Here is a 142238-nt window from a genome sequence, read left to right as displayed (position 1 = left end):
GGCTTTCCAGCGAGCCGGGCCGGGGTTAGACTGATATCTGCTTGTGACACTCACAGCATACGCAATATCGGGTCTCGTACATAGCATGCCATACATTATGCTTCCTATGGCAGAAGCATAGGGCGTCATTTTCATCTCTTCGATTTCACTAGGTGTTTGGGGACACATAGATTTCGAGAGACGAACCCCATGGGACATTGGCAAGAATCCCTTCTTGGATTCTTCCATGCTAAACCGTTTCATAACGGTGTCTATGTACAGGCTTTGGGATAAGCCAAGCATCTTTCTCGCTCTATCTCTATAGATGCGTATTCCTAATACGTAAGATGCTTCTCCCAAATCCTTCATTGAGAAACGTGTGGACAACCATGCTTTCGTTTGTTGCAGCATTCCTACGTCATTCCCAATGAGTAGAATGTCATCAACGTAAAGCACTAAAAATATCACTGCCCTCCCACTAACCTTCTTGTATACACAAGGTTCCTCCGGATTCTTCTCAAAATCAAACTCTTTGATAGTTGAGTCGAACCTAATGTTCCAACTACGGGATGCTTGCTTCAATCCATAAATGGATCGCTGGAGCTTGCAAACCTTTTGCTCACTTCCAGAAGATATGAAGCCTTCCGGCTGCGCCATGTAAATTTCTTCCTCAATATCTCCATTAAGGAAGGCGGTCTTCACATCCATTTGCCATATCTCGTAGTCGTACCACGCAGCTATGGCCAGCAAAATCCTAATGGACTTCAGCATCGCGACTGGCGAAAAGGTTTCCTCATAGTCAACACCTTGCCTTTGAGTGTATCCTTTTGCTACCAATCTAGCTTTATAGGTCGATACCTTTCCATCAACTCCAATTTTCTTCTTATAGATCCACTTGCAGCCTATAGGAACAATTCCTTTGGGTGGATCTACCAAGGTCCATACCTTGTTGGAGTACATGGAGTCCATTTCGGATTTCATGGCAGTTAGCCAATGTCCCATATCCGCATCCGATACGGCCTCATTGTATGTTCTTGGATCTCGTCCAAGCTCAACATGATCTTCATCATTTTCGAGGAGGAATAACCTATCCGGCATTTTCCGAACTCTTTCGGATCTACGTACCGTAGGTTCAGGAGGTATATTAGTGGTTTGTTGTATTGGTTCGATTGCTTGTTCTTGCGTTTGAACTTCACTTTGTGGTTCTTGAACTACTTCAAGTTCTATCATGCTGCCCTTTCTATCGGATAGAAACTCCCTTTCCAAAAAGGTGGCATTTCTCGAAACAAACGTCTTTGCTTCTTTGACATAGTAGAACTCGTATCCCATCGAGTCTTCGGGATACCCCACAAAATAGCACAAGTCGGATTTACTATCTAACTTATCTCCCACTAACCGCTTCACATAAGCGGGACAACCCCATATCCTAATATGTTTGTAGTTGGGTTTCCGGGAATGCCAAAGTTCATAAGGTGTGGATTTAACTGCTTTGGTGTTAACTCTATTCAGCAAATACGCGGCAGTACGGAGTGCATGACCCCACAAGTATGCCGGTAAGTTCGTGAACCCCATCATTGATCGAACCATATCTAATAAAGTTCGATTCCGACGTTCGGACACTCCATTAAGTTGAGGAGTTCCCGGTGGAGTCCATTGGGACTGTATCCCATTTTCTTTTAGATAGTCAATGAACTCGATGCTCAAGTATTCTCCACCACGATCGGATCGCAGCTTCTTAATACTTCGTCCGAGTTGCTTTTCTACTTCATGTCTAAAATCTTTGAACCTTTCAAATGTTTCAGACTTGTACTTCATCAAGTACACATACCCATACCTAGAATAATCGTCGGTAAAGGTGGCCAAGTAGTTATATCCACCCTTCGCACTAACACTTAGTGGACCACATACGTCTGTATGGATCAAATCCAAAAGACCCTCGGCTCGTTCCATTTTCCCTTTGTAGGGTGACTTGGTCATTTTCCCTTTAAGGCAGGATTCACAAGTTTGTAGTGATTTCACGTCCTCCAAAGAGAACAATCCTTCACTGACAAAATCGTTCATCCTTCTTAAAGAGACATGACCTAATCTAGCGTGCCAAAGTTGTGCGGGGTTTTGATCTATCTCCTTACGTTTTGCTGATATAACATTAATAGGTATTTCACTTGGATTTAGTTCATACAAGTTGTTTAATAGTCGTCCTTTGCAAATTAAATTCTCATTCTTTTGTATAATGCAAATCGAATTTCCAAAAACAAAAGTAAAACCTTCAATATCTAATACAGGAATAGAAATAAGGTTTCTAATGAGCGACGGAACAAATAAACAATCGTTCAAAACAATAGGAAAACTAGAATCCAAAACATTTAAGTAAATAGTGCCAATGGCTTCAGCAGCAACTCTTGCTCCATTCCCCATCCTTAGGTAGGTCTCACCCGCTCTAAGTCTTCGACTTCTTGTCATTAGCTGCAAATCATTGCACAAATGTGAGCCACAGCCCGTATCCAATACCCAAGAAGAAGAGTTGACAGACAAATTTACGTCAATGAAATACGTACCCTTTTCAGAACCTTTCTGCTTCAGGTAAGCCTTGCAGTTGCGGCGCCAATGTCCTTTCTTTCCACAGTGATGGCAAGCATCATCAACTTGTTTGCTAACCTTTGCCTTGGGGCCCCCACTACCTTCACCCACTTCGAACTTGCTGTTAGGGAAGGGAACTCTTTCCTTTCTCTTCTTTTGGAAAGAACTCTTCTTTCCAGAAGTAGCAGCAATGAGAACAGACTTCTCTTTCTTAATGGTGGACTCGAAGCTGACCAACATGTTCATTAACTCATCCAAGGGAGGATCTAGTTTGTTCATGTTGAAGTTCACTATGAACGATTCATAGGAACTAGGAAGAGACAACAGGGTCAAATCCAACGAGAGCTCGGCCGGGAGGGTGACATCAAGATTCACTAGCTTTTCAAGGAGAGTGATCATTTTGAGACAGTGCTCGTGGACCGAAGTCCCTTCGCGCAGTCTCGCTGTGACCAACTCCTTTGTAGCAGCGTACCTTGATGCCCTAATATTCTCACTATACATGCTATCGAGATGAGCCTTTATATCGAAAGCATGCAAGTGAGACTCATATTTCCTCGCAAGCGCGGGCTCCATGGCGGCTATCATATAGCACCTAGCATGAGTGTCATCTTTCTTCCAAACTTCATAAGTTTCCTTTTCAGCATCAGTTGCTGTGGCAGGTATAGTGGCGGGAAGCCTCTCGTTCAAAACATAGAGACGGCCCTCAACAGTTAGCACAAGCTTAAGACTACGCAACCAATCTAGGTAATTAGGGCCATTGAGTTTATTGTCGAGGATTGACATTATGGGATTCTTAGACATGATTATCTGAGGCATATAGAGAAGAGGATTATTAGAGATTCGCGTTAAATGATGGTTACAATTAAATGTTTGGACTTATGTTATTTAATTGTTCTCCCACTAATTTTATCGAGTTCCACTTCCCTCTAGTAGACAAACGAGAAAACTGATTTTTCTTAATGGGCTTTAGGTCCAATAGACAAATATAACCCGTAGTTAATCTAGCCCGATTATATTTGCCCAAAGGTAGATCACAATCAATCATATCCACAATATGACCCTAAATTAATTTTCCTCACACTTGATAATGACCTAAGTTAATCTCGCGAATATCAAAATCGTCGTGTGTCAAGTCTAACCTACCAATCAAAGATGCTCATAGAACTTGATTATGCCAAACTAATGCAGTCCCTAGTTAATCTAGCCGACCACGTTAATCCAACATAACCCATTTCTATGGCTACCTTCATCAATATGTCAATTGAATTACAGCTTACTCTACCATAGCACTCCCCGCTAACACGGCTTACTGCACTACAGCAAAGGGCTACACATAATCCAACCGTTGGCAGAAGGAAAGAAATAACTCAACAGATTGGGTTATTCTTTATAGCTTGAAATGATTCTCAATTAGATTAAGAATGAGGGGTTTTATTAAAAGTTTTATCTCATCAGAAGGTTTTGGATTGGTCTATGTGATTCCTACATCTATGTTCTCTAAAGGTATATGGAAGCGCATATTGTCCTAAGAGGAACATACGACCTAATTTCATAATTAATTACATTAATTAATTATCGAGTTTTCAAAATAATTATAGAACCTCAACTAGCATAAATCATTCAAATAATGTTGAGGTACTAGTAATTAAGTTGAACTTATAATCAATATTATATATATGTTCTATTAATTGAAATCAATTTAACAATTTAAATCAATTTAATTAATCTAACACCTATTTACTAAAATAGATGATTGTCGATCCAATTATCTAATTGGGATTAATTGAAAATAATTTTCCAAAAATTAAAATCAATTTCTTTTAAGTTTAATTTTAGAAATCTGAAATAAATTTTTTTTTTTTTTTTTATTTATTTTCAGTGAACCGGTTCGGCCCAACCGGTCTGACCGGTTCGGACCGAAGCGGTCCGGTTCTGTCCGGTCCAGCTGACCCAAATCAGTGGGCCGGGTCAGTCGGACCGAGAACCGGTCTGACCGACCCGAATCCACGTGGATTCGGTCAACTAAATCGCACACAACCATCGAACCGGCCGGTCCGACAGGTTCGATCCGAACAATTAAAAATCCGACATTTTTAAAACAATTTCAGATCCGATTTTCCAATTTTAAACAATTTTAAAGCTGGAAAAATTCTAAACAATATTTCAAAAATATTTTAAACTTACGAAAACTCCCAATTACATAATACGACAATCACTACTTTAATAAATCGAACATGCATAAAATCATAGCATATAATACAACGCAATTAAGTACGCAACGAGCTCTGATACCACTGTTGGGTTTCGGGCACGCATACGCAGCGGAAAACAAAAATTTATGCGAATTAAACGAGTTTAAAACGCACATAGAACATGCCCGACAAATTAAATCAATTAATTGCGTACCTTTGCGCTTCCAGCGAAATTAAAAACAACATACATGCTAATAAATTTAACCGAATTTAAATCAATTAACATGCTCGCGTTTAAACCAAATAACATGCTTGTAATGATTTAAAACGATTACACATAATCACATAAAATCATACGAAACAAACATGAAATCATAGTCTAAACCTAATCGAAACGAAACTAGGGTTTCGTGGATTTACCTCTTGACGCGTGAGGTAGGAGCGTTTAACACGTCGAGATTGCTACGGAAACCAATCCGTACAATCGGGGCAGCAGCGGCGCGTGAGGTCACGGCGGCGCGTGCGGTATACGCGCGGCTTCGGGGCGGCGCGTGGGGCAGCGTGCAGCTTCGGCTCGTGCGTTGCTCCTCGATTCTTCGATCTACGATCTTCCTCCTCTCGGATTTCACCTCGTATACTTCGATCTACTAAAACGTGGCACTAGACACGAAGTAGTTAGAATAAAACGGAAGAAACGAAAAGAGAAAGAATACCGAAAGAGGAACAGCCGATGAACGGCCGATTCCGGCGACGGTGGCGCGGTGATGGCCGCGGAAAGAGAGGCCGAGAGAGAGAGTGGACGGCCGCTTAGGGTTAGGGTTTTTGTGTGTATGTGCAAGGCCTATAAATCATGTATTTATAGTCCCTTGCATAAAACCCTAGCGGGCTTAAGTTGGACCGGGCCCAACAGCTTAAGTTCGCTAGTACTTTTACTTGCTCGTTTCTCTCAATTCAATGACCGAAAAATTGCAACGATTACATTTTCGGAATCATTATAATTCCCTCGTCATTACGAGTGCCATCTTTCATTTTCCAACTTTCCAAAAGTGGAAACCCTAGTTCAGTGCACTTTCTAAATTTGGAAACTTCCCGATTTAGAAAGTTCACTAACACGTTCGCCTATTCTTTTCCTTTTCTTATTCTCATTCATAATTCCAAATTATGAATGTTGGACTCAATCATATTGACTTCCAATCATGCAAAGATAAACTATTTTATCTCTGACCGTTTATTCAAAGATCTCATGTGCACGAGCAGTGTGACCCTCGATGGTTCAGGTGTAAGCTAGCCGTGGGCCCACAACCCTTTGTGGTCAAAACTCGTCCCCTTCGAGTTACGATCAAGATGAAGCTCGTTTCACCTTAATCACCCAACGAATCAAGATTGGCGTCTAGCAACTACGCGTCATGATTCCCTAGATACAAATGAAGTGCCTGCAAGAACCTTCAGATATAGTTAACGTACAGTACGGTCCCTTCGATTCATATGTCCCGATCGAACTAGAGGCATTGGTTCATCGAGACCTCTTTATATGTTCGATGACGGTGCGATCGTTCCAAGTGTTGTAATCGTCACGTGCATGACTTAGAGAATCAAATTCTCTAATCATCACTTAGTCAGCTCTGGCCAGAGACTTAGAATGATTACAAACTTTCAGAACACACAGGACATCCAAGACTATTCTAGCGATCGAATCCCCGACTACAATGCACAGACCTCCCACTAGATTTCGGACTGCACGAACACTGGCCCTTGGGATGGTCCTCGGTGGAACTCAGGGACAGGTCACGATACAGCTGGTCCTCTAGTGAAGTCACGGTGATGTCTAGGTCATAAGGACTAATGGTGTACAACTATACCATAGATATCTCTACTCGATTATTGGGAACCACTTAGAGATTTCTAGGGTGAGGGAGTTCAGTGAACTCGTCAACTTACGAGCACCCACTTATGCATGCCGATATCACAATACCGTTTACTGATGAGATGCAGTACACATACACTAAGTGCTAGTCTTAATGGGAAAGGCCGATATCCTCATTAGTGGCGTAACCCTTCGACTAGGAACACGTTTAACAGTTATAATACTTGAGTAAATATCTCACGATCCTAACGATCAATTACTAGTACTTGTAATAACTGTAAGGACTATATCTATGCTTGTGACAAAGGGACAAAGATATAGAATGCCAAGGTGTTTTATCATTAATACGAATAAAGGTTCGTTTATTACAATAATAAATACGAAAGACCACAGCCACATGTTGGCTTGTTGGTCACCTACTCTAACAGACAGTTCATGTTTTCCGATCAGAATATTGGTCAGCTAAAATCCAATGTTGCTGTCTCAGCTGCTTTGTTAATAAACCCTCGTATTAATGTTCAGGCTTTACAAAATCGTGCCTGCCCCGACAGTGAAGATGTGATGGATAACTTGTTTTGGGAGGATTTTACAGTAGTTATTAATGCTTTGGATAACGTTAAAGAACAATATGTTGATATTGCATATTAGATGGAACCACAGTTGTTGATACTGCAAATGTTGCAGTTCAAGACAAGACCTCACTATGGCACAGAAGGTTGGCACACATGAGTGAAAGAGGACTCCAAGAACTGGTCAAACAGAAACTTCTTGAAGCAAATGACATTGAAGAACTGAAGTTCTGTGAGAACTGTATTCTTGGGAAAGCCAAGAGAGTAAAATTTGGAAAAGCTCAACACTCAACTCATGACAATCTGAGTTATATACACTCAGATATGTGGGGTCCTGCAAGAACTGAGACCATGGGAGGTGGCAGATATTTTTTGACTTTAATAGATGATAAGTCAAGGAAGCTGTGGGTCCACATCTTAAAAACAAAAGATGAAGCATTTTTAGTGTTCAAAACCTGGAAACAAAAGGTGGAGACTCAGTCAGGAATGAAAATAAAACACTTAAGGACTGACAATGGATTGGAATTTGTGTCAGCTGTTTTCAACAAATTTTGTGATGATTGTGGTATCACAAGACACAGAACTGTTAGAGGAACTCCACAACAGAATGGTCTGGCTGAAAGGATGAATAGAACCATTCTTGAGAAGGTGAGATGTATGCTTCTTAGTTCTGGCTGCTCTAAGAAATTCTGGGGAGAGGCTGTCAAAACTGCATGCCACATAATTAACAGAAGTCCATCATCAGCTCTGAACTTCAAGACACCTCAAGAAATATGGACTGGAAAACCACCTTCATATGACCATTTAAAAGTGTTTGGTTGTGCTGCATATGTACACTTAAGACAAGACAAACTTGAAGCTAGAGCATTGAAGTGCATTTTCTTGGGATATCCCGAAGGAGTGAAGGGTTACAAATTATGGTGTATTGAAGCTGGCAAACAGAAGTGCATTGTGAGCAGGGATGTCACATTCAATGAAGAAGTGATGCCACTGAAAATTATGGAGTTGTCTTCTGGTGAATCCTCTCAGAATAAGACACAGTTTGAGGTGGATCTTGAAGATGATGTAATAAAATATGTGGATGATGATTCAGAAAATACTACAAACTCAGAAGAAACTTCTGAAGAGACTACTGAGGAGAGACAAGTAGAAGATTCCTCAAATCTTCAAGACTATCAACTGGCCAGAGATAGAACCAGAAGAGAAAGAAGAGCTCCTAAGAAATTAGGATATGCTGATATTATTGCCTATGCTCTATCTGTTGCAAATGAAAGTTGTGGAAGAGAACCAGCATCATTTAAAGAAGCCATTGCATGTGATCAAACGAACATGTGGATAAGAGTTATGGAAGATGAGATGCAATCATTAAGGAAGAATTCTACTTGGAGTCTTGTTTGTAAGCCAAAAGATCAAAAACTAGTTGGTTGTAAATGGATTTACAAGTTAAAGACTGGAATACCAGGAGTTGAAAAGCCAAGATTTAAAGCAAGGCTTGTTTCAAAAGGCTTTACTCAGAGAGAGGGCATAGATTTCAATGAAATATTATCACCAGTTGTTAAACAGACTTCTATAAGGATTGCATTATCTCTAGTTGCCCAATTTGATCTTGAACTTGAGCAAATGGATGTGACAACAGCTTTTCTACATGGAGAGTTGGAAGAGACTATATATATGAGGCAGCCTGAAGGTTTTCACAGTGGAGGTGAAGACATGGTGTGTTTATTAAACAAGTCTCTATATGGTCTGAAACAGTCACCAAGGAAATGGTATAAGAGGTTTGATATGTTTATGCACTCCATTCAGTTTGAGAAAAGCAGTTATGATTACTGTGTGTATCAAAATGGTAAAAGGGGTGAGGATCAGATTCTCTTGCTTCTTTATGTAGATGATATGCTGATCATTGGTAAGAAGCAAAGTGAAATTATAAGTCTGAAAGCCAAACTGAAGGGAGAATTTGAAATGAAGGATATGGGAAAAGCTAGTAGAATTCTTGGTATTGACATTCTGAGGAATAGAAAGCAGAATCAGATATTCTTATCTCAGAAAGATTACTTGGAGAAGGTATTGACCAAGTATGGAATGGCTGATGCAAAACATGTGCTAACACCTTTAGCTCCTCACTACAAGCTAAGCATAAACCAAAGGCCTAGTTCTGCTGAGGAAGAAGAATACATGAAGGAGATTCCATATGCAAACATTGTGGGCAGTATCATGTACTGTATGGTGTCTACTAGGCCTGATTTGGCATATGCTTTGAGCATCTTAAGTAGATTTATGGCTGAACCAGGAAAAGAACATTGGAATGCCTTGAAAAGCCTACTGAAGTATCTAAAAGGATCTAAAGGAGTTGGACTTCTGTATAAGAGAAGAGTGGATGCTACTCATGTGGTGAATGGATATGTTGACTCTGATTATGCAGGGTGTTTGGACACAAGGAAGTCCTTGTCAGGATACATATATACATCTTATGGAGGAGCTATAAGTTGGAAGTCATCACTTCAGAAAGTGGTTGCACTTTCTACTACAGAAGCAGAATATATTGCTGCCACTGAGGCAGTAAATGAAGGACTATGGTTGAGAGGTTTCTTTGAAGAACTGTCTGGTAAGGTGAAAGAAATCACATTGCATTGTGATAGCCAGAGTGCTCTGTTTCTCATGAAAAATTCCATGTTTCATGAGAGAACTAAACATATAGAGATAAAGTTACACTTTATCAGACAATTTATTGAAGCAGGGAAAGTTAAAGCTGTGAAGGTAGCTTCTGAAGAAAATCCAGTTGATTCTTTAACTAAACCTTTACCATCCACTAAGTTCCAACATTGTTTGGAGCTTGTACAAGTTCAGACTTGGCAGAACTAAGGAATGAAAGGAGTGAACTCCTGGCTGCATGTTCTGGGGAGGAACATGGAGGAGCAGTACAAGTGGTGTGATGATATTTTAACCAAGGTGGAGATTTGTTATTATATGGTTGCAATATCTGGATTACACGCCTGAAATTCACTGTACTCTTATCACGTGTGAAGCACGTGAGTTTAAGTTGCTTACTCAGCTATCCTAGTCAGCCATGTGGTTTGTTACACTTGAGCTGATTTGATTGGTGGAAGGAATGGATGGCTCTCGTGAGTTGCTTGGGGAGAAAGCTCTCTATATATATATATATGTCACAGAGGCATTAAGAAGAGCTAAGAGAGAGATAGGAAGATCAATACTGGGGATACACTTAGTGAGGATAGAAACACTTGTGAGAGGGGTTTAGGGTTTCTGGCTGATCTCATACTTGTTTATAGCTGAGATTATCATCACTTATATTGTATCTGTATTGATCTGGTTTTATAGTGAATTGGAGCTTGTATTGCTCCCGGGGATGTAGATCTCACATCGAGATTGAACCTCGTAAAATCCTCTTGTTCTTCTTCTTTATTTGTTAGCTGCTTATATGTGTTTGCTGTTTGAGTATTCAGAGTGAATCTGACTTTATCTCTAGCAACATAAATTCAAAGTTAATTCAGCTTGTTGAGCTTCACAATTCATAACAATATCAATAAAAGATGCTTGTACTTCCGTAAAGCCCTTCTCGATTCGGCAACACTTGGCTCCAAGTGCAGAACCCGAACGATAATCCCTTGCCTAACTGACAACAGTAGTGCATCGTTGGACCGGCTTGGAAACTACGAATATCTACGCTCGGTGTACGAACGACCCCTCAACATGGAGCACTGTCTCTCATGGGCAAAGTCGCAGTTTGATATATTGTTTGACAAAACTCCCAACGAGGCAAACCGCTATCTCACTAATCCACACGAATATCTAGCTGCTATGAGACATGGCATAGAGGCCAAGTATACTTTGCACAATGTCCATGTTTGTCTTGAAGACCATTTAACATGCGACACATTCTCTGACTGTCTTTCCTGGGCCTGCCACAAGTACTATCTAAACAATTTTTTATTTATTTATTTTTATTTTTAATTGTCAACAAATACTGGTTTCTTATGTTATTGATTCTCTGATTCTACCAGGTATCACCAATATTTCGTCCACGATATCATGATGATGAGATTGGTGAACTTTGACAAAGCCACATTTGCGTTTGTGCGCCCAATCGAATTTGGATTAGATGAGGCGACACTCAAACTTATCAAGGCAGCAGCAATATTAAGATCAACAAGTTTTGGTATCCCAATCCCTTCATGGGTGGATGATGATTACATGATGTCTCAAGCTGTAGGTAAAGTGGTTACCCCCAAATACGAGGTTAATAAAGAGACCTGTTTCCGTTTCACGACAGAACCTCGAGCAGATGATGCAACTCTCGTCAACGAGCTTGTCCCGAAGTTAGAAATATCTCGGGGAAAGGTTGCAGCCGATTTCAGGATGCACCCAATTCAGTTTGACATGGTAACTGAAAACATATACATGCAAAACCTATACGTCCAGCTTAGTTTTCTTAGCATTATAAAAAAAATGAATTTATTAGAATTAAAAATCCCAAATTTAACTTATGTGCAGGATGGAGATAGAAACTATCATATGGAGCTTGTATATTCTCTTGCCAGTTTTAGGGCAAAAAACTTTGGGATAGATCCATTTTATATGTGTCCAGCTAGATATTTTTTTCGGCAAACAAATAGCAGAGTTGACGCCTCGCGACCTATAGCCTCGGGGCTTGTATGCCTAGAGCTATACAAGGTTATTGACGGTAAAGACAAAATAGAAAGCTATCGAAATACATGTGTGGACATACCCGTTCCGTCACTCTCAACAAGTCAACCACTTCCACCCACAATGACTCAGTTTAAAGGCATAAATTGGACGGTCTGGAGACTATGGGAGTTGGGGGGCGACCAGATGCTTGAAGTGCTGATTCATACCCTTTCTAAAGTAGGTATAACTGTAGCCACGGTAGCTTTTGGACATCATCGAGTGATCTACAATAGTTTGAAAGATGAGCACCAAGAGCGCATGCACAGAACGTTTTGCCGGATTTGGTGAGACAATTTGCGGGAGCTCATTTGAGAGGTAGCCGATATTTTTATGTGGTGGTGTCTTGCTATGAGGACATCGTCCTTCCTCTCATTAGGATCCGACATCTAGACAGTAATTTGTTCGCTTAAGCATTTTACTCACGAGAACATGAAAAGTTTTAGAGGGATCATCTGTTCTTGTCACTCATTGACTGTTGCAGCATTTTGTCATCACTGGTTGTTTAAGTTGAACCAGACGGTATTTTGTCCTCTTATCCATTTTTTTGAACATGATAATACTTAGATGCATCTGTTGTTTATAGTTCACTGTTGAAGTATTTTGTTGCTGGTTGATTTACTTCATCCAGGCGATATTTCGTTTTCTTGACCATTTTGGTCATACGAACATGATAATTTGTAGATGGATCTCTTCTTGTTGATTGTTGACTGTTGGAATTATTTTGTTGCTCATTGACTGTTGGAAGTATTTGTTGATAGTTGATTTGCTACGAACAGACGGTATATCGTTCTGTTAAGCATTTTCGTCATAAATAATTTCTAGATGGATCTGTTCTTGTATCATTTATATGTTGTATGGAAGCATAATGGATCCATAGATAGATTAGCTGGTTTAACACCACAGCTAATTTTGCCCATGATCTCAAATCTCAAAATTCCATCAATTATTATTTAATCAATTATTGCAAGAAGAAAGAATGTTGAATTCTGGTGTAGAATTTTTTTTTTTGATAAATTCTGGTGTTGAAATTACTAATCTAAGATGAGCACATGAAAATTATCTTGCATCCCGAAAATGGATAAAAGGACAACTCTTCTTTCAATGTTGAAGTGTAGATCAATTACTCAGACAAGAATAATTATTTATTATTCCCTTCCGCTTCAGTAGTTGGTTTCACATTGTGTTCTCTCTTTTCCCGCAAATCTTAAACATTTTCTCAGTTCAAGTAGACACGGCCACGGGCCGGTTCGGGCCGGTTCATACCGGTTCACGGTTCACTTTTTCCGAAACCGGAACCGGCCCACAAGATGCACGGTTCGACGGGCCGGTTCGGGCCGGTTCTGGGTCGGGCCGGAAAATTTGAATTTTTTTTTTTTTTTGGGGGGGGGGGGGGATTCAAAAAAAAGTAAATAATGGCCGGTTCACCCGGGCCGGTTCGGGCCGGTTCACTAGCCGTTATTTGCTTTTTTTTTGAATTTTTTTGAATTTTTTTATTTTTTTATTTTTTTATTTTTTTATTTTTTATTTTTAAATCCGGGTGAACCGCCGGGCCGGCCCGGCGGTTCACGGTTCACCATTTCTTAGAACCGGGCCCGTCCCGGGTAGGACGGGCCGGTTCACCCGGTCAACGGGCCGGTTTGGGCCGTCAACGGGCCGGTTCGTGCCGGTTCCGGGCCCAAAACCGGCCCATGGCCATGTCTAAGTTCAAGTACCGAAATTTTTCATATCTGTCACTTTCTAGCAAATAATAAAGTTTAACATAGGTAAAATTTAAATAAAACAATTAATTAATACGCAAGGAATAACATATTTTAACTCATAGACTTTACATTTATTTTTCCTCCATTTCTTTTCATCTATTGATCTTTCACATATTTCGTGTATTTATCTTAATTCTATATGGTCAAATAATGACCACTTAACACAATTAATAATTACACCATTAGTTAGTCATTATTTAGTCATTATTGATAAGAAATGCTCCAAAATCTCACTGAATAGTGTCATAGTGGTAATCATTTCTTATGCCCAAAGGGAAAAACCAAGAGAACCCATTCAAGTTTTGGATTTTTTCCTCGATCATATATTGGTTGTCGAGGTTCTTTAGAAATCACACGTTTTCTCTCCCCATAACCCAATTTGATGATTTGTGTTTCTCAAGTTTGTTCAGAAGAAACATAGATCTCGCAAGTCGCAACTGCTGGTGATGCTCCGATCCTCATCAATATTTAGAACAATAACTTTTTGGATCCTTGCCAAAAGTTTCGTTACACGCAGGTAGATGGATATATATAGTTTTTGGATTGATGTCCTTTTATATGTTATTTTAGACATAATATAGTACGGACATGTAGTACGGGCCGATTCAAAACAATATGTTTACTGTACTGAAAATAACTACATGTAACTATGTACCTATAATAATTCATAGTTATTTTCGTTTTTTTACCCCATATTTTTAGTCGATCAATTGTATACACACGAATACTGGCTTATACAAAAGAAATTCATAAACCCCAACAAAAATTTACAAATTTCAATATTTTTATTATAAATCACCTTCGAACCAATAAAATACAAATCGAAAATACACAAATATAGGCATATGTAACTACATGTTGGTATATGTATAGTAATGTATAGTAATGTATACAGTTTGTTGAACACTGTAACTTGAAGCAGATGTAACTTCAACCAAATTTTTGACACATTCAAGGAAAGGATCAATGGCTTTCATTAAGCTGCAACTGCAAAATCAAGACAAAAAAAATTACTTTAGTGCAAATCAACTAAATTTGAAGAAATATCAAAATACTCAAAAATCAACAAACATTAAGAGATCGAGAGATAGAGAGAGAGGTTACTGCTGGTACATGCTACATATTTTAAATCAAACAGACAGTGACTCCTCACCCCCCCCCCCCCCCTCGCCTCCTACCAAAACCCCAGCCGCCGCTAATAACCACCCACGGTTCCGCGCGTCCACAAATGCAAAAAAATATAGAAATAAATCTGAAAACATAAAAATAAACGAAATTACCATCAAAATATAGATGTCGACGAGAGGAATCCAACGGTGGGTAGCCCATCAAATTTTGACTGGTGGAACACAAACTACACCTCCGGCAAGACCACCGTCGTCGAATGAAAAAAAATTGCAGAAACATATCAGCGCTCCAAACTGAATGAAATCACCACCAAAAGAAAGAGTTCGACGAAAGGAATCTAACGGTAGTTAAACCATCGAATTCCGACCACTGGAGAGAGAGTTATCACCTCGGGAAGCAATTTCAACTATGGGAAATATTTGAAGGCGAGATTTTAAATCTGGGAGAGGAAGAGGGAGACGATTGTGAGTGACTAGAGTTTAAAACTGATTTTAAAAGGGTATTATAGGGACTTCAGGGTGGCCCATTGGGTATGTCAAAATATTTTCAAAATGAAAAGGGTTTCCCCTATAGTGTAATTCACTTGATATTTAATTCAATATAATTTGTAAATAAGAGGTCTACATAATAATCCCATAAATATATGTAGTCTTTGCAATTTCCTAGGGGTGAGCAAAAAAACCGAAAAACCGAAAAACCGAACCGAAGAACCAAAAAACCGAGCCGTTTTAAACTGTACCGAATAGCAAACCGTATGTACGGTTTTTTATTTTTGAAATACCGAATTATTCGGTTCAGTATGGTGGGAAGGTAAATAACCGAACCGAAAAACCGAACCGAACCGAAACTATAAAATGACTTCATTTTATATAATATATGTATTATTTTACCATAATATTTATTTTCTATCTTTCAATTACTTGTCTCATTCTAAGCATTTGTTCATAAATTGAGACATTATATTTTATTTATTTAGTAAGTAAAAATTTACTTGAGTTCATGGTGTTAATAATGTGGTAGATGAAAGTAGGAAAAAAAAATGAAGCATAATACATCATTTAAATTACGTTAACTCCTATAAAATTAAAGATTTTATATTTTCATTGCATTAGTAAGTTGTGAAAGTAATAGTAATTGTATTTTTTTGTTTGTACAACTTGTTAGAAGAATATAATATATATTCTTTTTGATTTAGTTTAGCCTTAATTAGGTGATTTGATTAGATTCAATCAAGTCTTAATTAGTGATTTGATTAGGGATTTGATTAGATTCAATCAAGTCTTAATTAGTGATTTGATTAGGGATTTGATTAGGTGTAATTAGTTTCTTCCTTTATTATTTCTCTCTTGTGTGTATATAAATGTACAAGCTCTCATTGATGAAATACAAGACACAATTCATCTTTTTCATTATGTGTTTCATCATTTCTACATGGTATCAGTGAATCTTTGATTTTTTTTTCTCCTCATTCTTCAAAATGTCTACCGACGATCTTCTTCCTACAAAGTCTTCTTCATCATCACCCACACCCATCATAACCGATTTATACACAATCCATCATTCCGATAGTCCTTCTACTATCCTTGTCACACCTTTGTTGACAGGAGATAATTACGGATCATGGAGTCGTGCAGTCACAATGGCACTTCGTGCCAAAAATAAGCTTGGTTTCGTTGATGGGTCACTCCCAATTCCGACAGAGAAATCTGACATTTCTAATTGGGAACGTTGTAACGATTTGGTAGGAAGTTGGATCCTTAATTCTGTTTCACCTGAGATCCGTCCAAGTATCTTGTATGCTGAAACTGCAGCACAAATTTGGACCGATCTCAAGGATCGTTTTTCTCAATCAAATGCTCCAAAAATTTATCAATTGAAACAATCAATTTCTTCCCTCAAACAAGAAAGCATGTCTGTTTCATTGTATTTTACGCAACTCAAATCTCTATGGGATGAACTCGGTTCCATTATCCATATCACCCCTTGCATTTGTGGTAATGCTAAAAGCATTATTGACCAACAAAATCAAGATCGATCCATGGAATTTCTTCAAGGACTACATGATCGTTTTTCCGCTATTCGCAGCCAAATTCTCTTGATGGAACCATTTCCTTCCATTCAACGTATCTATAATTTGGTTCGTCAAGAAGAAAAGCAGCAAGAGATCAATATTCTCACAACTCCTACTGTTGATGCCGCTGCACTTCAAGCATCTAAACCTCCATTTCGTCCGTCAGGAAAACGTCAACGTCCATTTTGCGACCATTGCAACAAACATGGTCATACTCTTGCTACATGCTATCAACTTCATGGCTTTCCCGACAAACATGTGAAGAAATCCGTGCCACCACCATCCAACTCCACTCATATGGCTAGTTCACTCACGCACGAACAATACAACAAGCTTCTCACACTTCTTGCCAAAGAAGAAACTAGTGGACCCTCAGTGCACTTAGCAGGTAAAAATCACACATTTTCGTCATTTTGTTGGATTATTGACTCCGGTGCTTCTAATCATATATGTACATCTCTCTCATTTTTTTCTTCATATTCCCCTATTCGTAAAAACATATATGTTCAATTGCCTGATGGCTCTCACGCGCCTGTGACTCACATAGGCACAGTCAAATGTTTTGGTACTTTCATTCTCACGAATGTTTTTTACATTCCATCTTTTAAGTTCAATTTGTTATCGATTTCACAATTTACGAAATCCACAAATTGTGATATAATATTTTCTTCGTCTGGATGTGTATTTCAGGACCAATCAACGAAGAAGACGATTGGTCGGGGTAATCCTCACAATGGCCTTTTCTATCTAGATTGCCATTTGATTTCTAATTCTGCTCTTTCTATTAAGCAATGTAATAAATTTGATTTATGGCATTCTCGCCTTGGTCATCCATCTAGGCCTCGTTTTGATTTTATTGTTAAGAATTCTCAAAATATTATTCCAAATAAGGATTTTGTTTGTGATGTTTGTCCACGTGCTAAACAGGCACGTCTTTCATTTCCTCAACGTACATCTTGTTCTTCTCATTGTTTTGAATTGATTCATGTTGATATTTGGGGTCCTTTCTCTATACCCTCACAAAATGGATCACGATTCTTCTTAACTATTGTTGATGATTATTCAAGATGCACTTGGATTTATCTAATGAAACACAAATCCGAAACTTTCAACATGATAACCCATTTTTTTAATCTAATTCGTCGTCAATTTAACACAAAAGTCTCTCGTTTCAATTCCGGAAATGGGGATATTTTTCTTCCTCAACTTCAAACCATACGTTCAGATAATGGTTCTGAATTTCTTTCCAAACAAATTCAAAAATGGTTTCATGATAATGGAATCATTCATCAACGTAGTTGCGTTGCGACCCCACAACAAAATGGCATTGTAGAACGTAAACATCGGCATCTCCTTGATGTCGCTCGAGCTTTACGATTTCAAGCAAACTTGCCTCTTTCTTTTTGGGGTGAATGTATTCTAACCGCTGCATTTCTCATTAACAAACTTCCAACTCCAGTCCTTCAATATAAATCTCCTCATCAAGTCTTAGTTGGACATCTTCCATCTTATTCCTCTCTTCGAGTTTTTGGGTGTTTATGTTTTGCTAAAAATATAAATATTCAACATAAATTTGATGAACGAGCAAAACCTGGCATCTTTGTTGGTTATCCTTATGGACAAAAGGGATATCGTATATACGATCTCAAAACTCGTCAAATTTACGTTTCACGCGATGTCATTTTTCATGAGTCAATTTTTCCATATCATGATCTTGTAAATTCATCTTTACAAGATCCAATTTCAATTACTCCGATCAATGATAATGGGACTTTTGACTACCCTACACCACTCATCGACCCCCCTTCGGGTGATTCTATTCCTCGTAATGAAACTACGAGTTTGGATGACTCGCCACCATCTCATTCCTTACCCTCTCAACTTGATGATTCAATCAATTCTCCCTCTATTTCCGAATCTCCTTCCTCACCTTCTCAAGTTGATGGTTCAACTAATTCTCCATCTATTTCCGATGGCACACCATCTTCTGATTCACCTTCTACAACCATTGTTCGTAATTACCCTCAACGCATCCGTCACCAACCAAAGCGTCTCAATGATTATATTTGTAATCATATTTCACTATCCACTGATTTTCCACTAGCAAATTACATTTCTTTCCGTAATTTAAGTCATTCCCATCGAGCCTTTCTCACAAATATCATTAAGAATCAAGAGCCGCGATCATATTCTCAAGCCATAAAATCAATTGAATGGCGTGATGCAATGGCCAAGGAAATTCGAGCTCTAGAATCAAATAACACTTGGTCTTTATGTCAAATTCCACCCGGCAAATCACCCATTGGTTGTAAATGGGTCTTCAAAATTAAATATCGGTCAGATGGTTCAATTGATCGATATAAAGCTCGTCTAGTTGCCAAAGGTTATACTCAAATTGAAGGAATTGATTACCATGATACCTTCGCACCTGTGGCAAAACTAGTTACTGTACGTCTCCTACTCTCAATTGCTGCCATTAAAAGTTGGTCCATCCACCAACTTGATGTTAACAATGCATTTCTTCAAGGAGATCTTAATGAAGAGGTCTATATGAAACTTCCCCCTGGCTTCTCTCACAAAGGGGAGACTCGTGTATGTAAATTAAATAAATCAATCTATGGTCTCAAACAAGCATCTCGTCAATGGTTCTCCAAATTCTCAACCACTCTTATTAGTCGAGGCTTTCATCAATCAATTTCAGACTACAGTCTTTTTACATATATTCGTAATAAGACATCAATTTTTATACTCGTCTACGTTGATGATATTATCATTACAGGAAATAATGATGATGCTATTTCCGATATCAAAAAATTTCTTGCCAATTCTTTTTCCATAAAAGATCTTGGTAATCTTCGATATTTTTTGGGTATTGAAGTATCTCGTTCTAAACAAGGCATCTTTTTATGTCAACGCAAGTATACTCTAGACATCTTATCTGATTCCGGGATGACTGGTTCTCGTCCGTCTGATTTTCCAATGGAACCACATCTTCGTTTACGTCCACATGATGGGACTCCTCTTCCCGATCCATCAATCTATCGACGTCTCATAGGGCGCCTGCTATATCTCACTGTAACACGACCTGACATTCAATATGCGGTAAATACTCTTAGTCAATTCATGCAAAATCCGCATTCTACTCATCTTGATGCTGCCAATCGAATCCTTCGTTATCTTAAAGGTACTGTTGGTAAAGGTTTATTCCTTTCTGCATCTAGTTCTCTCACTCTAGTAGGATATGCCGACTCCGATTGGGCTGGTTGTCCTACCACTCGTCGGTCTACCACTGGTTATTTCACCATGTTGGGTTCTAGTCCTATTTCTTGGAAAACTAAGAAACAACCAACCGTTTCTCGTTCTTCTGCCGAAGCCGAATATCGTTCTCTTGCTGCACTTACTTGTGAGTTACAGTGGTTAAAATATGTTCTAACGGATCTCGGTTTCAACCACTCTCAACCAATTCCAATTCATTGTGATAGCCAAGCTGCTATACACATTGCAGAAAATCCTGTCTTTCATGAACGCACCAAGCACATTGAGATTGATTGTCATTCGGTTCGAGAAAAAATTCAGGCAGGGCTCATTGCTCCCTCATACCTACGTTCAAGTGATCAACTGGCAGATATTTTTACGAAACCACTTGGCGGTGAAGCTTATCGACGATTAGTTCGCAAGTTGGGTGTTTTTGATATATCAATACCACTTCCAACTTGACGGGGGGTGTTAGAAGAATATAATATATATTCTTTTTGATTTAGTTTAGCCTTAATTAGGTGATTTGATTAGATTCAATCAAGTCTTAATTAGTGATTTGATTAGGGATTTGATTAGATTCAATCAAGTCTTAATTAGTGATTTGATTAGGGATTTGATTAGGTGTAATTAGTTTCTTCCTTTATTATTTCTCTCTTGTGTGTATATAAATGTACAAGCTCTCATTGATGAAATACAAGACACAATTCATCTTTTTCATTATGTGTTTCATCATTTCTACACAACTTGAATATATATTGACACTTGAACCGAAAAATAACCGAAACCGAACCGAAAAAAACCGAAACCGAACCGAAACCGAAAGAAACTGAACCGATAAAAAACCGACATACACGGTTTTTAATTTTACAAAAACCGATATATTCGGTTCGGTTCGGTTTTTGGCTAAAACCGAACCGAACCGACCCGTGCACACCCCTACAATTATTTCCGAAGACTTTTAGATGCTCACAAAAAGAGTATTCCTCTCAACTCATTTCACACGGCCTGATAAAGAATTGTAATATATTATTTTTATACTACAATATACGAAAAATAAATAAATATTCAATTTCGGTTCGTTAAACAGTAGTTTTACCGAATGAAACTCCCTAATTGGAAAAATGTCATATGTTATTTTGAATTGTTAAAAATATCTCGTATTATTAATTTTAATATAAAACATGAAACGATAAATATATGACGACTTTTAATAAATACATGTTATTCTTCTTATTTTAATTTGTATATCTCATTCCACCAATTTATCATTTCCTTCACTTTATAGTTCTAATATTTAATAATAATAAAATTAAAAAAACCCTCTAATGTTCAAAATAAAATTCCTACATTTCACTCTTTTTTCGTGTCGAGGAAATAGAGGTTTCTACTTAGAGTGAAGAGTTTTGTGAGATTTTTGTGAATTTAAAACAAAAGAAAAATTGTGAAAAAATTCGGTCTAAGAAAATATCACGAATCTAGAAAAACGAGCGCATGCGGTAGACACTAGTTTAAGTTATGGTAAAATTTGATAAAATTGTGTTTTGATGATTAATAAAATGCATTATTCTCGAAATAATGTTTTAACCAAAAAAATGAGGTTAGTGCTAGGTCTTAATTTATTCAATAAAATGTCCTAAATTTACTAAAAGGCGTCATTAGCGGTAGAAATTGGAAGGAAATTTTCAATTTCAGCGGATTCCAATCCGAAATTTTCCAATTTTGGAACAAGTTTTTTCGTCCCAAAATTCTGATTTCTGTTTTTTCCCGATATTTCTGAATGGAATTAGAACTAGTTTTTCACTACAGAAAAAAATCAAAATTTTCCTAAATAGCAAATTCCGATCGGATCCATTCGATTTATACCCCTAGGCGTCATGTATTTATCAAGTCCCATATAAAAAGCCTCTATATTTTAGTGCATCCCCTAAATAGTGGTTTTTCCTTTCTTTCTTTCTTTTTTTTTTTTGAAATAATGATTTTTTGCTAATAAAATAACACCAATTTGTTTTAACAATTTGACTGCAGTAAACCATTTTATTTTATTTTTTATTTTATTTTTTAGTAAATTCAAGTTCATTACAAGGGGAAGTAGGGGAGGGGGGAATCGAACCCTAGACCGTGACAGTTACCTTATTGGTAAAGGCTAGGTGTAAACCATTCCAAAATCAAACTTCGACACTCAAACCTCAGCTCTACACAAAATCCCTTCTTTCCTCTTTCTCTTACCAAATAATCTTCTGTCCATTGAATTATTGACAATTAATCATGAGTAGTAATAAAACCAGAAGAATTCATAAAAATATTACCAGCAGCAATAATTCAAATGAAAATGGAAGAAGTGATGAATTAAGAAGAGGTCCATGGACACTTGATGAAGATAATCTTCTCATTCAGTACATAACTTGTCACGGTGAAGGCCGCTGGAATTCCTTAGCCAAATATTCAGGTAAACAAATTTTTATTATTACAACCCTCTAATTTTTATTTTCACACACAGAAACACACACTTGAGCGTGAAATTTTCTTGATTTCAAGAAACTTAATTGTATTATTTACTATTACTACTGTGTGTGCAGGGCTTAAAAGAACAGGGAAAAGTTTTACGTTATGAGATTCATGGATTATTGATATATTTTTTGTGGTATTGTCTCTTATTTAAGGTATAAATACGATCCAGGTTCTCCAAATGTATATTAACTATAATAAGGGTAAATTACAAACACCCCCCTGAGGTATGGTCAAATTACAAAAACACCCCTCTTGTTTGGATAATTACAACCACCCCTCAACTCCTCAAATTTAGTGGAATCTTCGAGATTATATGAAATATTATCACTTTTATACCCGTTTTATCCCATTCAAACACTACATTATGAAGCAAGATGATCATAATATGTGATTTTTAGCTTGTATATATCAGTTTGTGGTGCATCAGAAACTGTATTTTTACACAAAACGAGTACAAACTAGAGCACATTCCACGGATTCTAGATGATTATGTTGAATTTGGCACCATAAAGGTGGAGGTGTAAGAAAAAATCATAGTTGAGGGGGTAGATGTAATTATCCAAACAAGAGGGGGGTTTTTGTAATTTGACCATACCTCAGGGGGGTGTTTGTAATTTACCCATATAATAAATGAAAATGAATTAATATTATTTTTTTAGTTAGGGATTAGCGACGGTGAAGCAGTCGTTAGTCGCTAGTAACATTAATCGTCATGTTCTGACTTGATGAATATTCTTATACCAGATCTACTCTTAACTCGATATTGTGATGGATAATTATCCATGCAACCTCTAATATTAATACTAATCATAATCATAATATTAATTATATTAATACTAAGGGCTCGTTCGGTTACCTATATTGGATTAATTATCTACTGACTAATTAACTACTTAGTTAGTAAGATGTTCGGTTTCTTAGATTAAATATTCTATCCCATTTGTTAAATTTTAATAGTGTATATGCATCATCGTCTTTTTGCCTGTTGAGAGGTATTTCAAAGAAAAAAAATTTAGAGATGGACCTACGAAAAGCATGCTTCGGCGAGAGTACGATACATTGTCTTGAACCACAATATTGGAATCTATAAATAAATAAATACTTAAAAATCCCATAAAATATAGTTGCAATTAGAATAATCCCACGTTTCTATTCAAATATACACGAACACTCATACTAGTCAAGCACGTTTCTTTGCATAATAATTCCATGAAAACGAATAATATATATTCTCCCACCCCTTTTCCCCACAATTAAAAATTAAAAAATAGTTCATTTTCTTCACTCCTTGTTTCGTGGCCATTTCTTTGTTCTTTCATTCCCACCCATCTTTTGTGGTTATGTTAAAATATTAAACTCCATATTTCATTATCCACCATAATGATTTAAAGATTAGTTAAATTTTAAAACTAAACATTTAAAATATAACATTAAACGGTGAATTGCGTTTTGGACCCTAGAAATAACATATATTGATGACTTGCACCACGAAATTCTAAATTTGGCAAAATGCATCCTCAAATTATACATTTTATCTCTTGGCAAAATGCATCCTCAAATTTGGCAAAATAACATATTTTAAAGGGCAAATTATTGACGATAAACTAAAAAGGTTTCTTCCACAAATTATTCAAACATAATATTTGCTGCTCAAGTTCCATCCTGCGTACGTAACTAATGAATTGCATTCTTCTCCATTATTTTTTTCTTTTCTGGTTTCTAACCTTTTTTTTTTTTTTTGAGAAGTTACTTATTTTTTGAATAATCTTGAAACACAAACTATTTTGTACACTACATGGAATATTGATATAGTTTTTTTTTTTTTGATAGAAGAATATTGATATAGTTAAACATTTTGCATATATGCCTAATACATTAACTTACTAATATCTCGATAAAATATTTTCTGAATTTTCTTGTAATTAAAATCTTGCGAGAAATAGATATAGGGTGCAAGTTGCCAAGAGATCTATAATTTAAGGGTGCATTCTGCTAAATTTAGAATGGTGCAAGTTGCCAAGAGATATATAATTAAGGGGTGCATTTTGCTAATTTTAGAAATTCGGGGGGTGCAAATCAACATCTATAGTATTTATAGGTTCAAATTCACCCAATATAAAATGAATTCACCCTAAATAAATGAAATGAATCGTTTGTTATAAATTTGAAATGATCTATGTAAAAGGTAATCAAAAACCCCATAATTTTATTTTGGGTAAATTTCACTTTCCCCCCTTGTACTTTACCTCGATATCACTTTACCACTTTCTACTCTTGATTGAATCGATTTGTCTCCTTGTACTTGAAAAGTTGTCTCAATGTGGACATCGCCGTTAGTTTGCAGACCTTTGACATTAACACCGTTTGATCTAAGTCTGAAAATTACAAAAAAACCACCCCTCTCAGTTTAAATAATTATTAAAAAAATAAAAATAAAAATTGTAGCTAGCGATGTTTTCTCTTGTCTTGAATTTTTTATTATTTTTTTTGTTTATTTTTTTAATAATTATTTAAACTAGGAGAGATGACGTTTTTGTAATTTCAATGGTTCGATCAAACGGTGTTAAGTTCAAATGTCTGACAATTAACAACGAGGGCCACATTGAGACAATTTTTCAAGGGCCGAGAAGAGGGGCAAATCGTAATCGATGCAATCGAGAATAGAATAGGGTAAAGTAATATCGAGCTAAAGTGAAAGGGGAAAAGTGCTTGGAAATTTTCTAAGACTTGGACTTATAGCAGAAGTCGTTAATTATGACACCATCTCAAAAGGTAAACTTTTTTTTTCCCCATTGTTCATTTTATTTAATTATTTTTAGTTTTATTTTTACTTGTCTAGGATAGTGGGGCGGGCATCTAAATATATGTAGTCTTTGCAATTTCCGAAGACTTTTAGATGCTCACAAAAAGTCATTTTCACACAGCCTGATAAAGAATTGTAATATATTATCTTTATACTACAATTTACAAAAAATAAATAAATATTCAATTTTTTTTAAACTATTTTAAATAAAAATTCAGTAATACGGTTATCACGGAACCTTACCGCATATTTCGGTTCGGTAAACAATAGTTTTACTGAATGAAACTCCCTAATTGGAAAATTTTCTTATGTTATTTTGAATTGTTAAAAATATCTCGTATATTAATATTAATATAAAACATGAAACGGTAAATAGATGACGACTTTTAGTAAATACATGTTATTTTTTTTATTTTAATTTGTATATCTCATTCCACCAATTTATCATCTCTTTAACTTTATAGTTCTAATATTTAATAATAATAATAATAAAATTAAACAAAAAAAAAAAAAAAAAAAAACTCTAGTGTTTAAAATAAAATTCCTACTTTTCACTCTTTTTTCGTGTTGAGGAAATAGAGGTTTCTACTTAGACTGAAGAGTTTTGTGTGATGTTTGTGAATTAAAAACAAAAGAAAAATTGTGAAAAAAATCGGTCTAGAAAAATATCACAAATCCAGAAAAACGAGCGCATGCAGTAGACACTAGTTTGAGTTATGGTAAAATTTGATAAAATTGTGTTTTGATGATTAATAAAATGCATTATTCTCGAAATAATGTTTTAACCAAAAAAAAATGAGGTTAGTGCTAGGTCTTAATTTATTCAATCAAAATGTCCCAAATTTACTAAAAGGCGTCATTAGCGGTGGAAATTGGAACGAAATTTTCAATTTCTGCCGATTCCTATCCGAAATTTTCCAATTTTGGAACAAGTTTTTTCGTCCCAATTTCCAAAATTCTGATTTCCGTTTTTTCCCGATATTTTTTAATGGAATTAGAACTAGTTTTTCACTTTCGAAAAAAATCAAAATTTTCCTAAATGGCTAATTCCGATCCGATCCATTCGATTTACACCCCTATGCGTCATGTATTTATCAAGTCCCGTATAAAAAGCCTCTGTTTTTTAGTAAATCCCCTAATTTCTTTTTTTTAAAGAATGGATTTTTGCTAATAAAATAAGACCAATTTGTTTTAACAATTTGAATGCAGCAAACCATTTTGTTAGCAATGACTATAAAACCCCTTGTGCTGTTCCAAAACACTCCCAAAATCAAACTTTGACCCTCAAACCTCAGCTCTACTCAAAATCCCTTCTTTCCTCTTTCTCTTACCAAATAATCTTTTGTCCATTTAATTATTGACAATTAATCATGATTAGTAACAAAACCAAAAGAATTCACAAAAATATTACCAGCACCAATAATTCAAATGAAAGTGGAAGAAGTGATGAATTAAGAAGAGGTCCATGGACACTTGATGAAGACAATCTTCTCATTCAGTACATAACTTGTCACGGTGAAGGCCGCTGGAATTCCTTAGCCAAATATTCAGGTAAACAAATTTTTATTATTACAACACTCTAAAAAAAATTCACACACAGAAACACACACTTGAGCGTGAAATATTCTTGATTTCAAGAAACTTAATTGTATTATTTACTACTGTGTGTGCAGGGCTTAACAGAACAGGGAAAAGTTGCAGGTTGAGGTGGTTGAATTATTTGAAGCCTGATATTAAACGTGGAAATCTTACCCCTCATGAACAAATCTTGATTCTTGAACTTCACTCCAAATGGGGAAACAGGTCATTTTCATTTTTAAAAAATAATAAATAATTAGTAATTTTCATTAGATGTTATTTCAATTAGTACTCCTGTATTATTTTATTTGCAGAAATCCCCGGATGATTTAATTTTTTTTAGCAATTAGTACCCTTGTTTAGGGGATTGTATGCTAAAAAAATTGAATCATATGAGGCGTTTTGCTAATAAAATAACATGGGGTGGTTTTTCAGCAATTAGATATAACACAGGAGTACTAAATGCAATAAACCCATTTTCATGACAGCATTTTTTTTAGTAATTTTCATTAGATTTTCTTTCATTTAGTACTCCTATATTATTTTATTGGCAAAATCTTCTATGAATTAATTTTTTTTAGCAATTAGTACGCTTGTTTAGGGGGTTGTATACTTGTATGCTAAAAAAATTTGAATCATAGGGAGGTTTTTGCCAATAAAATAGTATGGGATGTTTTTTTAGCAATTAGATATAATACAGGGGTACTAAATGCAATAAACCCATTTTCATTAAGACAACATTTAGTTTTTTTTTTTGATGATATTCCAGGTGGTCAAAAATAGCACAGCATTTACCAGGAAGAACAGATAATGAGATAAAGAATTACTGGAGAACACGAGTGCAAAAACAGGCCCGACAGCTTAAGATCGACTCGAACAGTAAGAAGTTTCTAGAAGCTATTCGCGTGCATTGGATGCCGAGGTTGCTCGAAAAAATTGAGCAAAATAATAATAATAATAATAATAATAATAATAATAATAATAATAATAATAATAATAATAATATTAATATTAATAATTCTTCATCATCATCATCAATTGTGAATAATAACCAAGGGAAGTTGCCCTCATCGGACGGTTCAAATTCAAAACTAATTATTAGCAACGCGGTAAATAATAATTCTTCAGACGGTAATTATTCAGAATTATTAACCGCTCCAATTAGTAATTATAATGGTGAAAAATTATCATTGGAAAAAGATCATGACTGTTACCATGTGGCCTATGACGAAATGCGAGAACTGGAGTCTTCCCAGGATATTTCCATGTCGGAATGCCACGTGGATGGAATTGATTGGCTGGGGGAGGACCTGGTAGAAAGCACTTTCTGGAACACTGCTGATGATGGATTATGGCAATTTTAATTAGGGATTAAGTGAGTAATTAGATCGTTTTGGCCGGTAAATAGTGGTTTGTTTAATTATTTTGTTTGGATTGTATAATTAGATGGCTCTTGTTTTTTTTTTTTTTTGCATAGGGCCAAAAATATGTATTCATTAGATAAACTTCTGTTTTTTTTTTTTAATTATATATATATCTGCTATTTTTTTTATATAAAAACAAAATCGTTAGCTGTTGTCTTGATTAATTAGTTCATGTGACTAAATTGAATTAATTTAATAAAAAAAAAGTTAGAAAGAGAAATTAATTATTATGATTAGAACAAAGTAGAGAGATTAAGAGTAGTGGATGGTGACAGATTGGAATGGATTGACAAGAACTTGGTAGTGATCAAAACATGATTTTTCAGTTGACTAAGCAATCCACCGATTTTTATTTATCAATTATCATACGCTATTCCAGAGATCAAATCGCATTTCGCTTTGAGATTTAAAAGCTAATATAAGTCCACGTTTACTATATATATATTTCATTCAATTAGAAATATTAATTCGGGGGTCCTCTATCGGAGCAAGTCTAGGATCAAGAAAAGAATAGTGTTTTTTTTTTTTTGGCCGTCTACTCTGCTTCAGTGCATACATACACAAGCAGTTCCATCTCCGTATCAAGGTCGCGCTCGATATCGTCACTAGCATCAATATTCTCACTATCAACAATATCGTCACCATCATATATCATCAATAAGAAACCTTTAGACTTGTTATCCAGGAACTTGTTCAGAAACGAAAGGAACATAGGAGTTTGTCGCTAGGCATTTTTTTTATTGGAGTGGATTGTATTGTGGACTAGTAACGAGTCAAATTACAATTTAGACCGATCCAACACTAACATTTTACAGATATAGTCATCACAATACACGCATGACGCGTCTATAGAAATTTGAACTTCCAGCCTCCCCGACAGTGAAGGAAGTATCAATATCACTCAAGTATGTGTATAGCTCAACTAATTTCGGAAGTGGTAAGTTAGTGCAAAGTCCTATGATCTAGTACTGACAGCCGCAGTACGAGAATTTCAATTCCAATGAGAGTTAGTTTCTTGTGGGCACTAGGCCCAGGTTCGCTACCCTAACAGGTGGTTGAGTCATCAGCATTTACATTCCTCCATTAACAACCTATTGGGCGGGGGGATGGGAACCCTGGAGCGAGGAATTCATCCAATCTTGTACCATTTTTCTTGTTACTTGCCCTTCCAATAAAACAGCACATTCAAACATAGTTGACCCCAGAAACATGCCATTTTCTCACCACTTTATAACATTATAACATTGGCAAAGGTTATAAACCTTAAAGAGTGGCTAAAGTGGGCTTTTTCCCACATCAATCAAAACTCAAGATTGAAATTCTTGAATCTGAAATCCCCTAAAGTAGATGGGCAATTATTATCAAGCAACAAAATTTAACTTCCACTCAGGATAAATCTTTGCCACGAAAAGCATTCACATAGGTGAACAACATTTGCTTCATAGTATATTATAAAGTCAAGAATCTGAAAACATTTGTCTTATTCTCTCTCACTAGCAGACTAGACTTTCAATCATAGCATGTTTTGTATGTAAACATAAAAAAAAAAAATATCTGTAATTATCCCACTTCTTCACTTGCCTACCTTTCCATAGCTATCTCGCAATGTAACAGTCCGATTAAACACAAGCTTTTCAGGCGAAGAGTCCTTATCAACCACAAAGTAGCCTGTAAACAAGAATCAATTCACCATTTAAACCGCATTTTAACTTTGGAATGTGTAATTAATCACACGGGTCGGATTTGGATTGAATTCAGAATGGACCGATCACATCAAAAATGAACCCAAATGAGTGGATCCGACCCATATTGCTATCTCGAAATGTTGGGTTTTCAATTTATGAAATATGAAGTTTGAATGAATTAAAGTTGCAGGGTTTTAAGGAATATACCTAGTCGTTCGAACTGAAACGCGTCTCCAGTTGCGGCGTTCTTAAGACAGGATGAAGCATAAGCATCTTTTACGACAACTTTAGAGTGTGGATTTAAATCACCAAGATAATCTTTACCAAGTTCAGAAGGATTCTGGTGGGCAAAAATATCAAAACACAAATAAGTTTATGTAATAACATTTTTAAAAGCAAATTAAGAAAAAGGTTCTAACCTCAGAAATGAATAATTTGTCGAACAATCTGACTTCCACTTTGAGTGGATCGACACCTGGCGAAGATTCTGAAACCCAGTGCAGAACCCCCTGAAGATGAAGAGGATATCACAGTAATAATGTTAGAGACATACCAAAAAAAAAACTCGAGAATTAAATTTAAACCTGAATGATTTTATTTACCTTTGGTTTGCTTTTCTTCGATGGGTCATACTCAGCGTGAATCTCGAGAATAGTCTCTTCATCATCGCCTAATATCACTTCTGTGCACTTAATAGGAAATGCATACCTATATATAATATCAGGAAAGAAGCAAAAAATTCAGTGTCGTGTTAAACTTGTCAACAATTCATGGAAGATATACTAAAGTAAGTGATAGGCACCTCAGTAGGACAGATTTCCCAGGAGCAAGTCCGTAGTAATCTTTAGAATCTTTCATCCGAAAATCAGATTGTTCGATGTACACAACCTTAGAGAAGGGGACCTTTACACAACCAAAGGTAAAAGGTCAAACAACTATAATCAGAACCATCAACTGCATACAATAAAATTTGCAACTAAAGATTTGCGTAAACGTTAATTCATATTCAACAGTGGTGTCAAACAACTACACTAATATATACATATATATATGTATATATACATACATACATACATATATATATATATATATATATATATATATATATATATATATATATATATATATATATATATATATATATATATAGATATATATATATATACACACATGTATATATATATATATGTATATATATATATATATATATATATATATATATATATACACACACTAAAAAAATTGAAAATAAAAAAAAAACACAAGCACACCTTATAAAATGAAGTTGGGTCATCTGCAGGAGCATCAGGCCACTTCTTTGCATCAAGGTCCATTACAGAGGCATCCATATTTGTAATTACAACCTAAAATACAGCACAGATAGATGGAATGTCATACTACGTTCTTTAAAATAATATTATAAATATGCCTCCATAAAATTTAACCATAAATACAAATTTACATTGCAAAGTCAACCTTTAGTGGATTTAACACAACCATGGTCCGGGGTGATGTCTTGTTCAGCTCCTCTCTTATATGGTACTCTAGGCGGTTTAGATGTATCAGACTACAGTCACTGCAGCACAGAAATTAATGTTGTCTTAATATAGATTCAAGAAAAAATGTGTCGCACAATAGTAAGAATACAATAAAATAAATTCAAAAAGGAAAAAAAAAAAAAAAAACCTTCTAGTAATTCCAATCCCTCGAACAAAAGTGTTTATGGCAGTTGCAGTTACACCTCTACGCCGCAATCCAGCGAGGGTCATGAGGCGAGGGTCGTCCCAACCATCAACCCAATTATCTGTTACCAACATATTTAACTGCAATAGCATCCAAGAAAAGGAATATTAGGATCGGTTCTGAGTGATGAAAAAAAATGACATGAGAATTGACCTTTACAAAAAATTCAACACACCTTACGCTTAGACATCATCGTGTTACTGACATTCAATCGAGAATATTCCCATACGTAAGGCTGGTAAAGGCCCAGCGCATCTAATAGCCAGTAGTATGATGCACGGCGTGTCTCAAACTCAAGTGTGCACAGCTGTTTAGAACCAAAAGAAAAAAGAATCATAAGTATTTATTATGAGGAAAACAGATTTTTAGGAGAATATATGTTATCAGATGAACCTTGAAAACACTGGTATTGGGGGGGGGGGGTGGGGGGGGGTTGGTCAATGAGCAAAATAAAAATTCCACAAGCAAAATAACATACCGAGTGAGTTATGTTTTCAAGAGAATCAACAATGCAATGAGCATAATCATAACTTGGATAGATGCACCATTTGTCGCCTGCATGTGGATGAGGTGTGAACTGGACAAAATGGATGGAAAATAAAAATATATTAGTAAACTCTTTTGAAGATTTGAAAATCGGGAAATTTTATGTTCAGAAACTAACCTTAATACGATAAGCGATTAGGTCATACATATTGAAGTTGTCACTCTGCATATCCTGTTTCATTCTTAATGTTGCCTTTCCTTCCTCAACCAGTCCCCGCTTCATGTCATCAAACAGCTTTAAAGATTCTTCGATTGGTCTATCTCTCCAAGGACTGTTCTTCTTTTCTTCCCTGTATGCCTTTATTTCATCCGGTGTCTGCATTAAATAACAAAGACATTCTTCGTCACAATTAAATATCACACTGAAGGAATTAAAAAAAAACAGCTTAACTACAAATTTAATAATACTATGTTTCAACTTTGGCAACCACTTTCTGTATTTAATCTTGTAATAAGTTAAAGAATGGCTCTCAATGAATGGTAAAATAAAAAAAAAATATGTTAAGAATCCGGAACACGTAAATGAGACGAATGTTTGCCAAGGAAAAACCTGGTGATCAACATAAGCGTGACCTCGTCGTATCAGTTCTACTGCTAGGTCATAGAGCTCTTGGAAATAATCACTGGTGTAGGTGATCTGGAAAATTCCAAACATATTTAAATGGTATCGACATGGCAAAGAGTAAAATTTAAACATTTGGAAAGAAATCATACCTTAAAGGGTGCCCACCCCATCCATCCAACAATTTCTTCAATGTGATCAATATATTCCTTTTTTTCCGCTTCTGGATTAGTATCGTCGTACCTATAAACAAAAATAAATAAATAATTTTAGGAATAAGGAGAACTCTTCTTTAGTAGTTGAGCAATAGGAACCCCACTATTATATTTAACTTCACCAGGTATTACCTACCTAAGAATAAAATCACAGATCAACTGTTGTGGATTATACTAAAAGCAGCAAAATGTAAAGGAATTTGACTTCCGTAAACATCTTTCAGATATGACATGGGTCCATGGTAGCACAGCCCCAATATTGAGCATGCACATAATTACCACAGTAATATTCCAAACTAAATCTTTACTAAATGGACTTCATAAGCATATCTGTATACAATAAACTGAATAACTGACTCTGATGAAGTTGCCGTGCAATACAGAAAATGGAATTCAGTAATTTTCATTCAAAGCGCCCTTCCAACCCACACAGCATCGTAAAACCAAAAGGACAAGGTCATATAGAAGCATAACCAACACAAAAGTACTTCTGTAAACTCCGATATAGACCAACATAGCCAAGAGCCTGTCTGGCTAAGCTTATTTTAAACAGCTAATAAGCTCTTACATCCGATAAGTTGTTTTAAGAGCTGATAAGTTGTTACATCTTATTTTTGGAATTAATATTTGAAGTGTTTCGATAATTAGCTTATACGTTATTTTTACTGTTTTTAAGATCTTAAATAAAAATGTGGGGTATAGCCGTATAGGTATAAGCAGCTTATTTTTATAATTTTTAAGATCTTTTAGAAAAAACTTACCGAAGACTTTGGAATAGCTTATAAGGTTTTAAAACATCTTACAAACTGCTTATAAGCTTAGCCAAACACTCTCTAAATTGAGTCATAGAATCTTTTCAGGGGAAACAAAACAAAGAAAAAGTTCATATAGAAGCATTCCTAACCTCAGATAGCAGCATCCACCTCTCTCTTTTGCTAGGCCAAAGTTCACAAACATAGCCTACACAGTTGGTTTGCAAGATCAAGAGCGGGAACAATAATTCAAAATAATATAAAATTTTGACATACTAGATTCGCCAAACAATTACCTTTGCGTGACCTATATGCAGGTAACCATTGGGTTCAGGTGGAAAACGTGTCAAAACTTTTCCGTCAGTGACCTTCAAATGTTTATTGAGTAGTTCCCTTGAATTGGAAGCCCTAAGCACAGGCCGGTCACTGAAATATATTTCTGTATGTACCTGCAAATAAGCAACAGATCTAACTGCTGATGATCCTAGAACACTTCAAAAATTACATCACCCTATGGGGCTAAAAAAATAAACCCAAATTATCCGATACTCAATCCGAGATAGTATCAGCTCAGTTCGTTCAACAAAACAATGCAAGTTTAAACACATTTATAAGATTTAGAGCTCTATCAACTCGATCCGAAAAACAATGATAAATAAATTTGTCAAACTAGAATTTTACTCGAGTTCAATTAGATTAAAAATATTCAGATTTGACTCGTTTGCAATCAAACACCTCAATTAAAATCAGAACAGGTTGAATTGTAACATGTTCGACTCAGTTTTCTTGTGTTTATACCCCTCGCATCAAATATTTTCTCAACTTTCTCAAAACGTGTACCAGTTCAAAGGAAAAATTCAGTGCTTAAACATGTGAGATGCAATCCGAGTGAAGCAACGCATAGGACTCAAGTCATCAGAAAATCATAAAAGCAGACATTCTAAGTTCCCTATCCTTGTGTCTTTTATCTTAGTACATCCAAAAAGTAATATGTTTACAACAGCAGAGGATGCTATTTAGATTTTGCTACCTTCAAGTTCTGTTCTGGTGAAGGAAATATTGAAAATGGATTGATTTCTTCTTCAGGTACTGGAGCTGCCTCTTCAACGATAGCTTTATCCTGACAAACCGACACAAGTAAGAGAATATGACTATAGCTTATATAATTAATTTGCAAGAGACATTTCATTAACGAATTATCAAACACCATAAATTGCTTGGAGCCATCTAGTAACCAAAAGAAAGACCAACAAATGTATTGGAAGTAATTCAACTGAGAATGAAGCCCATTGGTTCAAAAATGCCGAAAAACACTCATTACTCATATACACATAAACTCAAAAGAAAAAACCCTTCTCAGCAAAATGGTTTGGCTCACCTCAGGTTTAGGCTTCTCTTTTTTCTTTTTTGTGGGCTTTTCGTTGTCTGCAGCTGTTCTTTCACCAAGTAGAGAATATAATTCAGCGTCCACAGTTTGCTGGTGCCAGAAGTTGTCCCAATCAGAAATTAATAAACAAATAAATGAAATGTTAGTGTTAGTTTTCTTATAAGAGAGCAGTGGAAGCGGCATACCTTGACAATCTTTGGATCAGCCCATGGCTGTTTCTTTCTGATCTGACCAAATATTTCGCCAACTGTATCCAACATTGTTTATAAAAAGGACTAGTCATGATCATAACAGAACAAAGAAAACAAAAACAGACAGAAGTTCGATAGCATTAGAAGCTTGTACATGATGTTCATTTAAACCATAAGATATCATATCAGAAGTACCGTTACATCCTTACGTCAGATTGTTAGTTTTGTTCACAATTAGATATATGATGTTATGATCGCAATAGATTAATATCCCAAAGGAAAACTAAATGCTAAAAACAATTTCGTAAACAGTGAATTGAAAGGAAATATATACGAGTAAAATATGGGTTCTCTATTTATTATACTGAGACATCAGGACCTAATGTACAGGACATGCAGGTAACACATAAACTCAATGAGAGCAACTGAAAACGACACAGTGTTACATAAACAGGGATTTTCATAACCACCAATTATCATTCTAAAACAGCCCAATAGTCATTATTCAATTATTATATGTAAAACAAGTTATGTGCACCATGGGCAGAAGTAAACTAACCATTCATTCTGTACCGCTGCTCCAAAATAACAGCTTTACTCTCTTCAAAAATTTCATTAACAACCTTTTTAATATCTTCCAGAGAGATCTCAACTCCTATTTAAGACAAAATTCAATGTATAGGATTAGAATATATGAATACATTTGGTAAGAAGTTATATAAGGAGAAACAACGAATAGGCTACAGACAAGTCAATATTAAACCATGCTGTCCAAGAGGGACAGGAAAAAAGGTCAATTTGTTACCGAAACTATTAAGGCGAAGCAAACATTTGGTTGCTGAAAAATCTATTTCAGATTGCAGCATACCCCAAAATTTAATTCTAAGTCAAAATTTCCAATATTGGTATGTATAAAAGGCACTAGTGATTGCTCATACCAATTCCACAAGCAGCTTCAAAATCATCGACGTTCAACTTGTCAGAAGCAGTTGTGGAAAGAAACGAAAAGGCAGCTTCCAACTGAGCAGGAGTTTTAATCTGCACCAGTAAAAAGTAAGGACCTACTCTTGTGCAAGCGGAAGTAAAAAAAAATTGCAAAGACCATGTTTGAAAAGTAATGTTCAAGGAGTCAAAATATAGAAAACACAAAAACAAAGAAGGAAAGGAGCTACAAACCTTCGATGAAATAATATATTTAAGCAGTGTAGGTCGATGTACAAGAGCATTTGCGGGAAATTTCGTTGCAACCTGCCAAGTAAAAGGCACCACATGCATTCCATTTCAAATTTGCATATCACAAAACAAACAGAAGTGTACATCTAGCATATGGCACAAATGTGCTTATATTTCCCAAAATAAGCAATCAGCAATGCAAAATTATCAAATATCATTTTCAAGGAAAGAATTCTTATTCTTAATGATAATTTGTAGGGATTATTCCACTGTCTTATCTAGACTTCTTCTGTCTGATACTCTAAAGTAAAAAACAAGAATCCCGATAAATTCTACTATCAGAAATTAAACATAACTGAAAAAGTACCAACTTACTGTGTACAGTAGATTTCCAACTGTCCGATCGCACCCATCAGCAACACCTGCCTGCAATATAGTAATCAAAGTTGAACTACGTATTAAGCTAATATCCATCAGCAAATACAATATTATTAGTAAAAACATCTACCGAAAAAAGTAAAGACAAAAACCATTTGATTAGATTTTCCACATTTTGTTAACTTAAACATTTCAATCTCGGTAAATCCTCCACTCAACCCATAAAGACATGTGTTTCAATTCTCCAGAATTTCCCATAAAAAAAATGGAAGTCAATTAAAATTGAAGATATGACACAAAAACAAAACAAAACAAAATAAAAATCCACATGCAGAAGTGAAAAAACTTCAAAACACTAATAATTAACATAAACCAAATCAATCCTAAAGTAAATTGAAATTCCCCTACACCAGTGACCGATTTCTTCAACAAAAACCCGCATGCACCAAAAGAAAAAAGTTATCCCAAGGTAAATTGAAATTCCCCAACATCAGTGACCAATTACCTTCAACAAAAACGCACATGCACAAAACAATAAGTTCAACACACAAACCGCATCATTTGCCCAACTCAATTGCACCAAAATAACACACGCATACCTCGTGAATGACGGCGGTGAGATTAGCGGTGACCTTGTTATTAGCGACGGTGTTTTTTGCAGTATTTTCATCCAAACCAATCTTCAGAAACAAATCCGCGGGACTCGCCATCTTGTTAGCTCTGCAATTTTTTTTTTTTTTTTTTTTTTTTTGATGTTCTTCCCAAATAATGGAAAAATGTAATTGGTATTACTTAGAGTGTGTGTGTGTCTGTGTGCGAATGAAGCTGGTTTTAAAACCCTAGCGAGTCGCGACTGAGTCCGGAGATTCCACGATTGAAGATTCCTTTTTGAGGACAAAGGTTTTTGGGTTTTTGCTTTGGCAATCAAGGGTCAGAATTGGGAATATCTGATTAAAGATTTATTTTGTTTTTCCTTTTCTTTTTTTTTTTTTTTTCTGGAAAATACTTTCCTTCCACGCAAGAATCAATGGGTTAGCCAATAAGAGCGGATGTGGGCCCAGATATTGATTTAAATATACGGAGAAATTTTGACCTAATAACCGTGTAATTTGGGCCGGCTACTGTTAGCCCACTGCAGATACATAGCAATATACCCGACCCGACCGGGTCGAATCGGGTCAAAATCCGATCATAGTGTCTTTAGTTTTTTCTTTTTATATTAAAAGAAGGATAGTTACTGGTTCTTCAATTCTTCTTATGGTGTCTAGAATCCAACATGCGTAGTCTTGACTAAAATTCGATCTGAATGTCCACCCCAATGCGGAGTAATAGTTTTACACCACGCATCGATGCGTAAAGTATCTTTTTTTAAATTTGTTGTTTGATACTTTTGTATATAATTGTAGGGACGACAAGAAGAAAATGTTCATTTAGAGACATTAATTAGCTCGATACTTTGATATAGGAGTTGCTTAGTAGTCGATACAAATTGAATGTGGGCGAAGGCAATTGTATTTAGCCACGAACATCATTTGATTAGATAGTCAGAAATATTTTAAGTACGATTTTGTTTTGACATGTGAAAGATATTATAGAGGATAGATTTCATTTACTTTCTAACGAATATCTTTATTATTTTTAGGATAAATTACAGTCAACTCCTGAAGTAAGGTCAAATTACTAAAATTTTATCATGTTTGGCTAATTGCAACCACCCATCAACTATGAATCTTCTTATACGTTCATCATTATATTGTAAAATTCAACATAATCTTCTAGATTCCGTGAATGTTCTCTAGTTTAGACTCGTTTTGTGCAAAAAAAATGCAGTTTCTGACGCATCTCAATATGATATTTACAAGTCAAGAGACACATCTTATGAGCATCTTGTTTCAAAATATGTAGTTCGAATGAGGTAAAACGGGTACAAACTGGAGAATGTTCTACATAATTTAGAAGAATCTACTAATTTTAACACCGCAAGAGTCAACTTGTGTGAGAAAATTCATAGTTGATGGGTGGTTATAATTATCAAAATATAAGGGAAATTTTCATAATTTGACCTTACCTCAGTGGTGGCCATAATTTATCCTTATTTTTATAAATACATACTATAATTATTTTATTTTTGTTCGATAAATAGAATGCCATTTTTCATTTAACCCCAAAGTAGGAGCCATACAGTTGCAAGTTGAAAAATGCTGAGATTCGAAAACCATATGCAATGTAATTATTGTAATTGAGATGCATGTATTAATAAAATCTAATACAATATGAAATATCATTTACAAAAGGGCATTGTGGACTAAAACTTAGACAAAGTCAAATTCAACAATAATTAACTTATTGGATAAATCTACTTTAAAAAAAATCCCTTATCATTTCATAATTACTTCTCCCTTGTAATTTATACTTTTTTTACATTAACGTTATTTTGTAATGAGTTGATGTAATTCCTAAAAGGGAAGGATTTTTTTTTTTTTTTTTTTTAATTACACTTTATCTCATGGATGAGTTGTAAGTAATTCACACTAATTTACTTCGTTAATGGAATGAAAAAATACAAAATTCAAAAAAAATATAATCTTCCACTCATTGTATGGGGAATTAGAGGGAGAGGAAGGGCGACGTGGGATACAGTGACTGAGGCAAAATATTTTGCAACTAAAAATATCTGATGAGAAATGTAATATTTTAAAATTTAAAAATATTATCTCCTACTTTTGGATACATATTTAATAAATAATATTTAATTGTTATTGGACCATTTAATCGAATATATTCATATCGATAAATTTTGAGAAATCAATACATAAATAATAATATAATAGTAATCTTAAGTATTGAAATTTATTTTGGTTCATTAATTTCTTAAAATATATTTTCATTCATTATTATACAATATATATATTACTTATTATTATTTTTCCAGTAATTTAATTTTAGTTACTTTTCAAATTTCATGATCGAATAATTATTAGATTGTTATGCTTATTATGTTTTAATTTTAAAATATAAAATATTTGATTTTGAGTGGATAAGTGTTAGATACTTTAAAGGGTATTTTTTTTTTTTTTATGAGTAGATACTTTAAAGGGTAAGCAAAGTGCATTTAGCCCTAACAATAATAATAATAATAATTATTATTATTATAATAATAATGTATAATAAAAAAACGTGGAGAAAATGAATGGCCGACATTTGGTCTATAATAACCACCCTTCCGAAGCTGAAGGCAAAGGGCTCACGATAAATAAGGGGTATCACAAACACATCAAAATTCCTGTTTCAAAAAAAAATAACACATTTTGTATCAGAGTTTCATTTCTTCTTCTCTTTTTTTCCCAAGAAAAAAAACTCAGAGAAATTAAAAGGGCAGTATTTCTCCTTCATCTGTACATCACACTGCCCCCTGTAATCTTGATTTTCAGAACAGATATATCTCATTTCTCTGGTACGAAACCATTAAACAAACAAAATGTATTTTCATCGAAGACGAGGAAAGATAGATCACGTTTCGATACGAAGATGTTTTCACTTTCAAGATTGATGATAGTTTTTTCGGCTATTGTCTTGTTCATTATTAATGAAACCTGGCAATAATTATCAGCAAACAAGAAAGAACCATTCAACTAAAGCAGGCACCAAACATAAATTATTGTACAAACCTCCAAATTCTTCAATTGGGTAGCAAAAGTTTGAACTTTCAAGTATTGAATTAGGTGGAATTTGAAATACCGAAGAATAAATGCAAAAACGGATGCTAAATGATCAATATAGCTTAGAAACTCGTTTACCTAAGAAGCAACAAACTCGTAGCAAACACTATATGTTGTTATTCATGAAATAAACATGGATATCATAAAGCATTGTGTTCATTTGCATATGAAGAAAGGTAAAAAGAATCGAGCCCTACCGTTACCAACATATGCTACTAAATTAACTCTCTATTTTCTTGAAAAAAAACTAAGTATCAACAACTATAATGACAACTACACAAAGATTAGCACTAATCCAGAGTAAACGAGCTTTTCCTTAATCCTTGATCACCATAACTTTTCGCACTTCGTTCCGATCGGATTCCAAAATTATCGATTTTATGTAAAAATTCACCTTCATTGTCAAGGAGCAGATTCAGATACTTTATACATATCAGGTGTAACTTCTGTCAACCAAAGTCCTGGAAAGAGCGTCTGCACGAAATCACCGATAAACGGAAACAAATTAAATGAAATAAGTTTGATTTAAAGAAATTGGTAATAAATCGTTGATGAGAATATGTATTCAACGGGGAATCGGAAAATCGGTGAATCGGAATATTCAGATACTTACATCCAATTGTCTCTGCACAATTTTAGCTCTCTTTTTCGGTCTGCGGGGCGGCCGGTGGCCGACCATAGATAAGAAATCCTCCTCGACGTCTCTTTTCGAAAGCGCCACGGTAAACTTTGGCCGTTCCCTCTTCTCGCCGTTCGCCGCCACCGCGGCGGCATCGCCGCCGCGATGCCGCTTCGGCGACTTGTCGACCACTGTTGCTGCTAACCCCACCCTAGTTTGCAAAAATCCTGAATTGAAGTTCGGCGCATCCATCGCTGCACCGTTCGCGGCGGTGGTATCCTTCTCTCCGGCGGCGGCGACGGTTGCGCCACCGTTTCCAGATGTAGCGAATCTAATCGCCGGCGTCCTACAACCAGCTCGCCTAGTCCTCAAATTCCATGGCTTGTTCGTTACACCATCCACCGAGGCCGCCGCCGGATACGGCGGCGGCGGCGGCGACGGCTGAGAGGCGGAAACCTCGCTCTCCTCAAAATTATCCTTAAAAATAGCGTCTTTCATTTTGTCCGCCGCAGTCTGGAGATCGAGCATCACTTTCTCCCTTATGGCGGCAATACCATTATCGTCGCTGCTAAATCTCCGGCCACCATCCGATGCCGGAGGCTGACCGGCACCCGCTCCGAGAGATCCATGCAGAGAATCAGAATCGGAGTCCTTACCTCTTCCAATTCCACCGTCTCTACTGGTGCGGGGCTGCTGGACAGGATTGTTGCCGCGGCGGCGTTGATCGGACGAAAAGGATTTATCGGCGGCGAAGCGGCGGAGGGGCGAGATTCGGCCATCGGCGTCGGAGTTGACCTTCATACAGCGGAGGAAGCGCTGATTCCGCCACCGCAGCTCGCCGGGCATCGTGAAATTGTGAAGCGTCTTCGATCTCTCCGTCCCCGTAGCCATAACCGGTCATCCACAATTCGCCGCACACTCACAACAAACCTTTGAAAACCTTTTGGCTGCTGAAAACTTCAATGGGAGGAGGAGGAAGAAATAATTAATTGAAATCGAATTGGGGAAAAAAAGAAAGAGAGAGAGAAAGGAATTATGGGAAGATCGCCGGGAAAGAGACGAAGGGGGTAATTTATGCTGTGTGTGATTTTATTATATATATGGAGGTGGGGAGAAGTGATTTCGACCCGTTTTGCTTTCGGGTCTGTTCGAAGAGTTTCCGGGTTTGGGTTGTGGTGCGCGGGGAGAGTGCTTGTGCGAATTTGGGCGTCCGTCCTTGTTGCAAAACGCGACTTTGATAAAGTGTTGACCTTTGTTGCAATTAAAATCGTAGTTTCTTTTTTAACATGCACCTAATTAATATATAGGGTAAATTACACTCACACCCCTGAGGTATGCTTAATTAATTATAAGGTCCCTATGGTATCGATAATTACACTCACCCCCCTGAAACGTAGTTAGAAACACTAACAGGATAATGCATTCGATACATTATTCCGATAGGGTTCTAATGGACTTTTACTTTTAGCTAGTGGTGGAGATAACATAGAGTTATGGGGAGTTATGGGGTGACATGACTCCCTCAATATTTCTTAAATCATCCATAACTCTTTGTTGTCTCCACCATTTCCTGAAACCAATAGTCCGTTAGAACTCTATTGTAATAACGTATCCAATGCATTATCCCATTAGAGTTTATAACTACGTTTCAAGGGGGTGAGTGTAATTATCGATACCACAGAGACCTTAAAGTCATTTAAGCATACCTCAGGGGTGTGGGTGTAATTTACCCTAATATATATGAGTTCAATTAAATGAAGTTTGGCAGCGGATATATGCAAATCCAATTTTTTCTTTGTTCAAACACACATAAAATGGTTCATTAGTTTAAGACCACAAATTAATCTAATTTACTTATATCAAGACCAAAGAGGATAAATATGCTCTCATTAACAATATTTCTTATAAATCCGCATGCCATCGCCGATATTGCCCAAAAAAACCGGTATTCCGATTTTTGTTAAAACATCTGCACGTGGTTACCGGTATTTGTAACAAAAATCGGTCTGCAAATACCGATTTCTAGTATCAACGATTTGCGGGTTTATGTATTTGTGTTTGGTCTTGCACAAAGGAAAGGGTTTTATTTTTATTATTAATGTTTTGTGTTACTAATTTAATCTTGAATTTCATTAAGGGTAAATTAGTAATTTTATGTTGGAAGTCTTAAACAAAGAAATTTGTGGACTTGCATAAATCCGCCGCCTAGATTTTTTTTTAAAAATTAATTCAAATCTTACTACAAATTGTGGGAGGGGCAGGCAGGATTATATTCGAGCCATAATCCTCTCTAATAGTAAAAACTAGGTACAAACTCTCGTAGCGAGAGTTGGTGAGTTCACTCAATAGAAGTTTGAAGTCTAGTTTATTTTTAATTGTTCACAAAACAATGGTTTAATCCCACTTTACATCCCTCAAATAGAGTTTTTTGGCACTTTGCACACTTAAAAAATAATAATAGCACTTTGAACCCTCAAAATACAATCAATCATTCACAATATAATGCACCCTAAATTGAATAATAAAGAGAATTTCATTTTTTTTTTGGGTTTTGTTTTTCGGGGTTCAAAATAAAAAAATAAATTGTTACTTTTTTCAACCTCCAAGCTAATTCCGAGCGCACAAAGTGCGATAAAATAAAAATCACACCGGATTATTGAAAAAAAAACTATATTTTCATACAAAATAAATTTGTATCACTACATTATTCGATTGATGGATCTTTTATTGTAATATGTGAAAATATCATGTAGAAATATTCGGAAGAAAATATAAATTTCAGGTAACTTGATAACTAAAATAGTTGAAGGATTTCATTTAATAAAATGTTTTTTTTGTGATAATTTTTTTTTTTTTAAATATGTTGATGAAATGTATTTTTATTTTTGCACTTTATAGTTTCAAAATGATTGATGAATGAAAAAAAAAATGATTTCACATTTGCGATCCTAAAAGAATACCATTAAAAGTATTAAATTGCCTTTATTAGCTTTAAAAATTCAGTATGGTGCATTATGCATGATATATTGTGTTTTTATGGTGCAAAAGACTATTAATTTGTTTTGAGAGTGTAAAGTGTCAAATGAGTATACTTCAAGGATGCAAAGTGGGATTAAGCCCAAAACAAATGTGTAAAGTGTCAAATGGGTATAATTTGTTTTGAGAGTGTAAAGTGTCAAATGGGTATACTTCAAGGATGCAAAGTGGGATTAAGCCCAAAACAATTGTGTTGGCTCCTATAGTTTTTTTATTACTATTAGACATTAGTTATGAAATATATTGAAACGGTCACGGACTAATTGTGGAGTTCGCTCTTCTTAGCAAACATGTACCGGGATTTGGGCGTTAGCAGTCGCTCTGTGGTGAAAGAATTCCGTGGGTGCACCATTCTTCTTCTTGTAAATCAGTTAACTTTTTTTTTTTAATTATTAATTTGTACAATAATTAGCTGTTTTGACAAATTTCAATTTTTTTCATTTTTTGCAATGTTTATGAGTATATCTCTTATTTCCGACTAGAGAAGTCAACGACATATAGAGTTCCAGTATCGGTGCAAAAGTTTTTTATACATAATATATGATATAACTCTGGAAATGCGATCGACAATGCTTTTAGTAGACGCAAATCACATTTGTCAGGACCACTTCCTGTTCTACTTCAAGTAAGAATATATCTCCCAAACATCTTAAAACTCATGCACACACATCTTTTTTTTTTTTTTTTTTTTTTTTTTTTCGGTAATGCAGGAACCCGCAGCCAACCATATAGGTGCACTGGGTAAACCTACACTCTCGTATAATAGCTTGCAAACCATACGAGAGATGTAAACCACACTAGGCTAACCATGTGTGACAAGCTCGACCTAGCGACCGTTGGCAAGGGAATTCGAACTTGGGTCAATTGACCCAAGCTCTCTTGCTCCAACCGCTAGGCCACCCTTGCGGGTCATGCACACACATCCTTGTTTTCATGTGAGAGAGAGCAACAACAACAATGGCGAAATTCCTTCCTACCGGAATAACGGAATAATCCTAATTATTTCTAATAGAGGTACCTACGTCAAATGTAATTATCATTTTATCGACTATGAAATAAATTATGATACATTCAGATAGATATTACACATTTGTATTGTAAGTGCAATTCATCAATATAACGTACATAAATAAAAGCAAAAAGGTGATCGAATTGCAATTGCCCAAACTTAACGACTTGCTGTACTTCCTATGGAGTTTGTTTGATGCAATTTTTTATATCATTTTTCACTGAGTTTGTGCCACATACGTTGTGCAACTGTCTCCTCTTCATTTTCTTTGTCTTATTTTTGCGGATACTTTATGTCCATCCCTCAAGGCTGTATACATATGTTCTTAATTCGCCTATGTCAAATGATGCAAGATTTCCTTCAACTCCACATGTCTAGATATTCAGAAAATTTAATATTATTACAAATACAGAAATAAAATCTTACATACAATATTTCAAATTAATATATAATTCTTGTGATTCTATTTCAATCACAATATTTCGAAAATTGAGAGCGATAAGGTTGACAAATAATATGATAAAAAATAGGAAAAAGATAATTCAAAAATTGCAATAAAAATATTATAAGATATGTACAATCAGTCAATCATAACCTTAAAAGAGCGTGTAAAATTGTGATTAGATTTTTTTAGGATTTTACAGGCAACTATTTTTTTGTTAATAAGATTATACTACGGTCACTAAAATAACAATTGCAGAAAGTAATTATATATACCAACCCTCATTAGGAGAGTTGGTACCTAGCCTTTACCAATAGGGTAACGGTCTAGGGTTCGAGTCCCCCCCTCCCCTACTTCCCCTTGTAATGGACTTGAATTTACTCAAAAAAAAAAAAAAAGAAAGTAATTATATATATTTTTCTTGAAATTGGTCAAAATAAATAAATAAATGGAAATATTTTAAATTTCAAACAAACGTTTAATTTTCAAATATATACAAGTATATTATTCTTAATATTTAAATGTAGGTACAAAAACATCCATGTACTATGAACTTTGTATCATTTATTCCCTATACTACACATAAATAAAAAACCCCCCTACCGTTATATTTTTTCCAAAATATGACGAAAATATCCCTGCTTAAGCATATATATATATATATATATATATATATATATATATATATATATATATATATATATATATATATATATATATATATATATATATATATATATATATATATATATATATATTTTACTATCTTCAGCCCATTTTAGTTGGGAAATTTTGGTATTTATATTTTTTTTCTCCAAAACATTTAATTGCTTTTTTTTTTTTTTTTTTTTTTTTTTTTTTTTAATTTTCGGAATAAAATCTTTTATTTTTGTCATTTTGAGTTTGTTAATTTTTTCTTAAATATCTTCCGATAGTTCAAACATCCTAAGATTACAAACATCTTACAATCCTATGATTATGATTGTTGAGAATTTGAACTACCAAAATACATTTAAGAAAAAATGAAGAAATTCAAAATGACAAAAATAAAAGGTTTTATTTAGAAAAAAATAAAAAAAAAATCTAAGCAATTAGATGTTTTGTAGAAAAAAATAAAAATATCAAAATTTCCCAAGTAAAATTGATCGAAAGTATTAAAAAATACATTGGAAAATGGCTCAAACAAACCTTTATATTTATAGGTTTTAGCAGGGTATTTTCGTCAGATTTTGGAAAAAAAATGTAACAGTAGAACTCTAGGAGAGTTTTTGTATTTATGTGTAATACATTATGTATTATATAATACAAAGTCCATAGTACATGGGTGTTTTTTCATTTAATCCCTTAAATGTATTCATAAATTTAATGTTAGTACAAATTAAAAAATAAAAATATTATATACAATATTTTGAATTAATATATTCTTGTGATTAGATTGACAAATAATATACAGAAAAAGACAGAAAAAAAGTTAACATGAAAATTGAATTACAAAAATATTATAAAACATTAAATAAGATATGTACAAGTACAACCATGCCAAAATTTAGATTACAAATTTTGTCAATTAATTCCTAGATAGCATGGATTAATTTCTATAGATTTCTCACCATGGCAGTTCATTTCACACGTGCAGGAATGCACGTGTGGATAAATAATAAATAAATAGTATAAAATAGAAAACGCCGTCGTGTATGTAAAATTAGGGTTTTGTTTCTGGATTTCCGGTTTGCAACAAAAAACAATAGCAAAACCCTCCGAATTGAAATTATCCGATCCATCAATCGGAAAACCATTTTCAAATTTCTGTTGATTTGAGAAGAAATGGCGAAGGAGAGGCCGGAATTTCAGCTGTATAACAGTATGACGAAGCAGAAAGAGATTTTCAAGCCCATAGTTGAGGGCAAAGTCGGAATGTATATTTGCGGTGTCACTTCTTACGACCTCAGCCACATCGGCCACGCGCGTGCCTACGTGGCGTTCGATGTTCTCTACAGGTTTTCAACTTAAATCATTTTGATTGAAATTTTTATTGTTTATTTATGCGGAGATTGAAGAACAGTATTCATGATCCTGTTTGGTATTCAGGGGAGTTTAGGGTTTCTGGAGACGTATGGTTAATAATGTTGATTGATTTGCTAATTAGTTAATTAATTATTTCGACAGTGTATATAAATTGAGTTATTTTTTTGGTAAATTTCACGATCCTGTAATTGGGATGATTGTTCTATGTAAATGAGGTTGGGAGCATCTTAGATTTGCAAAACATTTATTCTAAAATTCAATTTTTATAGGCTGGTGAAGACTTATTATTGTAATTTTGAATTATATTAACTGTCTACAAAGACTAACTTTTATAGGCTGGTGAAGACTTATTTTTGTAATTTTTATATGAAAGAAAGCTAATTGCGCTGGGGCATGATCATCTCTTTCAAGAGTCAACTAATTGGTGTAATGCTTCGAAAAGAAAAAAAGAAAGGATCTTTGATTTTATTTTCCTTTCTTTGACTGGCATAGAGTGGTTATAAGTTTGTTCGAGTTCATCGATTGTTGTTGCTGTAAAGTAATGTTTGTTTTTTGATATTTGATTTTTGTAGATATCTGAAATATTTGGGCTATGAGGTTGTTTATGTGCGCAATTTCACTGATGTTGATGACAAGGTGAGATGTCTTTGGCCATGCTCTTTCCAATTTATTAGAAGTCTTCGATTCTAATAGGACTATAACTACTGAGTGGGATAATAGACATTTCTTCATTTTAATTCCAAATTTTTATTGCAAAACCAAAAAAAAAAAAGAAGAAAATGTTCATCGAATGCCAGATCACTTAAGTTTTGTGATCATTAATACCGTTTATTGAAGGCGAGGGTAGGGGGAATAGGCCACTTATTGTTCAATAATGTCAATATTTGAACCCTCTTTATGACTTATTTTACTTAATTAGTCAAACTTTAGATGGAAACAGTCATATGGTATTGCAGTCTAGATCCACAGATACGTACTTGGGCATAGATTTAATTGTAAATCATACATTTGTGGCTGTTATTGCTAATACGTTTTTCAAGAAAAGGTTAATGGTGAAGATTTGGTTTCAGTTATACTGTGGTCAATGACTATATATGTATGAGGTTACTTGGATTAACTTATGCCATTGCTCCTGAACGATTAATAATATGTGCAGATTATCAATAGAGCAAATGAGCGTGGAGAAGATCCAAAAGCATTGAGTTGGCGTTTTTGCGAAGAGTTTCTCAGTGACATGGCTGATCTCCAGTGCCTTCTTCCTACCCACCAGCCTCGTGTTACTGATCATATTGAACAAATCAAAGACATGATAGCTCAGGTTTATTTTATTACCTTTTTTCTCTCTCATTTTAATAGATATTATCATGATTATTTCTAATCCCCAATATCTTATGTATATGCTTTTTGTATTTTAGCTCAAAGATTCTCTAATAAGTCTTCACAATTGGTATATGTGATGAATAGTGTAATATCTACCTTCTTGTTCTCTTTTCATCATGTTCATGTTGAGCAGGGATAATGTTTGTATCACCTACTTGGCAACTATATTTGAAGAGCTTTCGTTTTCTGTTTTTGGTGTTCTGTTCCTTTCCAGTATATCATTAATTATTCTCGCCTCAGTTTCTGTCTCGTTTTTGCAGATTATCAGCAATGGCTGTGGTTATGCTGTAGATGGAAATGTATTCTTCTCTGTCGACAATTTCCCGAGTTATGGCCTTCTATCCGGAAGGAAGCTTGAAAACAATAGAGCTGGTGAACGAGTTGCTGTTGATATTAGAAAGCAAAACCCTTTTGATTTTGCTTTGTGGAAGGTGATTTTTTTTTTTATTTTTTTATTTAGAAACAATTTAAATTAAAAAAATTAAATTTAAATTAAATTACAATTGTTGCAGGCTGCAAAGCCAGGAGAGCCATTTTGGGACAGCCCGTGGGGTCCAGGAAGGCCAGGGTGGCACATAGAGTGCAGTGCCATGAGTGCTCATTATTTGACGCATGCATTTGATATTCATGGTGGAGGGATGGATTTAATCTTTCCCCATCACGAAAACGAGATTGCTCAGAGCTGTGCTGCTTGCCCGGAGAGCAAAGTTAATTACTGGATACATAACGGTTTTGTTACTGCTAATGACGAGAAAATGTCTAAATCCGTTGGTAACTTCTTCACAATTCGCGAGGTATATAAGATGAGAGTGGTTAAATACTTTCGTACCTTGTGGTTAAATATTATATTAAAAATTTTATTCTTTTACAGGTTACGGAGTTGTACCATCCACTTGCATTGAGGTATTTCCTGTTGGGAACTCACTACCGTTCTCCTGTCAACTATTCGATATCGCAGATAGAAATTGCTTCAGAATCTCTTTTCTATATATATCAGGTGAATAAATGGTCAATTTTTTCTAATGAGATTTTTTTATATCGTTCTTGAATGGTTGCTTCTATCTTTGTAGTCGATTTGTTTGGGTCTTCATCATTTTTTTCCTTGTTCAACAATACATGTTTAGAAAGATGACTAGTTAATATTATCTGGTAAACATTTTGTGCTTTTGAGCGGCTTCTCTGTTTCATATCCCTCCTTTCGGCATATGAAAGTAATTACGGCGTCTAGATTATTAGTCCAATTTTTTCGGAGCTTTTACATTCTTGATTTGATGGATTCAAGGTTTAGAATTATTAGGAAATGTTTTTTGATGGGTAATTTTCGTAAATGGCAGACTTTGCAAGATTGTGCAGACGCATTGTTACCTTTGAGGGAAGAAAGTGACACAAACGGGAAAAAAGCCCGTATCAGCCCTGCTGCCCAAGAATGCATCAATAAGCTGCGTAGTGATTTTGAGACAAAGTTAGCTGATGATTTGCACACACCATCCATCCTAAATTCATCTCTTATAGAATCATTCAGATTTATCAACACTTCCCTAAACATGCTCAAGGCAAGAATTTCTCATCAACATTCTCTCTCTCTCTCTCTCTCTCTCTCTCTCTCTCTCTCTCTCTCTCTCTCTCTCTCTCTCACACACACACACACACACACACACACAAATTTAAGAAATTGTTTCTTTTGAATACTTCCAGAAGAAGCAGCAGAAGCAACAGCAATTATCCATTGTGAAGGCCCTCATCGATCTAGAGAAACAAATCAAAGACATCTTGGATGCTCTCGGATTGCTTTCCAGTTCAACTTACAACGAGGTACTTCTCAATCCATTTTTTTTTTCACAAATCACATTTCTATATATAAACGAACGCCTCAGAAAAATGTTGTAAATAATTGGTGGTGACTGTTTTATCTAGGTTCTGCAACAACTAAAACTCAAAGCCCTGAAAAGGGCTGGACTGACAGAAGAAGATGTTCTACACTCTATCGAGGAAAGAATGCTAGCCCGTAAAAACAAAGAGTTCTCAAGAGGTGACGAGATAAGGAGCGATCTTGCAGCCAAGGGAATTGCGTTAATGGATGTGGGCAGTGAAACTGTTTGGAGGCCTTGTGTGCCTGTACAACAAGAACAGCCTGCTGTACAACCTCGACAAGAGAAACCTGTTGTACAACAAGAGCAGCCTGTTGTACAACCCCAAGAGGAGAAACCTGTTGTTGTCACTAATGAACAAGCAAATCCTCCTCCGTCGTCAGCTGATAAATAGGGGCTCATCGAATCTTAGCTTGTGAACTAGTAAGTTATAGCTACAAAATCACGAACTATATACGAAGTTACAATTTTGTGTTGATTTCGACAATATTGCGATGTTGGTGGTGGGTTTTCTTGAATCTTCTATTGAACTGACTGGACCGTTGATGGAGACCCAATTAAAGGCATAGAACTGGTTTATATTCTCTTTTAAAGTTAAATGGAAATCTTAATTTGTTTTGTTTGGTTGCTGATACTTTATAGCATCAACTTCGATTGGGAAGACAATAATAAGAACAAGGGTAAATTACGCCCACCTTCCTGATGTAAGATCAAATTAAAAAAAAAAACCCTTTTGTTTGAGTAATTATAGCCATTCCTATGAAAAAAAGGGATCACTATTTCAAATCCCAACTTTTGCTTACTTGAATACCAAAAAAATAAAAATTAAATAATTAATTGTAAATTACTTTAATACCCTTAATGAAAATTAAAACCAACAAAATATTACAAATACTATTTTTCTTTCTTAAATACCAAATAATCAAAAACCTTAAAAAACCATTTCCCTCCTCACTCACAAACCCATCACCTCTTCCACCTCCTTCTTCTCCCTCCCCCAAAAACCCTTCTAAAAAATCTCAAAACTAAAGAAATCAAAACCTCACAAAACTTATAAAATGGAGTTATAAGACAATAATATGGTAGTATATATGAAAGGAGAACACATTAAGGTAAGTATCGATGTCTTTTTTGAGCTCCGAAGTCGATTTTGAAGTTTATTTTTTTTGAAACCCGTCGGCAATTTTCGACACATACAGGTCGATTTTTTGGTCAATTTTCGACACCAACGTGTCGAAAAAAAAAACAAAAAAAAAAAAAAAAACAAATTTCGACACATACCTGTCGAAAATTCTCCCAATTTCGACAGGTGTGTGTCGAAAAACACTATTGGTAAAAAAAAAAAGAATTTTTTTTTTTTTTTTACCAACAGTATTTTTTCGACACATACCTGTCGAAATTGGGAGAATTTTCGACAGGTATGTGTCGAAATTTGTTTTTTTTTTTCGACACGTTGGTGTCGAAAATTGACCAAAAAATCGACCTGTATGTGTCGAAAATTGCCGACGGGGTCAAAAAAAAAAACTTCAAAATCGACTTCGGAGCTCAAAAAAGACATCGATACTTACCTTAATGGGTTATCTTTCCATATATACTACCATATTATTTTCTTATAACTCCATTTTATAAGTTTTGTGAGGTTTTGATTTTTTGAATTTGGAGATGTTTTGGAGGATTTAAGAAGATGAAGAAGATAGGGTTTAAGGGATTTGAGTTTGGGGAGAAGAAGAGAGGATTTGTTTTTCTTTTTTTCCTTGGTATTGAAGTGAGGAATAAAAAAATTGTTTGTATAAATTGTATTATGGTTGATGAAGGGCATTTTTGTACTTTGCTAGCATTTTTTTATTTATTTATGGTTTTAAACTAAGAAAAAGTTGTAAAAACTTCTATAAAAAATGGTTTTAAGCTTGGAGGTATTGAAGTGAGAAAAAATTGGGATTTGTTTTAGTTGCCCCCAAGAAAAAAAGCAATTTCATTGGAGTTATATTGTATTTTGATGTAAGAATACATCCTGGAGAAATAAATATCAAATGTGAGTTGGCAATTAAATATATAAATCACTTTAATTATTTTCAATTAACAATTATTTGTTACATATGCATGGTTGGAGTAACTAAATTTATAAAAATATCAAAATAAAATATAAAGTATCAAATTAATATTTCATGCTTTTGGGCTGGAGTTGCTCTAAGAGGTCACTTTTCCATAATTGTAGGTCGGTCCGAAATATTATTGTACTAATTAACAAACATCAAATAAGACATAATGATTAATTGATCATGCTTATCTTACTTCCTCTTTCCCCTTTTAATTGAGGTTTTATCAATGAATTTTTCCCCCAAATTATTTGACATTTTAAACTTCCAAAACAAAACTGATTTTTCTTCGAATTTTACCCTCAACTATTAGTTGGTCTAGCTCTAAACGTTTTAAGAGTTAGACCAATTTTAAAGACTAATTAATGAGATTTTTAATATGTGTAAAGAATAACTAAACGTAGATTAAAAGGGGAGGATGGAGTATTAATTAAACGAGGTTTCGTTATATTAATTAGTCACAAATCAAATTTGACCACTACATAATCTTTCGATTTTGTAGAACCTACATCTGATGAAGTATACCATCGATCTACTATATATAATAACACACACATGTGTATATGTACTTTTAAATATGTAGTTACTTATGTCTGTGGTTTAAAACCACTTAATATATTTTATCAGATGTAAGATCTTATAAGCTTAAACTTTCTGAAACTTGAGTACATAAATTATATTTCATTGTTCTATAAGTTGAACTATGTTTGGATTAAGAGTCTTCAAAACTTCTAAAAAGTATACAAAAATAGCAATATGTTATAATAATTAATAAAATTGGAGGTTCAACTTCATATAATAGTGGGGCGGCTTGTTTTCATAATCATATAAATAATTAGTGCTAGTAGTTTATAGTCATCATTACATTTTAGAACATGAACATATTATAACATATATAGATACACACATATAATAACTAAGCAAAAAGAGAGAGTATAATTATGAGGTTTGAGCCTCTTAATTAATAATTAGTTTAATTAATTGTATACCATCACCTTTAACTAAAATAGGAATCTGATCCATTATCAATGCCAAAAATTACTCCAAACAAACAAACAAATGCAATCTTGATTAGGGCACACATGCTAGTGGGAATGAGATACATAATAGAACTAAAAGCATGTGATTGGCTTCATTTCTTTTCTCTCCTTAGAATCTTAATTATTATTATATCAACTAATTAATGGTTGTGTCATATATAGAACAAGTGCTATATTTTTTTTTTGGGTTTTCTTTTAAATAACAGTTATTGTTTGTTAAGTGATCAATAATATATATAACACATAAAAGTAATAATTTATATTTTGAGAAATTACATTCAGTCCCCTACAATTTGTAGATTTCTTATATCCAAACCGCACCCTATAAAATGTTAATGTAAGAAATCTACAAATTGCAGAAGAGTTAATGTAATTATATGAAACAATAGACGTTACCTCATGAAGACGGTTGTAATTTACCCATCAAATACATATATAGCTAGACTATAAATAATTCAAATCCTACAAAGATTACGGAATTACTGAGTTAATTAGGACGTGAGATGGAAAATTGGAAAAGAAAAACAGAAAAGAAAAAGAACTTGCAAATAGAAAGAGTATACTTTTAGTAATAGATTTTAATGCAAATTTATACTTATATCTGTTTATAGTTTATGATTAAGATTTGCCTCGTTATGTTAATTCAAAAATTTGTGTTGATTTCAATACGAATGGCAGCTAGAACTTTTTTCTCCCTCTCTCAATTACAAAATAGTGTATCTCTCATATCTCTCATATATACATACGCCTTCTCATCCAGGCAACTTGCACGTGGGAGAAGATTGCATGCAGGCCCGTTCCTGGGAATTCGGGGGCCCTAGGCGAGGTTTAAAGAACAACTGAAAACAGGGGCCCCTATTTGATGAACCATTTTTTTTTATTAATGGGTGTTCGAAATTGAATGTAGTAAAAAAAAATTTATATTTTTTCTAAAAATGAAGAAAATAAAGATTTTGGGGGTTCGGGGGCAGTGCCCCCGAAATATTTTTTGAAATGTATGAATATAAAGTAATTAAAAATATGGACAAAAATTTAAAATTAACAATATGATTTGCTGGTTCACTTCCTCCCGTAACATATAATTTTTATAGCAATAGACTTCAAAAATATTTATAAACTTGAATACACTAATAAATATTGATTCTTATTTTAGAATAAAAATAAGTTATTAAGACATTATAAATTAATATTTAGGGGCCCCAAAATTTAGAAAATTTTAAAAATGTCTATTGATCATTTAGTTTAAATTTATTTTAGAACCGATGTTCCAAAATATTATATATAATAAATTTTTAAAAATAATTACTAATATATAAAGTGTATATAAAATAAATTGGGGGCCCCAAATTTTCAAAAAAAATCGGGGGCCCTAGGCGACCGCCTACTTCGCCTCCCCTCAAAACCGGCCCTGATTGCATGATCAATTGATGTTCCACTGTAAAAATACTTTCTGCTAATTGCGTTATAAAAAAGGTAACTACCCAAACATTCAATCACAAGTTGATATATGACAATTATAAAAAAAGCCACCTATAAACTTTCATAAATAATTAATTTGATAACCATGGTTTGAGTAGATGAATTTTAAATTTGTATGAAATTATTACATCAAATATCAAATGAGTATTTAATAACTCAATTTTTATGCTTACTATTGGAGTTGCTCTAAAGACTGTAATTATTTTATTAGAGGATAATTTTGGATTATCTTTTTTTTTTTTTTTTTTTTTTTTTTAAAATCAAAATGAAGTGTTGTTTAATAACTTTTTTTAATTCGTGTATTTAAAACTTGATTAATAAGTAGAAATGGAAAAAAAAAAAATACTTGTGGGTGGGCACCATATTATGAAATTTCTCTTTACCTGTTTATTTCACTTTGAAAAAGGAGGAAAGGAAAAATCATGGGATGAACATGATTGCTTGAGGAACCTAAGCTACCTCTCACTCACTCACTCACTCACCAATAAGTATTGGAGATCACACAAAAAATGTAACTCACCTTAATAATTTTCATAATTCATATTTTTTCGCTTCAACTTAAAATACATATACGATCTTATTTAGCTGAGACGATTAGTCATTATTAACTAGATAATTGAACTTTGTTTGATGTTTGATATCTACAGTTATTTGTTAAGTCAACCCTCAAATATTAAATTATTACAATTTATATTGCCTTTTCGAGAAATTTTTTGTTGAACGATTCAGGGTCCGATAAAATAATCGAATTTGTATAAGATTATTTAATCTTATCTTAACAACTAAACGAGTGCATACTATATATTGCACAAAGAACTCAGAAACTACATGAGAAGTGAGTTCATCTCTCTCAAAAGTTATTGGGCAAGTGAGTTTACTTTTTGATTGACTCACATGAGGTGGTTGTCCATCCATCCATACATACGTATATACGTGCATATATCCTCTACTTCTAGTGGAGTCAGCATTTTAAATCGGAAGGCTGAACGTATTGAAAAATTATAGGAGGTTGCAATCAGGCCCGTTTCTGAGAATTCAGGGGCCTTAGGCAAGGTTTAAAGAACAACTGAAAACGGGGCCCCTATTTGATAAATTACTTTTTTTTGAAGGGTGTTCGAAATTGAATGTGCTAAAAAAATATAGATAATATTTTCTAAAATGATGAAATAAAAGATTATGGGGGTTCGGGGACAGTGCCCCGAAATATTTTTTGAAATGTATGACTATAATAAAATAACTAAAAATATATAAAAAATATTCAAGTATGATTTGCTGATGCACTTCCTTCCGTGACGTATAATCTTTATATCAAATAGACTTCATAAATATTTCTAAACTTGAATACACTAATGAATGATTGATTCTTATTTTAGAATAAAAATAAGTAATTAAGACATTATAAATTTGATATTTAGGGGCCTCCAAGATTAACAAAATTGCAATAATATCTATTGATCGTTTAATTTAAATTTATTTTAGAACCGATGGTCCAAAATATTATCTATAATAAATTTATAAAATAAATACTAATATATAAAGTGTATATAAAATAATTGGGGCCCTAAATTTTCATAAAAAATCGGGGGCCCTAGGCAATCGCCTACTTCGCCTCCCCTCAAAACCGGCCCTGGTTGCAATGCTATTGTAATACACATAATCTTTTATATTTCTATATAAAATAATATAAATTTGACAAACGTTATGGGGTCATAACCCCTAATAACTCTATGCTGGCTCCGTCACTGCATACACTAATTCAACATTATAGTACTGATAGAGAAACAAAAAAATCTATAGACACCCACCAACTAATGATCTTGTGATTTAGTTTGTGTCAAGTCCACAAGTTTTTTCCAAGAATATTACACGCAAAACACTCTTTCCTTTCCACCAATTTTGTCGTAGAAAACAAATCTTCAAAAAGAAGACAAGAAAATCGTCCAATAATCCAAACTAATCCTTATTAATTTATTTTCTAAACCCCCACTTGTTATTAACTTTAACTCATTTAGGTCCCTACATCATGACATCATTACTAGTTTTCAAGAATCAATATTAGTAAATTAATAATGATTGTTAAGCACCTTAAGTTATATGCATGTATCTTCTTTTGACACTCACAATTTTTACGCAATCGATCACACAAGATATATATATATTATCAAAGATTTGTTTGCGACGACAGCTAAAAAATCTCTGTTCTTCACTCATTATTATGAATTAACGTCTCCGTCGAACTCCCTTTATTAATTATCATTAATTAATATATAAATTCAAAACCGTGTTAGAATTTAGAAAATAGGGAAGGAACAAGATTTGAACGCTGAACCATAAGTTTATCAAAGCCATACATACACTATATATATAACTCTAATTAACTTAAAGACTATTGCATTATTGGCATGATGTATGTATGTATTAACTATTAAGCACTAATTAACTAATAAGCACTAATTAACTAATTAATTCATCAAATATATATAGTTGGAGTTCAAAAGTAAATAAGATGATGCAAAAGCACCGGCTTGGCACATATAAGAACAATTTTTAAGCCTCCCCTTTGCACCGAAAAGAAGGTGCCGTTTTGACTTTTGACCATTTCATTCTTCTTTTAAATAATTAATTAAATAATTAAATATAAATAAAGAAATAAATCTTTTTAGGGGTGCTTGATTTTTGTAATAGCATTATCTTGCTTTCGTGCTTACACGTAAGCTTCCTTAAACACAGAACCCACCATTGGTTGCTCACATCCACACTTATGTTGTATGTAAGAAGTAAACCCTACTTTTTATCATTATTGCCATTAATTCTTTTTTCTCAACTATAATAATAATATAATTTTCATTTATATATATATATATATATATATATTGCTTTTGAATTTTTAAGTCCGGCCAAATTAGAAAGTTATTCTTAAGATAGAGTGTAACTAAAAACGCAATTTACTTTTCCTCATAAATCGTTTTTGCTTTGACAGAAGAGTTGGCTTATTTACATTGAAATTAATCGGATAATTACAGTTTTGGTCCCTATATTATTATACATTTTTTTGATTTTGGTTATTAAATTTTTTCAGGCACGAAATTGGTCCTCAATAATCAGTTTCTTTTACATTTTTTGTCCACCATTTGAAATTGTTGTTAGTTTAGATGGAAAAGTCACGTGCCATGTATATTTTTATTCTAAAAATCAAGAGACTGATTAATAGATTAAATTAAATCTTACATCAGAATTTAAATATGCATGGCATTTATTTTTTTTCTATTCTTTTATTTGAACATTCTTGTGTTATATTTTATGTCTTTTCAGCCTTCAGGTATATATATATATATATATATATTTACATTGTTGTCAGGTTTTCTCTATATACTCACCAATGCATGTACATGATACATCAATGATCCATGATCAACGACTACGATTAGATTATATTATATAAATATTTAATAATTTAAAAAATTCCAGATCAAAGTATAGAAAACTAATAAAGAAATAAATGCCAGAATTTATTTTTGTTTTCCTTGAGAAATATAATAAATAAATAATTAAGTCTTGAAAATGTACAAAATAGGATCAGGAAGAAATTAAGGAAACAGCTTCTGTACTAGTGCACTACTGACTATCCGAGCCGAGCCTAAAACTCAAGCCGAGCCTAAAGAAACTCACGGCGCGGCTGGAGCCAAGCTAAGGTGTAGATCCAGCCCAAATCCATCATCAAATGTGGGCCCATCTTCTTCTTTAGAAAATCTACTCAAAGAGGGCCGATCTAGTAGTCTCCCACTGTGTGGGCCCACACTTGTCAGGCCAGACTCCCCTACGCTGCCGGTGTACGATAAGTTCCCTACACCCGCCCTCCCGCTACTGGTCGAACCACCTCCGGGGAACACGCACCCGTGCGACACGTTGAACGGTGCGGCGGCGGCGGCGCGTGGGACGTAAACCCACGACGGGGAACCCGCGGCCGGGGCGGGGAGGAGGTGCGCCGGAGGGGCGAAGGCGGCGACCATGGGGTTCCGCATGTAGGACACGGCGGCGTTCCGGCTGGCCTCCATCTGCGCCCGCTTGAGCTGCTGCCGCTCCTTCTTGTGCGCGTTCTGGTGGCCGCCGAGGGCTTGCGAGTTGGCGAACTCGCGGCAGCAGTAGTGGCACTCGTACTTTCTGCCGTCCGGCGCCGGCGGCGGCGATCCGCCGCCGGAGTCAACTTCTTCTTGATCCTGGTGGTGGTGGGTCATGTTGAAGCCGAAGAGTTTCAAGCGGCCATTTTTGTTGTTGCATGGCTTGTTTTGGTAGTCGAGCTCCGCCATGCTATACATATATTCAACTATATGTATCTATATATGTATGTGACTATGTGGTTTTAGTGAGAGAAACGGAATTTAGAGAGATGAGAGAGGAATTAGCAATGGGGAGTGTGGTTTAATAGATTTGTTGCATGTGTAGGGTATTTATACAAGTAAATTTTATGTATGGAGAGAGAGATCTAGAGAGAGAGAGAGAGAGAGAGAGATGGTCGCGGACATCCCAAGAATCGGAGAAGAAGAAAGTTTTAAGTGTAAAAAATGGGAACACGACCCAAGAAACATTTGTGGGACCCACTGAATTGCATTTGTCTATTTTTTGCACTATAATAACAATTTACTAAACTACCCTTTGATGATTTATTTTCTTTTAATCCACAATTAGATTCTACTAATACTAATTTAACTATATATGTACATATATGCATGAAGAATTTGGGAGGGGCAAGTGTCAATTAAATTTGCTATTTTTGTTGTGAGAGAAAATGTGATGCATGTGAGTGTTGTAGCTAGCTAGGGTAGTTGAAGTATCAAATGATTGAGTGTGAGTTTCAAATTTCTTGCTACCTATTAGCTATATATATCTATATGTATATATATAGGCTCTTTCTTGTTCTTTTGTGTTAGGATGAACATATTCACTTCATCATGGGAAACATCAAATAACATGTAATCATCATATTTTGCATCAAACAGTTGTCACATGATTAAAAGTCCAACGAAAACATTATCATAATATACATACATACATACATATATGTATATATAGGTCAATTTTTAATTCAAAATTTGGTAATCCACAAGATTCAAAAGTGGTAACATTTTGATGTTCAACTATATTACATAATTTTGGTTAATTTTCTATGACTATAGTGTATTTAATGAGAAACCAAACTCGAGTTATTAAACATCATCACAGTTTTCTTATTCTATCAGCTAGGTCAGATCCACTTACAGTACGTTTGTTAAATTTTTCTTACAGAAATAAAATTCGTATTTTAATTTATATGTGAAGTTCGTACTACCGATAAAGATAGCACGAAAATCGGACAAAGTGGCGAAGTAATCTCCTGTACTTAATTATTATTTTTCTATCTTCCAAATATATATATCGCCTTCCCTTTATTTGTTTACTTGAACAGTTGCCAATTTTAATAGTAAAGAACCCTAATTGTTGCTATATCGTGGAACTAAATTGGCTGACAGTCTTTAAACACAACCCAAAATTAATTACACCAAAAAATTAATCACATCTTTAATTTAATTTGTGTATGCATAGAAAATTATATTATATTATATATATATATATATATATATATATATATATATATATATATATATATATATATATATATATATATATATATATATATATAGTGGAACGAGCCCCAATGAGGTATCGTGAAGCCCATTTCTCTGTAACCTGACTCCCTTATTAACATACTTCACATTCACTTCACCTGACTCTCTCTCTCTCTCTCTCTCTCTCTCTCTCTCTCTCTCTCTCTCTCTCTCTCTTGCTTTCCCAATATATATTCTTCCACTAACTAGTTTAATGTTTGGACCTAGTTATGCATGAAGAGCCAAGAATGTTTTGATTATTATTATTTTTGTGTGTGAGTAGGATTAGGGTTGGGAAATGGATCAGAATTTGCGAATTCCGCCAATTCCGTTTTGATATATGTATATATTATCAATTCTGAAACAATATTTTTCATTTTATATTCTGAGTTATTTGATTTTCAAATTTTCAAACTTTTTTTGGGAACACATATAAGATTTTGATTTACTGTCCAATTTTAATTTTCGAATATCTATTTTTACCAAGAAAAATGACTCCCCCCACCGAAAATTGCACTTAAAAATGAAATTCCAAATTTCTCAGATCCGATCCGACACAAATCGAGTTAAATTTCAAATCTCGTCCAAATTGAGGTGTCATGGCAAAGTTTGGATACATTTTGCGAGTTATTTTCATTTTAATTTTGGGAAAAATGTGTTTTAAGAAAATAAGAACGAAAGTATATCTGTTTATAATTTGAAATGAGCCAAAATACATTGTAGCGGTTAAATCCAAAGTTTTTAAGAAAATATATTGTTGAAGAAAATTTTGAAAAATAAAGTGGTGTTTGTTAGTTTTTTAGTGAGACAATTTCTATCGTAGCAGTCAAATATTTTTACCGCAGCAGTCAAATATTTTTTACCGTAACAGTCACATCATATCTGTAGAAGAGAATTTTTTCGAACACCTTATCAAACAAGAATACATTTCAGACAAAAAAACAAAAAAATTTGTATGAAAACATAACCAAACATTGTCCATATAACCCTCGAAGCACTAGTTAGATAGTTTCATTTTAAATCTTAATAATAATGTCACGGGTGCCTAAATTTGAAAGCTAATAAACGTGCATGAGAACTTGTTGGTTCCTAATTATATGCCAAAAAAGGGTAGCTTTGTAAATTAAAAACATCACAAATTTGTATGTATATGTAGGGCTGTGCATGGATCGGTTTTAACCACCAACCAACCCATTTTCGACCCATAATTTGTGATGGATAATCAACCATCAACCGACCCATTTAAGTTGGGTCGATAATATCAACCAACCCATGTATAGTTGGGTCGATAATGGTTTCTAATATGCTAAAAAGTTGGTTAGTCGGGTAATATCGGCCAACCAACTTTATTTATTAATTTATTATTTATTAAATTTAATTAAAATATTTAATATTTTTAATTTCAAATTTTTATTTATATCACATTTATTAAATTGTCTAATATTGACCAAAATTCCAAAAGCAATAAATTTAACATAATTATCTTATGTGAACTATTTTAATTTTAAAACATAGCCTATAAATATTTGGACGATTATTATTTGTTGAAATATTTATGTTTAATTGCAATATATATGCCCGTAATGTTTTGAATCTTTTATTTGAATATTGTTGAACTAGTCACATTTAATTTATAAGAGATATAGCGTTGTAACAACTAATAAAATATTAAAAAAAATTAAAAAAATATTTAGATGGATGACCCATCAACCAAACCACCAACCGACCCACCAAATTGGTTTTCAACCATCACCCAACCCATGTAAAATGGGTCGATAACGGTTTTCAATATTTACCAAAGTTGGTTGGATGGGTTGGGTTGGTTTTCTGCCTGGTTTTTAACCAAACCAACCAACGGACAGCCCTATGTATATGTATATGTATATAGCATTAATAATAAGTTGTTAAAAATGGGGGTTAATTAAGAATGTTAATCAAAGAGTGGGAGCCCACCATAACATAACATTACGTGGTGATGATGAATTAATGTCTAGGATGTTTGCGTGATTGACGTTGAAATCTTCTTCTCCAAGATCTCCCCGTATCTTATTAGGTTTAACTTTCTACTTAATTAATTAATTAATTAATTAAATAAATATTTCTGACCGTTGGATTACTATGGTCATTTATCGTAGCCAAAAGTCAACTTCACCAATCAAATTGGTTTGGGGTGTTTTCGGGAGTGTTTGGTGGGTCGTTATATTGACTCTTAGTTCGCAAGTATAAAAGTAGATCAAATATATTTTCAATTTTCATCATACATTTTAGGATAAGTTATACGAAAACCCACCTAAACTTAGATTAAATTACAAAAACCCCTCCACCTATTCGTAATCATCAAAAAACTCATGATGTTTGTTTCTGTCTTACACTAACCCCTTTCCAGCGTGAGTTTTCATAGATTTTATTTTTACTATAGGGAGCAGACTCTACACAGTTTCAGATATTTTCTTTTATTTTTCACCTATTTAACATAAGGTATATTAGACTGTACATATTTTTTTATTAAAAAACTCGATCAACAGTTAATCAAAGTGGGATTTTGGTTATTACGGATAGGTGGGGGTGTTTTTCGCTATTTTAGCCTAAGCTCAGAGAGGTTTTCATAATTTACCCTATAATTTAAGCTAAAACTAATCGGGGTCGCTTCTGACTATAGGCAAGAGAGGGAGTCGTCTCGGACCCTCAAGTTGTTAGAAATAAATTAGGTGTTCCAAAATAATGTTTTGTACCCTTCTCCAATCTCCATATACTAGTCATAGAATTAAAAAATATTTAAAATATATAAATAGTTCAACAATTTGAATAACCATAACTATATTATTTTAGAGTGGTGCTATTTTTACCTTCAAATTATCTCAAGTCACCACCAAATTTATATAAAATATCACAAATACCTTTCAAATTTGTAATCCACCACATTCCCTTCGCTTAATCCTCATATATTCTAAATTCTTTTTTTTTTTTTTTTTTTTTTTTTGCAATGAAACCTAAAAGGGTAAAACAAGAATGTGTTGGATAAAATACCAATTTTTTAAAATTTATTCCACTGAAAACAATAATATCAAAAATCTCTGATTTTTTTTTTTAAATTTATTTCTAAATAAGCGTTCCTAGTTTATTTCTCCAAGAACATGAATTCCTTCTTCTTTTGACATTCAGGTGTTTTTCTCTGACGAATGCGTCGTTCACTTAAGGTGGAGAGCGTAGGATATGTGGTAAAGATTCTAGTGAAAAATGGTGGAATTTTTTTGTGAATATTCTAATTAGTTTGGCGGTGGACAATTTATAAATTTGTACAGAATATAGGTGAAAGAGAAAACATAGGTAAAATAGAAAATATATTTAATTTGATGTTGAAATGTGATATTTTATGTAGTCTAAGTATTCGTTCGAAATTTTTTACACTTATTCTTGCATTTGATTTGAATTAAATGTCTTAGATCAATTATATATAATTAGTTATATTGAGTTCTTCTATCATTTTGTTATCGATTTCAAGAATTTAAACTTTTTCTCCATCACTCTTGGCATTTTTTAATAATTTACATTGTATATCTCCAACTTCAAAGAGTTTCGCCAAGTTGAAATATATTTTATTTTATTTTATTATAGCTAAACAAATGTTATATATATATTTACTTGTTCAATAACATTTCTATAACTATTTCAAAAATACTTCGGGGCTCAGCCCCTGAATCACGTACACCTTTGATTTCCCTTAATTTTAGTTAGAGGGTGTTTAGCTAAGCTTATTTTAAACAACTAATAAGCTCTTATATCTGATAAGATGTTTTAAGAGCTGATAAGCTTTTACATCTTATTTTTATGATTAACTTTTAGAGTGTTTGGATAATGAACTTATTTCCTTTTTTTTACTCATTATAAGATCTTAAATAAAACGGTGGGGTAGAGGTATTTTTTTAAAAAGATCTTATTTGCTCTCCAACAGCTTATTTTAAAAAAAATTAAGATTTTTTTTTTAAATTACCAAACACTTTGGAAGAGCTTATAAGCTCTAAAACATCTTATAAGCTCCTTTTAACATCTTATAAGCTTAGTCAAACACCCTCTTACGTGTTTGGTTAAGCTTATTTTAAACAGCTGATAAGCTCTTACGTCTGATAAGATGTTTTAAGAGCTGATAAGCTGTTACATCTTATTTTTAGGATTAATTTTTAGAGTGTTTGGATAATAAACTTATTTCCTATTTTTACTCATTATAAGATCTTAAATAAAAAGGTGGGGTAGAGATACTTATTTAAAAAGATCTTATTTGCTCTCCAACAGCTTATTTTAAAAAAAATTAATATCTTTTTTTTTTTAAAATTACCAAACACTTTGGAAGAGCTTATAAGCTCTAAAACATCTTATAAGCTCCTTTTAACGTCTTATAAGTTTAGCCAAACACCATCTTATAGCCCGTTTGGCTAAGCTTGTTTAAAACATCTTATAAGCTCCTACATCTGATAAGATGTTTTAGGAGCTGATAAGCTGTTAGATCTTATTTTAAAAATTATTTTTTAAGGTGTTTGGATATGTAGCTTATAAGTTACTTTTTGTTTTTATAAGTTGTTCAGGTGTTTGGAAATAAAAGGTCTGTTTATTGCTATAATGACAAAAAAGTACATGACGCCAGTATAATTGTTAAACTTATTTGACTCAAATACTTTTGTTCCTAAAATATTATTATAATATTTACAAATTATTTTTTCAAATAATAATAATAATAATATAAAATAAAAGTTGTAAAAGAAATATAATTTTTTTTATGGATGAAAGAAATATAATTTATCATGGAGATAATAAGAATATTTGTGTATTTTTATATACATATAAAATATAAATAGAGAATAATTTTTTTTACAATTATTATGATAATTACGATAATTATATTTAACTAATTATTAATCTTGATTACAAGAATACGTTGTTTTGATAAAATATAAATATTATTAGTATTCATGTAATATAATAAAGTATTTGAGGGTAATTTTGTATTTTAAGTGTTTTAGTAAAGAAGCAAATAAGATCTTAAAGAAAAAAGGTGGGGTAGAGGTACTTTTTTAAAAACATCTTATAAGCTCCCTAACAACTTATTTTTGGAAAAAATAAGATCTTTTGCAATTTTTTTACCAAACACCTTTTAACAACTTATAAGCTTCTAAACATCTTATAAGATGTTTTTAGGAGCTTATAAGCTTAGCCAAACATGCTCTTAATCATAAATTTTTCAAAATACGTAACTGCTAATCAAAGATTTTTTGTCGAATTTTGCTCGTTATAATGCATATAATTAACCTATACACTATACAATACAAATAAGGTGATATTTTACAAATTCTTAAAACTCGTTTAGGGCCGCCAATTTATCGGGAATGACAGCTGAACTAATGATTCAACATTTTCAATGATAATTATTTTGGATTATTTGTGACATATAAAGTTGAATATTCAAGGAACCGAGAGTTTGAACAAAGTTGCGTGAACCTGCAGAAAAAAAATCAGCTGATGGGATAAGCATATTTTCATTTTTTTTATTAATATGATTATTGATTTTAATTTCTCAATAAATGATTTGACCTATTTGCCATCGTCCATTAGGTTTGGACAACAATATAACTAATTAACCTAATAAAGCTATAAGCCTACAGCCAATTCCTTTTCTTGTATTTGTTTATTATGCATGCAGTACTATAATATATATCTATATGACTATATATAATTTTTTATTATTACCAAAAGGAAAAAAAGAAAAGAAAAAAAACCTAAGTGTTGATTGGAAACAAGGAATCGGCCCAACCAAAATTCCGTGACATTATATTTTAAATTGAAACATCGTATACCTAAGACAAAATTGTCAGATACAAAAATTGTTAAGGTTTTATGAGAGAGAATAAGCACATGGCCACTCCATTTTGCTAGGGTAATACATGTGATTCCTCATTCAATTGGCTTTGGCCATTTATATATATATATATATATATATATATATATATATATATATATATATATATATATATATATATATATATTTTGTGTGTGTTTGTGTATGTATATTTGTTTGTTCATTCATTTGAGTGTTGAGCCAACAAGTACAAAACCCCTTGCATCATTGTAATAATTAATTAAGCATGTCCAATCAACTTTTCTTAGCTTGTTTTTTTTTTGATTAATGTACTACTAATTAATTAATGTACTTAAATGAATAAACTAACAAGAGGCTTTTTCCAGCTTGTTGTTAGTGGTTTCCACCACTACCGAATATAGAATGCTTTTAAGGACATTTAATCATAATTTTTCTAAGGTGTAATTAGATTGAAGTGATGTTAGTTAATTATTATCTTAGATTGCCCAAATCTTTTATATGGCCCACCAAGATGTGTTTATCAAGACAATTAAGTCAATTATGTGAAATCATGTACTACCTCCTCCATTTCATTATATTGTGTTTTAAGGTTTTTAAACACATATTAAAAAAATATTAAATATGGATAAATTTTGGGTTGGGTTCATATAAAGATTAAAAGAAAAATTCTTTACTAGATTTAATAAGGTGGTAAAACAACGTTAATGCTTAATAGAATTGGATTAATTAACTTAAAATAGGGGAAATATGTATTTATTGCATCATTGGAACTCTAAAACGACATATAATAATTTCTACAATGAAAGTTAATAAGAACGGATGGAGTATAGGAGTATATATATCACGATACAATTTGGTCATCTTGCTACTATAGGTGTACATAGATTCATATTTGTCTGCCCGTATGGGTATAACTCATTTGATTACGGGGGTGTTAAGTTGGTACAAAGTCATAGAAATGAGTACTGACACCTGCAGTGCAAAAATTTCAACTCTAATTAGTATTGGTTTCTTGTGGGCATAGCCCCAACGCAGCTACACTAATATGGGCCCAACTCTGCTACACTAACGGACCATCGATGCACCATATTTACATTCATCCATCAAACAGTACATATGTATGTGACATTATGTATAAATTAAATATGCAAACTACTTATTATATTTCATCGAGTGCAGCATGTGACCATCCAAACACAACTCCACATTAACTTTCTAATAATCTTTGTTCCCATTTCACAACCATGACTAGCTAATTGGAAGAATCCCAAAAACAATAATTTAATTAATAGCCACTACTTAATTAATGTGACTTAATTAATTAGTTCCAAGTTGTGATTGTGATCCCCTTTATTGGATATGCTCAAAGCATAATTAAGTAATCCAACCTATGTGGGGGCTGACTCAAATAAGTCCCTTCATGTATGCCAAAGTCATACACTACACCTACTTCATTTAATTAATATCTATAATTTAATTTAATTAATTAGTTGTAGGTTTTGGTGGAATTAGCTTTAAGTCATGTGAAGTGACTCTCTATTCGTACTTAAAATATACACATGTCAACAATTAATTAATTTTGTATAGTAGTTTAATTAAACGAAGCCTAAGCTTAGATTACAGTCTAGAATGTCTACTATATAATATATATATATTCTAATAATATTGATAGTGATCCCCATTTGGGGATTGAAATTAAAATTAAAATAATTTCTTGATATAATAATAAGACAAATTAAATGTGCTTTGGGTTGGTAATAAAGTAGACAATTAGACGGCAACATAAACACCACATAACATGTTAATGCATAAACACTAATTGGGGGACACATGCACATGTTATGGGATTAAGTTAAACTAATTAATGTTCCTTAAATTAAGCTAATTGGGCAGTTTGGAGCTTAGAACAAATATTAATCAACACCACATTTATTTTTATTTTTATTTGCTACCTTCATTTCTTGGCTTTATTAACTCCCAACTTCATCTGCCGCGAGTAATCCGACGGTACACGTCAGCATAGATTTATATTTGATAAAAAATCAAGAATTTCAAGAAATAGTTTGCTAATTGCACTAAGACCTCGTTTGCTAATTTCAAGAAATAGTGTGTTAATTTCTATTATTTAGTCAATCTAATCTAACAGTACCAAGCAAACGAGTGTATGTAAAAAAAAATCAAGAAATAGTTAATAATATGTTTGGTTCTTTAGATTACATGTTGTATTAAATTTGCTAGATTCTATTATAATATGTAAATAGTCATTTAAAGTTAATGTTTTAAGGATGAAATTGTAATTTTTCGTTTTAGTCACCTCCTACAAAATTAATCGCAGGGGGAGAGATGTTATTAATTTATAACATAGTAACACTTAATTGCGTCCTTCAACATTAGTAGCGGATTTGAGTAATATTGAATCATACCAACCAAACATATTACTAACTCCTACTATTTAGTCAATCTAACATAACAGTAACAAGCAAACGAAGGCCTAAAAGTAATGTATGTGGAATATGCAATCAATGTATTATTATTAATGATTAATCAGCCGCGGAATCAGAACCCTACTTGGCCAAAAACAACACAAAACCATCAAAATATAAAAAAAAAAAATTAGTCTAAGGATAGATAACCTAAGATGGCATTTTCTTGTGTATTTAATTTGTATATTCAAGATTCCATATTAGTTGCAAGTGATTAGTTTATTATCCATCACTAGGTAGTAGGGTGTCAACGTGCCACTATTCTTGGGCTGATTTATGATTTCTTAACCATAACTTCATATATTATATATTGTGTATATATATAATCGGACTCCAAGTAAGCAGCTCACACCCAAATAAATCCTTTTTCTTTTTTTTTTTTTTTAAATCGGAAAAAGAAGATTATATTAAACAAGAACAAGACGTGCGTTTGTACAATATTCACACACACACACACACACTCTTTTCGGATCACTACAAATATTACGGGGGGGCGATAAACCAATTTGAAATGCCGAACGAGAATGAATGTAGTTGCAATGCTTTTATCCACGACCAAGTTCTGATTTTGATGGATTCTACCATTGCATCGTTTGACAAATATTTTCCTTGAGTTTCTCTCTTTTCAAATAGACCATGTTATGCAATTCCATAATATCAACCAGATTAATTTATGGTTCTTCTTTTGGCTTTTTAGGGAAAATTGGTTACAAGTTGAGTTATGAACAACTTTTGATCGATATCAATGTATAGTCTATTTGATTAGTTAAGTCAATATTTGGATTAGATTAATATATATAAACCAATTTGTGGTGAATGAAAATTATTAGTTCAAAATATGTTGAAACAAGAAAAGTGGGATTTGAGCTATCCCAATTGGAAAAGTAGTGAAGTATTGAGCTATTTATATATCTCAATGTTGGACCTAAGGGTCAAGCCCTTTGGGCATACACCTTTGATTGGGAGAAAGACCTATGAGTTTCGAATCACGCCCTCATGCGTGCAAAGCACTCTTAACTTGGGCCGGCCCGGCTCGATTAATCGTTCGGATTTGGGTCTGGGCCCAAACCACCAAATTAATTTTTTGGGCTAAAAACATTAGGACATGGGCTGTCAACCCATTGGACTCTCCTTATTCGAAGCCCATCTTGAACGATCTAATTGGTTTGAATTGGTGCAGCCGAATCAAAACAGTACAAGTCTAGGGCGAACCGGTAATAGACTCGTTTTTCCCATAATTCCTCACTTCAATCCAATTTCTGTATTTCTAGCCTAGCCATTACAGATTCTCTCGAAAAGTTCTACACAAAGTACAGTTCGTCGTGCTTGGAATTTGGAAATTTCGTCTTAAGAACAGAGACAAGTCGTCTCGGTAAAATTCATTTTAAGGAGATTTCTACAACAAGTTTAGACCCAAGTGCATCTCGAATTGCCTCCTTACATCCTTTAGCATTACAGTTTGAACACCGAGTCATGTAAAACATTCCATTAGTATCGTAGAAGACACATTGCTGGTTCGAATCTCAGATAAACACATGTCTTCTTGTTAGATTCGTCTTTGTAGGTAGACTATTGATATCAATCTCCATCCAAAAGCTTGAAACTTTCTACGAATTTCTTTGTGCCATATTTTCTTCATAATTGTAATCCACGGGCTCTTCGAAAAATTCGACTCAAAGACAATAATATTACTGTGTATGTAATACTATTGTCCAATGTAGTGAGATTGTTGTTAGCCCAATAATACTAATTAATGTATTAATTAATTTTATACAATGGTCTGCAATATTACTGTCTGAGACAGTAATAACAGTACTTTTACTATCTGAGATGGTAATATTATTGTCTCAGCAATATTACAGCATGATAAGAGTCCCATACAGTAATATTACTGTCGAATGTAGTAATAACAGTATTTTTACAGTCTATGACAACAACATTACTGTCTCAGACATCAATTCTACCGTCTGAGACAGTAAAATTATTGTGTTGGTTATTAAAAAAAATTAACGCCGGAGACTGACCGAAAAAATCCGGAAAAAAAATTCAAAAAAAAAAAGTCGACGCCGGATAGCCAGAAAAAAAAAATCCAAGGATTTTTTTTTTAAATTATGAAATGGGTTGAATGTAATATATTTGTTAAATCTTGGGTCAATGTGTAATATTGGTAAAGTTAGAGTTCAATGGATGAGGGGTATTTTAGGAAAAGTACATGGGGCTTGTTATTTGCAAAACTGTTTTTGATATGAAAATATGTGCATTTAAGTCCCCGTCTTGGGGTTATATACAATTTGCCCTAGTTTAAAATCTAAAGGGGTAATACGCTATGAGTCCCTTAAATCAAACCTAATTTGAACTAAATGACAAGTTCAAATCAAATCTTTTAATTACATTCTTAGTTTAAAATAATATATGAGCAACATCTCTAAAGTTTTTTTTATCCCTATATTGCCATTATACCATAAATCTTATAACCTACACATTCAAGTTTCTCTAATTCAGATCTATTTCTCTTATTTTCATATTTTATCTCACTTTCTCTCTCCATCTCTCTCTTGCGTTTCCTCTTCTTCCCTCTTTCTCTCTCGTTTTTTCTCTCTTTGTCACATCTCTATCTCTCACTTCCTTTCTCCATGAAGGTCGCCGGCGGCGGCCACGAAAGGAGCAAGAGCAGGTCCAGCGTAGGCAGTGGTGGAGAAGTCGGTGATTGCAAAGGGCTGTGCAGCCGGGTTGTGCGGCGGGCGGAGAGCGAGTCTTTCTCTATTTATTTTTTTATAATGATTTGGTAATGAAATAGATAAACAAATCGATTTTCTTCATTTTTTTATAAAGATCTATAATTGCAAGCATATTTTGACTAATTGGATTTGATTTTTTTTTATTTTTAAAAGTTTTTTTTCTTGGTTTGGATATGATTTGTTATTGTTTTCGGTTTGTTGCAGCTCTAGATTTTTCAAAAGGGATAGGTGACTACGGTTGCGACGGCTGCGACTTTTGGCTGCTAGGGTTTGGGCGGAGGTTGCTTTTAACTGCTAGGGTTGGCGGCTAGGGTTTGGAATAGACACCGTAGTAAATCATAGTATACCATATTACATCGTAGTATACTATAGTGTACTACAGACTACGAATATATAGAGGATACCATAGTACACCACAATGTGAATATATAGAGGATACTATAGTACACCACAGTCTACTACACTGTGAACATATAGGGATGTGCGATGAAATGAAATTCAAGTTTTAGATATCTACAAGCGAAGGTAGCGACTACGATAACTACAGATTAATATGTTTATTGATAGAAGAAAAATAAAAATAAAATAAAAAATTGAAAAATATGTAAATTGAATTAAAAAAATGAAAAAAGATAACATATTTTTTTGTAATTTTCAATATTATGTATAAAAACAAAATTTTTTTTTATAAAATTGTACAAAATTTTGAAATGAAGAAAAAAACAAAAAACGAAGACAAAATGGTATTCTGTAAAACAAATAATTAAAAAAGTTAGATGGAAAAATGAAAGTATTAAATGCAAAAAAAAATGATAAATGCAGTTTGAATTTACTTAATACTGGGTGAAGGGGTATTTTTGGAATGAATTTTATAAAGGATGTGAAGCAAATGTTTAGTTGGGCTTGTCATTTAATTCTAATAAGTTTTGTCACCAGGGACCTATATCTTAAGCCCCAAATCTAAATTATTAGTTTGATTATATTTTTCGCTAAATTATTAAAATTTTGTTAGTCCCAACTAGGGGTGCAAGTTGGAACGGAAATTTCAATTTCCGCCGGTTCCGATTCGAAAAGTTCCGATTTTGGAACAACTTTTTTCATTCCGACTTCCAAATTTTCGATTTCCGAGTTTTTCCGATTTTTTTGGATCCGAATTGGAATTATATAAAATAAATTTGGAATTTCCGATCCGATTTAATTTCTGAAATTCATTCCGAAAAATTCCGGTTTTTCTCCGAAAAATACCGATTTTTTCCCAAAAAATATCGATTTTTTTTTTCTTCCGAAAAATACACCCATAAATAATATATATTATATAATACTTATTTTTCCAAAAATACACCTATAAGTTTAGTTTTAGGATTTTAAAATAATGAATTGTTGTTAGAAGTTTTATTGGATATTATATTGTTTTTATTTTATATATTTTTTTGAACTAAAATTTAGTAATTTATTAGTTTTACTTTTATCAACATGGATGTTCTTATTTTTGGAAAATTATGAACATTTTTGAAAATTTCCGCTAAATTTTGAAATTTTAAAGCTTATGTGATTTCCGTTTTTTTTTTTCCGAAATACCGAATTTCCGGACCTTATGGAGTTGGAATGAATTTTAAGATTCCGAAAAGGCTAATTTCGATCCGACCCATCCGACTGTCACCCCTAGTCCCAACTATATTAATTTATAGAAGTTTATCGAGTTATTTGCATAGGCCCCCCTATTTAATGTCTAACGGCTAAAAAAGCTCTTACGTTAAAATAATTAGAACTTCTCTGAGGCGTTTGATCACAAACAGAGGTGCACAACCTTCGGAGCAGCATTGAATGTACGTGAATGATCAAGAAACCTGCTCTGACCAAGGAAGAAGAGGACCTTTTTGAAACTTCAAGGGATTGAATTGAAAAAATTGAAAACTTTATTTGGAGCTATTTTTGAAATTTATAATATAAAAAGGTATTTGGATCTTTTCACGTCAAAAATCGAACCGCAGTCGCATATTTGGCGATTGTATCACATGACCAGCTCGTGGGGGCCTCAATGTCGTTAACTATGTAACAAAAGTTGTATCTACTAAAAACCCACTTAAAATCCATCAAGTCTGGTTCTCTGGTGTCAATGTACGTGACTTGACGAGACAAGAACGAACTAAAACAAAACGTAGAAGCTTCTGAAGAACCAGCTCCAACTATCGAACAACACTTGGCCACTCGGATAAATCTTTTTTTCTCCATCGCATCTCTCATATGTCATTCACGCTTCAACAATAATAACGCGTCCTTGCTCTGTAATAAAAATGAAAAGATTTCTCTCTCAACAAACTCTTCCATCAACATTTCAATACAAATCAACAAAACAAAATGTAATATCAAAATGTTCGATATAAACACAATCATAATATCTCGACACCCTTTTGCCGAACGCAGCCGATGCGGAACAAAATCATTGTTACAACAACAATAAGAATAATAAAATAAAAAAAAAAATCTAATTGATTCCTTGTACTATTCTACAAACTCTCCGAGCTTCGAACCCGGATATTGAACACTCCAAGAATAAACATTTAATTACACAACAAACTACTATAATTTTCAATATTTTACAGCAAATACTATCGCAATCCATGGGGAAGAGATCGAGAATAATAGATAGTAACAACCCCATAATAAGACATCAATTACGAGTCGAAAAAAAAAAACAAAAATTAACAAAAAAAATTGCGCGAAGAAAGAACTTCAAACCTCAGTAAGGTCTCACTTTTTATCGGATCCCTTGAGGTTAAGATTGAACCATTTCTTCTTTGAAGATTTATCCTTTGAATCTGAACTACCTTCGTCACCGGGACTAGTCTCGGATTTATTATCTTCCCCTGTAAATTTGCTGCTACTTCCATTGCTAACATAACCACTCCCAGTTGGAAAAGCAACAGATCTTGCAACAGTAAAAGAAGAGTGTATACTATCCCGATGTTTTAGCATCTCGTCCACCTGCGCAAGCATAATAATAGCGCACAATATGAAGCTACGATCGAAATGTAAAGAGTTGAGGAGGTTTAATCAATACAAAAAATCATTGACCAGAAAATAGAAAGAGCCCATTATGCAAAAATATTCGATCAACAACTAATGGATAGAAGAGCTTATAAGATGTTTTGGAGCTTATAAGTTCTTCCAAAGTGTTTGGTAGTTTTTTATAAAAAGATCTTAATTTTTTAAAAAATAAGTTGTTGGAGAGCAAATAAGATCTTTTTAAATAAGTACCTCTACCCCACATTTTTATTTAAGATCTTATAATGTGTAAGAATATTAAATAAGCTCATTATCCAAACACTCTAAAAAATAATCCTAAAAATAAGATGTAACAGCTTATCAGATCAAAAAACATCTTATCAGACGTAAGAGCTTATCAGCTGTTTAAAATAAGCTTAGCCAAACACCCTCTAAGTTGGTATTTGCAAAAGCTTTTGAAAAAGTAGAAGTTGGTGATTTGTTCGTAAAACTTGGAGTAATTGCTTATTTCAACAATATGATTAACGAATGTATACAGAAGATCAATTTTTTTTTCCTTTGCTTCTGTAGTTGAGCTCTACATATTTATGACTAAGAAACTGTGACAAGATTAAGAGGATACTTTGCACTAGAAGACTTGTAATAAATGCAAGGAAAACCCGACAAAAAAAAAACAACCAAATACAAGAGATTCTTGGACGAAAACTTACAGACTGCTTCTCCTGAGTATATCTATTTGTGACTTCTTGGAATCGTGCCAATGCCTGAAAATATAGAGGAGCAAGGGGTTATAATACAATTAGAACTTTTTCGAAAACTCCAAACTGTGAATTACATAATAACCAACGGTAATAAGGAGGACTACCTTTCTATATTCTGTTTCAAACTGGCGTAGCTCACTTCTCTTTCTCAAAATCTGAGCTTCGATATCCTTAAGCTTAGTAGTTGTATCTTCGTACGTCTTTGCACAAAGAGCCTCAATCATATATGTAGCAGGTTTGAAGAAGTTATCTCCTGCACGCATCACAGCAATTTGTGCAATGATTACTATCCAGATTCATAAGCTACAGAAAGTCAACATAATAAGCAAAGTCAAAAGGAGTTCTGACCATATACAGCGAATATGTGAGTGCCGGCTTTTAGTTGCGAGACCTCACAAGGTTGAAGGCCTTCGAGTCTTTTGAAGAAAGCAGCTTCTGGGTCCTTTGCCATTGCCAACTACACCACACGTACATTTTATCATATTTGCATAAGGGTTAAAAGCCTGTACAGTTCAAAAACAATAAAAAAACGAGATGTAAAGAATACACACCGCATTTACAGTTGAATCCATTCTGTACACTTGAAAATGCAAGAAGTACATTCCAGCTGATGTAACCTTGCCTGTCTTCTCGCTGTCTTCCTATATTAGCAATGGCACAATTCGCAAAATGAGGTACCATACTCAATTACAGACTTCAGAAGTTGTATAACCAATCTCCGATAAGTAAACATTAAATAAAAAGAGAGAGTGAATATAGTAGGTCAATTAAAAGTCTTAAAAAAGTTGGCAAAATATGAAACACATGAAACTTATGATCGGCCCATCTTAATTCTTCAGCACTTGGATTTCAAATTGTCCAACAGATATGAGAGCCAACCAACCACACTGTACTCAACTGATCCCTCGAGCCACCTCCAACCAACAACCACGAAAGAAAATGAACAAAAATTAATCATTGCAGTCAGCCTTAGAAAGGGTTAGAGTGCATATGGGGTGATGCAAAATCAATTCTTTAGACTTTAACACCAAGTTAGAGTTGGAAGAACTGGATAATGTTTAGGGGCAATTTGAAGCAGGCAATTAAGGAAGGACATTAAATCATTTCAAGGGCTAAGACTTAAAAGACGTAACACTCACTATTCCCCTGTTACATACAGGTAGATAGAATGGGTCGAGAGAATGTATGAAGTTTCAAAAATTGAATCTTGAATGGCTGAATGCCCCCAAAGATGCAGAAAAACATTAATGCAGATATAAAGAGGTAATAATTTAGTTAACAATGAAAAGCAGAAACATAAATTACATTACCTGCAACGCCAAGCCATATCCCGCATTTAAGTCTTGTTCGAAGTACAGGAGCTGAGAATTAAATGTAAAAGAACCATTACCACATGTAAGAGAACAATTATAGTTATGCACGTGGAGTAGCATAGGGGAAAGAACTATATCTACATCCTTAAGTTGTGTTTTGGACAAGTAGAAGTAGTTGAATAATGGTTCGGAGCCTTATGTTGTTATCGTTAAAATTTGGAGCCGACACATCATACAAGGGAGTAGAAAAGAACAATGGATGAAGGCGCAGAAAATTGTAAATAAAATGTAAGATAAATAGATAATAGATACCTTAAATTTGCTTTGTGCAGCTGAAGTAGCTCGAACTACTATTCCCGATTCTGCTTGTTCGTCACTGATAGTTACACCAAAGAAGTGAGCGCACTGCTTCTCTACCTGTTTTTTTTTGAAATATTACTTCAATATTTTTGCTCCAATTAAAACAGATGTGGTTAGCCTATCGTAGCCTGGTAATGGAGATATTACCTTTCCGCTGACCGAAGTTCCAATTGGAAGAGGTCTAACTGTAACTGTTCCATTCAGAGCCTCTTCAAGAACATTAGCAGAAATTGTTGTCTTGATCGGCACACCCAATTTGCTATTTCAAATAAATGCAGATAACGAACTTACATTTAACCGCAACACTATAAGATCCAAATTTATAATTAAAAAAAAAAAAAAAAAGACAAAGACAAACAAACAAACCTGAACAAAGCGGCAAACACTGTGTTGACAGTTCCGAGATTTGACAAATCAATCTCCATATCCATTCCTTCCGTGTCAAGGGCCTTAACATCGTTCATCACAAATGTTGAAACAGTTAAAAAGAACCTTAAATAAATAAATGGAAGAGAAAGATCATTTGAGAAATTAACAAGACATGAGTTTAGAGTCAAATTCTTGTCGCCTGAATGACATTCATATACATAGACAGATACACATACACATACACATATATGAACAACCCTATCAGAATTAACGCACTCACATTAGAATTGATTTAAACCCTAAACTAGAGGAAACGAACACTTCCATTGATTCATTCGAGTTCTGAATTTTTAAGGGACATTCTACTAATGGGATTACTTGATTCAGGCTAAATTACCGATTCTAAGTTCATTAAGTGCATTTTGAGCATTGCATTCTCTTTACTTTCATTTTCGAAGTTATTTTAACTACGGGAGTCCGCATAATTAGTATAGTGCTGCATCAAACAAGCTTGCATGGAATTTCTCTAACTTCACAGCCGCCAATATACACTTGCATGGCAATGCAAGTCAATATAATAAAACTACCCCAAGCAGGCAACTTATGCAAAAAACATGGTAAAAAGGTCAAAGCTTCTTGCATAACTAATCCCAGATTATTCTACACAAGATAATCGGGTGAGGCAAATTCATGAGGTGTTTCAACACTCAACGGACAAATGAACCCTAAGTCAAGAGAATCAAATCCATTCTTATAGTATACTTTTCCATGTACTGATTATTAAGATAGGTAGTCCTTTGCATATTTCATAAGATATTAATAGGTCAGGCTGTAAATTTCGTAGTGAATGTCAATACTTCCACTTCGCTATTCTTCAGTGTTGGATAAGCTAAAATTGAAACTATAATTGCTCCAAACATTAAACATGAAAGAAAAAAAAAAAAGAAAAAAAAAACCATGAGACACTCGAAAAAGAATACCTCAAATCCTGAGTTATCATATTGCCTCCTCTTCTCTGGATCAGACAAAATGCTGTATGAATATGCAACCTCCTTGAAAAGATCTGAAGCTTCTGGATTGTTAGCATTCTTGTCAGGATGGTACCTGTAAATCCAAAGGAGGTTAAGGAACACCAGTCTTCTGTCGCTGTTGGGAGAGGTAGTTTCACGAAAAGCAAAAGGAAGTACTGAATGTTGATATTACAATGAAAGATACATGTGACCGATTTTTCATACTTGAGCCCTGTGTTTCCTACTTTATCGTTGATCTTTCAAGTCAGAAAAATTCAAAATGCGTCCCAACAAAAAATGAAAAAGGACGTAATATTATCCAGGATTGAACTACATCTCTTTACTTTCGTCTGCAAGAATATTAGCAAACTCAATTGGTTGCCTCTTTTCCCAATTTTATTTCAATAAGCAAAATTGAAGAAATTCCTAGAATGCGTTTTTAGAAACTAATTTTGGCATTTTGTTATGATAGCAAAATCATACCACAGCAAATTTAATCACAAAAACATTTGTAAACCAGATACATCTTTATAAATAAAGCTATTATTCAGGATAACTGGCCCATATATCTCGAGCAGAGTATTTTAGCACGAGTTAAATTAGATCATTCAAGCAAACAAAGAAATAAGTACCCATCACGATAAACCCGATCTCCCAATCAAATAATTAAACATCTAAAGCAAACCATAAGTACCCTCAAGTACAGCAAACTTCATCGAATAATGAACAACATATTATGCGGATACAGACTCAAAATAACTAAATAAGTTATCGAACAGCAATTTATGCAGCAAACTAAATCTTGTGTAGGAAAGAAAAGAATAAATAATTACTTGAGAGCAAGCTTTCTGTAAGCAGTCTTGATTTCTTGATCAGAAGAATCCCTAGACACCGAAAGCACCTCGTACGGGTCTCGCCGCAACGCTTGTGCCGATGTCCCCGCTATATTTGAACCCGCCATTATCCTCCTCCAAATTTCTCCTGTGTTTTTTCTCCTCTTTCTTTCTTGAAACTTATTTCTCCCTTTCTTTTTTCGCTATCTGAATAACATTCCGCCAAATATATAATCAAGGCTCACGAATTACTTACAATACAGTCCCCTTGTCTCCAAATCTGCAACCGAAAATGCAATCGAACCAAATAAATTTCAAAACATCGGGGGGAGGGACGCGAGCTGGAATAGGGGCGAAACGAAATTCAATACCTCGGATCGCAAGAAAAAAAAAAGTTCCTCGAAATTGATGCAAAATCAGCCGAAATAAAATAAAATACAAAATGAAATCCTACGTCTATGTAAGATCTATTTTATAACGAATTCAAATTGCCCATACAGGCATACACATAATCACAACCCTAGTTCATACCGCCCAATAGCAGCAAAAAAAAAAAAAAGTGCTTTCTCGAAGGAATCAATAACGAGATTGAGCTAGGGCTTTTGAAGAAATTACCTTGTATGTAGTGATTAGGGGATAAAAAGGAGGAAACCAATCAGCAATCGGAAGCTTTTGGATTAAAAGTATTTTCTTATTCTCCCTTTCTTCTTTGAAAGAAAATGGAAACTTTATGGTATAATTTGCTGGCGTCAAGTATTTTATTCAGTCACTAATTTATTTGCAAAGAAAAATTTAGTAATTAAACTAATTGTCGTAGGTATCCTATGATATTATTTCTCATTGATGTAGATGTGGAAATTGGAAAATTCCGAATTAATCCGAGTTTTTTTTTTAGAACAATATTTTCATTTTTAATAAAAATAAAAAAATGAAAATTGAAAAGCAATGAAATATTATTTGTTGGCTAGTATGCATCACTTTTGAACAAAGATCTAAAAAGGAATAAAATAAAAATACATGAAAACAAAAATTTTAATAAGAAATATATTAAGCAATATTAAAATATTTATTTGTGAAATTTAATTAACTGTAATAGCATCATCATTTCTACATGCTACATGTACATATAAATATATAGTGATCATCATCGTTAGGGTGAGCAAAAAAACTGAGAAATCGAAAAATTGGACCGAAAACCGAAAAAACCGAGTCGATATGCACCGTCCCGAGTTAAAATCGCATATACGGTAATTTTTTTTTTGAAAAACCGAAATATCTATTTGTCTTCCCTAGAGCGCCTCTATCCTGCGAACACCTCCATGTGACATGTTTTTTATTAGTTAATTTTGGGTTATTATTTGTTAATTTTCTCAAACAAATGAAATGAAAGTCCAAATTCAATGTTAATCAAATATCGGTTTTATGCCGAACCGATTCCAACCGATAGACGACACTGAAACCGATAGACGACAATGAAACCGAAAATAAACTTACTGAAATTGTTAACCGAAAAACCGATTAACAACGAACCAAAAAACCGACATATTCGGTTCTTAAAATATGAAAGATTGATATTATCGGTACGTGTTTTGTTTATTGCAAAAAACAAGCCATACGGACCCGTGCACACCCCTAATCACCATGACAAGACTACTATGTGTTAAAACCCGGCAACTCCGGTCACATTGAAGAATTTGATTCATCACTAGTTGGTATTTACAGTGGTGGATCGACATGACAAGTACTTCGGGATGTTGGCTTCAATGGGAAAATCCAGGAAAAAGATCTTTAATTTCATTTGAGAAAAAAAATATACAGCTAAATAGCATATAATAAAATTAACTTGGGGCAACATTTTGCAAACTGCCCCACATAAAAGAAACAGCAAGAACAAACTACACGAAGGAAGTTGTGTATTAATTAAACTTACAAGAAGGAATGGCAATACGAATATTTCTCAAGTCGTAGAACATTCTGCATAATCTAAAGTTCCGCTAGCAAATATATCGTATACGAAAACACGTCCAAAGTCGAAGATACAACACAACATGGCAAATTGGAGCAAAAACTCCATCTATTTTATTATGCTCATATATACCCGTAGGAAGTAGAGTTACTCTAAAGCATTAGGTCATCTCGTCTAACATTCTATCTATTCCTCGTGTAAAAAATAAATAAAATAAAATCGTCACGAAATACTCACTTGATCAACATGCAATAGCCCATTAAACAAATTGTTGGAAAGAAATAAAATCGCCTTCATTAGTTAAACTACGTTATACAATTATGATCTCTATCGACCTTGATTACTCTGGTATTGTACGAACCACATAGGCCACACTTGTGGTACAGCCAGTGAAATGGCGCAATTCCTTTTCTATCGCAGTCGTTACATAAGATATCCTGCACATAGAGAAATTCCGTTTCTTGAATTGTTTGGGCAAAAAAAAAAAAAGATTAAAGATAAAGGAAGCAATAGTGATATCAATCGTCACCTGACACCGGTCTCTATATTCTTCCGGAAGAACCTCTGAAGCCATCAAAGCATCAAGCATGCCGAAGTAGACCTGGATAGCAAGATTAGCTCTTTATTAAAAATAAAATAGAAATGTAATATAAAATATTGGACGATAAAGAAAATCACAAATTGTCCAACAGATGAGGAATATTCCTTAATGAAATTTGTTATAAGGGAAAGGGAAACAAGTTATCGACTCGGCCATATTTCTCATATCAGTGGTTAATGTAATTTTACATCGAGTTTAATATTTAGTTTTCGTATACTGCTATTGGAAAAGCATAAAGAGTTCAACATGTTAATCGGAAAAGCTGATCCTTACCGACATGTCTCCCATCGATTTGCTGCAAATGGGACAGATGTAATGGGTGCACGCATATGCCTGTTACGAGCGTGCAAGAGAAAAGAGAAGTAAGAATGTGCATTAGAATGAAAAAAGTTAATATTTTATCCAACTCCAAAAGAGATTCCATAAAACGGGATAAATAAACACCTGAAAACAAGCGGAATGCATGTAATGACCACATGGAAGAGCCCTCACAGCTGTACTTGATGTGAACAAAAAATCGCAGCATATTGGGCAGTTAGTTTCAAGACCTTTCTCCCTGCACTTGTGGTTCACTAGCTTCATTCCCAAGCAACAATTGCATGTCATGCAATGAAAGAAGTCTATGCCGAGTCCTTTCCCAACACGGCACAAGTTGCAGAAAGGACAATGATAAACCTCCCTGGAAAATAAGACAGCCATTCGAAGAAAATTCACCAAGGTTAAATCAAAAAGCTTCATTCTGTTATGTACAGAGGTAGTCAAATCAGAAGATTATATATACATGCAGAAACAAAGACGAAAGAAGAAACATCAGTACATAATAATGTTTACGAGCACGAGTTTTAAAGTCATCTTCAAAGCCTTAGCATGAAAAATTCCTGACAACGCTTTTCAAGGATAGAGAACGATTTACTGGAATCTGGAACAGCCTAAATGAAATATATTTCAAATTTAGTTATGTGACTCTTAATAGCAAAGTAATAATTATAGCTTAAGAGGAATTCCTAGTTCACTCCCTGAAAATATAATAACCACACACAAAATTCCTATAAGGGAGGGGTGGAATCAAATGTAAGCAGGATACATTGTTTCCGTTAGGTGTTTAGTTTCATCAACGTCCCGTTCGTTCTTCAGGAACACACACAATTTCTTATATGCAAAAAAAAAAAAAAAAAAAAAACTAACACTTGATCACAAATCCAAGCACACATAAAAGCGACTAGATTATATTAAAAAAAGTCTTCAGCGGCCAAAACACACTACATGAAGGTTAGTGAGATCTGATAAAACCTTACCGTTCATCATCAAAGAATCTGCAGCTACTACAATAGTATTTCGCCATTGATAGTCCATTGCAAGAAGGGGTTATGCAAACCGGCCCAACTGGCTGAACCTGTAGGCAATTCATACACATCATTTCAGATGTTGCCTTCCTGCAAAAATAACAAAATATTTAAAAGAAAGCCTTGGGAGTAAAATTTAAAAAAAAAAAAAAAGTAAAAAAAGAAAAGATATTACACCATATAATCATTTTTTAAATAGTGAGGTAGAGTACCTATCCATTGAATGATCACTGACTTCATCGTGGCAAAACCTGCATGCTACCAATTTGCCACAGCAAGCAGCCCGGAGCTTGCAGTTTCTTTTATAATGCTCACAGCCGAAGATTTGTTTATCAGCATCACGAAATGATGGGGAATGACCGAGTAAATCTTTACCATCATCAACTTCATCCGACTGGGAAATTTTCTGCTGGGAAGCTATCCACCGACTATACAACAGTTACGATGACTGGAATAAGTTAAATGTGCTAAAACCAATAAGAACCGCATGAACTACATTAAGATGTAAAAGTAACAGTACAAAAAATATTAAGAAAGTCGTATACCTGGTCATTAGGTTTTGAATAAGATATGCTTTTCTTCTTGGATCAAGGGTTGAATCACGAGAAACCTTCCTTATCTCCGATTCAAGCTCGTTTTGGTTCATTCGGAATATATCTTTCCACCCAGGCTTAAACGTGTGATCACTTTGATCCACGGATTCATGCAAATCATATTCTGAAAAATTGCTTATATAGTTAAAAAGTTTGAAACTGAACATAACTATTGACTCATAGCAGAAAAGTGCAGTCACAAGTACCTTGTGGGATATTATTTTCTGATGTGGAAACCTGTGAAGATTCTGCTGAAGTCCCTTCCCACCATTCATTAAGCCACTCACTGAACATAGTGTTCTTAGTTGCATGCTTCCATGTGTCCATCATCTTATTTTGCTCTTCTTGAGTAAGAGCGGATGTTACCCAAGGTAGCATTGACTGAAGCACCTCTGCTCCTGTTGTGCCAATTATGCGGCCAACGAGTTTGTCTTGCTCCTCGACGGGAAAATATTTGTCAAATAATGGCCACAGTTCAACCTCTTCACGTATAACATGATGATCCAGAGTTACTTTGATGGATTTGCACATTCCTTGAATTTTTGTCGCCAGCTCATTATATTTTTTCAAATAATCGGCGTGACCTGAAGAACTAGCGGAACTTCCACCCGAGTTTCCAGTCACATTTTTCGCGTTCAAATTCTCGTGGAGTTGAGAGAGGTCAGATAGTGCAGACGAGATATCCTCAAAGAGTTCTTCTTCCTGCTTGTGGTCCAAGGTGTAAGAATGGCTTACATTATGAAGAGTTTCCTTCGATTCCAAGGCTGGGAATACGATATCATCTTCCGCATTACTATGAGCTCTGTACAAGCCCCACAAAAGACGAAATCTGCCACTAAATTGTCTGAGAAAAGTTTCGTCACAATCACCAAGTTTCCCAGATTCGACATCTAGAAATTCCAAATCTTTCCGGATGGCTTTGTGAAACTTAAATATGTTGTCGATCGGTCGTGTTACATGGCCACTGCTACTGGAGCTATTATTATCTGCTTCCCAGTTGAAAAGACTAGACTTGAGAGAAGGAGCACTTGGACCAAAAGATAAAGAACGCAAAGATTTTGCTGCGGCTAAGGAACTCACTCCTAGACTATTGCTATTGACTCCTAGGCCAGGAACACAACAAGATTGGTTAGTGAGAAAATCTTTTGGGGATTCAATGCAACTATTACTTTGTGTGGAAGCAAGGTTTCCCAGCTTGACCATCATTACACACTTGCGCGCTTGTCCGAAAGTAGTACTGTTATCAGAGGTACTTGCACAGGCACATGAACCAAAGGATCTGCCAAAATGCTCTTGTTCTACTTTAAGCTCCTTTGCAGGACAACAACTAGTTTCACTAGAAGACAAACATATTCCCATAGGAAGACCTTTGCATGCCCAGCCAGAGAACAAAGTAACTAAAGCTGTGTCCGACACTGGAGCTGTAACGAATAATTATGTAAAAGAAATGATGAAGAATCAGTTACTGGCACATAGAAGTGAAATGAAGAAGGAAAGAGATAAATAACCTGAGTTAACTACCTGCCATATGCATGTTATAAAGAAAACGCCGAGCTTCTTCTTTGCTCAGTGATCCAACCAACCATGGCAAGACACATTCGATCAATCTCAGTGGCATCACACATAAGCTCCGATATAGAAGTTCTCGCTGCCTTTCAGGGCTGAAATGCTTCCTTGCAAGCGGAATAACCTGCAAGTTAGTCAACGAGACACGTAGGATCATATAAATAAAGCTTTATTAAGATTTGAATGCATACAATTCAGTCCTTTCGAAGAATTCAAAAATGCTGACCAAACAGTGAATCGTGTACCTGATTTTCCTCATTGAGAAAATGCTTCTTTACGGTCTCCATTATATGATCAGCCTGTGAGCATAATTCGGAATAAAATTCAGCAGAAGAGTTGGCTCCAGCAGCTTCAATACTTTCGATTAAGCATCTGAATTTGTGAAATTCACTCTCTTCCTCTGCATGCTCCTCGACAAAAGAGATTTCCGCATCTACTGCAGGGAATATGACTTTGTCCTCAGCGATGCTGCAGCAAGGTAAAATTATTTAAAGTCACCCTTCAATAAAAATAACTATGTACAAAAAAAAAAAAAAAAAAAAAAAAAAAAAAAAAAAAAAGGAACGGCAAAGCCTAAAAAATGTAAAAGAATACCTATGGAAAATACAGACTTCAGCTATAAATTGGAGCCTTCTATTAAAAGAGGATAGATCAGAGAAATCTCCAGTTAACTTTATATTTCTAGCTGCTTCAGCTATATCATTCAGTTCCTTCTCGATAGCCTTATGCCAATGCAATATATCATCAACTGGAAGATGAAGCGAACATTTGCTGTCATTACAATCAGAAAGCTGAGGGGATTCATAACGGCATTGCCCATTTACAGTTGGATTAACAGAGTCACTAGGAGTTCTGGGATCATCCTCACAACGTTTACGCTTGTTGCTCATCTTTACCCCATCCATCCAGTTGAATATAATCTTCATTCAGATCAAGAAAATCAAGTTAGAAAAACAAGGTCGGCAAATGCGTCATGCTTGTGTTTTCAGTCAAGGTATCTAACCTGTTGAAGCAGTTTTTCATCAGGGATTATTCTGTGCAAGCATTTACGCATATCCTGCCTTTCGTCTGGTGAGATTGATGATGAAAGCCATGGCAAGAATTCTGCCATCATATTTACAGGTATGCTGCACAAGAATTGCCACACTAATGATGCCTGCTCCTCAAACGAGAACTTTTCCTTAAGCAAGGGGAAAACCTGTTAAGCGACGAACAACAGATTAGTCTAAACCAGAAAAGAGAAGGGCTCAACATACTATAAAAGGGCAACTATGGAAGGCCCACAGTTGATGCATAAGGCAAAAACATGGTGAAGGTTCCTAAATTTTGATGCCTATGCACGCTGAAAGTATGAACTGATAAGGCTTTTGTTGAGTGGATTCTGGACCACCCAGTTTGAAATAATAATTTCAAAATGTACAGCAGGAACCTCCAAGCATATAAAATAAAAGTTAGTTCCATGTGGACAAATCAGTCAAAACTTTTCATTGAGGAATGCTCTCTTCATTCCGTAAGATCACTCGGAAAGATTGACACATGGGTTTCAGAACTAAGGACTCTCATTAGTTTGAACTTGCTCTTTTCACTACACTACCAAGCATTTCCAGAACTCTCCTTAGCTGCTTCCTTAGGTTTCACTCCAGGTTTCACTACTTTCAGGGGCATTTTTTAAACTTTAGCACTAGCTGACCAGAAATAGGAACTTTTCTTTTTTCCACATAGATGCAATTTTTGTGTGTTCATGTTTATTTATTTGAGTTTCCACTAAATAGGAGCTCAAACACTATTTCCGGAAGGAAAAAAAAGAGGGGGACAAATATGAAGAGGATGTAGTTTGTTGAAAGTGAATCCAGGGAACTGATAGAAGTAAGCGACGTGCTGCAATTCATATTTGCAGGAGATTTAAAAAGAAAAATGAGTAATCTCAGATAAGAAAACAAAGTTTAGATAGTGCCAGAAAGTAACCCAGCGTGTCACGAGTGAATATTGTTCCTTGTGCCGTACAACTTGCTTAAAGTCCAGAGACTATGACTATAAGTCAAAATGGAAATTTGCAAAAAGGCATGCTTCAAACATTGCCCTGAATCCATCATTAAAAATATCCCGAATAATGACAGCTTATGTTAAATTGCTGGCCACCGGTAATGGCGTATAATGACATTTAATTTTTTTTATTCTATTGTATGACAGAGCACCAAAGGAACATATATGCAGCCAGTGCAGACTATTGGTTGCTACTAAAATTCTTCAAATTATTGCTTTTATGCTTTATGATATGCATAATTGTATGTGATCATCATAAGAAAAAAAAACCAAGAAAGATCAATATTAAACCTGCTCCTCTTCCTTGGACATGTGCTGACTGATTGATGTTTGAAGGGCTCCTGTACAAGAAGCTAACTCCCTTTTGTAGCTTTCCTCATTTATCATATCATTTCCCAGCAACGTAAACAGCTGATCAAATAGCACACTTTCGCCCTCATGCTCAAGTGAATAAGTCTGGGCGACATTCTTCACACGGATATCAAGAGCCGGAAATATAACCTGTCATTACCAATATGAAAGACTTTTAATGGTTAGCTTGCTCATTCTTACCATTTTAAATGAGCAAAATTAGAGAAATTATCAACCTAATAAAGTGTTCAAATGTTCTCTATAACTCTTGTGATAAAATTTCTTGTTTTTACTTATCTGTGGCATCTTCAACATAATTTATGTAATGAATGTTACGACATTGTATCTGTTTGATCCTTATGTGAGTTGTAAGTATACTGCTTCTTTTAATTATGAGCTCCTCAGTAGAATCGGTATAAATAATACAACATCCGGGACTGAAATGGGTATGAAGCAAATATCAAGATAATAAATATCGTTTAACCATGGGCACCAGCTTGCTCACCACCAGAGAGGTAAAGAAATTTGAGACTTCAAAAGGTCCAATCACATAACATCATGAATTTAGTTGTCTAGCTTTTTTTTCCTTAATTCAAAGACATTTTAGCATGGTAAAGCACACACATGAAACTTCAAAGAGCATATTGCCACTATTTTACATAGGCGTACTATATATTTCAACTCTCACTCAAGAATATACTTTCCCAATTTTGATTTCAAACAACTATCGCACTTCTTGAAATAGAAATCAGCAATCCCAAGAAAATGCGTGACTAAAACAAATAAGGTTACTGTTGAGTTGCCCTGTTCTACAACAGAAAATTGCTGCAATTACTCCTATCTACGAAAAAAAATATCTATCTGAACTCAGAACACATACCTTGGTTTATCAATCAGTAATCTTGAAAAACAATAATCATGTCTAAACCAAAAGGCAGATAATTTGAAGTGGAATTTTGATAGAAGAAACTCACAGTACAAAAGTCGGAAGTAAAAAATAACCATTCAATCGTACGAATTTGCAAAAGATTTCACAAAATTTAACAAACTAAAATCAGGTGCATATTGTCTTTCAATCTCTCAAAAATAACAGAAATCAAGTAGCACAACCTAAAGCAGATTCACCAAAAGAAATAGAAAACACTTGGAAGTTAGAAGTACTGGATGTACATAGGTTGATGAAAATTTGAGCTAAAATGCTAAGAGGGCTCCAATTATATCAAAATTATACATATAATTGCATAAATTGAGTAAAAAAAAAACGGTTCAGTCAACTAAAATTCACAATTTACAAAATTCTATCCAATTCTGAAACAGTGCCCAAAAAAAAAAAAATCAAATCAACCACACGAGTACAAACCTCGTCTTCGGCATTACAATGGTGTTTGTAAATCGACCTTAAGAAATGGCACTTCTCCGTCAACTGCTTGATGTCGCCGCCGCTTCTATTCGTCGCCATCGCCAAGGCAGTCCGATGAAGGCCGTCTAGCTCCGCCCGAATCGCCTTGTGGAAGAACAAAAATATCCTAATTGGAGAAGAAAGCTTCACAGCAGCAGCAGCAGCAGCAGAGTGTCCGCTCTGATCCACCGGCGCCATCATCGGCGCGGCTGCAATCACCGAAACGCTGCCGTTCTGTATCCCCGGCGTCGCCATCTAATCATACACACACACACGAAAAAAAGGAACAGATTAAAGAGAGCCTCTCTCTCTCTCTCCTAGTTTTTACGAACTTTCTCCCCTTTTAGGGAAATTTTCTCTCTCTAGGAATTTTAATTTGTTTTTTCTTTGTTTCCGCGAGTAGAAATGAAAGGGAGAAAATTAGCGATGGATAAAGAGGAGGCAATTTATAGTTTGACACGTGGCGGGAGGTTTAAGGTAGGATGACGTGGCATGTGGTAGGACATGTCAGCGAGGTGGTGGCTCATTTGAATGTGCACGGCACGTGATTGGAAAAGCCAAGTGCGTGGTGTAGGGAGTTGGGGGGAATTAATGTTACACTTGTTCAATCTTATCGATTTATACTTTATATGTGTTTGATTTTAATAGATACCCAATTTATTTATTTATCTCATTCTTTTTGCTAACAACATAATGCAATAAATAAATATCTACAATAATTTAACTAAAATCACATAAATTAATCTCTTTAAAGTTATATCCCTAATATGATCGTATAAACTAGGGTGGTACGAGCAGAGCTGCTCGTGAGCTCGATGAGTCGGCTCGAAAAAAGCTCGAACTCGAGCTTTTTGACGAGCCGAACTCAATCTCTTTTTAGTTGTTTGTAAGCTTACGAGCGTTATTTTTATTTTTATTTTAAATTTACTATTTAAATATATTTCCAACCTTTTTAAAAATAACAAAATAACTCGTAACATGCACGACAGGTATCCTCGAGTATCGGATACAAAACGTATTCGAAATACGAATACGTTAAGAAACTGAAATTTCGTTCGCGTAGGTTAAAAAACACAAGTAAAATTTTAGTATGGCACGAGAGATAATCGTGCATCCACACTCCCCCTATCCTAACCCCCGCGAAAAGTAGGTGCAAAATTGCAATTGAACCAATAAATATTTAATAATGTATTATAATAATGTATATATATGTATATTTAAATTAATTTAAAATACTTGTAATGAAAAGATATGAAAACCTCCCCAAGGTTTCCATTAACATGGGAAGGTTGACCAATGCGGTGGGGACCACTCGCCTTCACTGTAATAAATTGTGGTGTTGGCTAATTCTTGAGCGTTCTTAATTGGGCAGAAAAACAGCTGTTGGGGTTTCTTTTCTTTGTCTTTAATGTGAGTCTGAGTTGTGAGTTGTAAGTTGTAACATCAATGTTTTGTATTTTATTGGGAAAATTTGTTAATAGTCCCTATTAATGGAATTAATCATTGTTGTGATTATTTTATCACTAATTTCAAATCTTATACTCCCTCCGTTCCATTTTAATTGTCGTTTTTTATAACCTTGCACAAAGATTAAGAATTTTATTAAATGTATTTTGATTTTAGGAAAATGTATGTTTTTAGACTAAAATGACCTTGTCTTATAATTAATAAGAGAGAGAAATTAATTGAAAAAAACGAGTTAATAAGGGTATAAACTGGAAATTAAATAATTAATGAAGTGTTGGAAATTTAAAGTGACAGATAATATGGGACAAAAAAAATTCTCCAAAGCGACAGATATTATGGAACGGAGCGCCACATTATATTTTCATATAAACACAATGAAAATACACTCACACACACAAACAAATGTATATATGCATGATCAAGGTGGTATATACACGCATATTTGGTTCGGTTTTCGTTTCACTTATATTTTTCTTCCCGGAAACGAATTTGTGTTTGTTTATCTTTTCAAACAAAATTCTCATACTAATTCTAAAGTTTATCTCTCCATACATAATTTGACTACTAGAGTAAAAAGATATATGACTGATACAGTAAAAAAACTATATATCTTAAATAAAAAAACAAACAAACATCATTTTATTTTATTTCAAATTCTTCTTCTAAAACACATTTTTTCAAAAAAAATTAAACATAATTTAACTGATACACTATATTTTATTTGATCTCAAATCATAAATAAAACGTTAATTTCATTCTCAAATTATTCTCTCAAAATAAATTTTCCCGGAATAAAATGAAAAAGTAAACTCACGAAAAACATTAAGTGAGAAGAATAACATCGTAATAATGAATTTTGTGAGTGGCCAAGTATGAATTCCATTGTCAAATATTAAACAAAAGAGAGTGTGGTATGCTTATGGTAAACCCACATTATTCAATAAAAATATATATACTTTAATTTCCCACCACCATAATCTTTCTTGTCACATATATATTTATTCTTTCTTCTTCTGCTTTATCATTTTCATACATATAATTTTTGTGATAAATCCCTTTTTTCAATTTTAAACATAAAGCACGCTTTTAAGTGATCATTGAGCTTTTTCTTATCAAAATAAGTGAGTGAGATTATCATAGGGAAAATTAGAGTTTTCACCCCTCAAGTTTGCATTGGATTCACATTTGGTCCCTTATGTTCATAAAGAACACATTTGGTCCTTCATGTTTGAATAATTTAACACTTTTGGTCATTTCCGTCAATTTACTGTTGACTCCATCAATTAAAGCAGTGACGGGCACACACATGATTCCGTTGACGGAAACTACTAAAAGTGTTTGATTTTGAAAATATCAGGGACCAAATGTGTTTTTTATGAACATAAGGGGTAAAATGTAAAATTGGTGCAAACTTAAGGGACGGAAGTTGTAACTTTCCTGATTATCAAATATATATGCTATACTCCTAACTCAAGAGAGTTGTTTTTAGCCTCAAGTGCTTAGAAATTTGCCACCAGCTCCATTTAGTAAGTAATCATTATGTTTAATTAATAATGTTTTTGTTAGTAGCTGTTTAGTAGGATGAAAGGCCGCATTCTGTTCATAATTCTTCTGTTCATACATGATCTTCTAGAGAGAGAAAGAGGGGCCAACAAAGAGAGGAGAGAGAGAGAGAGAGAAACTATTCTCACATTTTTCTAGTTCTGTGTTTCAATTAGCAAGCATGAATATATTAATGTGACCTGTCACCGTTTTAGGTTAAGGTAGTGTCTTATTTTAAGAGAAGTAGAAACAAAAACTGGTGTTGAAAACATTTTAAAAGTAATTCTGAGCCTAAAAAAGCTCAGAATCACTTTTCAATTGTTTTTGTAAACATCACCTAAGTGTTACTCAAAATTTCGCGCACATAGTAAATAAAATTAATAAAAGCGCATGAATCTTGAAAAAGATATATACTCCATATATATGACTTCAATATTCCAGTAAGAATTAAAAAATGACAGATAATATTAAATAACTTTCTTTTAAAATGACAGTTAATTTTAAAACGGATGGAATAATTAATTAGATACATTATTTTCAAAAAAATATCATGACAGTTAAGATTGTGGAGTCCTTATCTATTTTTGATAAGTGCAAATGTGAGTCATATCTCAAGCTGTGAGTGAGGCTACTCCACTAACTTCACAATTCAGGTCTTTTTTAGTTTCAAGGGCCACAAAACAGGAGAAGCATATATATATATATATATATATATATATATATATATATATATATATATACATATATATATATATATATATATATATATATATATATATATATATATATATATATATATATATATATATATATATATATATATATATATATGAACATGAAATTATGATAATTTGTAAATGGTACACACAATTCTCCAATGAATGATATGAAGTGAAGAGACAGATCTACAAATGGAAATCCAGTCAGAAAAGATGATATTGTGGCATATATACAGGCACAATGAAATGATGCTGGCCAATATGGAGGCAAATTTAAATGGTTTTTACTTGTGGTATTGTTTCAGTTTTTCAAACTATATGCAGTAGATATTCAAATAATAAATCATAACTTGGTTAATTAAATGTGTACGTCTAATGAGAAAGGAATAAAAACGAAAATTAAAAATGAGAAAGGAATAAAAACTAGAAAGGTTTACGTCTAATGGGTCCACACAAGTAAAAGAGTATATCTAACGAGAAAGGAATAAAAACGAAAATTTAAACAATCCTACCCCAAAACTAGACATGACCACGGTTCGGTTCGGTTCAGTTCGGTTCCGATTCTGGTTCCAAACCGCTGGTTCCAATTCCGATTTTGGAGGGACCGGAACCGAGCCAAATATTTCCGATTCTTTATGGATCTAACCGTACAACCGGCCGGTTCTTAATAATATTTTTTTTCTTTTTTTATTATTTATTTAATTTAAAAAAAGACTTAAAAAATAGGTATTTTTTTTAAACAGTTGAAAGAATACTTAGAAAACATAATATTTAAAAAAAAATTACTTCAAGTTTTTTTAAAATACTTAAAAAAATATTTTTGTACTTTCAGAATTATGAAGGAATTAGTTGCAGTTTTAAAAATTAAAAAAGAAAAAGGAAATAAATTGAAAGGTTTTAAAAAGGAAAAGAAAAGAATTAGTTGTAGTTATAATTGATATATAAATAAGGGTAAATTACAAACACCCCCTGAGGTATGGTCAAATTACAAAAAACACCCCTCTTGTTTAGATAATTACAACCACCCCCTCAACTCCTCAAATTTAGTGGAATCTTCGAGATTATATGGAATATTATCACTTTTGTACCCGTTTTATCCCATTAAAACTCTACATTATGAAGCAAGATGATCATCATATGCGATTTTTAGCTTGTATATATCAGTTTGTGGTGCATCGGAAACTGTATTTTTACATAAAACGAGTACAAACTAGAGCACATTTCATGGAATCTATATGATTATGTTGAATTTGGCACCATAAGTGTGGAGGTGTAAGAAAAAAATCATAGTTGAGGGGGGTAGATGTAATTATCCAAACAAGAGGGTTTTTTTTGTAATTTGGCCATACCTCAGGGGGGGTGTTTGTAATTACCCTATAAATAATAATAAAAACGGTTAGGCCGGTTCTAACCGGCGGTTAGCGGTTACAAAAATGGGAAAGCTGAACCAAATCAATTTTCCCAGTTCTGGTTTGGTTAAAAAACCGTTGACTTCGGTTCGATTCCAATTCTGGTTCTAACCGAACCAGTGGTCATGTCTACCCCAAAACTATTACAAACAGCCCCAAAAGAGGTGAAAAAGAAATAATCAAAACTAACTTTAAAGCACAAGGACATATACCTATCCCTACGTTGCATGTCTCCGTCGAAACTGAGGAACTCCTCTACAATCTAGGATTTTATTTGCTTTTCAACTGAAGGAGGGAGCTCTTTCCTCGAACCAAACTCCACGCACTCGTGATCAAGATCGTTGCTTAAACCAAATTAACCATCAATCGTCATATATTTTTGTACCTATATATACATTAATACATGCATGATCGGTCCGAATCTACCAAAACTCATCTGAATTTGTCGAACAAGGTATGCAACATTCCAGTTTGACCGAGATCTTTCCACCACAAATTTCACAGCGATGAGAGAATCGCTGTCAAAGATGATATTGTTAAACCCTAATTAATTACACACTGTTATCGCATCGATCAAAGATAGCTTCCAACTCAGCATGCAAAATATCCTATGGAAGTATCTATACCAAAATCCATACAAAGAACAACCCTGATGATGATCACTTAACATACCTCCCCCCATACATTACCATATTTCGCAGCATCAGTATTATATTTCAAAAAACCTACCTTAGGTTTAAGCCGTCCAATCCATGTCTCTTTTTGAACTGAAGTTTGCATCTTTTTATGCGTTTGAGGTAATATTTATGTTATTTATTTGGTGATTCTTTCTGCTTATATTTGAATTTTTAAATATTTTCTACGGTAAATTACACCCACACTCCTGAGGTATGCTGAAATAACTTTAAGATTTTTGTGGTATCGGTAATTACATTCACCTTCCCTGAAACATAATTAGAAACTCTAATGTGACAATGCATTACATAGGTTATTCCGATAGAATTCCAACGAACTATTAGTTTCAGGAAGTGGTAGTGACAACATAGAGTAATGGGTGATTTAAGAAATGTTGGAGGAGTCATGTCACCTCCTATCTCTATGTTGTCTCCACTATTTTTAGATCCACCACTTGCCAAAAGTAATAGTCCGTTAGAATTATATCGTAATAACGAATCTAATGGATTATTCGATTAGAGATTATAACTATGTTTCAGTAGGGTGAGTTTAATTATCGATACCACATAGACATTGACCTTTGAATCTCTGAATCTGTTTCTACAATTGTTTTACATTCGGCGCATATTTCGACGACAATGGGTTTTGCCGTCACAGGTGTATTTGTTCCGACAATCGGAATTTGACGGGCTACCTACCGTTGGATTCCTTTCGTCGAGATCTATTTTTTTATGGTAGTTTCGTTCATTTTTTATTGTCAAATTTATTTTTATAGTTTTTTTCATTGTGAACGCCGAACCTTAGGTGGTTAGTGGCGGCTAGGGTTTTGGAATGAAGCACTTAGAGTGAGGAGTCATTGGCGGTTTGGTCTAAAATTCGTAGCATTATTTCGCAGCTATGACCCCTCTCTCTCTCTCTCTCTCTCTCTGTTTGTCGATTTTTTTATGTTTTGATGTTTCTTCAATTTTTGTAAATTTGCACTAAAGTAATTTATTTTATTTCAATTTTGCAATTGCACCTTAATTAACGGAAGCCATTGATCCTCTTCTTCAAGGTGTCAACCAATTTGATTGAAGTTGTAGACGAATTTGATGATTTTAACATCTGCTTCAAGTTGCAGAGTTTCTACAGATTGTGTACATTACTACATTACTAGTAACATATTGTAACATGTAATAAAATATGCATGTAATTGTGCATTTCGACTTGTATTTGTTGGTTATGATATAAATATTTAAATTGTGAATTTATATTGTTGGTGTTTATCATTTTTTTTGTATAAGCGCTGATATTTGTGTTTGTACATAATTTGTCGACTAAAAAAATGGGTAAAAATAAAGAATATTAATACAAATTACTACAGTTTATTACAGTTACATGTAGTTCTTTTCAGTGCAGTAAACATATCTTTTTTTTTAAATAAATTAAAAATAAATAAAGGATTAATAAAAAAATATACATATAAAAAATAAAAATAAAAAAAAACTTTTTTATAAGAATAAAATAAATAATTAGCGAAAGTACGAAATGCATGACCAGAAATGCCAAACGCGGGATCATTAATACTAAATGCAATTTGAGTGAAAATTGCATATAATACTTTCCCCTCACCAAGGGTATTTTTAAGGATGATTTCCGCCTTATTCACGAGCTCGAGGACTAAGGCCTTATGTCGTGCAGGCGCATGTCAGGACGCAGAATTGTGGTTTAGAATCGTGATCGAGGATAAAGTAATCGAATTTAAATAGCAAATTCGACCTCTCTTTGACTATTGTAATATAAAATATATATTGTTTCTTTATACTTTTGTGTTTCTGAAGATAATTTAGGAGGAGTCCCTGGATTTGATGCGAACAAACTTGTTGGAATACTTGAAAAAGTATTATAATTAATTTAATTTGTATGTTATTCACTCATAGAATTATCTTATTTATAATAAGGGATATATACAAGTCTAGTTAAAATCTAACTAGAACTCCTAATCTAAATATAACTTTATAATAATAATTTTAATTATACTAACAGCCTGTTCAAACTCAAGGTGAGTGATAGACCAATTTGAGGTTGTTAACTAAATCATAATGATGTCTTTTCAGTTGAGGCCTGTATAGTTTGGAAGTCCCAACGCTTGAATCCGTGCAAAATTTCTGACAACTCCAACGATCGTATAGTTTCATTCGATTGAATCCGTGCACAATCTTCCCACGTAGGCGGAACTTACTAGAATGCATATTAATATGGCGAACCAATTTTGTTATGCCTTGCGATGGTAATATGGGAAACCGTGGAGCATGGTTTATTTCGTCGTCGGCACGTTGCTGAGATTTGGAGTAGTCAGCCCCTTGGGATGGTACCGCCTGACGAACGAACCCCTCTCATTCCGGCAATGCGTTGACCTGTTCCGGAGGTCTCTCTCCAAAGAGCTTTTTGATCTGGCCATGGTTATTTATTACAAGATTTCTTATGAATTGGGACTTTTATTATTATTATTATTATTATTATTATTATTATTATTATAAGTATTACTTTCCTATTAGAGCAACTCCAATGGGAGTATCAAAATGGTTAAGTATTTTGATATTCTACCATTTTATATGTAAAAATATATTCTGAAAATTGAGTTATCAAAAAAATAACCACATAAACATCCTATCACAAAATGACACGTGGCAATTACAAATAAAAATACTACAAAACTTCCAATTAATTATTAATTTTAATGACAATGGTTGGAGTAGATAAACTATAAATAAATATTAAAATATTATCTTAATTATCAAATGAGTATTCGATAATCCAATTTTGATGTTTAGCATTGGAGTTGCTCTTACTATTAGTATTACTAGTATTGCACCCGTGCGATGCACGGATTGCACGGGTCAATTTAAAAATAATAAGAGTTTTAGATAAAATAATCGAATGCACCTTTGAATATATTTGATATATATTACGATATAATGGGGGAAGAATAGTTAGTATTCATTTTATTTGATTCAAGTGCTATAAATTAAACAAAATAAATGATAAAGTAAAATATAAATTATGATTGTTTGTAATATAAAAAATAAGATACATCATATGACATAAATCATATGACCTAAATGCTAGACCAATAAAAAAAAATAACAGTAATAGTAATAGTAATATTATTCCTATTACTATTAGTATTATTGTTATTATTAGTATTATTATTGTTGTTGTAATTATTGTTTATATTAGTGACAGCACAACTACCACTGCCAAATATCTCCAGTCTTTTGAAACAACTGCAGCAAATTTTCAACAAAACCAAATGGGCACTCAAAAAGTGAAATTGGCGGTGATGATCAAAAACCCATCAAACGACGTCGAATTACTCATCGTAAAGCAAACCCCACCCCCCAAATTCAACGATCCGGAGTACGATTCTTATCAGGATTCCGATCTTTGGGACTTGCCTTCTCAGCAATTATCACTTCTCGATAGCCCATTAATAATCAGTTCTTCTCTAGTTCAAATTGAAGCTGACGATGATTCTTCGTTGGAATTACTTAATCAGTTTGATTTTGATTCTGCTGTTAATCAGGTATTCCGCTGAATTACAATGCAGTAAACTGTTTTTTCTCTTGTGGGTTTTATTTTTAAGAGTAAATTACACCTGCACCCCTAAGGAATGCTAAAATAACTTTAAGGTCCCTATAGGATTGGTAATTACAGTCACATCCCTGAATCAATTACCGGAAACAACATTTCATGATATGCATTATAATTGTTTTTCGTGGGGCCGTTAGTGCTACCACGATTTTTTTTATAAACCTTATATAAATAATATGGATTTAAGAAATGTTGGGGAAGGCAAGTTAACAACCCTAGCTGTATGTTGTCTTCACTACTTCCTGAAACTAATAGTCCGTTAGAACCGTAACAAAATAACTTATTCAATGCATTATTAATTCAGTTAGAGTTTCTAACAATGTTTGAGGGGGTCACTGTAATTATCGATAATACATGGACCTTAAAATTATTGTAGCATACCTCAGGAATGTAGGTGTAATTTACCCTATTTTTAATTTTTTGAATAGTTCTTTATTTTTCTTTTTTTCTTTTTTGAATTTTGAATCTTGAATTGAAATACACATTTCTTGAAGTGTGGGAGTGCTGGAAAATGATGCCTGGAAGTTAAAAATAGGTAGCATTGTAAAACTTATTAGTGCGATGATCCAGAAAATTTATAGCTTTTTAATGATATATATATAGATAGATACACACATATACATATCTATAGATGTATCAGAAAAGAGCAGAAAAAGTAGAGTCAAATTAAGGGTATTATTGTGTTGAAATTATAATTGTCCAAGTAGTTTTTATCGTGTGCACAGCATTAATTTTAGATAATGTGCACTCTTTCGGCGGAAATTTATTAAGTCCGAAAAGAAAAGGGCTAAAAATTTGGCAGATCGATTCATTCTACTTTCTGCAGTGATTGATATGAATTCATGACGAACTGTAGAAGTTCAATCCCGTTATAGATTAGATCCTTATAGAACAAGTTCTGAATTGCACTATTATCGTCTGCAAAATTTGAAAATCCTCAAATATTTTTTTATGTAGGTTCTTGGTCAAGTGGGATTCGAGAAAGACACTAAGGCGAGGTGGAAATTCTCAAAGGTTGTCGAGGAACCTGAATTCGGACCCGGGATTCCATTTAAGACTATATATATTGTCGGAGAATTGGAACCTCGTGATTTTAACTTAAAAGGTTTGTTATTTGCTGAATTGTCGCTTTTTAAGTACATTATTTTTTTCAATGGCTGATATCTGAAGAAGCTTTTCGATTAATCCGATTAAATGTAAAAAAATCTTGTTAATTTGTGTTAACTGCTACAGAGTGGTGCAAGTGGATGAGCACGAAAGAATGTGCGGATTTGCTTGTGGAAGTGAAGCCTCGTAATGATCGTATAGGGCCACTAGTTGTTGTCGGCCTTATGAACGATTCGGTGCAATGTACGAACTTGAATATTCCTCCCACTTTAAGATGTCAGGTTAGTCTTAATTTTAGTTCGATTCTGCGTTTGATCTGTATTTCCGTCGTTTTATTTTCCCTTCTTCCCTTTTCAATTGTTATTTAATTCGGAAAATTATTATAAACCAGGCCATGCTAAAGAATCTCGATACCTATCGTAGCGTTTTGCACGGTTAAATTGTCTATCCAGTCACTATAATGTTGAAGTAGACAGGTGTTGTTATTCGAACATTTGAGATGCAATGAAGATCCTAAAATGAAGGTTTTTGTTTATAAATGTATGTCGATATTTCATTAGCCTGCAGTATTAATAGTCGAAACACCCCGTATTAACTTTGTTTTGGGTTATTGATTGTACTAAAATTACGCATCCTGCATCGTAAAAATATATGTTTTTGTTGCAAAATTACATCGTTTTTTTTTCTTTCCCTCATTCGACAGGAATATCCGCCAGGTGTTAAACTTATTCCAATGAGAAGCAGAACAGCGAAGCCTTTCAACACCACAAACTTGATTGTATTTGTGCCCGGGACTACTTACAACGAATCGAGCGGTGATAATTTCGTTGCGAGTGGAGATGCACTCATTATAGATCCTGGATGCAACTCTACTATGCACAAAGAGGTATATTATTATCGTCTTTTTTACGCGACACAAAAATACTAAGTTTTTATTTTAGTTTATTTTTTTAATTGCTGTGATTTCTTTCTGGGTGGTCTTACGAAATAGAAATATCTTGGAAACAAGCTTACCCTTCTAACGAGTTTCCTGCATATTTTTTAAATCGACGACTTGGTCTGCATCGAATTAGATTGTTGTTCCGAAGTGATTTATGAAAGGGCTTATTCTGTAAATTTTCCGAGTGGTTCATTTTTAAATATGAAGTACACTTAGTACTAATTAATTAACACAAATTTCATCTTTCTTATGATTTTATGACCTTCCCTTGTACTAACTAACAGCTGGAACAAATAATTACTGTGCTCCCGCGCAAATTGCTTGTGTTTGTTACCCATCATCATCATGACCATGTCGATGGTAAGCCATTTCAGACAACTCATTTATGATTAAAAATTATTTTATTTACATAAACATTTTCTATTTTTGTCACATGTTTAAACGAGTTGTATAATCAGAAAAGATTATGTTTTGATGTTCTTACAGGTCTCTCCGTTGTCCAGAAGTGCAATCCAGATGCTTCTCTCTTGGCTCACGAAAACACGTTTTGCCGAATTAGCAAAGGTCTGTGGTGTCTTTTAGTGTTTTACTTTTTTTTTTTTATTAAATTTTTTTTTCTAGTTAGGTGGTGTTTGCAAAAGCTTTTTGAAAGTGATTATGAGTTTTTTTTGCTTATAATATGTTTTTTAGGTGTTTGAAAAATTAACTTTTGTTTTTGCTTCTCTTAAAATAAGCTGATTTAAGCTACTTTTTTAAAAGCATCCCTGAACCTGCATTTGCTATTTAAGTTCATTTTCCAGAATATTTGCAAACACCCCCAACTTTTAGAAATAATCACTTAAAACCAACTTAATTCACAATCACTAACTTCTGCTTTTAAATAAGCATTTGCAAACACCACCTTAATATATGTTCTGTGCATTCTTTATGAAACCTAAAACGTGGAAGGCATACCGTAAAGTTTGTTCTTGATGAGTGTTATGGCTGAAGTACCGTCATAGTATATACGTTCTTGTCGAGTAAACTAACTTTAGATTATCAGATCAGTAATAAAAGTAATACCGTAAACGAATTATCATGCTTAATATTTCTAATAATTGTTTTTGATACAGATGATTGGTCTTCGGGATATACTCCAGTTCTGGGATCTGAGGAAATTTGTATTGGTGGCCAACGGTTGAGACTCGTTTCGGCTCCAGTAAATCTCATGCACAATGCCGTTTTTTCATTATCCTTTTTATTCTTTTTTTATTTTTTTTAATTGTTTAAAAATCTCAGGGGCATACAGATGGCCATTTGGCATTGCTTCATGTCACTTCTAACACATTGATAGTTGGGGATCACTGTGTAGGGTAAGTCATTAATCAAGGGTAAATTACCGCTACCCCTCTGAGGTTATGTCAAATTACGAAAAAAAACCCTCCTGTTTGGGTAATTACAACCACCCCTCAACTATGAATCTTCTTACACGTCTACCCTTATGGTGTCAAATTCAACAGAATCGTCTAGATTCCGTGGAATGTTCTCTAGATTGTACTCGTTTTGTGCAAAAATGCAACTTCTGATGCACCACCACACCACCACAATCTGATATTTACAAGTCAATAAACACATCTTATGATCATCTCGTTTCGAAATGTGGAGCTCGAATTGGTAAAACGGGTACAAATTGGAAAATATTCCACATAATCTAGAAGATTCCACTAAATTTGACACCGCAAGGGTGGATGTTTATGGAAATTCATAGTGTAAGAAAATTCATAGTTGAGGGGTGGTTATAATTACCCAAACATGAGCGGTTTTTTCGTAATTTGACCTTACTGCAGGGGGTTGCCGTAATTTACCCTTTAATTAATAACAATATGATTATGAATATATAATGGATTCTTTATGATCAAGAATTCCATCTCGAGATGTGTGACTGATGAATAATTATTCAGCCAAGGGAGTGCCGCGTTGGATATAACTTCAGGTGGTGATATGACTGTAAGTATACTCGTAAAATCATCTTAAATTATGAAAGGTTCTATATTATTTTAATTATAATTCTTTCATCTATAAATCTTTCGTTTCTCGTATGTAGGATTACTTCAGCACAACATACAAGTTTATGGATCTCTCACCGCATGCACTAATCCCTATGCACGGTAGAGTTAACATGTGGCCAAAGCACATGCTCTGTGGGTATCTTAAGTGAGTCGTACAATCTTGAAATTTACTCTTTAAGGAGTCGTAGTTACACTATTTTAGATATATTTTATTGCTACTTATGATAACATACCTTACCGAAATTTTCAGAAACCGTAGAAATAGAGAATCGACCATCTTGAAAGCCATACAAGAAAATGGAGCCAAAACACTGTTCGAAATTGTAGCGTATACGTATGCTGACGTGGATCGCAGTCTATGGATCACTGCTGCATCGAACGTGAGACTCCATGTGAATCACCTTGCGCAGCAGAATAAACTACCCAAGGTAAAAATTTCCATTATTACCCTTCATCTCGTAAAATAAAAATAAATACTTGACGATTAATTTAACATTTAATGAATAAGCACTAGCTTTTCTGTTCTTTATTTAAAAAAAAAAAAAAGATAATTGAACTAGTGAATGATGCTTATTTTGTTGTGTGTATGTAACATGGCATAAAGTTTGAAATATAAATTATTTAAATTGGAACGGACTTATCGAATTAGTCACGAAAATTTGCTCTGAAATTACATGCAGGATTTCTCACTAGAAAATTTCAACAGAAGTATAGCTGAATTCACAGGAAGCGTTGTAAAAATATGAGCGTGAGGTTTTTCTCGAATATTATTTGAACATAAATATGAATCGAGTTGAATATTCTTGAAAATTCCCTTTTTTGTCATGTCCAGGAATTCTCGATGCAGAGATTCGAATCGAGTTGTAAGCTGAATTTCTTTTCGAGATGGATGTGGGAATATGTATGCAGTACTCTCTCTGTAAAGAATCGTCGTCTGCAGTTAGTTACAGTTGTGGGTGCAGGAGCTGTGGCTGCCATTGCTGTTCTGTACTCCGCTCGGGAGCTACGGAAAAACGTATAAGTGAAACCCAAACTAACGAAAACTCTATTATATATTTATGTTCTATGATCGATCCAAATATTTAATTCGTACAATAGTTGCGTTCGACTTGCTTCCATCAATAGATCAATAAAGGTATTCTGAATTATAGTGTTTCCTTCTTTTTGTTTCTTCTTCACCATGCAAGCTAATTGTGTATTACTAGTTCATGCATTTTTTTTCTTTTCAAAACAGCTTATAAGCTCCTAAAATTTGTTTGACAAAATTTTCAAAAAAAGTTCTTAATTTTAAAAGAAAAGCTGTTAATGAGCTTATAAGCTATTTATAAGAAAGTACATCCACCCAACTTTTCTCTAAAAGATCTTATTTGTTCATTTACTAAAACACTTCAAACGCAAAATTACACTCAAATAGCTTATAAACTCTATATCCAAACACTTGAAAATTTATTTTATGAAATAAGATCTACCAGCTTATTAGTTCCTAAAAACATCTTAAAAGATATATATAAGTTTATAAGATGTTTTAAATAAGCTTAGCCAAACAGCCACTTAGCAGATTGATGATTACCTTAGCTTTGAAACATGCAATTTTCACCACTACAACACATGAGACTGCATGGCATCCCCCACTTATCACTTTTGCAGCATAAATAATCTTCTCAATCATACCATCATCAATTCATCATCTCTCTCTCTCTCTCTCTCTCTCTCTCTCTCTCTCTCTCTCTCTCTCTCTCTCTCTCTCACACACACACACACACACAAATACACACACCATTCTTGTTTATGCAAATACTTCCCATGTGGGTTTGTGCTGTTGTGCAAGATCTTCCATTCAGCTTGTTCATACTAATATGAAATGCATATTCCAGAAGAAAGAAAACACACACACACACAAAAAAAAAAAAAAAAAAAAAAACAATGCATGTAAAAGAACTCTCCATACGCATCAAAAGAGAAGCAAAAGATGGAAGATTCCAAATCGCTACAACCATAGTCTTCTGTCTATCGATTGCATTTCTCGTCTTGGTCCTAGGTATGGTAATCAACGACCACTTCAAAAAATACGTTATTTACGAAGATCTATCCTTCTCGTCTCTAAACGCTTTTCCTCCACAAATATTCACTCCCTCTCAATCTCCAACACAACGATGCACGCAAAAGTGCAACACTACTTCAAACAGGTCGTTCGAAGAATGGATTTCTCCGAAAGATGTTTGGCATACGATGAGCGATCGAGAATTAATGTGGAGGGCGTCTTTGGTTCCTCGTATACTCGATTTTCCTTTCAATCGAACGCCGAAAGTTGCGTTCATGTTCTTGACTAGGGGGAAACTACCGTTGGCGCCACTTTGGGAGATGTTCTTTAAAGGGAACGAAGGCCTCTTCTCAATCTACCTTCATACCTTGCCGGAGTTCACTTACGAGCCACCGGAGTCTTCCGTTTTCTACAAGCGCAGAATACCTAGTAAGGTACACACACATTAGAAAGGGGCGACTATTCGAAATACCATTTTTTGCTTAGTGTAAGACCACCCAAAACAAATCACACTATTACCCTTAATGGAACACAAGATCACACACACAAATGCTTGTGACTTATAAGCAAAAAATGGTATTGCAAATAGCCGCCCCCATATTGGAATTTATATGTATAGGGTTTATTGCATTTGGCACCACCAGTGTTTACATCTAATTTTAATCCGAAATTTTTCGATTCTGGAACAATATTTTTCATTCCGAATTTCGAACGTTCTGATTCTGATTTTTTTTCGTCTTTTTTAATGGAAGTCGGAATAGATACTTCCGATTTAAAATTAGATTTTTTTTAATGGAATCGGAACAATATTAGATTTCAATTTTCAGTCCGATTTCATTTTAGGAAATATTTCCCGAAATTCCGATTATTTTATGAAAATAACACTTATAATATCAATATTAGTATGTATTTTGTATTAGGTGACTACAAATTTGGAATTTCCAAATTCCACCGATTCCCGATTCGAAATTTTTTCCAGTTTTGGAACAATTTTTTTCGTTCCATTTTCCGAAATTCCGCTTTCCCATTTTTTCGATTTTTTAATGGAATTGAAAGTTTTCCACATCTGAAAAAAAAAATTGATTTTTTTAAAGTACTATTTCCAATCTGATCCGTTTGATTTCCAACCCCCTAATCGAGACCTAGAGTGAAGCACATTCTACATCAATGATTTATTTATTTAATTTTTCTTTAAACAGTTGGTTCAGTGGGGAAGACCAAGCATGATCGACGCAGAAAGGCGCCTTCTCGCAAACGCGCTTCTCGACTTCACAAACCAAAGATTCGTACTCCTATCAGAAACGTGCATCCCTCTATTCAACTTCTCCACCATCTACAACTACCTTATCAACTCCAACCAAAGCTTTCTAAGCACCTTCGACGATCCCCGCCCGATCGGGCGGGGCCGCTACAACAAACGCATGGGGCCCGCAATCTCTTTATCCGACTGGCGAAAAGGGTCACAATGGTTTGAGGCCAATAGGGAACTCGCAATAGCAATAATATCCGACGTCGAATACTACCCAATTTTTAGAAACCATTGCTTGCCACCTTGTTATATGGATGAACACTACTTGCCAACTTTGGTGAACAAAGTTTGCCCTAATTTGACTTCGAATCGGACCGTTACATGGACCGATTGGTCCGAAGGTGGGTCCCATCCTAGGATGTTTATGAGAAACGATGTCACCGAAGAGTTTTTGGATCGTGTTCGGAGTGGATTTAATTGTACTTACAATGGGGAGATGAGATCAATTTGCTCCCTCTTTGCAAGAAAGTTTCATCCTACTACTTTGCAACCTTTGCTTAGGATTGCCCCTAAATTACTAGGTTTCAATCCCTAGATATATGCTTGGATCTTACAATGTTGTGTCATAATTCTCAAACTACAGTTTAACCTCCATAAACCAATGCAGTTGGAACCAGGGAAATTGTATTAATTTACCGAATTATTAAATTATCAAGTTAATAATTTAACGCATTTTCACCGAGTCAAGACTGAGAAAAACTATTATTTAATCGAGGTTCTTAATTTATCGAGGTTCTATTGTAGAGTTTTATAGTTAATTTAATCTACAATGACAAAACACACACACACAGATGAAGTTGTAAATTCAACAATAGCTCACATCATTGTCCAAGATTTCAAGAATCCAACTCCCAACTACCAACTACCAACTAAAAAAACTAAACTTAAACTCAAGAAAAAAATACACACAAAAAAACTTGGACAAATATAATACGAAAATCAACAATCTACTAAATCTAGAAATCAACCGCATCCAATCATCATTCGCTAGCTCTGCACGTGTCCTCAGAAAGCACGGAAGGCGAATCGGAAACCAAATCAAGATTCTCGTGCGAGGGCGAAACCTCCACACCCCTCAACTCCTCAATCATCTTCACAACATAGTTCATCTTCGGCCTCTGCTCGGGCGAAGATTGAGTGCACGCCATTCCAATCTGCAGTAACCCCACCATCTCCTCTTCGATATCTTTATACCTCATCAGCTCCAAATCGAACACCTCAGCGGTCCACTCCTCCCTCACAACAGACTGGACCCACCTCGGCAAATCCACCACCCCACTGTACCCCAGCCCGGGCCCAGCACTGTCAACTATCGAAGGGCACTTTCCCGTCAGGAGCTCGAGTAACAGTACGCCGAACGAGTACACGTCGGATTTCTGGGTCAGCTTTTTGCCGTCGAGGGCGGCTTCGGGGGCTCGGTAGCCGTTGGATTTTGGGGCGGACGAGGATGCTGACGTGGCGAACATGGACAGGCCGTAGTCGGAGAGTTTGGCGGTGCCGGATTTGTCGATGAGTACGTTTGTCGATTTGATGTTGCCGTGGACTAGTTTGAGCGGCGGCGATGACTTGTGGATGAAGGCGAGCCCTCGGGCGGCACCCGCTGCTGTTTTGAGCCTCGTGGTCCAGTCTAGCGGAGTTCTACCGGGGCCTCTGTTGCCTGTTAAAAAAAAGTAGACACATTACATTCTTTAGCAGAAGCAAGAAAACGCAGATGTTTGTTTTTCGGGCCACTGACATAACTGCAAGTAATGAATGCAGTATGGTTGATGTGGTAGACAGTGGTCCTAACTAAGTGAAACAAAAGCAGATAAGATATAGTGTGCCTTTCTTGTCATCCCGATTTGCCAACACATTTTTTTAAATTAAAATCTCGCAATTATACGAAAGAAGATGATCTTCGATTCCCGTTTCTTAAGCCTAAGAGAAGAGATAGTTATCGAACTGCGACACACCCGGTAAAGGTTATTACTTTCAGCAAAAGTTTAGGACCATAAGTAAAACAAAGCACAACTAGAAGCTAAGAAACGAAATGATTATAGTAAAAAAACAATTTCGAATATGACAATTCTACCCCCCACCGCCGCACGTGCGCACACTAAACCAAACATTAGAGCTGCTACTTATATTGTTTACTATGGCAGTAGCATCATCTTCCACTATACTAAGTCCACTACTTTTCGAAACAAAACAACGGGCCCTTTGAATTCAACCACCAAATTGGCGTTTCGACTAAAAAGTCTTTGACTCTACACATGCAACAAGCTAAGCATATAAATTGCAGTAAAAACAAACGAACGATTAAAAATAAATAAAATTAAATCAAGAACCCCCATGTGACAACATGCCATCACTTAACACGATTTTATCCCCACACTCAATAATTTTATACTCCAAAAACCAGACCCCATGTCTTAAAAAAGTAAGCTCCATACTTTTCAATTAATTACAACACGTCAGCAAAAAAAACCGAGGTCGGAAAATTGCTTACCGTGAAGCAGCCAAAACAAGTTGCCGTTCGGCATGTAATCGTGGACGAGTAATTTCTCGTCCCTAGCGAAGTAGTAAGCTTTCAATCCGACTAAATTCGGATGCCTAAGCCTCCCCAAAACCTCCATTTGCTGCTCGAACTCTCGTTTCCCGTTCACATTCAAATCCTTCAATCTCTTCACCGCGACAACGTTCCCGTCGTCGAGGATCGCCTTGTACGCCGTTCCGAATCCGCCTTTCCCCAGCATTTCCGCGGAGGCCCTCAATAGATCCTCCAGCTCGAACCTCCTCTCCCCGTCGAAAAAGACCATTTTGCCCCTCTCGTACCCGGATTGGGTCGGGTTCGGATACGGGCTGGACGAGTACACTATCTTCTCCACTTGGGATGAACCGCTGCTTTTTCCGGGCTTCGTTAATTTACTAGAGTAGTTTTTCCAGAAGTAGCAATACAGAAGCAACGAAACCAATCCCAGAACCAATACGTCTCCGACGATTATCCCGATTATGGCAATGGAGCTGATTTTACTCCGGTGGCTGCTTCCGGATTTTCCGGGAGGGTTCGTCTCCGCCGGAATTGCGGTGGGGGAGGAAGAAACAGTCGGGCTCAGCGGGGAGGCCATTGCCCCACCGCCGGGCTGGGTCGGGTTGGTCGAAACCGTCTTGCATTTCTCCAACGGCGGCCCGCATAAACCCGGGTTGCTCCAGAAAGACGAACCGGGGAAGCCCGAAAGGGAGCCCGGTATCTGGCCCGTGAACCCGTTTCCGGAGACATTGAAATCCTGCAGGTTCGGCAAGTTCAGACCCGAAATGGGTCCGGCGAACCCGTTTTCTTCCAGCCGCAGCGTCAGCAGATGCGTCAGCCGGTTTACGGGCAACGGCACGCTCCCCGAGAAATTGTTGTACGACAGATCGAGGCGGTAGAGTTTCGACAGAGAGGATAAGGAGTTAGGGAGGCCGCCGGAGAAGCGGTTGTGGGAAAGGAAGAGGAGTTTGAGGCTGGTGAGGGCGGAGAGATCCGGAATCGGACCCGAGAACCCGTTTTGCTTGAGGCTGAGGACCCGGAGTTGGGTTAACGAGGTGAGGGAGGTGGGGAAGGGGCCTTGGAGATTTGAGTTCTCGAGGACTAAACGGACGACCCGGTTGCGGAGGCAGGAGACTCCGACCCATGCGGCGGCGGTTGTGCTGCATGGGTCGGAGGAGGAGTTCCAGGTGGTGAGTACGGCGCCGTTTGGGTCGGCGGTGGATTTGAATGTGAGGAGTGGTTGGGTGTCGGGGTGGTTGTCTGACGCGGCGGCGTAGTGGAGGAGGAAGAGGAACACGGCGGCGGGTAGTGGGTTTGGTTTTGGTTTCGGTTTCTGGGCTGGTGGTGGTGCCGCCATTGTTGGTAGTGTGTGTTGAGTGTTGAAGAGAGAGAAAGCTAGAGAGAGAGAGAGAGAGTGTTGGGGAGTGGGGAGAGAGAGTGGGGAAGAAGAAGAGAGTAAAGACCTGATGGTGTAATTAATGAGGGAAAAATGGTTTTAAGGAATTTGGGCTAATTAATTATTTTTTTCCCGTTGAGGTTTTAGGGGAATAGACGGTTGAAAAACACCGTTTTAGTCCCTCACGTTTGCAATGATTTCATATTTGGTCCTCTATGTTCACAAAAAATATATTTGGTCCATTTTGTTTCAAAAGTTCAACTTTTTTAGTTTTTTTTCGTCATTTTTTCATTAAAATCAACGAAATTAAGTGTGTGTCCATCAATGACTTAGCTGACATACTAATGGTTAATTGACAGAAATGACAAAAAGCGTAAAATTATTGAAACGTGAGGGACCAAATATGTTTTTTTGTGAACATTGGGGATCAAATGTGAAATATGTGCAAACTTGAGGAATAAAAACTATAATTTTCCCGGGAATAGGCCGCAATGTAGCTTTTAAAAAAAGAAACAAAATTAAAATAGAAGTGTGTGATTTGTTTTGTTGATATTGCACTCGATGAAATACACCGAATAATCTTGAACGGATGATTTTTTAACAAATATGCAAATGTCTTAATTAAGCTTCAAAGGGGGTGTGTTAAATCATATAATTTTAATAGAAATAAAAGCCAAATAAAATTTTTGAACACTAAAAGAATATAAAGAATGTATTATGAGCTTTCGTGTTCTTTACACTAATAAGTTTGTAAAGATCTTTATACAATATCTATTTAGACAAAAGTTTAAAGATAACAAAGTTATGATGAATGCCAAAAATTTAAATTCAAATTCTATTTTACCTATGTATCACATAAAACATATATAATGTCTATAATTTTGAGCCATGAAACTCGGAAACTTAAATTAGAAATACGTTAAAACTATATTTATTTAAGATCAAAATATTCAAGTATTACATTTGAGAATACGACGTTCTTAAGGATGACCTAATTGGTGGAGTAAAGAAAGTGTGGCATCTAACGAACCAAATTCAATTATGTCTAACGAATCGAATTCAATAATTTTGTTAAATATTTTTTAGGTCCGATTCAGATTGTCAAAAATAACTCACTCGTTGCAGTTTACACTTCTCGCATAATTTGTAATTATTAAATTCAAATGTGATGTTTATACAATGAACATATGTCATTAAGGATAAAGATACTCGTTAAATTTAACAACTTCCTTAATTTGATTATATATCACCTACTATAATTACTATAATTTAAAAAAATATCAGCTTATGTAACAGAAAAAAGTAATCATAGCATATACTTAAAACATGATTTTCACAGTGGTAAAACTATTTGAAATTAATAAATCATAAGTTTTAACCATTTTTCTGCAATAACTAAATTGGGTTTAACGTACATCGTTAATCACACTGCAAAACATGTAAAAATAATGAGCTGCATTCACAGCACTAAATAGATGAGAAAAAAAAAACAAATTACGGCCACCCCTGAGTTATAGTCAAATTACGAAAATCACCCCTCATGTTTGGGTAATTATAGTTATCCCTCAATTATGTATTATCTTATGAAAAGATCCTTCCATAGGTAAATCAAGGGATGTTAATTCGGTAAACTCGAACACAAATTTCCGTACGACAACATTTCATATTGTTTACCAAACTAAATACGGAATTTGGTTCGATAAATAACCGAATGACATAAATTTTATGTAAAAATATTTAAAATGAGGGGTGGCTAAATTAGCCAAACAAGAAGGGTTTTTTCGTAATTTAGTCATACTTCAGGGGTGACCGTAATTTGCCCAAAAAATAATAATTATTATTATTAAAAATATAAATACATCAGGCTCTCTCAACTCCTATTTTTTTTTTAACAATATATATTGGGTTTTTAAAAAATTAATTAACATCCTTAAAAAAGAAATTCATTCATCAGTAAGGGCCTGTTTGATTGCACTTAATACACCTCTTAATGAGCAATATGCTGATTCGATAAGCATGAAGAGGATTCAGTACATTTGGTGATGAGTTCTGAATGACTCCAAATGACTCTTAATGGTTCAGCCCAAAGATATGTGCTGACCGAATCAGCCCAATGTCTGAATGTGATTTGGACATATTGACCCTTAATCAAATTAACTAATCTATTTATTGTTTATTATCCTACTTTTTTTTTTTTTTTTTTTACTATTCTACTTTAAACGATTGATTTTCTTCTTCAACCTATATTTTTCTCCGTTAATATTTTCGAAAACCCTAAACGACGAGACAATGTTACTTTTAGCTGTTTTATTTTAAAAGGTTACTTTTTCTCTCTATTTGTTTGGCATTTATATTTCAAATTGTATTATAACTGTAAAAATGTTTGATATCTACTAAAAATTCATACTTCGCTAATTAAGTTAATTAATCAAGAAAAACGAATTTTTTTTATACAAATATGTTGCTCATAATTTAATTAACAGAATATTTTAGATTTTCACCAAGGCTATAATGGTAAAATAACATTATTCAGAGATTACTTGTCTATCGCTATCAGATGAGCTTAATGGTTCAGCATTCAGTATACAGAAACAACTCTTAGTCATTCAGATGTGTTTTCAGCATTCAGCATTCAGTGCTTAATCTTATCAAACGTACCCTAAACCACGTTTCAATTGGCAATGAATCAGTGACAGGGATCAATTAATAAGTTATATATAAAGATTTGTTAAATGCTATAATGCAGTACCGATTTCTTATTTATTTTTGTTTTCAGAAAATATAAATTTTTTTGGTCAAATTAAATTAGTTGATTTTATTTGGTAAAGTGTCAACGGCACATTACGACACACGATTTATATTTTAATTAACATTAACAGTTAATTTCTATCAAAAAAAAACATTAACAGTTAACGAGTAATTAATTAATTATAAATGTATTAGTGGATGAACCGTTTCAACAAACCGGGATACTGCCTAAAGGTGCATTTGTCTTCGTCTCCACAACTTCTGACAAAAAGGTGCTACTTTAATTTTTACCACTCATAAATAATTAAAATATTCGCAGTCATATATCATTAATTAATTAATTAATTAATTGCTAACTGTTAATTAATTAGTAGTTAATGAAATTTTAACAATACAGCTGGTTTCTAGTGAGTTCCTTTGATAGATTTATTCGAATCTTGGATGGATGATTTTTTTACAAACATTGACTATTAATAATTAACTAGTAATTGTACCCGTGCGATGCACGGGACAACAAATTGCATTCTTTTGATGTTGTAAGAATATAAACAAACGTTTGATGTATCGTATGATCAAAATTCTATTATACTGGAATATTATTAAGTATACTACACACACAAAAAAAAGGACATAACTTTACCGTTGAATAATTTTCCAAATGAATTGAATCAGCTAATACCAGTAGATTGAAAATTTGAACCAGGAAAAAAAATCATCAATTATGTCTTCCATGTTGAGCTTAAAAGTAATTAGATTTAATAACTAAGTTAACATAATCAAAACTAAATTATCGACAACATACCATCGTAAAAGGCCATCTATACATCTTGCATCGGAACTAAGCCCTTCTCCACTGCCTCATTTTAAGGTTGTTTTGCCACTGTAATTAACAATTGGAAAATTAAGAAACAAAAATAAATATAAACAATAAATTAAATATCGCATACAAACAATAAGTCTTGAAGGTCGACATCCAATAGCTTGTGGCTCCGCCCATTTTTGGTTAATTTTCTCAAATCATCCCTTTCAATAACATGTCCAATAACATATAAAATGAAATAATTGTTATACATAAAATTTGAAAACTTTGGTATAAATTAATGAAACACATAATTTAACAAAATGAAATTACCTATAAGCCATGATGGAAAAAGATGTAAACTAATTGCCACACATGCAATAGGATGAAGAAGAAGATAAGAAACAAAATCTAAACTCGGGTTACCAAAAGAAGAAGCCTTAGGTAGCGAAGAAATAAAATTCAAATGTTGCAGACATTCTGTAAAACGATGTCACAAAATTCGCTAGGGATGAAAATCAGATTTATTTACCCTTTTCTGTAAAAATCGAAAATCATATTATTATAAATAATATCTAGGAGAATTTGATGAAAATCGATAATAATATTTAAAATAATATTTCGGAGATAAAAATTTGATAAAGAAATCAAAAAATAATATTTAGGAGATAAAAATCAAAAATAAAATTTAAAATAATAGTTAGGAGATAAAAATTTGATAAAAAATCGAAAATAATATTTCAAATAATGTTAATGAGATAAAAGTTGATAAAATATGAAAATAATAATTAGAATAATATTTAGGAGATAAAATATGATTAAAATCAAAATTATTATTTAAAATAATATTTAGGAGATAAAAATTTGATAAAAATCGAAAATAATATTTAGGAGACAATAATCTGATAAAAAACGAAATTAATATTTAGGAGATAAAAAACTAATAAAAACATGATAAAACTCGAAAAAAATATTTAAAATATTATTTAGGAGATATAAATTTGATAAAATTCGAAAATAATATTTAGGAGACAATAATCTGATAAAAAACGAAAATAATATTTAGGAGATAAAAAACTAATAAAAACATGATAAAACTCGAAAAAAATATTTAAAATATTATTTAGGAGATATAAATTTGATAAAATTCGAAAATAATATTTAGGAGACAGTAATCTGATAAAAAATGAAAATAATATTTAGGAGATAAAAAACTAATAAAAACATGATAAAACTCGAAAAAAATATTTAAAATATTATTTAGGAGATATAAATTTGATAAAATTCGAAAATAATATTTAGGAGATAAAAATCTGCTAAAAGTTGAAAATTATATTTAAAATTATAGTTAGGACTTAGGAGATATAAATTTGATAAAATTAAAAAAATATTATTTATAATAATATTTAGGAGATAAAAATTTGATAAAAATAAAAAATAATATTTAGGAGACAAAAATCTGATAAAAATAAAAATTAATATTTAAAATAATATTTAGGGGATACAAATATGATAAAATTCAAAAATAATATTTAAAATAATATTAAGGAGATAAAAAATTGATAAAAATTGAAAAAAAATTACAAATATGACATTAGGGTTTCTTAGGGTTGCCCTAGCGTTTCTTTCTTTTATATATAAGATATCTAGGAGAATTTGATGAAAATCGATAATAATATATAAAATAATATTTAGGAGGAAAAAATTTGATAAAAAAATTCAAAAATAATATTTAGGAGATAAAAATCGAAAATAAAATTTAAAATAATAGTTAGGAGATAAAAATTTGATAAAAAATCGAAAATAATATTTCAAATAATGTTAATGAGATAAAAGTTGATAAAATATGAAAATAATAATTAGAATAATATTTAGGAGATAAAATATGATTAAAATTAAAATTATTATTTAAAATAATATTTAGGAGATAAAAATTTTATAAAAATCGAAAATAATATTTAGGAGACAATAATCTGATAAAAAACGAAAATAATATTTAGGAGATAAAAAACTAATAAAAACATGATAAAACTCGAAAAAAATATTTAAAATATTATTTAGGAGATATAAATTTGATAAAATTCGAAAATAATATTTAGGAGATAAAAATCTGCTAAAAGTTGAAAATTATATTTAAAATTATAGTTAGGACTTAGGAGATATAAATTTGATAAAATTAAAAAAATATTATTTATAATAATATTTAGGAGATAAAAATAAAAAATAATATTTCGGAGACAAAAATCTGATAAAAATAAAAAATAATATTTAAAATAATATTTAGGGGATACAAATATGATAAAATTGAAAAATAATATTTAAAATAATATTAAGGAGATAAAAATTTGATAGAAATTGAAAAAAAATTACAAATATGACATTAGGGTTTCTTAGGGTTGCCCTAGTGTTTCTTTCTTTTATATATAAGATATCTAGGAGAATTTGATGAAAATCGATAATAATATATAAAATAATATTTAGGAGGAAAAAATTTGATAAAAAAATCCAAAAATAATATTTAGGAGATAAAAATCGAAAATAAAATTTAAAATAATAGTTAGGAGATAAAAATTTGATAAAAAATCGAAAATAATATTTCAAATAATGTTAATGAGATAAAAGTTGATAAAAAATGAAAATAATAATTAAAATAATATTTAGGAGATAAAATATGATTAAAATTAAAATTATTATTTAAAATAATTTTTAGGAGATAAAAATTTGATAAAAATCGAAAATAATATTTAGGAGACAATAATCTGATAAAAAACGAAAATAATATTTAGGAGATAAAAAACTAATAAAAACATGATAAAACTCGAAAAAAATATTTAAAATATTATTTAGGAGATATAAATTTGATAAAATTCGAAAATAATATTTAGGAGATAAAAATCTGCTAAAAGTTGAAAATTATATTTAAAATTATAGTTAGGACTTAGGAGATATAAATTTGATAAAATTAAAAAAATATTATTTATAATAATATTTAGGAGATAAAAATAAAAAATAATATTTAGGGGATACAAATATGATAAAATTCAAAAATAATATTTAAAATAATATTAAGGAGATAAAAATTTGATAAAAATTGAAAAAAAATTACAAATATGACATTAGGGTTTCTTAGGGTTGCCCTAGCGTTTCTTTCTTTTATATATAAGATAAAAGAATAATATTTTATTAAATTTAAATTTTAACCACTTCTGCCTATTTATCATCCATCCAATATTGATTCTAAAACAAAATTCTGAAAATTGGTTACACTTATTACATGCAATGTTGTTGGAATTTGAATTTAAACTTTTTTTTCTATTTTCTAGAATTAAATTAGAGAAAATCATCTTAATTTGAAACTTGTTTCATAATGTCTTGAAATTGAAAAAAAAAAGAGTTCTTTTACTTATCTAAAAGATTTGTTTGGAAGATTTTGTTAGATTAAAATACAAATTTTAGTCAAATTTTTTGACTTAAGATGATTTAATCACTATAAAAAAAAGATGAGCTTGCGATGTGTGCAAGTTCGTGTCGTTGCATCTAGTGAGGTGTCTATGACTCTATGCGTCACACAAGTTTGTTGCTTCAGATGAAATTATGAGTGTCGTACATATGGTTCATACGTAAAAATTGACGATAAAAATAGATTTTAGGCCCGTAAAAATTGTCTAACTTTGAAGCGTATTATTTTCCAAATCTGATAATTAAATTCATGTCGTTGATTACTAATGGTATTTCGATAAAATAATATCGTCGGAAACTTACCAAAAAATATTTTGAAAAAAACAAAAGAGTGAAATTAAGTTTCAATTTTTTAAATAAAATGTGTTGAATTTAATGCATTTATCTTCAAGTCCCTCCGTATAATGTAAATTAATATTTTAAAACTACATATTGTTCTTCATTATATGCAGAATCTACAAAACTTCATAGATATTATATTTCTATAAACTTTTTTTTTTAATCTAGTTTATTAGTGTAGTAGTTTTATATTTCTGATAATGGCTTAAAATAGAATAATTATAGTCTTATGGAGTAATATATTTCTAAGTAAGAGAAAGAAAGTTATATATTATGGGCGTATGTCCCATTTTGCATGGGAAATCGTAAAATTAGAAAGTGACAGAAATAAAGCAAAAAAGTTGGCATATTGGAATCTCTCTCTATAAAATATACGAATTCGTACTTAACACTAATCATTTGGTCTAACGACAAAAGAGAAAGTTAAAATTAGATAAGGGATTATTTTACAGTGGCACTGTTCCAAATATGACTAACTTTTTCCTTTTTTTTTTTTGGCTTTACATTTTTCTCCTATTTAGTTGGTGTTTGTAAAAGCTTATTTAAAAGCAAAAAATAGTAATTAATAGTTAATTGAAAATTAAATGTTTTTTTTTAAGTTGGAGGTGTTTGCAAATTAGTTAGAAAAGCAACTAAATAAAAAAAAAATGGCACATATATACTTTTAAATTATAGTTTAAAACAACTTATTTTTAAAGAATCAATACATAAACAAAAGTTTGTTTTATAACACGTAAAAACATATTATGTTCAGAAAAAAACTCATAATCTATTTTTAAAAGCTTTTGCAAAACAGCCAAACACCACCTTAATGTTTGCCGTATGTTTCAATTCCGATTTGTTCGATGCTACACCCGGTGAAAAACACCGGGTGGGTCTTCTACTGCCACGTGTCTCTTTTTTTGTATTTTATAATAGATTCCCCGCTAGGGTTTACCTTTAGGGGTTTTAGAAAAATAAAAAAAGAACACGTGGCAGCAGAAGACCCACCCGGTGTTTTTCACCGGGTGTAGCATCGAAGGAACCTTCAATTCCACTCTCGTATTTATGTTTGTTTCCCTATTACTAAAAATTGAAAATGTCTCGTGACTGTTTTTCTTTTTTTGGGTAAAAATTATAAATTATGGAATCGTGCAAATTTATATTCATTCAGTATTTGGCAGGGGCGAGTCCACCCTTGGGCAAGGGTGGACTCTCAAGCCCACTCTCATTTTTTTAATTTTCCCCCTATATTATACTCTATTTCTATTTAGCCCACCCAAATTTTATTTACTAGCCCACCCAAAATTTCATTTAATGCAAAAGAAGCCCCATATTTTATTATTAGCCTACCCAAAATTTAAATTAATACAAAAAAGTCCCAAATTTTATTAATTAGCCCACCCAAAATCCAAATTAATACAAAAAAAACTCTAAAATTTGTTTTTTTTTTCTTTTTTTTTTTCGTTTCTCCTTTTCCTATTTTCAAAAAAATCCTAAAAAAGTCTCGGGGGCGCTGCCCCCGAACCCCCGAAAATTGAAGCCCCCCTGTACTGAATTCCTGGACTCGCCACTGGTATTTGGTATGATACATGTGAAACGTTCATAGGTTAAAAAGTGTTTTATTTTACAGTTTTTCTCGTATGAAAAATATAAAATATTAGTAAGTTGTTTATTTTCATATTTAACTATATCAGAATTTGTTTATTGCAATTAGTACCTTTAGTTATATCGAATTGCTATAAAATTACACTATGTTATTTTATTGACAAAACCCCCTGTGATATAATTTTTTTAGGGTAAATTACAACCACCCATGAGGTATGGTCAAATTACGAAAAATATCTCTATGTTTGGGTAATCACAACTACTTCAATTATAGATCTTCTTACAAGTACACCCTTGCGGTATCAAATTTAGTAGAATTTTCCAGATTGTATGGAATATTCTCAATTTTGTACCCATTTTATCCCATTTGAGCTCCACATTTTGAAACAAGATGACAATAAGATGTCTTTTTTGGCTTGTATATATCAGATTGTGGTGCACCAAAAATTTTTTTTTGCACAAAAACGAGTACAAACTAGAGAACATTCAACTGGATCTAGATGATTATGTTGAATTTGACACCATAATAGTGGATGCGTAAGAAGATTAATAACTGAAGGAGGTAAATGTAATTATACAAATATAAAGACTCTTTGTAATTTAACCATACCTTAGGAGTGTTTGTAATTTCCCCTTTTTCTTAACACAAGGTTACTAATTTCAATAAACCCTTAATAATACAAATGTGAATTGTATGGAAACAAATTCCAATTTTTCAATAATAGGCACATATCTTTTTAGTGTAAATTGCACTTAGTCTGCTAATTTTTTTAAAAAAATGCACTTTCTCCCCTAAAAATTAAAAAAGAAAAGACGACCCCTTACAAAATATGTTTATGCTGCACTGTGCCCCAAAGTCAAACTTCCGACGTATTTTTTTGTCGGAATTGACAAAACTCGGTCCACCACTCAAAGGATATTACTATCATTTCACCATTGCCACCAAATCCAAGCCGTAATATATTTCATTTTGCACAAAACAATACGCCGAAAGTGTGACTTTGGGGCAAAGTGCAACAAAAATATAATTTGTAGGGATGTCTTTTTTTTAATAAATTTCTAGGGGGAGAGTGAGAATTTGTAAACATTCTAGGGGGCGAAGTGCAGTTTGTCCTTTTTTTTTTTCTTCAATATATATATATATATATATATATATATATATATATATATATATATATATATATATATATATATATATATATATATATATATATATATATATGAAATGCTATTTGCGGTCACAAAATTGCTATTCGCGGTTTATAACAAAACCCCCCAAAACTGCAAATAGCAAAAAAAAACAAAAAAAAAATTCGAAAATTCGAAATCAAGCTTGAAGAAGGGTTGGGCTTCGGTTTTTTGATGTAATTTCGACTCTTTTATGTGTAATATGCATTGGGTAGGCCGATTACGGAACCAATTTCATGTTAAAAAGCCCTACAAATCGATTTGTAGGGCTTTTTTTTTTCGCAAAAAAATGTTCGAACGCCCAAGATGGGCGTTCGTACACGCCTTGGGCGCCCATCTTGGGCGTTCGAACATTAAAAGAAAAAAAAAAAAAAATTGCACCGGACGCCCAACTCGGGCGCCCAAATGCAGCTTGCACGCCCAACTTGGGCGTGCACTGCATGAATGGACGCCCAAGTTGGGCCGCATTTTGGGGGTTTTTTTGGATTTTTTTGAGAAAGTTTGGGATTTTAATGAAATAGAGTGTTTTTTTAGGTTTTGTTAGAAACCGCAAATAACAATTTTCAAACCGCAAAAAGCAATTCCCTTTCATATAGCACATTACTCCTTAAATCCTTAAAAGCATCCAGGGTTTTACGAGGTCGGAAATAATTTTTCATTAGCAGAACTCTACCAAACGCCCCCCAATTACCGATGGTTGGTATTCTTACGATGAACGTTGATGTTGTTTGTCTGATTCCCACACCTCTAATTTCCGAATTGCGTTTTTATTTTCCTTTAGAATCAATCAATTTTCGTTTGTGTGATTTCAATTGATTTTTTATTTGTTTGAGATTATGGCGATTTTTAAGAGTCTAAACTCGGAATTTAATGTCATAGTGAGTTCGAATTTGTGAAATTTTATGTGTTCCAATGTACCTTAATGGGGGAAACGCCGTTTAGTGTTTGATATTGCTGAATTATGTTCGTTGAACGATGTTTATTGGAGAAAAAAGCTTTCGAATTTACTTAGTTGAATTGTTCGATTCGTGTACGGTTTCTAAGTTTTTTTAGGATGCTGATACGGTGGGGTTTCGTTAACCTGTAAATTTGTTTTGGATATTCGGCTTTTGATTCTTAATGTTTACTGGCATATGTTGCAGGCTTCTGCCAAGCAAAGGCCACAGGCCAAGAAAGCTGCTGCTGCCGAAGATGACGGTATGGATCCAACGGTACGTCTAACTTCTAATTTACCTTATATGAAGATATAATTTCTTTGAATTGTTTTACTTTAATTTACCTTATATGAAGATATAATTTGTTTGAATTGTTTTTACTGAATACAAAGTCTTTTTATAATTTGTTTGAATTTTTTTACTGAATACGAAGTCTTTTGTTCATGCAGCAATATCACGAAAATAGGTTGAGAGCGCTCTCGGCACAGAAGGAAGCCGGGAGTAATCCATATCCCCACAAATTTGAAGCCAATTTGACGATTCCTGAGTTTGTAAAGAAATACGGATATTTAAATAGCGAGGAACGTCTTAAAGACGTTGAAGAAAGAATAGCGGGTACAAGAGATTATATTTTTGATTCATATAACTAAAATGTTACTTTGGGTTAATGATGATGTTGATGTTTTGTTTTGAAGGTCGGCTTATGAACAAACGATCTTCGTCATCGAAGCTATTCTTCTATGATCTACACGGCGGTGGTGCTAAAGTACAGATTATGACCAACGCAAAGTAATTCCTCGTCCATCTTTTTACTTTAACAAATAGACTTGATTATTATTTTGGCAAAACGGATTCTTCTTTTGATTAGAAACGTAACACCTTGTTTTCCTCAATTTACTCTGTTTATAGATGGTCAGTTTCATTCTTTGACATTTTCCGTTTTTTTCCTCAATTTACTCTGTTTATAGATGGTCATTTTCATTCTTTGACATTTTCCGTTTCGGTTATTAGAAGTAAGCAAATTATCAGATGAAATACCTTTTGGTAATTCTATATAGTTTCATATTTCCATTGCAGTGTTTTTCTTTGTTACGTTATATTGCCCTCCGTTGTAACATAATTTTTTCTTATGGTAAAGAGGGAAAAGAGAGATGAATGTACGCTGAAAGTGGCGGAACTCTGAAATAAGTTTTGCTAACTTAGTAACGCCAGTCGGGAATTCTTTTGTTGGAGCCAATTGTTTATTAGATCAATTCTGCTAAAAAAAAATTAAATAAATCATATGCTGGTCTACTGCCAGCTAGACTATGTGTCCCGCATCTTAGTTGTTGTGTTTTTTTCTTTTGATCACCATGTAACCTCGTTATGGTTTCTTGTAGGGATTCGGATTTGCAAGAGGAAGAATTTACTCGATTTCATTCTTCAGTGAAGCGAGGAGATATTGTCGGGATTGTTGGGTTCCCAGGTTTCTTACCTTTTTGTTTTTATATGGAAGATTGTAATACGTTATTCACGAACGTCCTCTCTAATTTCTTACCGACTATAGAATTCTTTTGAAAACCATTTGCTTTGTTTCTTCAGTCAAATTATTTTTGTGATATAAAACCTGCCCTCATAGTACTCAACGTGTAGGTAAAACTATGCGGGGGGAGTTGAGCATTTTCCCGAAATCGTTTATCGTCCTTTCTCACTGTCTCCACATGATGCCCCGTCAGAAGATTGGTCCAGGCTCAGACAATGCTAAGGCGAGCTCTTATTTTCAATTCCGACATATTGATACTGTTTCTGTTTTCATTATTGACATTTCAGTTCTCTGGACAGATAACTGATGCGTGGGTCCCGGGAAGTAGCAGAAATCCCGAGGCTTATATACTGAAGGATCAGGTATGGTTGGTTGTCTCTGTGGACCCGTTGCGCTTAAAGCTTAGTAAGCTGTCTAACTTTAAAAACTCTTACCTAACCGTATCTGCGATATTTTCATACAGGAAACACGTTATAGGCAGCGTTATTTGGATTTGATGCTGAATATGGAGATTCGGGAAATATTCAAGACCAGGGCAAAAGTTATTTCTTACATCAGAAGCTTTCTTGATAATCGAGATTTTTTGGAGGTAAATGACTTCAGTGCAGTCCAAACCGAGTTTTTATCAATTCTTTCGTTTTTTCCGATTTTTCAATTTTTTCTTTAAAGGTTGAAACTCCCATGATGAACATGATTGCTGGAGGAGCCGCCGCGCGTCCATTCGTTACCCACCACAATGACCTCAACATGCGGCTCTTCATGCGAATTGCACCCGAACTTTATCTCAAGGAATTAGTTGTTGGCGGATTAGACCGTGTATACGAAATCGGGAAACAGTTTAGGAATGAAGGAATTGATTTAACGCACAATCCCGAGTTCACTACTTGCGAGTTCTACATGGCCTTTGCCGATTACAATGACCTGATGAAGCTAACTGAAGATATGCTCAGTGGTACGTGGCAAACTCCGATTTATAACTAAGCCAAATTTTGTCGTAGCACAATTTAAAAAAAAAAACAAATTCTATTTGTTTTAGGGATGGTCAAGGAACTTACGGGTGGGTATAAAATCAAATACCATGCCAATGGGTTGGACAATGAACCGATTGAGATTGACTTTACACCTCCTTTCAGGTATGTGGATTCGCGCATTACAGTAGAATCTCGATAAATTAATACTCGATAAATTAATAAGCTCAATTAAATAATAGTTTCTCCCGGTCCCGTCTCGGTGAAAAAGTGTTAAATTATTAACTCAATAATTGAATAATTCGCTAAATTAATAGAATTTCCCTGGTCCCGACTGTATTAATTTATAGAGGTTTAACTGTATTTATTATCTGCATGGTATTTGTCTAATAAACGAGAATGGTGTAAGAATTGACATCTCTAATTTTACCTGTGCAGACGCATTGATATGATCGATGAGTTGGAGAAGATGGCAAATTTGAGCATACCAAATGACCTCTCGAGTGAGGAAGCTAATAAATATTTGGTGGATGCGTGTTCGAAATTCGAGATTAGATGCCCCCCTCCTCAAACAACTACGAGACTGCTAGACAAGGTGCGCTGCTCGTTTTATCGTTTATTTCTCAGTATGTGAATATAGGTTCGATTCTTACACTTGTGACTTTTTATTTTTGCTGTCGGTACAGCTTGTTGGACACTTTCTCGAAGAGACATGTACCAACCCTACCTTCATTATCAACCATCCAGAAATCATGAGTCCACTCGCAAAGTGGCATAGGTCCAAACCAGGCCTAACTGAACGATTTGAGCTGTTCATCAACAAGCACGAAGTACGTATTTCCATGATTTATTTCATAAATCGGTTTTTTTTTTTTTTTTTTTATTTATTTATTACTATAATGCTTCTTATTTATTTCTTACTTGGCAGCTATGCAATGCATATACGGAGTTGAACGACCCCGTTGTGCAACGCCAGCGTTTCGCCGACCAACTCAAGGTACTTTGTAGTGAAGAAAAGTGTCTCCATAAATTTTGTCTTAAGTTGCAATCATGATTCTTAAATCTATAATTACTATGTGATAATAATGCTTGATGATATTTTTACGGTGAATGAAAATAGGACCGGCAATCGGGTGATGATGAAGCTATGGCTTTGGATGAAACGTTCTGCACCGCTCTTGAATATGGTTTACCTCCAACTGGTGGTTGGGGATTGGGAATCGACAGATTTACAATGCTGTTAACCGATTCACAGAATATAAAGGTCAGTCTCGATAAAATAAATTAGATTTCACTCATATTAAATTCCAATAAAATTTATATATATTTTCTTGGTTTTTTTTTTTTTTTGTGTACAGGAAGTTTTGCTTTTTCCGGCAATGAAACCCCAAGATGAACCTTCAAACAAGAAAACTCAGGAGGAAGCTCTCTCTCAAGGTATGCTTTCGTTATTATGTTTCGACTATTTTTTTTTGTTTGTTTCTGAAATCCCATCTGTCACGCTTGTATATTTCGAATGGAGCATTCGGTTATTCATTTAGTTAACAATATTATTGCAGGGCTTGAGAAGAAGGCGTCGTCTTGAGAATTCAGAAGGCGGTGAATAGTGAGGACAATTTTTTTTTATTTTATTATTATTATTTTTTTGTTTTGGCAAAAGAAACTGCTATATTAGAATTTCATTTCATGTACTTTTCTTGAACAATCATGACTTAGAATGGATTTGCATTAGATGTTGCAAATTTACACTACATGGATTTGAACCGTAGATTTGATTATGTGTAGATCAACTGGTAAAATCCACGCAGTGTAAATAACCAGATGTATAGCATCTAATTTCCCCGGAAAGTTGATACCTTCTCTAGAAATATGCTCACTTGTGCTTTTGAATATTCAACAAGTTCTGAATTTCCCACCACACAAAACAAACATTGAAATTTTATACATTCTACAATACAAATCAAAGCATAAAGAGCTATATAGATTCCGACGTTGAAAAGCTCGGTGCAAATCTCTGAGGCGACGAAATATAAGATTTAGGTGGCACTTGCAAAACTTCAAGATTCCCTTCCAACATTTCTAGAACCTTCTTCATCGACGGTCGGTCCTTCGGATCAGTTTGTACGCACCATAATCCAACAATTATCAACTTCTTCATACTAAATTGCCCTTCATCTTCATCTTCAATATTGCCACGACCATTTTCCGCCTCTAATTCAAGTTGTCTGTAAATATATTGCGGGAAGTACACTTCACTCGAGCGATCAACTTCTTTAGGGTCAATATTTTTCGTCGCGCCGGCTATTTCTAAAATCACCATTCCGTAGCTGTAGACATCGGATTTGTGAGAGACTTCTCCAAAGTTTCTAGAAAATACTTCCGGAGCAATGTAGCCTATTGTCCCTCTCGCCACTAACATGGACACTATACTCGTCCTGTTGGGGCACAATTTAGCAAGACCGAAATCCGAAATCTTTGGATTAAAGTCCTTATCCAGTAGTATGTTGTGAGGCTTTATATCAAAGTGCAAAATACGCATGTTGCACCCTTGGTGCAAATATTCTAGCCCACGGGCAATGCCGAGTGCAATTTGAAACAATTTTTCGCGTCCCAATACAACTCCTACCGATGAGGAATTCGTATTTTGTATGAATTTTTCGAGAGAGCCGTTAGGCATGAATTCGTAAATGAGAGCTCTTTTAGAACCCTCGAAGCAAAATCCGAGAAGAGTGACGACATTAATATGGGAAGTTCTACTAATACTTGCAACCTCATTCATGAACTCGTCTCCATTCCCTTTCGATTCGTTCAGCATTTTGACGGCTACAAGACGACCATCATCGGCTACTTTTCCTTTGTAAACACTACCATAGCCTCCTTTTCCCAAGTTCTCACTGAATGACTTGGTCATTTTTTTAATGTCCGAGTATTTGCATCTTGTTGGTGCAAGATTCCCGTTGTTCTTCAGGAAGAGTTCAATGTCCTTTTCATCCGCTAGTTTACCCTTTCGAAATCTTTGCAACTGAAGTAGTATATACTTCCTTCGGATGAAAATGAATAAGATTATGGAAATGGATGTGAGGGAAGCCATAGTCACACCGCCTGTACAAAGTGTGGATTAATTATGTAAGTATTGAACTCGATAAGATTATCTAATGAATTTGATCTTAAAGAGTCCTTTTAGATTTAATAGATCATCAAACTATTGAAGAATTGAAATTCAATGGAATAAGACTTGAAAAGAATTTGTATGTGGCTCATACCTATTTTGAGAAGAGCAGTTCTCCTTTTTTCTACAAAACAAAACAAAAGTTCATCAAATTCAGTTTTTCTAACATCGATCAGATGTGGCATTTTCATATGCTAAGAGTAACAGCTATAAAATATTTGTGTTGTAATAAAACTCTTTCATTTTATGTTGCCATATAGAAAAATTACCCCTCTCATCAAAAGGAGCAACACGATATGCATTTATTTCCACAAAGACAATTATGGCACATACAACATGGCTCAGATATCACTGTTGAGCATTCATTCAGAGATTGCATACATCAAATAACAATAACCTTAATGATAATATTTATCAAGAAGGTTAAAGTTATGCAAAATAAAACAGGAAGAAGAAAATAGGAAAAAGAGTGATCACAAAGAGATATTACAGCTCAATATTCCTTATCCAAAATCAACACCAAAGATCCACTAAGGATTCTACCAAAACACCACCAAGGTTACATAAGAGAACAAATTTCAGACACAAAATCTCTCTCTCTCAAACCCACTCATAAATCACATAGCTAAGACAACAGACAAAGCACACGAAACTCATACACTCACCACAGTCCCAAATCCCACACAAAGAATACAAATTAGGACAAGGTTGTAGTGTTTAGGGTTTTCTCTAGATCTAATCTTCTAACGATCCATCTCTTGCTTTAAACAGGAGTTTCAATCAAAGGTCACTGATGAAGGGACCACCACTAAGTCAAATATTACCATGTACGGTGGTGTTTGACCCACGGTTGAAGGAGCAAAGGGGAAAGAAGACAGAAGGAGCACGTGAAGAGAAAACATAATAGGGTACTCTCATTTAACTGACTCTCAACTTGATGATGGGTAAATAAGAAGGATTTATGACCATCGCATCATTTGGGCCCAAACTCAAAAGGTCGGTAATGGTATAATACTCGAAAAATAATAAATATCTATATAAAGTATTAGGTTACAATTAATTACTCTAAGGGCTCGTTCGGTTACCTATATTGGATTAGATGAGATTGGATTAACTCCTTACTGGCTAATTAATTATTTAGTTAGTAGCATGTTCGGTTTCTTAGATTAGATCTTCTATTAAATTTGTTAAAATTCAGTTATTATATATGCATTGTCTATAAAACCACTTAGTTTAAAATAATACGATATGATTTTAATGATAAAATTGTCTTTTTTCCTTCTTAATCACCCTCTATTAAATTAATCTCTAGGGAGGGGTGCTACTAATTCAATGCAATAGTAACATTTAATAGCGGACTTTGATTTTAGTAGCAGATTTGAAAATGTGTGAATCTTGTCAACCGGACGTGTTATTAACCCCTACGATTTAGTCGGTAGAACCTTATATCAGTAACTGAACCAGCCCTAAAGAAACTCCCCGTAAATATATAGACTATATAAAATGTTTTAATGACAGAAATAAAAATAACGTTACCTCTTTTGCATTCGAATTCACCGATGTTGTTCGTAAGACACTGCCCACCTCCTTGGTGGCATTCACTACAATTTTCAGAAACATTCCACTCTAGAATATACTCACTCGTTAACAAATCGAACACGTTTTCCAGCGAAACATTCCACTCTAGAATATACTCACTCGTTAACAAATTCGACTTTACGGGTAGTTGAATCACTTGACAATCCGAAGGGACTCTAGGGGCAATTTCTGGTGTCGGAAAACCATAGTAAACAGTGAACAATGAACAATTATAACTACGATAGTTTTCGGGGAAAATTTCTGGGTCACGGACGCACGCGAACACGGTGCGATTGGGGGACACGGAAAACGAAATGGAAGGAGATTTAGGTAGGCTCACATTTCTGAAGGCAAAACAGCTCCTGTTATCCAACTGCACCTGAAGCGTATGATCCTTAATTAAGAAACTATTTGTCGATACGTTGCGCGAAATATTATACACTTGACCGCGGGGTTCCAGCTGGACCGTTGGATTATCGGAATCGCAGTCATCAACGGTGAATAATCCGCATCCTGTAGAATTCGAGATTGGGAATTGGAGAGAACCAAGCGATCCACATTCGAATGATTTTGGGCAGTTTGAAACAGCTGAAGTGATAATTGAAGAATGAAATAAAAAGAAGAAAAGGAGAAACTTGATCATCACAAGATTCATATTGTTGTATAGCTTCTTCTGTATACATTTTAATTTAGCACTATATAATAACTGGCATGATTATTTCTTCGGTACAGTTAGAGTTGACTGGCTAGAGTTGACTTGACTCAAAGACTTTGATGTTTGAAAAGTAATCAAATCAATAATTGAGTACCTACAATTGGAAAATGAATTACACCTCAAGTGTGTGTTTGTAAAAAAAATTGAAATTAATTCAATTTTCCATTGGACCAATTCCGCAAAAAAATATTTTGTATAATATACAATTATTTAAATTTGGGGGTAAATTCCACTTCCCCTTATACTTTGACTCGATATCACTTTACCCCATTCTATTCTCAATTGCATCGATTTACCCCCTTGTACTTTGGCTTGATATCACTTTACCCCCTTCTACTCTCAATTACATCGATTTCCCCCCTTGTACTTTGGACTGATATCACTTTACCCCATTCTACTCTCAATTGCATCGATTTCCCCTCTTGTACTTTGGCTCGATTTCACTTTACCCCTTCTACTCTCAATTACATTGATTTTGTAACGCCCCACCTTTCCCAAAACCCGAGAACCCTAAAACCCGAACTTAAAATTTCTAACTCGAGAATACTTAGGTGATATTATTGCGTAATATTAATTATGTGAATTACGTGAACTTAATTGCGCGACTTACGTAATTAAATTGAAATTCTAGGAATTTCGTGAATTACGTGATTTATGTACATAATCGCATATCTTAATTATTTGGTAAATTATTTTCAAAATATGGTAACTTATGTGAATTATAAATATAGTACTAATTATATATATATATATATATATATATATATATATATATATATATATATATATATATATATATATATATATATATATATATATATATATATATATATATGTCCGGATTGTGTGTGTAGTGTGCAAGTTGAGTTTATTTTAATAAATAAATTAGTGTTAATTTGCATGCCTTTCCACTTGGCACACACTAATCATTTCTCTAATCCCACACTCAAAGTAAATCCAAAAGACACCCTCCTTTCTCCTTCTTCTTCCACATAATCTCCTTACTTGTCTTCTCCCTTTCTCTCCACCGAAGCCATCACCTCCACCATCGGCCTTCTTCTTCTTCCACCTCAAACTCCAAATTTTCAAGAAATCAAAAATAAAAATGAAGGTCCCCTATTTAACCCTATAGACTACACAAAAAACACCATCAAGACTTCTTGCCTACTTACGGGAGATAATAATACATCTCCCTTAGAAGCTCACACCATCTCATTCACAATCAAAGTAGCTTGGTTAGATTTCGGTGTTTGAATGCATCTCTTCTTTCGGCTGTTTTCTTCTCTTCAATTTTAAGGTAAGAAATTTTGATTTCTTGCTGCAATTAAATGGCATCCATAGTATGAAAAGAGTTTTCAAAATTTCTTAAAAGATTTAGAGTGATTTCAAAAAATTAGGGCTTTTTGGGCAGAAATGGAAAAGAATGTGTTGAGTGTTGATTTCTTGTTCTTGCATGCATCATCTATGTTGATAGTGGGTGGATACAAGTTTTATTGTCCAAATGCATTAAAAAATTCGGATTTCAAAAAGGTTTTGCAAGAAAAATGAAATTTTGCACTTTTATGGGGTTGCATGTGTAGATCTCAAGACTTTTGGGTCAAATCTATAATTTTTGAGAAGTCAGTCCTAAATGTGTTTTCAAATCTGTTTTTCAGCATTTATTGAACAAAAATTTCGGATTTAAAAAGGTTTTGCAAGAAAAATTGATTTTTGAACTTCTAGTGGTCTTGCATGTATAGATCTAGAGATTTTGGGGTGAAATATGTAATTTTCGAAATTTCTGCATAAAGTAATTTTTTTAACTTTGTTTTCTGCATTGATTGAATTAAAAGTTCAAATTGTAAGGGGTTTTTCATGAAAAAATGGATTTTGAACTTTTAGTGTGGTTGCATGTGTAAATCTTGAAACTTTGGGGTCAAAATTGTAATTTCCAAAAAATAAGTCATTTCTAAAGTTTGGAATCTGTTTTCCAGCAAGTATTAAATGGGGAAAAAAATTTCTTTACAAAGGTTTCAAAGTAATTAAGGTTATATTAGAGTTTTGGATTTTTAAAAGAAAAAGGGGTTTTCTAGTTTTTAATTCCAAGAAAATTCGAAAATTTATGAAAATTTAAAATGATTTCAGAAATTAAAACTTGGATCAATTAGGAGCTCTAGGATTTAATTTGGGAATTTTTAGAATTGGTTTGCTATTTAAACCTATTATTTCGAATTTAGAGCATTATGCATGCCATTTATTGTGTTTTGTGCTTTATATTCCACGTCTTTGAATTAGTAATTGTGAGTAATGGAAATTGGGATTTTGTATCTTTAATTGCTGCATGGATGTGGATTAATTGCTGTTGGAATTTATTTGGAATGAATTATTACCTAGAAGTGGTAATAAATGAAAGATAAAGATGTCCTTGCTTTTCAAGCATGATTTGAGTGTTTAATGTGATGTTTTAAATGTGTTGACTGCATGGGTATGTGCTGAATATATGTGTGTATATGCTGAATGTGTATGTATGTATGTGTCGTGTGTGGTGGTGTGTGTAATGTGTGTGAATTTGGGGATTTTTGCCCAAATTATAAATATGTGGTAAATTGTGATATTTGTGTGATTTTGTGGCACTTGATTGATATTTGTGATGTTATGTGTGGGTCATAAGCATAATTTTGAAAAAGATGCATTTCACGATTTTTTTTTATTTGAAAGATTAATGGAATACCGAGTAATAAACAACTCGGATATAGAGGGCCGGTATCCAACTAGGATGAAATGTTGTGGTTTGATTCCACTTAGTGAAAACGGGCTCGTAACAGGTTTATTAATCTTTCACGGATCCGATAAAACGAAAAATGTGTTTTTCACAATTTTCATAAAAAGGACATTTTAGTCATTTTGCATAAGTACGTGTTTATGTGTGAATGATGTGTTTGCGTGAATTATGTGATTTATCGAGTGTCTTGTGAAGTTTGGAATGTGTGTAAGGATGGATATATAATATTATATATTATATATAACATATTTTCAAAGTTCGATATTTAATCGGACTTCTTACTGAGCTTTATAGCTCATATAGATATCTTTTAATTGCAGGTAGTAGTGCTAGTAACCCTCCACCGGAATGGATTGAGTAGCGGATCGAAGTCTTGCCCGGGTTTTTGGAAGTTGTACGAGAGCATATGAACGATGCTAAAATCTTTTGATTATTTTCTTTTGGTGATGTAATATTAAACCTAAACATTTTCCTTTTCGTACCTTTCGAACTCATTTCCGGTATGAATCGTACTTAACTTCTATTATAAAATAGTCCATTTGGTAATTTTGTTATTTTCACGCCTCAACTAGCAATTTTCAAATTATTCACCAAAATACCCTTTCCAAACTCTGATTTCGTTTCGAACCAAAATCGATAGTTAATAGTGTAGCACTCGAACGAAAAACCTCCTCTCGAAACTTGTTTCCAAATGAAACCTTTATTCGACTCAAAGTAACCCAAAAGAAGAGATTTTTTATAATTGCATTTTTGCCCCATTCCAAAGTTTAAAAAAAAAATGCACATAGATCATTTTGCTTCCGCTAATTAAATAGTATTCCGATAAACCGGTTCGATTTATCGCCCGACTTGAAGGGGATGCTACAGATTTGCCCCCCTATACTTGATTTTTTTTTTCTCAATGTGGCCATCGCCATTAGTTTTCAGACATTTGATCTCAACACAGTTTGATCGAAGTTTGAAAATTATTAAAAAGTCACCCCTCTCAATTTAAATAATTATTAAAAAAAAATAAAACTCTGATGTTTATCACCAAGAGTCGGGTCGAAGAAGTCACCAGCGCACGTATACGATTGACTGCGAATTCCTAAAAAAAATCCATTATGTACTACTTCTCAAATAAAACTCTGAAGATGCTATATGTATTAATTTTAATTGGAGTTGTAAATTAACTAGACTATCCCGTACTAAATTCAAAATCGATTGTTAAAAACTCCTTTACATTCGGGTTCGTTAACATAACGAATCAAACTTGAACGCATATTTTTATTTAATAATTTATGAAATTCGACTAGAGCTCGATAACATTTTTTTAATAAAAATGTATAAAAAATATCAAATAATGGGAATTTGATTTGTATTAGGCTACAAAAAATCTCGTTCGAGCCTCAACTCAAATGTTTGTCAAACATAGTATCGACTCAAATGGTGTTAAGAGTTGACATCTCTAACTTTACCTGTGCAGGCGCATTGATATGATCGATGAGTTGAAGAAGATGGCAAATTTGAGCATACCAAATGACCTCTCGAGTGAGGAAGCCAATAAATATTTGGTGGATGCGTGTTTGAAATTTGAGATTAGATGCCCCCCTCCTCAAACAACTACGAAACTGTTAGACAGGGTACGCTACTCGTTTTATCGTAGATTTCATTCATATTAAATTCCAATAAAACTTATATATATTTTCTTGTTTTTTTTGTGTGTACAGGAAGTTTTGCTTTTTCCAGCAATGAAACCCCAAGACGAACCTTCAAACAAGAAAACTCAGGAGGAAGCTCTCTTTCATTATTATGTTTCAACAATTTTTTTTGTTTGTTTCTGAAATCCCATTTGTCACGCTTGTATATTTTTGAATGGAGCATTCGGTTATTCATTTAGTTAACTATATTATTGCAGGGCTTGAGAAGAAGGCGTCGTCGTCTTGAGAATTCAGAAGGCAGTGAATAGTGAGGATAAAACTATTTTTGATTATGATTATTATTATTTTTATTTTGGCAAAAGAAACTGCTATATTAGAATTTCATTTCATGTAATTTTCTTGAACAACCATGACTTTGCATTAGATGTTGCACCTGGTTATTTACACCGGATGAATTTGAACCGTAGATTTGATTTTGTGTACATCTGCGGTTCAAATGCGCCCCATGTAAATAACCAAATATAGCATCTAATTTCCTTCTCTAGAAATATGCTCACTTGTGCTTTTTATACATTCTACGATACAAATCAAAGCATAAAGAGCTATATAGATTCCGATGTTGAAAAGCTCGGTGCAAATCTTTGAGGCGACGAAATATAAGGTTTAGGTGGCACTTGCAAGACTTCAAGATTCCCTTCCAACATTTCTAGAACCTTCTTCATTGACGGTCGGTCCTTCGGATCGGTTTGTACACACCATAATCCAACAATTATCAACTTCTTCATACTAAATTGCCCTTCATCTTCATCCACAATATTGCTACCACAATTTTCGGCCTCTATTTCAAGTTGTCTGTAAATATATTGCGGGAAGTACACTTCACTCGAGCGATCAACTTCTTTAGGGTCAATATTTTTCGTCGCGCCGGCTATTTCCAAAATCACCATTCCGTAGCTGTAGACATCGGATTTGTGAGACACTTCTCCGAAGTTTCTAGAAAATACTTCCGGAGCAATGTAGCCTATTGTCCCTCTTGCCACTAACATGGACACTATACTCGATCTGTTAGGGCACAATTTAGCAAGACCGAAATCCGAAATCTTCGGATTAAAGTCCTTATCCAGAAGAATGTTGTGAGGCTTTATATCAAAGTGCAAAATACGCATGTTGCAGCCTTGGTGCAAATATTCTAGCCCACGAGCAATGCCGAGTGCAATTTGAAACAATTTTTCGCTTCCCAATACAACTCCTACCGATGAGGAAGTCTTATTTTGAATGAATTTTTCTAGAGAGCCGTTAGGCATGAATTCGTAAATGAGAGCTCTCTTAGAACCCTCGAAGCAGAATCCGAGAAGTGTGACGACATTAATGTGGGAAGTTCTACTAATACTTGCAACCTCATTCATAAATTCGTCTCCATTCCCTTTTGATTCATTCAGCATTTTCACCGCTACAAGACGACCATCATCGGATACTTTTCCTTTGTAAACACTACCATAGCCTCCTTTCCCTAAGCTTTCACTGAACGACTTGGTCATTTTCTTAATGTCCGAGTATTTGTATCTTTTTGGTGCAAGATTCCCGTTGTTCTTCAAGAATAGTTCAATGTCCTTTTCATTAAAACCTTTAAGATGTACGCGTTTCCTCCGAACGAAAAAGAATAGAATTATGGAAGTGAATATAAGAGAAGCCATAGCCAGGCCACCTGTAATAATAAGAAATCTCGTGGTATAAAAGAATATAAATAAGAGGAGTTATTATATTATTTGAGAAAAAATCATTCATTGGAAACAATTGATCGAAACATACCTATGAGAAAAATCTTACTTAACGGTCCCTTTTCTGCAAACGAAACGAGCATTAATTAGCATATCATATACAGATCAAAATGAATTGATGCAGAGCAAGATGAAATAGGAACAATGAAAATAAATCGTCGGGCCGAGAATTGTAACCGAATTTAACACGAGAGAACATATATAGAAAAAAACATGCAAGACTATAATGAATTTGAAGAAGTTGTGATGTAGTCGAAAGATCAGAAGAAATAAAGATCGTTTATCGGAGAATTAAAGTTCCGGGCGAACATACCAGGTTTGCAGCTCCTAGAATGAGGCATGTCCGGACAAAAGCACCGAAAATGGAAAGTGGATGAATTAAACCCGCAATGGCCGCCGCTATCTTCGCACGTAGTGCAGTCACTGGCAATCCAGTTCATCAAAAAACCCTTCCTCAAAATCTCCGTAATATTCACCATTTTTCCATTATTATTAATATTATTTCCAATGATCCCAAATGATTCCACAGGTGCAATAACGTTTTCTCCGCACTCTTCCATAGCAATACTCCTCTGATTCTCCTCATCTGTATCGTTATTATTCAGAGCGAGCTCCCATATTTTCTCGTCCTCGGAACCTTCACAGTCGACAACGAACCTCGACAGTTCGCCACGCATCGGTTCGCTGCAGTTAGAGAACAAACGGAGTGCTGACGTGGAGCTGACGTAGCCGAATTGGGATGGAGGAAGAGTCGTGTTTCTGATTTTCGGAAGACAACTACTACCACCAGATCTCGAAACAGCTGCATTATACACATGTAGAGATCGGTTCCGGTAGAAGATGTCTTCGACCACGTATTCATTTTCCGACAACTCAAGAACAGGAAACCCACTTTCCGAACAGTTGAGCGCAAATCCCGGGTACCCGCAGTAGGGTTCCTGTCGGCCCGGAATATAAAACGGGAAGCTTATATTCGGGCCGCCGGAGCTGCAATTTGTCGGCAAGCATGCTTCGTATTGAAAATGAGCGGCGCGGGATCTTTTGGATAAGAGTATAACGCAGAATAAACAGAGGTATAGAGATATCAAGAAAGAGCACAGATTATGATCTTTGTCCATCTGTAGATCTTGAATAAGTTGGAATAAATATATGAAGAAACAACTATATGAAGATTGGGCATTGATTTCATGAGTGAAGTGATCAAGAGGGTTTGGATAATGCCTTTGAATGATTTCTTTGATCGAAAGTTGACTCGACACAAAGACTTCGAAAACTAATCAACACAAAATTGACTAGAAACCGACGGAGTTGACAGCAAAAAATGTTTATGATTTTAATTTGGTTTAATTCCAGCTTGCAACCAGGGCCGTTCTTGAGATTTAGGGTGACCTAGTGGAGATTTGAAGATGGTTGAAAAATGAGGTCCTTCTACAATCTATGTTAAAACTATTTTTTTTTCTTCTTAAAAGATGTTAAATTCTATGTTAACTCGTTTTTGTAAGGTAATATAGCTAGAGGCAGGGCTATAAATTTTTGATATAGTGATGTTAAAGTTTTCAGGGGCTCGGGGGCAGTGCCCCCGATTTTTTTAAGGATAACTTTCATTTAGTAGTACTAAAACAAGTGTAAATATATAAAAATAAATAGCTAATGCACTATAAATTTAATAATTGGGGGCCCTATGATTAGAGGAATTATAGAAACAACCTAAAAGTCGTTGATCAATATCTATTTATGAATTAGAGTTCTCAATACTTATATATATAATATATAATTTGTTTTGAATAAATACTAATATATAAAGGGTATAAAAAATTGGGGGGCCTTTATAAAAATCCAGAGGCCCTGGGCGACCACCTACTTCCTCTCCCCTTAGAACCGACCCCGTTTGCACCCTCAAAATATAGTATTTTACACCCTGAAAAAACCCCATGTTTTTATTTTTTTCTTGCTTAAAATATCTATTTATGTTAATAGTTAACACCCTTAGCTCTAGAGGGCATTTTATGCAAGTTTTTTGTAATATAAGAGGATTTGGTACATGATTTTGCAACACAAGAGGGATTTATGCAAAATTAATACATTCATTTTAATATAAAACTATTTTCTTAAATTAAGTCGAATAAATTATTTTTTTGCATAAAATCCCATTGTATAGAAAACATCAAGGTTGTAAAAAAACGGAAATCAGGTAGGAGGCGGTTAAGTACCGCCTCACGATTAATTGGAACGGTGCCCAGGTCCCCTCCAGAGGTTCACGCGGCGGTGATTAATCGGCGATAACTCGAAAACAAATCGATTTTTAAAATTTAATATAATATACTTTTAGATATTATTTATGAATACTCAAAACATATATATAAATATATTTGCATAGTTATATCTCCATCATTTATATATCCTAATAACATAATAAAATGTTAATAATAATAAGATCATAATACAATAAAAATCCTTATAACATACAAATAAAATGAATTTTTTTTTAATTTAAATTTATTATTGAACATTGCAAGCATATATCATTAGGTCCTTTAACAATAACAAGTAACATAAACAAAATAGATCATAAACTCTTTTTTTTTTTTTAACCGAAAGCCCAACTTTTGTTTTGAATTAAAAAAAAAAATTGATTTTTGACCGATTTTTGCCACAAAGTTTGACCCGTCTTCAAGGTTTGACCGCATAAGACCGCCTCAACCTGACTCGGACCGCCTAAAACCGCCTCACATGCAAGAACCCGATTTTTCAAAACTTCACACCAAAATTGTAAAGATTTGGGACCGCCTCCGCCTGGGATATCGATTAATCGGCCGGCTCGGCCGATTTTTAGAATATTGGAAAATATACACAAAATCTCACTCTATTACGAAAAACTTGCATAAAACCCCCTGTATAGTTAACGGTGTTAACTATTAACGGAAATGAGGATTTTATACAAGAAGAAATAAAACACAAGGGAATTTTACACAATAAAAAGAATAAAGGAGAGTTTGGCGCAAATTTTCCTTAACACGGGAGAATTTTACATTGTTTATCCCATAATTTAGAATCTTCTATTAATGACTAATAATTTAGTATAATAAGTTGAAAAATGAATTTGCATTGAAACTTCATACACTAAAACTATACAAATCAAAGCAGAGAAAGCTAGCTACATCGATTGATCGGAGATTGAAAAAATCGGTGCACGTGGGGGCGAAGAAAGATAAGGTTTAGGTGGTACTTGCAAGTTTTCAAGCTTCCCTTCCAACATTTCTAGAACCTTCTTCATCGACGGCCGGTCTTTGGGGTCAATTTGTATGCACCATAATCCCACGATTATAAGTTTTCTCTTCGTAATTACCTCGCTTTCATCTTCGTTATTCGCAATAATCCCATCAAGATCAGCATCAATTAGTTCTAGCTCCTTGTAGATATATTGCGGGAAGTATACTTCACTACTCGTGTCATCGGCATTAATAACATCTTTAGACGGACCATTCTTTTTCGTCGCTCCCACAATTTCCAAAATCATCATTCCGTAGCTGTAGACATCGGATTTGTGAGACACTTCTCCAAAGTTTCTAGAAAACACTTCTGGAGCAATATACCCTATCGTCCCTCGTGCCACTAACATGGAAACTATACTCAATCTGTTAGGGCATAATTTAGCAAGCCCGAAATCGGATATCTTCGGATTGAAGTCCTTATCCAGAAGAATGTTGTGAGGCTTTATATCAAAGTGCAGAATCCGCGTGTTGCACCCTTGATGCAAGTATTCGAGCCCTCGAGCAATGCCTAGTGCAATTTGAAACAATTTTTCCCATCCCAATGTTATTCTATCTTCTTTTGATGATGACGAAGCACTATGTTGGATGAATTTTTCAAGAGAGCCATTAGGCATGAATTCGTAAACGAGAGCTCTTTTCGAACCCTCGAAGCAGAATCCGAGAAGAGTGACGACATTGATGTGGGAAGTTCTACAAATACTTGCAACTTCATTCATGAATTCTTGTCCGTTCTCTTTTGACTCGTTCAATACTTTCGCTGCTACGAGACGACCATCGGATAATTTTCCTTTGTAAACACTGCCGTAGCCTCCTTTCCCCAAGCTTTCACCGAACGACTTGGTGATTTTTTTAACGTCCGAGTATCTGTATCTTTTTGGTGCAAGATTCCCGTTGTTCTTCAGGAAGAGTTCAATGTCCTTTTCATCCGCTAGTTTACCCTTTCGAAATCTTAGCAACTGAAGTAGTATATACCTCCTTCGGATGAAAATGAATAAGATTATGGAAATGGATGTGAGGGAAGCCATAGCCACACCACCTGTATCATCAGATTGTGGATTATGTGAGTATTGAACTTGATTAGATTATCTAATAAATTAGTTTTAATAGATCAAACTATTGACGAATTGAATAATTCAACGGAATAAGACTTGAAATAAATTAGTACGTGACACATACCTATTCTGAGAAGATCAATTCTGCTTTTGCTTTCTACAAAACAAAACGAAAGGAGCTAGGATTTTATATATGCGGTGGCCAAGTAATGCACTAAAAATTCGAAATTTTTATATTGTCCGTGTTGAGCTTCACTAATTAAGAGATTGCATAAAGCAAATAACAGTATCCGATATTATTTATCAAGAAGGTTAAAGTTATGTAAAATAAAACAGGAAAAAAAAAAAAAAAGAGTGATCACAGAGAGAAGGATTGTGTGGACTTTTGATTGAAGCTCATAAGTCACCGATATAATACTCGAAAAATAATAAATATCTATATAAAGTATTAGGTTACAATTAATTACTCTAAGGGCTCGTTCGATTATCTATATTGGATTAGATGAGATTGGATTAACTCCTTACTGGCTAATTATTTATTTAGTTAGTAGCATGTTCGGTTTCTTAGATTAGATCTTCTATTAAATTTGTTAAATTTTGTTATTATATATGAATTGTCTATAAAACCACTTAGTTTAAAATAATACGATATGATTTTAAGGATAAAATTGAGTTTTCCTTTTTAATCACCCCCTATTAAATTAATCTCTAGGGAAGTGGTGCTACTAATTTAATGCAATAGTAGCATTTAATAGCCGTCTTTGATTTTAGTAGTTAGTTTGAAAAAGTGTGAATCTTGTCAACCGGACGTGTTATTAGCCCCTACTATTTAGTCGGTAGAACCTTATATCAGTAACTGAACCAGCCCTAAAGAAACTCCCCGTAAATATATAGACTATATAAAATGTTTTAATGACAGAACTAAAAATAAAGTTACCTCTTTTACATTCGAATTGACCGATGTTGTTCGTAAGACACTGCCCTCCTCCGCGGTGACATTCACTACACTGTTGAGATAAATTCCACTCTAGAATATACTCACTCGTTAACAAACCGAACACGTTGTCCAGCGAATATTGAGCATAATTCGGCTTTAGGGGTAGTTGCATCACTCGACAATCCGAAGGCACAGGGGCAACTTGTGGTGTCGGAAAACCATAGTAAACAGTGAACAAGGAACAATTATGACTACGGTAGTTTTCGGGGAAAATTTCTCCGTCATGGGTGTAGTTTGGGTTGACGCACACGAACACGGTGAGATTGGGTGACACGGAAAACGAGATGGAAGGAGATTTAGGTACGCTCACATTTCTGAATGCAAAACAACTCCTGCTATCCAACTGCCCCTGGAGCGTATGATCCTTAATTAAGAAACTATTTGTCGATATGTTGCGCAAAATACTAAACACTTGACCGCCGGGTTCCAGCTGGACCGTTGGATTATCGGAATCACAGCCATCAACGGTGAATAATCCACATCCTGTAGAATTCGAGATTGGGAATTGGAGAGAACCGAGCGATCCACATTCGAATGATTTTGGGCACTTTGAAACAGCTGAAGTGACGATTGAAGAATGAAATAGAAAGAAGAAAAGGAGAAACTTGATCACAAGATTCATATTGTTGTTTAGCTTCTTCTGTACGTATCTATTTTGATTTAGCACTATATAATAACTGGCATGATTATTTCTTCGGTACAGTTAGAGTTGACTTCACTCAAAGACTTTGATGTTTGAAAAGTAATCAAATCAATAATTGAGTACCTACAATTGGAAAATGAATTACACCTCAAGTGTGTGTTTGTAAGAGAAAATTGAAATTAATTCAATTTTTCCATACGACCAATTCCGCAAAAATATGTATAATATACAATTATTTGAATTTGGGGTAAATTCTACTTTCCCTTTTACTATGGTTTGGTATCACT

General features: G+C 34.0%; 14 protein-coding genes and 1 pseudogene across 23 annotated transcripts; 6 read left to right on the top strand and 9 right to left on the bottom strand.

Annotated features, from left to right (window-relative positions):
* Window positions 1–10043: 10043 nt before the first annotated feature.
* On the top strand, window positions 10044–12173 carry LOC148766565 (ubiquitin-activating enzyme E1 1-like). Its single transcript, XM_088827342.1, has 4 exons — window positions 10044–10105; window positions 10691–11020; window positions 11201–11579; window positions 11691–12173. The coding sequence occupies exons 1-4, from the start codon at window positions 10044–10046 to the stop codon at window positions 12171–12173; spliced, it is 1254 nt and encodes a 417-aa protein (XP_088683468.1).
* Window positions 12174–26662: 14489 nt separating this feature from the next.
* Window positions 26663–28449, top strand: LOC105954160 (uncharacterized). The gene is made up of 3 exons (XM_088826151.1): window positions 26663–26964; window positions 27087–27216; window positions 27761–28449. The coding sequence occupies exons 1-3, from the start codon at window positions 26784–26786 to the stop codon at window positions 28353–28355; spliced, it is 906 nt and encodes a 301-aa protein (XP_088682277.1). The 5' UTR covers window positions 26663–26783; the 3' UTR covers window positions 28356–28449.
* Window positions 28450–29789: 1340 nt separating this feature from the next.
* OVA9 (glutamine-tRNA ligase, putative / glutaminyl-tRNA synthetase, putative / GlnRS) lies at window positions 29790–38106 on the bottom strand. The gene is made up of 23 exons (XM_088826150.1): window positions 37647–38106; window positions 37045–37095; window positions 36673–36744; window positions 36435–36534; window positions 36056–36151; window positions 35491–35552; window positions 35297–35395; window positions 34949–35038; window positions 34215–34367; window positions 34071–34126; window positions 33104–33194; window positions 32940–33026; window positions 32508–32705; window positions 32322–32420; window positions 32019–32150; window positions 31787–31923; window positions 31577–31676; window positions 31372–31464; window positions 30903–31003; window positions 30703–30808; window positions 30520–30609; window positions 30308–30440; window positions 29790–30083 (listed from the first exon to the last, which is right to left on the bottom strand). The coding sequence occupies exons 1-23, from the start codon at window positions 37755–37757 to the stop codon at window positions 29989–29991; spliced, it is 2352 nt and encodes a 783-aa protein (XP_088682276.1). The 5' UTR covers window positions 37758–38106; the 3' UTR covers window positions 29790–29988.
* Window positions 38107–40863: 2757 nt separating this feature from the next.
* On the bottom strand, window positions 40864–42459 carry LOC105954161 (uncharacterized). Its single transcript, XM_012977838.2, has 2 exons — window positions 41380–42459; window positions 40864–41240 (listed from the first exon to the last, which is right to left on the bottom strand). The coding sequence occupies exons 1-2, from the start codon at window positions 42274–42276 to the stop codon at window positions 41169–41171; spliced, it is 969 nt and encodes a 322-aa protein (XP_012833292.1). The 5' UTR covers window positions 42277–42459; the 3' UTR covers window positions 40864–41168.
* A 5025-nt stretch (window positions 42460–47484) lies between these two features.
* LOC105954209 (cysteine--tRNA ligase 2, cytoplasmic) lies at window positions 47485–51763 on the top strand. 2 transcript variants are annotated; one of them, XM_012977881.2, is made up of 9 exons: window positions 47485–47869; window positions 48470–48533; window positions 49054–49215; window positions 49538–49708; window positions 49790–50071; window positions 50149–50274; window positions 50612–50830; window positions 50973–51089; window positions 51192–51763. In XM_012977881.2, the coding sequence occupies exons 1-9, from the start codon at window positions 47697–47699 to the stop codon at window positions 51537–51539; spliced, it is 1662 nt and encodes a 553-aa protein (XP_012833335.1). In that variant the 5' UTR covers window positions 47485–47696; the 3' UTR covers window positions 51540–51763. The 2 variants fall into 2 exon arrangements, with proteins under 2 accessions (XP_012833335.1, XP_088682275.1); XM_088826149.1 differs by having other exon boundaries at window positions 47557–47869; window positions 50612–50824; window positions 50967–51089.
* Window positions 51764–59245: 7482 nt separating this feature from the next.
* LOC105954185 (zinc finger protein GIS3-like) lies at window positions 59246–60384 on the bottom strand. The gene has a single exon (XM_088826148.1). It carries the CDS (start codon window positions 60074–60076, stop codon window positions 59426–59428), a length of 651 nt encoding a protein of 216 aa, XP_088682274.1. The 5' UTR covers window positions 60077–60384; the 3' UTR covers window positions 59246–59425.
* A 14006-nt stretch (window positions 60385–74390) lies between these two features.
* Window positions 74391–80900, bottom strand: ARG1 (Chaperone DnaJ-domain superfamily protein). Of its 4 annotated transcripts, none has more exons than XM_088826032.1 (13): window positions 80760–80900; window positions 80145–80424; window positions 79282–79405; window positions 78299–78381; window positions 78080–78191; window positions 77885–77989; window positions 77570–77620; window positions 76811–76900; window positions 76608–76716; window positions 76364–76512; window positions 76209–76262; window positions 75232–75477; window positions 74391–74775 (listed from the first exon to the last, which is right to left on the bottom strand). In XM_088826032.1, the coding sequence occupies exons 2-12, from the start codon at window positions 80270–80272 to the stop codon at window positions 75244–75246; spliced, it is 1239 nt and encodes a 412-aa protein (XP_088682158.1). In that variant the 5' UTR covers window positions 80273–80424; window positions 80760–80900; the 3' UTR covers window positions 74391–74775; window positions 75232–75243. The 4 variants fall into 4 exon arrangements, with proteins under 4 accessions (XP_088682158.1, XP_088682159.1, XP_012833336.2 ...); XM_088826033.1 differs by having other exon boundaries at window positions 80516–80808; XM_012977882.2 differs by lacking the exon at window positions 74391–74775 and having other exon boundaries at window positions 75031–75477.
* Window positions 80901–82193: 1293 nt separating this feature from the next.
* Window positions 82194–90548, bottom strand: LOC105954211 (zinc finger protein BRUTUS). The gene is made up of 14 exons (XM_012977885.2): window positions 89968–90548; window positions 88548–88757; window positions 87217–87411; window positions 86808–87133; window positions 86459–86681; window positions 86169–86337; window positions 84854–86068; window positions 84600–84771; window positions 84267–84482; window positions 84007–84144; window positions 83156–83390; window positions 82985–83044; window positions 82640–82711; window positions 82194–82547 (listed from the first exon to the last, which is right to left on the bottom strand). Exons 1-14 carry the CDS (start codon window positions 90259–90261, stop codon window positions 82416–82418), a joined length of 3657 nt encoding a protein of 1218 aa, XP_012833339.2. The 5' UTR covers window positions 90262–90548; the 3' UTR covers window positions 82194–82415.
* An 8400-nt stretch (window positions 90549–98948) lies between these two features.
* Window positions 98949–104702, top strand: LOC105954212 (Metallo-hydrolase/oxidoreductase superfamily protein). Of its 3 annotated transcripts, none has more exons than XM_088826169.1 (13): window positions 98949–99383; window positions 100409–100556; window positions 100685–100839; window positions 101262–101444; window positions 101783–101858; window positions 101985–102062; window positions 102611–102696; window positions 102777–102850; window positions 103439–103484; window positions 103582–103691; window positions 103797–103974; window positions 104227–104299; window positions 104379–104702. In XM_088826169.1, the coding sequence occupies exons 1-12, from the start codon at window positions 99111–99113 to the stop codon at window positions 104290–104292; spliced, it is 1473 nt and encodes a 490-aa protein (XP_088682295.1). In that variant the 5' UTR covers window positions 98949–99110; the 3' UTR covers window positions 104293–104299; window positions 104379–104702. The 3 variants fall into 3 exon arrangements, with proteins under 3 accessions (XP_088682295.1, XP_088682294.1, XP_088682292.1); XM_088826168.1 differs by having other exon boundaries at window positions 99009–99383; window positions 104227–104294; XM_088826166.1 differs by lacking the exon at window positions 104227–104299 and having other exon boundaries at window positions 99029–99383.
* Window positions 104703–105349: 647 nt separating this feature from the next.
* On the top strand, window positions 105350–107627 carry LOC105954213 (glycosyltransferase BC10). Its single transcript, XM_012977887.2, has 2 exons — window positions 105350–106021; window positions 106787–107627. Exons 1-2 carry the CDS (start codon window positions 105470–105472, stop codon window positions 107429–107431), a joined length of 1197 nt encoding a protein of 398 aa, XP_012833341.1. The 5' UTR covers window positions 105350–105469; the 3' UTR covers window positions 107432–107627.
* A 61-nt stretch (window positions 107628–107688) lies between these two features.
* Window positions 107689–110916, bottom strand: LOC105954214 (leucine-rich repeat transmembrane protein kinase family protein). The gene is made up of 2 exons (XM_012977888.2): window positions 109385–110916; window positions 107689–108553 (listed from the first exon to the last, which is right to left on the bottom strand). The coding sequence occupies exons 1-2, from the start codon at window positions 110760–110762 to the stop codon at window positions 107877–107879; spliced, it is 2055 nt and encodes a 684-aa protein (XP_012833342.2). The 5' UTR covers window positions 110763–110916; the 3' UTR covers window positions 107689–107876.
* A 10599-nt stretch (window positions 110917–121515) lies between these two features.
* LOC105954215 (lysine--tRNA ligase) lies at window positions 121516–134561 on the top strand. Of its 2 annotated transcripts, none has more exons than XM_088826164.1 (16): window positions 121516–121617; window positions 122064–122132; window positions 122306–122471; window positions 122552–122645; window positions 123236–123321; window positions 123489–123601; window positions 123678–123740; window positions 123842–123967; window positions 124048–124330; window positions 124415–124511; window positions 124785–124941; window positions 125033–125176; window positions 125275–125343; window positions 125467–125610; window positions 125705–125783; window positions 134467–134561. In XM_088826164.1, the coding sequence occupies exons 1-16, from the start codon at window positions 121615–121617 to the stop codon at window positions 134493–134495; spliced, it is 1722 nt and encodes a 573-aa protein (XP_088682290.1). In that variant the 5' UTR covers window positions 121516–121614; the 3' UTR covers window positions 134496–134561. The 2 variants fall into 2 exon arrangements, with proteins under 2 accessions (XP_088682290.1, XP_088682291.1); XM_088826165.1 differs by lacking the exon at window positions 134467–134561 and adding an exon at window positions 125906–126214.
* Window positions 126196–127679, bottom strand: LOC148766564 (PR5-like receptor kinase pseudogene; annotated as a pseudogene). Its single transcript, XR_016034635.1, has 2 exons — window positions 127610–127679; window positions 126196–127448 (listed from the first exon to the last, which is right to left on the bottom strand). The product of XR_016034635.1 is annotated as a PR5-like receptor kinase pseudogene (transcript).
* Window positions 134562–134779: 218 nt separating the features above from the next.
* On the bottom strand, window positions 134780–137291 carry LOC105954162 (LEAF RUST 10 DISEASE-RESISTANCE LOCUS RECEPTOR-LIKE PROTEIN KINASE-like 2.1). Its single transcript, XM_012977839.2, has 3 exons — window positions 136301–137291; window positions 136019–136051; window positions 134780–135914 (listed from the first exon to the last, which is right to left on the bottom strand). The coding sequence occupies exons 1-3, from the start codon at window positions 137103–137105 to the stop codon at window positions 134812–134814; spliced, it is 1941 nt and encodes a 646-aa protein (XP_012833293.2). The 5' UTR covers window positions 137106–137291; the 3' UTR covers window positions 134780–134811.
* A 1678-nt stretch (window positions 137292–138969) lies between these two features.
* On the bottom strand, window positions 138970–141964 carry LOC105954163 (LEAF RUST 10 DISEASE-RESISTANCE LOCUS RECEPTOR-LIKE PROTEIN KINASE-like 2.5). Of its 2 annotated transcripts, XM_088826162.1 has the most exons (3): window positions 141249–141964; window positions 140436–140468; window positions 138970–140295 (listed from the first exon to the last, which is right to left on the bottom strand). In XM_088826162.1, the coding sequence occupies exons 1-3, from the start codon at window positions 141928–141930 to the stop codon at window positions 139142–139144; spliced, it is 1869 nt and encodes a 622-aa protein (XP_088682288.1). In that variant the 5' UTR covers window positions 141931–141964; the 3' UTR covers window positions 138970–139141. The 2 variants fall into 2 exon arrangements, with proteins under 2 accessions (XP_088682288.1, XP_088682289.1); XM_088826163.1 differs by lacking the exon at window positions 140436–140468.
* Window positions 141965–142238: the final 274 nt, after the last annotated feature.

This window comes from Erythranthe guttata, chromosome 12 (assembly GCF_056151865.1).
Source record: "Erythranthe guttata isolate IM_541 chromosome 12, IM_541, whole genome shotgun sequence".
NCBI classification, from domain to species: Eukaryota; Viridiplantae; Streptophyta; class Magnoliopsida; order Lamiales; family Phrymaceae; genus Erythranthe; species Erythranthe guttata.
This window is presented reverse-complemented; position numbering and strand designations above follow the sequence as displayed.

What these genes read in the sequence shown, in the direction of transcription:
- LOC105954161 (XM_012977838.2), bottom strand. Translation starts at nt 42,276, where the DNA reads ATGGCTACGGGGACGGAGAGATCGAAGACGCTTCACAATTTCACGATG. An exon ending in TTGTGCAGAGACAATTGGAT is followed by an intron (nt 41,241 to 41,379) that starts GTAAGTATCTGA and finishes GATTTCGTGCAG; the next exon opens with ACGCTCTTTCCAGGACTTTG.
- LOC105954211 (XM_012977885.2), bottom strand. Translation starts at nt 90,261, where the DNA reads ATGGCGACGCCGGGGATACAGAACGGCAGCGTTTCGGTGATTGCAGCC. An exon ending in TTCTCAATGAGGAAAATCAG is followed by an intron (nt 86,338 to 86,458) that starts GTACACGATTCA and finishes ACTAACTTGCAG; the next exon opens with GTTATTCCGCTTGCAAGGAA. An exon ending in AGATTCTTTGATGATGAACG is followed by an intron (nt 83,391 to 84,006) that starts GTAAGGTTTTAT and finishes CTTATTTTCCAG; the next exon opens with GGAGGTTTATCATTGTCCTT.
- LOC105954213 (XM_012977887.2), top strand. Translation starts at nt 105,470, where the DNA reads ATGCATGTAAAAGAACTCTCCATACGCATCAAAAGAGAAGCAAAAGAT. An exon ending in AGCGCAGAATACCTAGTAAG is followed by an intron (nt 106,022 to 106,786) that starts GTACACACACAT and finishes TTCTTTAAACAG; the next exon opens with TTGGTTCAGTGGGGAAGACC.
- LOC105954160 (XM_088826151.1), top strand. Translation starts at nt 26,784, where the DNA reads ATGATTAGTAACAAAACCAAAAGAATTCACAAAAATATTACCAGCACC. An exon ending in TTCCTTAGCCAAATATTCAG is followed by an intron (nt 26,965 to 27,086) that starts GTAAACAAATTT and finishes CTGTGTGTGCAG; the next exon opens with GGCTTAACAGAACAGGGAAA. An exon ending in CACTCCAAATGGGGAAACAG is followed by an intron (nt 27,217 to 27,760) that starts GTCATTTTCATT and finishes ATGATATTCCAG; the next exon opens with GTGGTCAAAAATAGCACAGC.
- LOC105954214 (XM_012977888.2), bottom strand. Translation starts at nt 110,762, where the DNA reads ATGGCGGCACCACCACCAGCCCAGAAACCGAAACCAAAACCAAACCCA. An exon ending in CTTGTTTTGGCTGCTTCACG is followed by an intron (nt 108,554 to 109,384) that starts GTAAGCAATTTT and finishes TTTTTTTAACAG; the next exon opens with GCAACAGAGGCCCCGGTAGA.
- LOC105954162 (XM_012977839.2), bottom strand. Translation starts at nt 137,105, where the DNA reads ATGGACAAAGATCATAATCTGTGCTCTTTCTTGATATCTCTATACCTC. An exon ending in TTCTAGGAGCTGCAAACCTG is followed by an intron (nt 136,052 to 136,300) that starts GTATGTTCGCCC and finishes TTTCGTTTGCAG; the next exon opens with AAAAGGGACCGTTAAGTAAG. An exon ending in AAGTAAGATTTTTCTCATAG is followed by an intron (nt 135,915 to 136,018) that starts GTATGTTTCGAT and finishes TTATTATTACAG; the next exon opens with GTGGCCTGGCTATGGCTTCT.
- LOC105954185 (XM_088826148.1), bottom strand. Translation starts at nt 60,076, where the DNA reads ATGTATAGCATGGCGGAGCTCGACTACCAAAACAAGCCATGCAACAAC.
- LOC148766565 (XM_088827342.1), top strand. Translation starts at nt 10,044, where the DNA reads ATGAAAGGAGTGAACTCCTGGCTGCATGTTCTGGGGAGGAACATGGAG. An exon ending in ATGGAGGAGCAGTACAAGTG is followed by an intron (nt 10,106 to 10,690) that starts GTGTGATGATAT and finishes AAGTTAATTCAG; the next exon opens with CTTGTTGAGCTTCACAATTC. An exon ending in AGACATGGCATAGAGGCCAA is followed by an intron (nt 11,021 to 11,200) that starts GTATACTTTGCA and finishes TGATTCTACCAG; the next exon opens with GTATCACCAATATTTCGTCC.
- ARG1 (XM_088826032.1), bottom strand. Translation starts at nt 80,272, where the DNA reads ATGGCGGGTTCAAATATAGCGGGGACATCGGCACAAGCGTTGCGGCGA. An exon ending in ATGATAACTCAGGATTTGAG is followed by an intron (nt 78,382 to 79,281) that starts GTATTCTTTTTC and finishes AACGATGTTAAG; the next exon opens with GCCCTTGACACGGAAGGAAT. An exon ending in GATATGGCTTGGCGTTGCAG is followed by an intron (nt 76,901 to 77,569) that starts GTAATGTAATTT and finishes TTGCTAATATAG; the next exon opens with GAAGACAGCGAGAAGACAGG.
- LOC105954215 (XM_088826164.1), top strand. An exon ending in CGGGATTGTTGGGTTCCCAG is followed by an intron (nt 123,322 to 123,488) that starts GTTTCTTACCTT and finishes CTCAACGTGTAG; the next exon opens with GTAAAACTATGCGGGGGGAG. An exon ending in AACTGAAGATATGCTCAGTG is followed by an intron (nt 124,331 to 124,414) that starts GTACGTGGCAAA and finishes TATTTGTTTTAG; the next exon opens with GGATGGTCAAGGAACTTACG.
- LOC105954212 (XM_088826166.1), top strand. Translation starts at nt 99,111, where the DNA reads ATGGGCACTCAAAAAGTGAAATTGGCGGTGATGATCAAAAACCCATCA. An exon ending in GTTGGGGATCACTGTGTAGG is followed by an intron (nt 102,851 to 103,438) that starts GTAAGTCATTAA and finishes ATAATTATTCAG; the next exon opens with CCAAGGGAGTGCCGCGTTGG. An exon ending in ATGCTCTGTGGGTATCTTAA is followed by an intron (nt 103,692 to 103,796) that starts GTGAGTCGTACA and finishes CGAAATTTTCAG; the next exon opens with AAACCGTAGAAATAGAGAAT.
- OVA9 (XM_088826150.1), bottom strand. Translation starts at nt 37,757, where the DNA reads ATGGCGAGTCCCGCGGATTTGTTTCTGAAGATTGGTTTGGATGAAAAT. An exon ending in CTGATCCAAAGATTGTCAAG is followed by an intron (nt 35,396 to 35,490) that starts GTATGCCGCTTC and finishes TTCTGGCACCAG; the next exon opens with CAAACTGTGGACGCTGAATT. An exon ending in GGGATTGGAATTACTAGAAG is followed by an intron (nt 31,677 to 31,786) that starts GTTTTTTTTTTT and finishes TCTGTGCTGCAG; the next exon opens with TGACTGTAGTCTGATACATC.
- LOC105954209 (XM_012977881.2), top strand. Translation starts at nt 47,697, where the DNA reads ATGGCGAAGGAGAGGCCGGAATTTCAGCTGTATAACAGTATGACGAAG. An exon ending in TCAAAGACATGATAGCTCAG is followed by an intron (nt 49,216 to 49,537) that starts GTTTATTTTATT and finishes TCGTTTTTGCAG; the next exon opens with ATTATCAGCAATGGCTGTGG. An exon ending in CCAGTTCAACTTACAACGAG is followed by an intron (nt 51,090 to 51,191) that starts GTACTTCTCAAT and finishes TGTTTTATCTAG; the next exon opens with GTTCTGCAACAACTAAAACT.
- LOC105954163 (XM_088826162.1), bottom strand. Translation starts at nt 141,930, where the DNA reads ATGAATCTTGTGATCAAGTTTCTCCTTTTCTTCTTTCTATTTCATTCT. An exon ending in TCAATTCGAATGTAAAAGAG is followed by an intron (nt 140,469 to 141,248) that starts GTAACTTTATTT and finishes TTTGTTTTGTAG; the next exon opens with AAAGCAAAAGCAGAATTGAT. An exon ending in AATTGATCTTCTCAGAATAG is followed by an intron (nt 140,296 to 140,435) that starts GTATGTGTCACG and finishes CTGATGATACAG; the next exon opens with GTGGTGTGGCTATGGCTTCC.